The 124,197-nt window shown below is 44.1% G+C and overlaps 2 protein-coding genes and 1 long non-coding RNA gene across 6 annotated transcripts; 1 reads left to right on the top strand and 2 right to left on the bottom strand.

The window, feature by feature from the left end:
* Positions 1-2,506: 2,506 nt before the first annotated feature.
* On the bottom strand, positions 2,507-84,111 carry LOC147631855 (protein IQ-DOMAIN 6-like). 4 transcript variants are annotated; one of them, XM_086808414.1, is made up of 7 exons: positions 83,774-84,039; positions 83,172-83,282; positions 80,218-80,445; positions 79,780-80,004; positions 37,683-37,796; positions 36,498-36,593; positions 2,507-3,520 (listed from the first exon to the last, which is right to left on the bottom strand). In XM_086808414.1, exons 2-6 carry the CDS (start codon positions 83,244-83,246, stop codon positions 36,531-36,533), a joined length of 705 nt encoding a protein of 234 aa, XP_086664540.1. In that variant the 5' UTR covers positions 83,247-83,282; positions 83,774-84,039; the 3' UTR covers positions 2,507-3,520; positions 36,498-36,530. The 4 variants fall into 4 exon arrangements, with proteins under 4 accessions (XP_086664540.1, XP_086664539.1, XP_086664537.1 ...); XM_086808413.1 differs by lacking the exons at positions 36,498-36,593; positions 83,774-84,039 and adding an exon at positions 84,064-84,111; XM_086808411.1 differs by lacking the exon at positions 36,498-36,593 and having other exon boundaries at positions 83,774-84,077.
* LOC147631857 (uncharacterized) lies at positions 22,607-25,824 on the top strand. Its single transcript, XM_086808410.1, has 4 exons — positions 22,607-24,553; positions 24,680-25,025; positions 25,119-25,280; positions 25,369-25,824. Exons 1-4 carry the CDS (start codon positions 23,031-23,033, stop codon positions 25,822-25,824), a joined length of 2,487 nt encoding a protein of 828 aa, XP_086664536.1. The 5' UTR covers positions 22,607-23,030.
* Positions 51,722-53,836, bottom strand: LOC147631856 (uncharacterized). Its single transcript, XR_015267362.1, has 3 exons — positions 52,830-53,836; positions 52,571-52,732; positions 51,722-52,471 (listed from the first exon to the last, which is right to left on the bottom strand). It is a non-coding gene; the product is annotated as an uncharacterized LOC147631856 (long non-coding RNA).
* Positions 84,112-124,197: the final 40,086 nt, after the last annotated feature.

The raw sequence follows: 124,197 nt of genomic DNA, 5'->3' as shown, positions 1-124,197 counted from the left end.
TATAGAAACTCTCTCTCTCTCTCTCTCTCTCTCTCTCTCTCTTAAATACATTCATGTACACACACAAACACACTTCTTTCTCATGCACACGTGCATACACACACACACTCTCTCTCTCTCTCTCTCTCACACACACACACACACCCCCACATGCAAATATATCTTATCTATAATATTATGTTTTATTATATTTAGAGACGTATAAAATAAATAAACACATATTTTTAATTAATATTAAATTTTAATAAGTAGGGATACATGATGAGATGTGTTTACTCTTAAATAAGTGTATCTTATATACAATGTCTTTTGTCTTCTCTTTTGCATACATATGTGCGTGATTGTGTATGCACATACACGTATGTGTGATTGTGTAATGTCTTCACGCGAGTGTCTTGATTGTGTATATGTGTTAGTGTGTATTTATTGTGTGTGTGTACATGGTATGTATGTTTTTATTTATGTGTATCCATAGCGAGTGTTTGCATGTACGTGTGTGAGCATGTGAATATACTCGTGTGTACATCTATGTGTGTGCACGTGTAGGTGCATATGTGTGTGCATGTCCATGTGCACATGTACTTGTGTATGTGAGTGTATTTATGTGCTTGTGTGCATGTATACACGTGTATGTGTGCAAGTGTGCATACCTCTATGTTGCACGTGTTTCCATGCGTACGAGTGTGTATGTGTATTTGTATGCATGTGTGTGTGTGTGTGCATATCCATGTGTGCACATGTACTTGTGTATGTGAGTATTTATATGCTTATGTGCATGTATACACGTGTATGTGTGCAAGTGTGCATCTCTATATGTTGCATGTGTGTCCATGCGTGCAAGTGTGTATGTGTGTTTATATGCGTGTGCATGTATCATGTGCGTGTGTCTGTGTGGTGTGTGTGTGTGTGTGTGCATGAACATACATGTGTGTGCGTCGACATACATATAAATCTATTTATATATACATGTTTACATACCTATAGATACACATACATACATATTATATATAGGTATGTGTGTATATATTCTCTCTTACACATGCACATAATATAATATTAGAAGATGTATATGTGTGTGTGTGTTTGTGTGTGAGGAGGGAGGGAGGGATGGGCAATTTTCTTTCTAATGTATTTTATATATATATATATATATATATATATATAATACAATGAGTAAATAGTTTGATGGTGACAACTAATTGCGAGCCCCAATGCATCTAGGCATGTGGGAAAGAAACCCCAAACACTTGTCTTCTCTCCTCCTTCCTTTTCAAAAATTATCCCGCTCCTTTCTCCACGTAAAGAGGTTGGCACTCTTCCTTTATCTTGTATAGATACATAGTTTTAATTCTCATCTTGTCAAGCTTCTCAAGAGCTATGAGTTTCTCTCAAAGAGCATTTCTAGTCAATTATTTTTTTATAGTGATTTGAAGACTATGTAGTTTGTATTATACTTCCCCTAGTCCAAAGGCTAAATGGAAAGGAGTATTGCTTGTAGCTACCTTGTAAGCTATTATGTAAGCCTGTAGTGTGACCATGTGCTTATGCTTCTACTGGTTTCAACCATTTTAGTGAGGGATAGCACATAAAGTCTTGTTAGTGCTCTCTTCTTGACCATTGGCATGGGTGTAGTACTTATGGTGGTGACTTGTGGTGAACTACCAATAATTTCACAACTAAGAACACCACTTCATTGATAAAGTGAGAATCTGAATTACTAACAACTTCCAAGTGAACACCCAAACGAAGCAATGGTAGTCTCGTATAAAAAGTTACAAGTTATCATTGCATCTACCTTACATGTAGCTTTAGCTTTAGCCCATTTGGTCATGTAATCTATAGCAACGATGATGAATCAGGATTGTGTTATTTTTGTTGGTGCTTGCGCCCATAACCTATGGCAGCAGTTAAGTTAATTGCATCAGTTCATCCTCATCCAGCTCTTGCTACTCACTACAGATAGACTCTTGACGATGAAGGATTTGAGTGCTCCTGTCAGAGTACTCTATGACAACATAGAGTCTCGGCTAGACTGGCATGACAAGTGGACTTCGTTAACTGCTGCACATTGGATTGTTATATGATTTATTCCACAAGAACACATTGACAAGCATCAAGCTTTCCACATGAAATTAACCATTCTACTTCTAATGCCTTGCATGGCATCCTCCTTCGTACAGCTTAACAAAAAATAAACACACATTCATAAAAACTCAAATCCAATACAACAATGTCAACCATGAGTTTCTCAACTACGAGCCACTGTTTGCTGGAAGATCAAACTCAACCAACACTTCAAGGAATTTTCCTAGAAGCTCCATGCTTGCACCTCAGGTAATTAAACCCTAGACTATCTGTGCATGGGGGGGTTTCATGCACCTTTAAAGGGCATGGATGTGGATGTTCCTCTGTTTACACTTTTCGACATTGAACTATATAGTGAAACCATAATAAACAAAAAAGGCACACCACGCGTTTAATCCATGGGGTTGGCATATCCTTCCGATTGCATTGCAACCAATGGAATATATATATATAAGAGACATCATCCATGAATCAATAACATAAATGAAAATAGTCTAAAATATAGGCTTCTAGATGGTCCAAGATGTCTATGATAGAGCCATAGGAAATGCATCCCAGCCCTTATGGCATTATTCAGTCATTAAAAACAATGAATTATAGAAGCATACAAACCTTTGTGCAGAGCCTAGCTTGCTACTGTAAAAACATCATATCTGAAGTCACAAACGCAGTGCCCAGTAGGAGAAACAACGCGCAAGCCTTGTCATCGTGGTGACACTAGACAGCTTTGCACGAAGTTAAAGACTCCACCAAGTCATCAGCTTGAAACCTAATATGCCTCTCAACATGTGCCACCCATTCGTTGCGGCACTATGATTTGCTCACAACATATTAAAGAATTCGTGGACTGCTCTCTCTCTCTCTCTTATTTCTCAATTTTTTCTTCTGTTCTTTCCTCTTTGGGCTCAAGTACGCCATGTGAGCCTTGGTCATGGACTGCAGATTGATGCTTCTCCGAAATTGCTGGTTTCTGGACAGAATTGGGTAGAGAATTCCTCCTTTTCACATCCTTACTAGGCCGCTGCTTCGGATTACTCAAGGATCTCCACTGTCTGGATGATTGCTCACCATTGGCCTTCAGGGCCTGCTTTATGGCATATGTCTTGTTCAAGAGTGAGAACTGTGCCGTCTGAAGGTTACTACCTGTATCATGCAACCTTACCCTTGCAAGTGCACTATGATTTCCCTTGGATGTATCAAGGTCAACCTTGGAGTTAGCAGCTTTTTTCATACTAAGAGAGGCAGACTTATCCAGTGTGAAATTCTTTCCTGCACTGTTTTCCATTGTTTGTGCATCTTGCTTGGAGTTTGGATTTGAAGGACCCTCACCGGGTTGATTGCTTATCCAATGATCTCGCCAAATCCAGCTCCATGTAGAGTTATGGAGTTCATAGTCAAACAAGGACTCAGTTTTAGACTTTGAATTCGCTCGCCACTGTGACAGATTCAGCTGGCATGTAAGGAAACCATCTCTCTCTCTCTCTCTCTCTCTCTCTCTCTCTCTCTCTCTCTCTCAGTTGTATCCAGGCACATGCACACTTTTTCTTTTCTTTCTTTTCTTCCGATGACCGGAAGAACACAATTGTATTATTTTTTGTCTCATAGGCCGACTTTGGCCTCTCGTAGACGTTAATATATCTTTCTTTCTTTCTTTCTTTCTCTCTCATGGAGATATTGTACTGTTGTTTGGTCTCTTAGATCTTTTGGGTCTTTTGAAGACATTAATATAATTCTCACTCTTGGTGGGCGGGGAAGGACCCTAGTGGAGAGTGGTTCTCTTTGCTAAGAAGGCCGAGCGCATCTACATCTTTGGAATTTAGGATCAAGGGTCACTCTCTACATCAGTGATGACTTCACACCACTGCACGTAGGAAACATGAAACAACGTGCCCGAATTACTCCGAAACGCATTAAATTATAATTAACAAAGTTAAGTACACACAACAGGGCAAGTCATAGAGGAGCAGAAAGCACACAAATGAGCCGTGTACCAAGATGGCAATGTCATTATCACTGAGCAGTGCACCGCATGACCCAAAGGTCACCCTATTGGGCATTGTCCTAAGGGGCGTGCGGGTCCAAGTAAGGTGCAAGCAATTAAGAAGCATCAGGAAGGTCAGGCATGCATTAGGTGAATCCTCAACATTTAGCCCATGGAAGTTAGGTCCTCAAAGGAGTAACCTTAATGGCTTCCTGAGAATAGGAGGTGCAGCGTTCGTTAGGTGCCTTGATCAACCTTAGTTATCAATCATAAGTCAATGCATTCAAGGACAAGGGTATCCATGCAAGGGGACAATATTGGAACCTATGCACAATCATGGAGTGGAATTGAGGCTAAACAGGAGATTCAGTTAAGTTGCCAAGGAAGAAGTATGACAAAGTTGGAATCCCAGAGCAGTCAAGGGATGATGACAATCATCCAAAGTCAAAGACAAAAAAGTTGGATTCCCGTCACCAAGCTCAACAGAGGGGATGTCACGTGCACAAGGCAGTGCCATGTCTAATCCCTAATCATATCCCTCATTAGGGAGAAATATTAGATGAATTTAGGGCATCTTCATCAGCATGCATCAAGTCAACAGCAGTTTAGCGCACACATATCAGGTCACAGCAATAGAATATCAGTCGACAACATTGTGTTAGAGTCGGCAAAGGTATGGTAAACAAGATTTCCAGCACTATTGGGGTGAAACAGGGCTGCCCTCTATTACCCACTCTTTTTGGCCTCTACATTGATGAGATCTTGAGCTTCATTGATAGATTAGGCAAGCTGGTTCCCCACTCATAGGCATACTGATCCCCCTGCTACTCTATGCATATGACATCGTCCTTCTTTCAGATCATAGTCACATGGGACACGAAATGGGGACGGGGAACGGGGACGGAAAAGATTGAGAATGGCCATTCCTTGTGACTACAGAGTGACATGGGACGGGAATGGGAACGGCAAGATGCTGCCATCCCCAACATTCCCAAGTCTAAAAATACCCATTCCCTGTGACTATGTTTCAGATTCAGCCGAGGGGCTTCAGAGACATTTGGATGCATTACATGATTTTTGCACTCAACGGGACCTCACTTCTAACCTTAGTAAAACCAAGGTAATGGTTTTCAATACCTCCCGCCCCTTCGCATCAAGATTGAGCTTCACATATAGAGGGGATCCTTTGGAGATTGTCATCCTATGTCTACCTTGGTGTCAATTTTAGTGGCCCACACTTCAGCATGGTTCCCGCAGCACATGCCAAAGTGACATGGGAATATGCAGCCTTGAGCTTACTTGAGTGGCAATGCTTCTAGGCAAATTTCCAGGAGCCCAAGACGAAGGGTTGGCTTTTCGACACCCTCGTCACACTAGCCTTGATATATGGAGTAGCTCTTTGGGGGCATATTTATTTAATGAGGATTGGCAACGAGTTGAGAGGCCCCAGGTCATGATGTTCTCCCGTATGACCCACAACAAACCATCAGTCCCACACCAAATTATCCAAGCAGAGTTTTGTTGCAGCCCCGATGGTAGGGGATGCACACTTCCAAACAGTCCCATACATTCATCACATCAGCGAGATGGATCCCCACAAGTAGCGAGGCTTGCCCTAGAGTCCTCGAGACAACTAGCACTTGAGGGCCACTCTGGAGTATGGTATGCCCGAGTTTCCACTTGGTTCTATGGATATGGGCTCCACATGGACCACCTCCCACCCCTTCTCCATCTCTCTCATGAGAACACCAACTTGGTTATCCGATTAGTCCTCATGAGAGAGATGGGCTCCACATGAACCACCTCCCCACCCTTCACTACAGTTTGGACTCCCCTTTTCTCCATCTCTCTCATGAGGACACCAACCGGGTTATCCGGTTAGATCTTCTCAGCCTCTACACCCACTGCACATGGATCACACCTTCGGAGCTCCCGTTGAAGATGCACTTCTACAAAGATCACTTCCTCAAGCTCATCAAGGATGGATTCATCCAACAGCTCGGATTCATCTAGCAGCCTGGCTACCTCAGTGTTCACATCACCCATGCCGTGCAGATTGCGATTGGCCAGATACAAGTTTCATGATTCATCCCACTACCTCAGAGTGGAGACAAGGAGAGGAGCACGTCTTCAAACTGGGGACCTCATATGGAGACCTAGGGAGCAGAGGATCTGCCGATTATACCACACAGAAGTTGAGACCAAGGAGCATTATATATGACATTGCCCAGTATACTATGAGATCCGCAGAGGTTTTATTGTCTGTCCAAGATCATTGAGTTCCCAAACCAGTGCTGCCTAGGGCTCTTCCTGCTCAAGCTTCGTAGACACAAGGACACATTCTTAAGAGAGCTTCGGCCCCAGCCCCCCAACCCCCTCCCTCGCTGACCTTCACCAATTTCGTTCGAACACAGAAGGAGGAGACCCATACACTAGATTTCGTGGACCCACCTCGGGCTGTTGCAAACACCCCTAGCTCGAGAGGAGTTACCTGCGCGCTCTCTCTCCATGATGAGTTTCCATGGACAGTTTTGTATCACCCCAGTGAGATAGCTATGTTTATGTTTTCTTTCTATTTTATTTTCCATTCCATGATGAGATATGCCATGGACATTATTGTATCAGTTTGGTCTCATAGGCCCATTGGGTCTTTAGTAGACGTTTAATATCTCTCTCTCTCTCTCTCTCTCTCTCTCTCTCTCTCTCTCACACACACACACACACAAACGGTAGTACTTCATGGATACTTTCATGACACTTATAGAGGATGGTTTCATACTAAGGTTTAAATATCTTGACATATACATGTCACATGCCATACGGATTGCAGTGGACCAGTTGCGGGTGTCATCGCACCGCCTGAGGATAGAGACAAGGAGAGCCATTAAAATACCTTGTGAGGAGAGGATATACACTATGTGCCAGTGGGAGGTCAAGTCAGAGGAGCACTTCATGTGCAGGTGCACCATATATTATGAGATTCGAGAGAGGTTTCACTGTCTCTTCAGAGAGGGCCAGATATCTTGACATATACATGTCACATGTCATGCGGATTGCAGTGGGCCATTGTGGGTGTCATCACACCGCCTAAGGATAGAGACAAGGAGAGCCATGCAAATACCTCAAGAGGAGAGGATATGCACTATGTGCCAGTGGGAGGTTGAATCAGAGGAGCACTTCATATGCAGTGTACCGTATATTATGAGATTCGAGGGAGGTTCCACCGTCTCTTCTGTAAGATTCCTCCCCAGCCCCTCAAGATGTCCAGTTTCTTCCCCTGTAAATCAATCTCCTTTTCAGAATAATAAAAGATCTTGTTTCTACCTGTTTTGGTCTAGAGAGAGAAAATGTTCTAGAGAGAGATAATTCAATTTTTAGATATCTTTGGATGGACAAATATCCCTTCTTATCAAAATAAATTCCCCCGAAACAGAAGTTTAAAAAGAAATTCCTAAGGTGTATTGGAAATAAATTATAATCTGCATAAAAGACCTTAGCCTAAGGGTCCAGATTTTCTGAAAATTTTGGATTAAGATTCTTATGGACCAATAAGATTAATCCAAATGTAGCGAGGAGATAAATTGAAGAATAAAGAAAAAACGCCCTAAAAATGAGAAAATGCTCACATAAGATGAAGAGTAGACTAAAGACCAAAGAAAAGATTAAAAAAACTGAATTTTGACACCTTAGAGTGGGGATCTCCCCTCATGAAGTAGACGCCTTTTTCTCATCATTATCCCCCAATTTTAAATCAATTAAATGAGATATTTCATCTCTCCTCTCTGCTATTTCAAAACTAGATCCAAAAAGTAAACTAAACTAACCCCAAAATGGTCAAAAATTGACCAAACTGATTTGAGAAATTCTAGAATCAGTTTGCTTGGTTTGATGCTCACTTTTTTCTATAAATAGAAGCCTCCCCCTTTGTAAAAGCTTAATGGTATTTATGCACTGTTACTCTACTCCTGGCCCTGAGCCATCTACATTGAATTTCTTGATAATTCAATTGTTTTTTACGTAATCCTCTCCACAGTGAATTGGTGGCCACTCTTGCTTCAAACAAGAGTAGAATCCTTAATCCCTCAAGCCAAAGGAAAGCTTACAAGCTCCATGTAAGCTAATTTCTTTAACTTGTTTGATTTTTAAATCTATTTTCATATTTTATTGTTGATTGAATTAAATTCAAATGCTATGCCTTTAAGAAAAAGGCCACCCCCTTCTCTTCTTTACATTCCAGTCTTTCTTAATCCTAGAAAGATCAACTAAAAGATTAATAAAAATTGAATAGATTAGAGTCCTATACATCTAATTTAGATTAATTTAAGTCAATTAAAGAATGATAAAAATGAAAAATGGTCTGCCATACAAAGGAGATTATGGCAAAATTTTTTAAAATTTTGTGAAAAAGAAAGTTTGTTTTTATGTTATTCCAAAAGTGTAATTCACACCATTTTTGCATCTAAAAGAAATATTCTAATTACTCCATGTATATATTCACCTATGAATATGCATGGATATCACTGACATTAATTCTTAAAATTGATTTCTATACATAGAAAGATGCATAATAAAAAATAAATTATTATAAAAGTGTTATTCTCATTAAATTTAATTTCTATGCATAGAAAGATGCATAATGAAAAAAAAATTATTATAAAAGTCTTATTTTCATTAAATTTAATTTCTATGCATAAAAAGATGCATAATAAAAATTTTATTATTATAAAAGTATTATTCTCATTAAATTTAATTTCTATGTATATAAAGATGCATAATTAAAAAAAATTTATTATAAAAATATTATTTTCATTAAATTTAATTTCTATGCATAGAAAGATACATAATGGAGATTTTTTATTAATATAAAAATATTATTCTCATTAAATTTAATTTCTATACATAGAAAGATGCATAATAAATAAAAAATTTATTATAAAAGTGTTATTTTTATTAAATTTAATTTCTATGCATAGAAAGATGCATAATGAAAAAATTATTATTATTATAAAAATATTATTCTCATTAAATTTAATTTCTATGCATAGAAAGATGCATAATAATAAAAAATTTATTATAAAAGTGTTATTTTTATTAAATTGAATTTCTATGCATAAAAAGATACATAATAGAAATTTTTTATTATAAAAGTGTTATTCTCAGTAAATTTAATTTCTATGCTTAGAAAGATGCATAATGAAAATTTTTATTATAAAAAAAACGTTATTCTTGTAAAAATTAATTTTTATGCAAAAATAGATATATATAAAAATTCTTTTTATTTTAAAAGTGTAATTCCTATTAAAATTGATTTTATGCATAAATAGATGCATAAAGAAATTCTTTTTTTTTAAGTGTTATTCCTATTAAAATTAATTTTTTGCTTAAATAGATGCATAAAAGGATTTTTTTAAAGTGTTATTTCCATTGAAGTTAATTTTTATGCATAAATAATTTTTATATCAAAATTAGAATTCTCTTAAATTCTATGAGAAATTGATAAATAAATAATTATATACTCTAAGAGAGAAATTTCTATCATTTTATACTTACACGAATTGTAAAAAGAAAATTCAAGAAATCTATCGAGATCGAAATATTCACATAAATGATTAATTTATTCCTCATTGGAATTCGTAACTAGTTTAGAAATCAGTTAAGTGAATATTCAAAGAAAGAAATTCAGTAAAATAGTAACTGAATTATCAAACCTTTTTGAGAAAGATAGTTCAAGAAAAATCTTATCCGACTCGAACCGTGAAATAACCAAGACCAAACTCTTTTATCAATTTCGAGGAAAGGTGTGACCAGTTAAGAAAAATACTCTCAAAACTCCTGCCAAATCTGAAACTAAGTTTGAGACCCTTCGAATTGATCTGTGGATCAAGGTTATAGAATTCGAGGAATTCAGGTATGAAATTCAGAATTCCGATCAAGAAGTTTTGGAGATACTGATTCAAGAAATACTTCTTGTATTCAAAAGAAAATCAAACTGAAAACTTGCATAGAAACCCTGTTTTTTTTAAGGACTGTCTTACGCCAGAATGCTGAGAGCATTTGGTATATGTTTTTCTAAGGGAAGTTCGGTTGCAACAGCTGGCGGGGAGTGTTCAAAGGACAACTCACGCGGCAAAGCCTACCCAGGTCTTGACCAGCCTCGGTACGGTTAAAATGGTGCGCTTCCGGTACGATGGACGAGGGCCGACGAAGCGGTCCCTGAGTGAAGTGCCAGGACACCTAAGGAGGATCCTGGAGGGTTCTGACCAGGCGATGCACGGGCTCGCGGTGCCTAGGACACCCATGCGTATGTCGTAGAAGATATATCTGTTATTACTGGATCTCGTTGCGCTCACCAACTGGTCTCAACGAAGAGTCCAGAGTGATACTGTTTTTTTTAAAAGAAACAAGGGACTGGATGGAAATTTTGAGCTATGACATCTGTAACCAATAACCGTTTGTCAATGGATTGTTTTCTAAGTTAAAGTTTTAAAGAGAAGTGTGTGCGTATCTGTATTCGAAAGCAAAAGTTAAGAAAGGCATTCAATTATGGGTGGGTGAGTAATTGTCTGGTTCTACCGATTCCAGTGGTTAGGTGGTGGCTAACCCATGGGCCGGATGGGGTTAGGTTGGAATCAGTGGAGTATTAATAATGAAGTTCAAATAATAGAATTACGCTTAGAATTCGAGTAGTTAAATAAAAACCTAAAGACTTTCTAAAATGATTAGATTAACGGCTGTGCCTGATTTCAATTAGGAAAAAAGCGTTGATTTCTTCAAGTCAAGTCTATAATAGTTTTCCTTCTATCTGGTTTAATCAGGTGAAGGATAGTTTAGTTCTCTTGACCCCGTTAGAAGAAAATCAAAAAAGGTGGAATCGTCCCCGTTTTCCAGGCAAGGAAAATTTTTCCGCTTTCGGTTTCGGCATGACCACCAAATTAGTCTCGTGTCCGAACATTCGTGGGTGAAGGGTTTGAGCTGTTAGGGTCAGGGTTTAGAAGGTACTTCAGCAAGAGGCCTGAGAGTCAAAGAGAGGAACACAACTACTCATGTATTGATTGTTGATAAAATGAAGTACAATAGCCACATAAAAGGATGTGACCTAATAGTGTGTTCACATGGTCCGGCCATAAATAGTGCCAGGTGGACCAAATCACTTATAAACCTTTATAAGTGACACTAAGCTAAAACTGGGAGAAAAAACCGCCACTAACTGAAGTAAAAAGTACCCCAATAACCTACTGATGATCACTAGTACTTCCCTGGGTACATACACAGCATAAAACCCAACAAACCCCCCTGGAGTGATATGTGATCACTGTACATCATCCACCAAAAGGAAACAAATTCAAAGCAGTGCGGAATGCTTCGAATTTCGGACGTGGTAATGCCTTGGTGAAGATGTATGCCACATTCTGATCTGTAGGGCAGTAAATCAGACTGATATCACCTGCTTGGAGTCTCTCCCGAACAAAGTGATAGTGAATCTCAATGTGTTTCGTGCGAGCATGAAACACAGGATTCCTGGCCACGGCAATGGCACTCTGACTATCAGTATAGATAGGTGTAGGCTCCTCCACTGAAATATCCATATCAGTCATAAGACGACGCAGCCAGACACACTCAACGGTAGTAGTGTAAGCTGCTTTGTACTCTGCCTCACAAGACGAAGTGGCCACTGTGGTCTGTTTCTTGCTTAGCCAAGAAATACATGAAGAGACAAGAAAGAAACAATTTCCACTACTGGAATGTCTGGTATCAAAATCACCAGCCCAATCTCAATCGCTGTAAGCATATAGCTGCATGTCATCCTTCTCAGGATAAAGCAATCCAAGCGACAAGGTACCCTGCAAATACCGAAATACACGCTTCACAGCTTACCAATGTGACAATCGCGGGCTGTGCATGAATCTGCTCAACTGAGATACGGCATACTGAATATCTGGCCATGTAGTACACAAGTAAATAAGGCACCCAACAGCCTGAGCATATGTAGTGGCATCAAATAAAATACTGTCATCCTGTAGTGACAGTTTCATCCCAGGCTCCATAGGAGTGCTAATAGGCTTGCAATCCTGAAATTTAAACTTCTCCAGAAGTTTAGCAACATACCGAGATTGCAACAACCCAATGCCTCTGTTATCCTGCACAAACTGTATGCCCAAATAGTAGTGTACGGGCCCCAAATCAGACATGTCAAATGTCTGTTGCAGTATCTCTTTAAAAGCTGCAATTTTGTCATCATTTGATCCCATGAGCAAAAGATCATCTGCAAAAAGACTGATGACCAGCAGATCTTTCTCTTCTTTCTTTACATACAAAGTGGCTTCTGATGGACTGTTCACAAAACCTTGAGTGAGCAGGAAAGCATCTATTTTTGCATACCAAGCTCGTGGAGCTTGTTTCAAACCATACAAGGCCTTTTTCAACCTGCATACTTTCCTTTCATAACCATGTTCTGCAAAACCTATGGGCTGATGTACATAAACTTCCTCCTCGAGGTCCCCATGTAGGAAAGCAGTCTTGATGTCCAACCGATGAACAACCCAACCACGATGTGCAACCAATGCAATGACACTCCTAAGTGTCGACATACAGGATCTAGGAGCAAATTTCTCCTCATAATCAATGCCCTTCTTCTATGCATAGCCCTTTGCAACTAGACGGGCTTTGTACCTGTCAATGGATCCATCTCCATGTCTTTTCAGCTTATAGACCCACTTAGTACCAATGGCTTTCTTGCCTTTGGGCAGATCAACCATATCCCATGTTTGATTCTTTTTAATAGAATCAAGTTCATCCTGCATGGCTTTGTTCCAATGCACACTGTCTCGTGCATCCACAAATGAATCAGGCTCATCATCATCCTGTAAACTGGCTGCCATAACCATATTTAAATCCATGATGTGTGCATGCTCATTCGTCCGTGTCTCCCTACGAGTACGGCCAGCAAGAGGACCCTCTACATGGCTGTCCTGTAATGTCCTCAAATACCATCTAGGTATATGTCTGACCTGTGGAGCCTGTTGCCCCATATTCGGCTCAACCTCCTGCTGAATTTCTGCACCATCTTCATGATTAACTGGCTGTCCTGCACCCTCATGGGTTGGATCACCAACTCTGGAATGAAACTCCATAGGTAGTAGACCTTCAAACACATCATATTCAGCCTGATTTGCAGCATAACCAGCCATGGATATTTCTGATTTTTCATCAAAAATCACATCCCGACTAGTGAATATCTTCTTGGACAGTGGGTCATATAACCGGTAGCCCTTGCTCTCACGGCTATACCCAACAAAAATACATTTTGTGGCTTTATCATCCAACTTCCTCCTCAACTCTTTGGGTATGTGTGCATATGCAAGACGCCCAAAAGTACGAAAATGTGATACCGAAGAGTCTTAACCTTGCATCCTGACTCTGTTTCAGCAAGTGCTACAAAGGCCAAAAATGCATCATATACCTGTGATTTCTGTGTCAACGGATAGACCCAGCATATACGAGAGCAGTCATCAATAAATGTAGCAAAATAGAAGCAACCTCCTAATGACTTCGTCTGCATGGGACCACAAAGATCACTGTGTATAAGCTGCAACTTTGCAGTTGCTCGTAGAGCCTGATCACGTGGAAAGGAAAACCGATGCATTTTTCCCAAAATACATCCTTCACATATGTGATCTGGAGGCTTCTCCATAAGAGGTAGGTCTGTCAACATGTTATGTCGCTGCATAAGCATAAGACTACCAAAATTTACATGCCCCATGCGAGCATGCCATAATCCGCATCAACCATAGCTGGAGTAAGAGTGAATGCATTATAAGCACACTGATCCACTGGCTGAAATGCATCCAACTGATAAAGTCCATGACATAATGTACCAATAAGCATCAAGGTCAAAGCATTAGCTTTATCTCTGACCATGCATTTGTCATCATCAAAGTTGACTTGCATACCACACTGTGCTAAAGAAGAAATGGACAACAGATTCTTCTTTATCCCTGGTACATATAAGGCATCTGTAAGGCGAAGAATAGAGCCATCAATGGCTGTGAGCTGAATCTCCCCAATGCCACGAACTGGATATGAAGCATTATTGGCACACTAAACAGTTTTGCCAACAGGGACAGGGCATACATTACAAAACAAATCCCGGCGAGATGTAATATGCTTTGAAGCACCACTATCAAAATACCATGTACATGCATGCTCAGTCATACTGAGTGCCTGTGAAGACCAAAAGGCATCATAACTGCATGTGTAGAAACAGTAATCCCTGTCTTCAACAAAAGAAGCAGTCTCCGGAGGAGCTTTAGAGGCATCATTTACAGATATCCCAAATTCCTTTGCCTTTTCTTTGGCAATCCTCTTCCTACACTCTGTGATGTAGTGACCTGGCTTCTTACAGTAATGGCATTTGCCCTTCTTCTTGGGCTGTCCATCACCTTTCTTGGTATCCTGAGATGAACCACCATCACCTGAATTCTGATATGAACTCTTTGGCTGAACCTTGCCTTTCCCTTTTTGACCTGTCGTAAATGCTTGTTCAACACTTGTGTTCATGTTCATGTTCTTCCTGATTTGCTCTTCTTGTAATAAGAGAGCAACAAGTTCCTGATACTTTAGGGGCTCAACAGCATTCCTCATGCTGAGGTTCAAAGAGGTATGAAAAGCCAAGTATGATCTTGGCAAAGAGTTTAAGATGGTGGCATAGTTGTCACGGTACGAAAATACGATACCGTACGGTACGATACCGTACGGGAATATTCGGTACGATATGAAATTTTGGGATATGGTACGATAAAATACGGTTTTTATTTTTTACACTTACAAGCTATGGAGCTTCAAGCTTGAATGTGAGGGAAGGTTGGGAGGGGAGGAGTCTACAATGCTTGAGAAACCAGTACATGGATATGTGTCTCTCCCGGTTGGATCTCCCGATTGTCTCCAAAAAAGAACCTGGATGGGTAATGCAATACCAAAGGTCTCCCAGTGTAGCGTTTATGACTAAGGGACCGTCGTTGCACAAATACGAGGAGTGCATCTAGGGTGATAAGTTTAGGGACTCCTCTCTAGATCAAAATGGCCATGTCCAAATGTTCTCCCTCGTGCATAACTTGAGAATCTAATTGTCTAGCCTACCTATACCAGGGATCCCCAAGTGATGTAGCAAGATTCTCTCATCCTACCAATCAAGTGTACACTACCAATCTACCTCGCCAGATTTTTTAGGTCTCTCCACAACCCCAGGGATCCCCAAGTGATGTAGCAAGATTCTCTCATCCTACCAATCAAGTGTACACTACCAGTCTACCTCGCCAGATTTTTTAGGTCTCTCCACAACCCCATATGGAATACTGAGTGGACACGAAAGTTGCGAAGTATTGCGAGCATTTGGGATCTTCGTAAAGCAGGGTTTCTATTTTTTTTTAGCATTTGGAATTTTTTTTCAGGGAAAAAATTTGGGGGGGGGGGGGGGGGGGGGAACTAACTCGTACCGTACGATATCGTACGGTATCGTACCGTACGACTCGTACGTACGAATAGGTTCGTACGCGTACGAGAAACAACTATGGATGGTGGATACAAGCTGTGTTTCAGGAATTATCTCATCCACGTTGATGAGTTGCTCTCTCAAATCCTATAGCTTGTTCAAGTGGCTAGACATATCATCTCCTTCATGCATTTTCTGATTTTCCAGCTCTCTTTTCAAAAATGAAATCCGTGCCTCATTACGATCAGCATACATCTGCTCCAAAGTCACCCATGCATTTCGTGAAGAGCCAGCTGAACGAATATGAGGTATAATAGACCTCTGTACTGACAATGCAATAAGTGATAAGGCTTGTGCATCTCTGGCATCCCATGTCTTCAAGGCATTTGTTCTTTGAACAGGCAGTGGCTGACTTGGTGCCTGTGCCTGTTGTCCTCTTCCACGAGCACCCCCTTGGGGAGGAGTCTCTAGAGCCAATGGACCTGGACGTGGTTCATCACCACTAACAAAATCCCAAAGACCTTTTGCCACGAGCACATTTCTCAGCATAAAACTCCACAAGGAGTAATTCATGCCATCCAACTTGTCTTCCTTAGACAAGTATGTGAACACATCACTCTGCTATTGATTTTCCATTATGCCGGTGCACAATGTTGTACCTGTGTATCAAAAAACCCAAAAGCAACAACCCTGAAAGCAACTGTATTCCACTGAATACAGCTGACCCAAATATGCCTGCACTCTCAATCCTCTGAATGCACAACACAATGCACCACTGACTGAGTAGAGCAACAAAAATGGCTCACACAGTGCCAAAATGCCCAAAAATTGCCCAAAATTACTGCACCCAAAGCCTTGCAAAAAAAACTGTAGAGATTTCTTGGCAAGAAAACCTCCTTGTATCTGCCAAAAAACTTTCACAGAGAAAATGCCCAAATTTCAAAACATGTAAAGCTTACCAAAAATGTGATTTTGCAGGTACAAGCGGCTGTAGGCTGTACAGTACGGCTGTACGGAGCTGCAGGTACACGCTGTACGGAGCTGCAGGTACACGCAGCAGGTGCTGTTCGCCTGCTGTCTGCTGTACAGAGCAGTGTACGGAGCACGGCACGAGCCTGTACAGACAACTGGTGGCGCTCCTCTATCGGCAGCTAGTGGCAAACCTGCACGGACAGCTTGTGGCGAACTGGTTTGTACAGGCGACTGTGTACGGAGCAGCTGCAGGGTACAGAACAGAACAGGTCGCCTGCAGGTACTGTACAAAACTGCAGGTACTGGGCATGTACGGAACAGAACAGGCCGCCTGCAGGTACTGTACGGAGCTGCAGGTACTGGGCGTGCAACAGCTGGGCGACGAACTGTACGAACAGCTAGGCGACGAACTGTACGGACAGCTACATGGGAACTTGTACGGGCAGTTGATGGCGACTGACTGAGTGGACTCTTGGACTCTCCCAGAGTCTGGATATGATCGCCTTTGCCTTCGAAAATCTCATCAACTCCGCTACAACCCGAGCAAGCAAAGTGAGACTCGCTCGTCACTTTGAGGATCTATACTTTCCTGATCCAGTAGAGCGACGTCAGCATATGTGGTTCTTTGGAGGGCGAAGTATTAACGTCAATACCAATCAACGATAGAGACTCAGATAAAATATCTCGCTAGCTGCGTACGCGATTAAGGCAGTGACTTTTGGAGCCGAGACGCTCTATGTATATATCAAAAACTTTTGATAATAAATGATGTTTTGCAAAAGATTCCAAATTGTTTTCGTGGTTGTGAATATTGGTTAATAAAATTATCAAAGTGAATCTTGTTTTTAAGAATTATAATGGAATATTTATTTGTTTAAGAAATAAATCTCAAAAATTAAATAGTCATAAATCTGATGACAAAGTTAAGTTGACAAAAATCTTGTTTTGTCAGAATCATGAGGCGTGGACCGTGGTAGGCAGCCGAATCCTCTTATCGATGATGAAGAGTTAGATCCGGACGTTCGTAAAGCCCTGCACCGATCCCAACCTGGTCCCTTCAAGGGTGAAGGGGAACAGTTAGAAGAAACAGTGGAAAAATGGATCGAGGCAATGGAAGAGTATTTTGATGTAACCGGTTATAATGAGAGGAGCAAGATGGCTCTCGCCAGATTGAAAATTGTGGAAACGGCCAGGGTCGCATGGAGGAACCAATGGGAAACAAACCGTCTCGACTGAAATACCCAGACTGTTGGGTTTTATGCTGGGGTACTTTTTACTTCAGTTAGTGGAGGTTTTTTCCCCCAGTTTAGCTTAGTTTCACTTATAAAGGTTTATAAGTGGTTTTGGTCCACCTAGCACTATTTATGGCCGGACCATGTGAACACACTATTAGGTCACATCTTTATGTGGCTATTGTACTTCATTTTATCACAATCAATATATGAGCAGTGGTGTTCCTCTCTCTTACTCTCACGCCTCCTGTTGAAGTGCCTTCCAAAACCCTAACCCTAACAGCTCAAACCCTACATTTGGTACCAGAGCTGGTTCGCCTAGCTGTCCGTACAGGCCATAGCCATCAGTTCGCCTGCTTTCAGTTCAGCTGCAGCCACTCAGTCACTCGCCATCAGTGCACGTACAAACAGTCGCCTTCAGCTGCACAGACAGCTGTTCCGTACACTGCTCCGTACAGGTTCGCCTGCCACTGCCCGTACTGGTTCGCCATCAGCTGCCCTGTACGTACAGGCCCTTCGCCTGTTCTGTTCCGTACCCTGCAGCTGTCCGTACATTCGCCGTCAGCTGCACGTACAATCCATCTGCTCCATACAGGCGCCTGCTTTGCTCCGTACACTGCTCCGTACAACAGACAGCAGGCGACCAGCACCTTCTGCATATACTTGCAGCTCCGTACAGTACCTGCAGTTCCGTACAGTCGACCAATACCTGCCACTGTTCCGTACAGCCTACAGCGGAGTGTACCTGCAAAATCACATTTTTCGCAAGCTTTACATGTTTTGAAATTTGGGCATTTTCTCTGTGAAAGTTTTCTGGCAGATACAGGGAGGTTTTCTTGCAAAGAAATCTCTACAGGCTTTTGCAAGGCTTTGGGTGCAGAAATTTTGGGCATTTTTTAGCACCTTGAGCTACACTTTTTCCCTGATGCCCAGTGGTTGCACTCAACTCGATTCACTGTTGGTATCCTCCGCAAGGCCCACTTTGTATCATGCACATCACTTTCAAGGCTCTCTAAAACTTTGCATTGCTCATCGACCTCTATTGCAGGCTCTAACCTCTCTCTTGTCACATAGTTAAACTCAGGCCTATGGCTAGAGTTGCCAAAGTTTTCTTCTGTCGAGTCGTGTAGTGGCCTTTTGGCTCGAATAGTTTTATTCTCACCCTTGAATTTTACCCTATTTGAAAACATAAGGGTCCCCGCCACTGCATCATCCACTGCTCGTGAGGTAGCTATTGGGGATGGACTTGCTTTCTGTCGAGAAAGAGCTCTCTCAACCAAAAGCTCCAATGTAGGCCCACAACCTGTGTATTTTCCTTCCAAGAAAGCCAGTTGTCTGGCACATTGGAAGTAAGCATTGATTAGATCTGTCACACAAGCATCATAAAGACTAATCTTTTGCCTATACCCCTCCCCTGCCAACCAGCTTGCATGCTTGGTCTCTGACATATTTGTCCTTGGGACAAGAGCATTGACAATAGGCTCTCCATCCTACAAGAGAGTGGTAGAAATTGATTAAAAACAAGCCAATTTTGTTGCTCTACTCAGTCAGTGGTGCATTGTTTTGCACATTCAGAGGATTAAGAGTGCAAGCATATTTGGGTCAGTTGTTCTCAGTGGAGTACAGTTGCTTTCAGGGTTGTTGCTTTTGGGTTTTTTGATACACAGGTACAACATTGTGCACTGGCATAATGGCAAATCAACAGAGTGATGTGTTCACATACTTGTCTAAGGAAGACAAGTTGGATGGCATGAATTACTCCTTGTGGAGTTTTATGCTGAGAAATGTGCTCGTGGCAAAAGGTCTTTGGGATTTTGTTAGTGGTGATGAACCACGTCCAGGTCCATTGGCTCCAGAGACTCCTCCCCAAGGGGGTGCTCGTGGAAGAGGACAACAGGCACATGCACCAAGTCAGCCACTGCCTGTTCAAAGAACAAATGCTCAGAAGACATGGGCTCCCAAAGATCCACAAGCCTTATCACTTATTGCATTGTTAGTACAGAGGTGTATTATACCTCATATTCGTTCAGCTGGCTCTTCACGGAATGCATGGGTGACTTTGGAGCAAATGTATGCTGCTCGTAATGAGGCATGGAACTCATTTTTGAAAAGAGAGCTGGAAAATCAGAAGATGCATGAACGAGATGATATCTCTAGCCACTTGAACAAGCTGCAGGATTTGAGAGAGCCACCCATCAATGTGGATGAGATTATTCCTGAGACACAGCTTGTATCCACCATCTTAAACTCTTTGCCAAGATTCTACTTGGCTTTTCATACCTCTTTGAACCTTAGCATGACGAATGCTATTGAACCCCTAAAGTATCAGGAACTTGTTGCTCTCTTGTTACAAGAAGAGCAAATCAGGAAGAACATGAACATGAACACAAGTGCTGAACAAGCATTTACGACAGGTCAAAAAGGGAAAGGCAAGTCTCAGCCAAAGAGTTCAAATCAGAATTCAGGTGATGGTGGTTCATCTTAGGATACCAAGAAAGGTGATGGACAGCCCAAGAAGAAGGGCAAATGCCATTACTGTAAGAAGCCAGCCAGGTCACTACATCACAGAGTGTGGGAAGAGGATTGCCAAAGAGAAGGCGAAGGAATATGGGATGTCTGTAAATGATGCCTCTAAAGCTCCTCCAGAGACTGCTTCATTTGTTGAAGACAGGGATTACTATTTCTACACATGCAGTTATGATGTCTCTTGGTCTTCACAGGCACTCAGTGTGACTGAGCATGCATGTACATGGTATTTTAATAGTGGTTCTTCAAAGCATATCACATCTCGCACGGATTTGTTTTGTAATGTATGCCCTGCCCCTGTTGGCAAGACCGTTCAGTGTGCCAATAATGCTTCATATCTAGTTCGTGGCATTGGGGAGATTCAGCTCACAGCCATTGATGGCTCTATTCTTCGCCTTACAGATGCCTTATATGTACCAGGGATAAAGAAGAATCTGTTGTCCATTTCTTCTTTAGCATAGTGTGGTATGCAAGTCAACTTTGATGATGACAAATGCATGGTCAGAGACAAAGCTAATGCCTTGACCTTGATGCTTACTGGTACATTATGTCATGGACTCTATCAGTTGGATGCATTTCAGCCAGTGGATCAGTTTGCTTATAATGCATTTACTCTTACTCCAGCTATGGTTGATGCGGAGTTATGGCATGCTCGCATGGGGCATGTAAATTTTGGTAGTCTTATGCTTATGCAGCAACATAACATGTTGACAGACCTACCTCTTATGGAGAAGCCTCCAGATCACATATGTGAAGGATGTATTTTGGAAAAAATGCATCGGTTTTTCTTTCCACGTGATCAGGCTCTACGAGCAACTGCAAAGTTGCAGCTTATACACAGTGATCTTTGTGGTCCCATGCAGACGAAGTCATTAGGAGGTTGCTTCTATTTTGCTACATTTGTTGATGACTTCTCTCGTATATGCTGGGTCTATACATTGACACAGAAATCACAGGTATATGATGCATTTTTGGCCTTTGTAGCACTTGCTGAAACAGAGTCAGGATGCAAGGTTAAGACTCTCCGTTCTGACCGAGGGGGGAAATATGTGTCACACACGTTGAATTCCTTTCTTGAGAGTAGAGGTATCAAGCATCAGTATACTACTCCTTATACTCCACAGCAAAATGCGGTTGCAGAAAGGAAGAATCGATCACTCATGGAGATGCCCAGATGTATGTTAAAGTCAAAGAAGCTACCACATGTCATTTGGGTGGAAGATGTTATGTGTGCTTGACATATTTTGAATCGATGTCCCACAAAGGCATTGGTTTCCATTACTCCTTTTGAGGCTTGGCATGGCCGCAAGCCTTCGATATCACACTTTCATACTTTTGGGTGTCTTGCATATGCACACATACCCAAAGAGTTGAGGAGGAAGTTGGATGATAAAGCCACAAAATGTATTTTTGTTGGGTATAGCCGTGAGAGCAAGGGCTACTGGTTATATGACCCACTGTCCAAGAAGATATTCACTAGTCGGGATGTGATTTTTGATGAAAAATCAGAATTATCCATGGCTAGTTATGATGCAAATCAGGCTGAAAATGATGTGTTTGAAGGTCTACTACCTATGGAGTTTCATTCCACAGTTGGTGATCCAACCCATGAGGGTGCAAGGCAGCCAGCTAATCATGAAGGTGGTGCAGAAATTCAGCAGGCAATTGAGCCAGAAGTTGAGCCAAATACGGGGCAACAGGCTCCACAGGTCAAAACATATACCTAGATGGTATTTGAGGACATTACAGGACAGCCATCTAGAGACTCCTCTTGCTGGCCGTACTCGTAGGGAGACACGGACCAATGAGCATGCACACATCATGGATTTAAATATGGTTATGGCAGCCAGCTTACAGGATGATGATGAGCCTGATTCATTTGTGGATGCACGAGACAATGTGCATTGGAACAAAGCCATGCAGGATGAACTTGATTCTATTAAAAAGAATCAAACATGGGATTTGGTTGATCTGCCCAAAGGCAAGAAAGCCATTGGTACTAAGTGGGTCTATAAGTTGAAAAGACATGCAGATGGATCCATTGACAGGTACAAAGCCCGTCTAGTTGCAAAGAGCTATGCACAGAAGAAGGGCATTGATTATGAGGAGACATTTGCTCCTACATCCCGTATGTTGACACTTAGGAGTGTCATTGCATTGGCTGCACATCGTGGTTGGGTTGTTCATCAGTTTGGACATCAAGACTGCTTTCCTACATGGGGCCCTCGAGGAGGAAGTTTATGTACATCAGCCCATAGGTTTTGCAGAACATGGCAGGGTTGCATCCGTACGTACGTACGGATCGATCCGTACCGTACGGATCCGTACGCGTACGGATCGATCCGTACGTTTATTTTTTAAAAAAAACCCCTTTTTGACCTTCAACGTGCGAATTTGGCCTTATTTTGGAATTTCGCCTGTTTCGCCTATAGTGCTCTGTTTCGCTCCGTCTCTGCACACTGTGCACATTGCAACCAGGTAATTCTCACGCTCTCTCGCTCATGGCCTTGGTCCCTCATGATGCATCTCTGTCTCGTACTGTACTCTCTCTCTCTCTCTCTCTCTCTCTCTCTCTCTCTCTCAACCGCGAGCGGCCAATGTACTACATGATTAATCTCCTCTCTCTCTCACTCCCTCCCGAGTCCGGGGTCCCTCTCCCTCTCTCTCTCTCTCTCTCTTTCCTCCTTTGGAGTATGCTCTACGCTCTCCCTCTCTCTCTCTCTCTCTCTCTTTCTTCCTTTGGAGTATGTACTATGCTCTAAGCTCTCTCTCTCTCTTTGTTTGTGTCACAGAGCTTCCAGGATCCAATATGCCGAAGCCATGCAACCCCTACTGGCAGGAGCACACCAATGTCATCCGTGTTATTAATACGCCGACCCAAGCTGGTTCTGGCACGCGTAGATGGCAGTGCAAGTATTGCAACTTCGAGCTCACGAGCACAATTTCTCGTGTCGTGATACACTTGACAGGTATTGGCACCACCGGCAATTGTGGTGGGTGCAAGCAGGTGCCGCAGGATATCAGAGACAAGCTCATTGCTGAGAATTCATCAACAGCAAAGGGTTCAAAGAAGGTAAGGGGCAGCCAGCACACTCAAGATGCACTTCATGATGCGCTTGTGGGGGAGATGGGTGATTCTTCCACACAGGATAGCCAGTCTACAGGGGGCAGAAAGAGGGCCCGTGTCATGCAGGAGGGTGATGAGGATGATGATGCACATGTGCTGAGACAGAGTACTTTGCCTTCACGTGTGTCATCTCTTTCGTGGGTGAAAGAGAGACAAAAAGTGGCTGAGATGGAGATTGCTTGCACTCTTGTGGAGTGCAACATCTCCTTCAATGTACTGAGGACTGATCAATGGAAGAGAATGGTGAGGGCCATAGCAGAGGTTGGCCACACAGACTCGTGGTCTGGGGTGGAGTATAACAAAATGCGTACCACGATGCTTGAAGAGCAGAAAGCCTTGATAGACAAGGCATTGGTACCTGTCAAGGCAGGATGGCAGTCTTTTGGGTGCACCATCATATCTGATGGCTGGAGTGATATGCGTAGACGACACATTATCAATATTTTGGTGTCCTCATGTCTTGGCACATACTTCTTGCGGGCTGTGGATGCAGGAAAGGCAGGAGAATCCATCAGTGCTGAGTTTATTTATCACCACATCAGACAGGCAATTTTGGATGTTGGGCCAGAGAATGTGGTCCAAGTGGTGGCAGACAATGCTTCAAATTGCAAGTGTATGGGTGAATTGGTCGAGGCAGAGTTTCCTCGCATTGCTTGGACTCCTTGTGCTGCACATTGCTTGGACCTGCTGATGGAGGATATTGGAAAGTTGCCATGGGTGCAACCTAATGTTGCAGATGCCATGAAGATTACTACATTTTTCCGAAAAAAACATCAGGCTTTGGCCATCTTCAGGAGCCATAGTGCACTTGATATGGTGCGACCCTCGAAGACCAGGTTTTCTTATATGTTCTTGGTCTTGCAGAGGCTTTTTACATTGCGGGACCCACTACTACAGACTGTGGTGGACCCGAAATGGAGGTTTATGCACCATGCACAGACAGAGGCCACTAGATACATTCAGCGGAAAGTGCTTGACGAGGCCTTTTGGACAGAGGTACAGAGCTTGACGGTGGCATTGCAGCCTATCCATGTCCTCCTCCGAATCACAGATATGGAGGGCTCTACTCTTGGACTGGTCTATCATCTCTTCATGGAGATGAAGCGCCATATTGCCACCTGTACGACATTGACGGAGTCTCAGTGAGTGTACACTTGGATATTGTTCTTGGTTGATTATATTAATATTAAATAATATGCACATTGCAACAATATGTTTAAAGTTATATTATATAATGACTGTTGGAATGTTGGCTTGTCAATTTGTAGCCGTGGTGACATCCTGGCTATTGTAGAGCGGCGATGGACATTTATGAGCCGTCCCATTCATGGGATGGCTGCATTGCTTCATCCCTTCTACAAGAAGCCAGAGCTGTTTAGTGAGAGCACTCTGCTCACGCAGAAAGACCAGTACATCAACATAATGTACGACGAGGATGAGCAACTTGAGGTTGATGCAGAGATGATGAGTTTTATGAACAATCTAGGACCATCCTTTGCTAGAGCGGTGGTTTTGAGAGAGGAGGCGACGAAATTTCCTCTCACGTGGTGGCAGAGCTATGGAAGACAAGGTCTTCCAAAGCTGACTCATCTTGCTCTCCGAATCCTCTCGCAGGTACTCTTGACTCTTTCACAATTGCATCCATCTTTAAAGTTTGATTCATTAAGGGTTTTGACTCCGAAATCGTATCGTGATTCGTGATCGTAGGATTGTTCTGCTGGTGCTTGTGAGCGCAATTGGAGTGCCTACTCCTTGGTTCACACGAAGATCCGCAATCGACTTAGTACCGCTCAACTGGAGCGATTAGTGTATTGCCGAGCTAACATGAAGCTCGTGCGAGATTATCATGCTTTGGGGGCACCCAAGCAGGTATATTTAACTGTCGTACGTCTTTTGGCACATTTCAATATAAGTCATTTCTTGTGGTTCTGACTTGTCGGATTTTGCTTTTCCACAGGCAGATCCGACCCGTGTGAAGAGGGTGCCAACCTCTACTGAGGGCCACGTGGAGCAGCGTGTCAGAGACGAGCAGGAAGATATTATACGACTCCTTCATAGAGAGTTGGAGAGCATCGATCGTCGTGTCACAAGGTCACGCGCACGGGCTTTGGCGATACCTTTGCGTGAGGAGGCTGCAGATTCAGAGAGCGCTAGACGGAGGAGCATTCGTCGGGGAAAGCTGCCTGTTCGTACGCAGCGGACTCGGGCGAATGAGGCTGTCACTCTCATTCATACTCAGAGTGAGCCAGGAGATGATGATGTAGCACATGGATCTCATGATACATCTTTCACATCATCACATGTGCCCGTGATGGCAGAGCCTGAGTATGACGACGAGGGCAATGTCTTGACAGATGGGGACTTGCTCTCTTCTGGTGCATCGTCATCATCATCATCTGATGAGGAGTTTTGACATGCAGCTTGCTATGTAGTATGTGCATTGTATTCAGTTTGTTTTGATGCATTTGCAGCCTTTTGACATGGATGAGAGTCGAGACTTTTGTTGTGTGAACACTGATTCATCAGTTTATATAGAGCTAACTTCTAAGAGTGGTGATTGGTGATTGAAGATTGATCTATGTCATCTGATTGAAAAATGGTTTTGGTATCTGATGTTTGATTTCTGAAGTAACAAATTTTACAACATGCGGCAAGGGTTTTGTGATTACTAATCAAATGCGTATTAGCAAAGACCTTATTAGATTGTCTTGTAGGTCTCTCTCACAATTTAAAATGTATTTGGATCTTTTTATGTTTATTTTGATATGAAATGCCATACAGATTGATATTTTTTACAATGGTACGTATTTTTACGTACACAAAAATTTTATCTGTACGGAACAACGTACAAATACGTACCGTACATTACGTACAATACGTACACATCCACCTTGGAACATGGTCATGAAGGGAAAGTATGCAGGCTGAAAAAGGCCTCGTATGGTTTGAAACAAGCTCCACGAGCTTGGTATGCAAAGATAGATGCTTTCCTGCTCACGCAAGGCTTTGTGAACAGTCCATCAGAAGCCACTTTGTATGTAAAGAAAGAAGAGAAAGATCTGCTGGTCATCAATCTTTATGTAGATGATCTTTTGCTCATGGGATCAAATGATGACAAAATTGCAGCTTTTAAAGAGAGACTGCAAAACAGACATTTGACATGTCTGATTTGGGGCCCGTAAACTACTATTTGGGCATACAGTTTGTGCAGGATAACAGAGGCATTGGGTTGTTGCAATCTCGGTAAGTTGCTAAACTTCTGGAGAAGTTTAAATTTCAGGATTGCAAGCCTATTAGCACTCCTATGGAGCCTGGGATGAAACTGTCACTACAGGATGATAGTATTTTATTTGATGCCACTACATATGCTCAGGCTGTTGGGTGCCTTATTTACTTGTGTACTACACGGCCAGATATTCAGTATGCCGTATCTCAGTTGAGCAGATTCATGCACAGCCCGCGATTCTCACATTGGCAAGCTGTGAAGCGTGTATTTCGGTATTTGCAGGGTACCTTGTCTCTTGGATTGCTTTATCCTGAGGGGAGTGACATGCAGCTATATGCTTACAGCGATTCATATTGGGCTGGAGATTTTGATACCAGACATTTCACTAGTGGAAATTGTTTCTTTCTTGGCTCTTCATATATTTCTTGGCTAAGCAAGAAACAGACCACAGTTGCCACTTTGTCTTGTGAGGCAGAGTACGGAGCAGCCTACACTACTACCGTTGAGTGCGTATGGCTGCGTCGTCTTATGACTGATATGGATATTTCAGTGGAGGAGCCTACACCTATCTATACTGATAGTCAGAGTGCCATTGCCGTGGCCAGGAATCCTGTGTTTCATGCTCGCACGAAACACATTGAGATTCACTATCACTTTGTTCGGGAGAGACTCCAAGCAGGTGATATCAGTCTGATTTACTGACCTACAGATCAGAATGTGACAACACATCTTCACCAAGGCACTACCACGTCCGAAATTCGAAGCGTTCCGCACTGCTTTGAATTTGTTTCCTTTTGGAGGATGATGTACAATGATCACATATCACTCCAGGGGGGTTTGTTCTGTTTTATGCTGTGTATGCACCCAAGGGAGTGCTAGTGATCATCAGTAGGTTACTGGGGCACTTTTTACTTCAATTAGTGGAGGTTTTTTCCCCAGTTTAGCTTCACTTATAAAGATTTATAAGTGGTTTTGGTCCACCTGGCACTATTTATGGCCGGACCATGTGAACACACTATTAGGTCACATCTTTATGTGGCTATTGTACTTCATTTTATCACAATCAATATATGAGCAGTGGTGTCCTCTCTCTTACTCTCATGCCTCCTGTTGAAGTGCCTCCTGTTGAAGTGCCTTCCAAAACCCTAACCCTAACAGCTCAAACACAGACCTAGTCAAATCTTAAAGCTTACCTCAGGAAGAGGTTCTATCCTCCAGGCTTCCTCGAAACCAAAATGAATGAGTTCTTGGAATTGAAGCAGCATAGCCGGACAATTGAAGAATAGCATCAGGCATTTGCCCTTCTCCTCAAATATTCTTCACTTTTGGATAAAGAGCAGCTGATGGCCAGATTCATTCGAGGGATGAACGAGCTTTATCCCCAGCACAGCTAACTGAGATGCCTCCAATTCGGGAAGTAGATCATGATTATTTATTCCCAATAGCCCAGCGCATGTACAAAATGCCAGTCCTTGAAGCCATTGAACTCAAGGAACAGCGTAGGCAGCTGTTAGAACAAGGGTTTGTAAGACCCAATGTTTCACCTTGGGGAGCGCCAGTTCTCTTTCAGAAAAAGAAGGATGGAACGTTAAGACTCTATGTGGATTACAGAGGTCTCAATCAGCTGACAGTTAAGAATAAGTATCCTATCCCCAGAATTGATGAGCTTCTGGACAGGCTAAATGGAGCCCAGATCTTCACAAAGATAGATCTCAAATCAGGGTATTACCAGATCAGGATTAATGATCAAGATATCCCAAAGACAGCCATCAATACTCGCTATGGACACTATGAATTTAAAGTCATGCCGTTTAGATTAACAAATGCCCCAACTACATTCAATCGCCTAATGCAGGACATTCTCAGAGAATACTTGGATGATTTTGTTCTTGTTTTCTTTGATGATATTCTGATTTACTCAAAGAATGCAGCTGACCATGAAGCTCACGTCCGTAAAGTTCTTGAGATTCTAAGGAAGCACAAACTCTTTGCAAAAAAGAGCAAATGCACTTTTTCTATCGACCATGTTGAATACTTGGGCTTTCTGGTATCCAAAGACGGAATTTCTCCAGATTCCGCAAAAGTCCAAGCAGTCGTAGATTAGCCTGAACCAAAGACAGTGAAAGAAGTCAGGGGATTCTTGGGATTAACTGGTTGGTATAGAATTTTTATACCGAAGTATGCTCTCATAGCTTCTCCCTTGACTAATCTTCTCAAGAAGAATACCCAGTTTCAATGGTCTGCTAAGTGTCAGAGTGTTTTGATAAGCTGAAGACCACCTTGGTAACCAATCCGGTTCTGAAGTTGCCAAATTTCTTTCTACCCTTTGAGGTAGTAACTAATGCCAGTGGTTTTGCCCTGGGCTCATGCAGGAAGGTCATGCAGTGGCCTATGAATCCCGAAAACTCGGAACGCATGAGAGAAATTATGCTGTCCACTTGGAGCTACTTTCAGTAGTCTATGCCCTGAAGTTGTGGAGACATTACCTACTGGGTCAAACATTCACTTTGATGACAGATCATCAGAGCTTACAGTGGATCTTCACTCAGAAGGATCTCAACATGCGCCAAAGAAGGTGGATGCAAACCCTGCAAGAATTTGATTTTGAAATCAAGTACCGCCCAGGTAAAGAAAATGTGGTAGCAGATGCTCTCAGCAAAAAAGCCTCCTTGCTTGCAATCACAGTGGTGTCAAATCCATTGATTATTGAAGAAAGAGAGAAGATCATGCACGATAGATTCTTTGGCCCTATTGCTACCCTACTTATGCAGGAAAGCAAAACTCCTCAGGAGTTAAATCGAGTTCAAGAGTACAACCTGGATGAAGGAATTATGTTTTATAATAGCAGGCTATGCATTCCCAATGATGAGGGGACTAAGGGTCAAATTCTGAATGAAGCCCATGATAGCCTTATATAGCAGGACATCCAGGTTTCATCAAGACCTACATGTCTGTAAAGAAAAGCTTCTTTTGGCCTGGACTAAAAAAGGATGTACTTAACCATGTACGTCAATGCCTGATATGTCAGAAAGTCAAAGCCGAGAGAGTAAAGATGCCTGGGAAGTTACATCCATTAAACATCCCCCAGATAAAGTGGAAATGTATCAGTATGGATTTTATTACTGGACTACCTTCAGTGCAATCAGGTTACAACTCCATCTTCATGGTAGTTGATAGACTAACCAAAGTTCCCATCTGATTCCAGTAAAAGAAACCTACACTGCAGTGGATGTGGCCAAAGTGTTCCTCAAGGAAATCATCAGATTGCATGGCCTACCCAGGAGAATAGTAAGTGATCGAGATCCCAAATTCACGTCAAGATTCTAGACTGCATTCTTCGAAGCAGTAGGAACTTTCTTGGATCTTACCACAGCTTACCACCCCGACACCGATGGTCAAACAAAAAGGGTGAACCAAGTAATCGAAGATATACTTCAGTCATGCTGTGGCAGGGAACCCAAGAAGTGGCTAAGCTATCTGCACCTAGTCGAGTTCGCCTACACTGCTTCTTATCACCGAAGTATCAGGATGAGCCCTTTCAAAGCTCTGTATGGACAAGACTGCCTAATACCATTAACTTGGTCCGACCCATTGATTAGGGTCGAGATGTCTAGATAGATGCTTGACGACATTGAGCAGCAGATGCAGTCAATCCGCAAGAATATAAAAGTTGCCCTGGATAAACAGAAGCAGTATCCAGAGAAGAAGAGGTCAAACAAAAAAATTCGAAGAAGCAGATATGGTCTTCATTCGAGTACGCTCCAAAAGAAGTTCTCTATCTCTTGGGAAGTACAAGAAGTTATTCCCCAGATTCTGTGGACCATATCTGATTACAAAGAAAGTAGGTGACTTAGCCTACGAACTTCTTCTGCCTCCTCATCTCAAAGTACATAATGTATTTTATGTCAACCTACTTAAGAAGTATGTACCGAGCCCGAATCATGTGCTTAATGATGAACTCTTAACTTCTTCAACCCAAGGACAGATGGAACTCCAACCTGAAGAAATTCTTATATTCGAGAGAAGGTTCTCGGAACAAAATTTTGAGAAAATTATTAGTCCAATGAAAGTTCTATCCTTTTGAAGACGCCACCTGGGAGAAAGAAGCCGAACTGATGCGAGATTACCCCCAGTTTACGAGATGAGGACATCTCGCGTTTTTCAAGTGGGAGAGGATGTAAGATTCCTCCCCAGCCCCTCAAGATGTCAAGTTTCTTCCCCTGTAATCAATACCCTTTTCAGAATAATACAAGATCTTGCTTCTACTTGTTTTGGCCTAGAGAAAGAAAATATTCTAGAGAGGTAATTCAGTTTTTAGATATCTTTGGATGGAAAAATATCCCTTCTTATTAAAATAAATTCCCCCGAAACAGAAGTTTAAAAAGAAATTCCTAAGGTGCATTAGAAATAAATTATAATCTGCACAAAAGACCTTAGCCTAAGGGTCCAAATTTTCTGAAAAATTTAGGATTAAGATTCTTATGGACCAATAAGATTAATCTAAATGTAAGGAGGAGATAAATTGAAGAATAAAAGAAAAACTCCGCAAAAATGAGTAAATACTCACATAAGATGAAGAGTGAACTAAGGACCAAAGAAAAGATTTAAAAAAATGAATTTTGACATCTCAAAGTGGGGATCTTCCCTCATGAAGTAGGCGCCTTTTTCTCATCATTATCTCCCAATTTTAAATCAATTAAATGAGATATTTCATCTCTCGTCTCTGCTATTTCAAAAAAGTAAACTAAACTGACCCAAAAATGATCAAAAATTGACCAAACTGATCTAAGAAATTCTAGAATCAGTTTGCTTGGTTTGATGCTCACTTTTTTCTATAAATAGAAGCCTCCTCCTTTGTAAAAGCTTAATGGTATTTATGCACTGTTACTCTACTCCTGCCTTGAGCCATCTACATTGAATTTCTTGATAATTCAATCGTTTTTTACCTAATCCTCTCCAAAGTGAATTGGTGGCCACTCTTGCTTCAAACATGAGTAGAACCTTCAATCCTTCAAGCCAAAGGAAAGCTTACAAGCTCCATGTAAGCTAATTTCTCTAACTTGTTTGATTTTTAAATCTATGGTTTTCTTGATTTTCATGTTTTACTGTTGATTGAATTAAATTCAAATGCTATGCCTTTGAGGAAAAGACCACCCCCTTCTCTTCTTTACATTCCAACCTTTCTTAATCATAGAAAGATTAACTAAAAGATTAATTAAACTTTTCTTCTTGTTTAATCTCTTGAATTTGAAAATTGTGTAGATTAGAGTCCTATACATCTAATTTGGGTTAATTTAAGTCAATTAAAGAATGATAAAAATGAGAAATAGTCAGTCATACAAAGAAGGTTATGGTAAAATTTTTTAAAATTTTGTGAAAAAGAAAGTTTGTTTTTATGTTATTCCAAAAGAGTAATTCACACTATTTTTGCATCTAAGAAATATTCTAATTACTCCATGTGCATATTCACCTATGAATATGCATGGATATCACTGACATTATTTATTAAAATTGACTTCTATGCATAGAAAGATGCATAATGAAAAAAAATTTATTACAAAAGTGTTATTCTCATTTAAATTTAATTTCTATGCATAGAAAGATGCATAATGAAAAATTTTTTATTATAAAAGTATTATTTTCATTAAATTTAATTTCTATGCATAGAAAGATATATAATGAAAATTTATTTATTATAAAAGTGTTATTCTTATTAAATTTAATTTCTATGCATAGAAAGATGCATAATGAAAATTTTTTAATTATAAAAGTGTTATTCTTATTAAATTTAATTTCTATGCTTAGAAAGTGCATAATGAAAATTTTTATTATAAAAGCGTTATTCTTGTAAAAAATCCATAAAGAAATTCTTTTTATTTTAAAAGTGTTATTCCTATTAAAATCGATTTTATGCATAAATAGATACACAAAGATTCTTTTTATTTTAAAAGTGTTATTCCTATTAAAATTATTTTTTTTCTTAAATAGATGCATAAAAGAATTTTTTTTAAAAGTGTTATTCCCATTGAAGTTGATTTTTATGCATAAATAGATGCATAAAGAATTTTTATATTAAAATTAGAATTCTCTTAAATTCTATATTTAAATTCTATAAGAAATTGATAAATGAATAATTAAATACTCTAAGAGAGAAATTTCTATCGTTTTATACTCACACGGATTGTAAAAAGAAAATTCAAGAAATCTATCGAGATCGAAATATTCAGATAAATGATTAATTTATTCCTCGTTGGAATTCGTAACTAATTTAAAAATCAGTTAAGTGAATATTCAAAGAAAGAAATTCAGTAAAACAGTAACTGAATTATCAAACCTTTTTAAGAAAGATAGTTCAAGAAAAATCTTATCCGACTCGAACCGTGAATCAGACTATGACCAAGACCAAACTCTTTTGTCAGTTTCGAGGAAAGAAGGTGTGACTAATTTAGAAAAATACACTCAAAAACTCCCGCCAAATCTAAAACTAAGTTTGAGACCCTTCGCATTAATCTGTGGATCAAGGTTATAGCATTCCATGAATTCTAGTATGAAATTCAAAATTCCGATCAAGAAGTTTTAGGAATACTGATTCAAAAAATACTCCTTGTATTCAAAAGAAAATCAAACTAAAAACTTGCATAGAAACCCTGTTTTCTCAAAGCACTGTCTTACGCCAAAATGCTGGAGGGAGCATTTGGTATATGTTTTTCTAAGTGGAGTTCGGTTGCAACAGCTGGCGGGGAGTGTTCAAAGGACAACTCACGCGGCAAAGCCTACCCAGGTCTTGACCAGCCTCGGTACGATTAAAATGGTGCGCTTCCGGTACGATGAACGAGTTCCGACGAAGCGGTCCCTGAGTGAAGTGCTAGGACACCTAAGGTGGATCCTGGAGGGTTTTAACCAGGCAATGCACGGGCTCGCGGTGCCTAGGACACCCATGCGTATGTCGTGGAAGATATGTATAATGAATGAAATGATTACTGTAATCTGTTTACTGGATCTCGTTTGCTGACCAGCTGGTCTCAACGGAGAGTCCCGAGTGATACAGTTTTTTTTTTAGAAACAAGGGACTGGATGGAATTCTCTCTCTCTCTCTCTCTCTCTCTCTCTCTCTCTCTCTCTCTCTCTCTCTCTCTCAGTGCCTATTCTGACACAGGAGGAGGTTACACTTCAGTGCGCTGCGGACCTCCGAGCCAGACGGAGATCGAGAGCATCAGGCTACCAGACTCCCAGACTACATCAGAGGGAGATCACAGAGATACGGGCTCGACATCAGCACCATATTCAAGAGCAACTAGCTCACTTACACTCACACCCGGAGATCATGCTCCGAGGTATTTTTGCCTCACTATCACCTATGTATCACATATTACACCCCCATTGTGGTACTGGTTGGAGCTAGACAGATCTACATTGCACTCTTGTATACCCTACGCATATAGGTTGCATACTGAGCCTCTAGCAGTAGTGCTCCATCCATCCACTAGCTCAGTACTTTCATAGTTTATTTCATGTTCATTTTGTCCTTTTTTTTCTCGACATCCAGCAGACATTGACAGTTGTACATTGATTTGTCTCATAGGTCGAGTTCGGCCTCTAGTAGACGTTAATACAGTGTGCTATTGGTCAGATGCGCACATCCTCACACCAGCTAGAGATTGAGACTGGCAGATTCAAAGGAGTACCAACTGAGGCCAAGATTTGTCTGTTGTGCCAGATGGAGCCAAAGACAGAGTTACATTACATATGTCACTGTCCAGTATATTATGAGATACGAGGCCGTTTTCACTGCCTGTTCAAAGAGGGTTTCGGACCACTTTCCAGAGTCATGAGATACCAGGATCAGAGATGCCTCGGATTATACTTGGTGGAGCTGCGTAGACATAGAGAGGGTCTCTTGAGAGGGAGGGGATCAAAGAGGGAGAGACACCTACAGAGGCAGATTACAGACTTCTTTCGACCAGAGATTGAGCAGTCAAGCCAGCAGGCATTGCAGCTAGCCCCAGAGTATAGCCGCACGAGAGGTACACTGATTGATCGGTCTATAGAGCTGGGGCGGTCCAGGCGCCCCAAGATGAGAGGCCCATCTCGACACCGGCGGAGACTACAACAAAGGATCAGGACCATACTAGCACGGCATGGGAGACGTCCAGTCAGAGTACTCACCATGGAGGACATTGAGGATATCCACCATCGACTGATGAGAGACATCTTTGGATAGTGATGTATATGATGCTTACCTTTGTTGCTGGAGTTTTCCTTCCCAGATGTTATCCATTAGGAGCTCCTAGTACCTTACTTTTCCTCATAGTTGTTTCAGTTTCAGTTAGTTGTTTAGTTGTTTTAGCTTTTCTTACACATACATTGTATCAGATCCACCAATTGTTGTAACCTTTTTGGTCTCATAGGTCATTTTGGCCTTCTGAAGACGTTAATATATCATTTCATTTCATCTCTGTCTCTCTCTCATACACACACCCACACATACATCCTATTCAAAAATGTGAAAGTGTGTTTTAAAGTTTTTATGAATAGACGAAACTTGAAAGGAACCATGATTTATGTCAATAAGTCTCACACAGCTTCAGGTAGAGAATCTAAAACGAAATAGTCAACAAAAGGGACAAGTATGAATCTGATGTGTTAAAAGGGATGATCAACCGGACACACCTAGCCTTGTGCATTCACCTCTGAGGCATGTGCGTATGACACTAAGGAGTACAGGGCTTGTGAGGCCAAAAATAAATTGTCCATGGTTGAATGAAGATTTCAATGATACTTCACAAAAAGAAACCAATTTTTACACTGGGACACGCAGGTGAGGGACTATCACTGTGACAGAATATTGCTCAGTTTCATCATCGTTTAAATTGGAGGCACAAATATCTGCTGGGGTTTGAAGCTCATGTTTTTCCAATCTATGTTAAAGGATGCTTATATTGCGTTATGCATTATTCTACCCTGTACATGTCCTCAGAATGTCTTGGCACATGCAACTGAGGACTAATGCACATGACACTTCTTCGTTTCTCGATAATATACATCAACCAATTATATATTCCACTTCTTCTTCATTTCACTATAGTATACATCATTATTTCAGGTATGTGTTGTGTTTTGAGTGAGTCAAATGAGTTTTTTGTTCTCATCTCTGTTCTCTAACTAAACTAGAGTGTGAAAAGCTTTAAACTTGGTATCAGGGCATAAGTCTGATAGATCGTCGTTTTTGGCCAAGCCATCATTGCAGGTTGCTTGTTGTAGGTCTACTGGGCTATCACACTACTGTGAGAGTGCTTCCTTGGGTGGGGAAAGAAGTTTTTCTTCTAAAGTTCTTTTGGTCAAAGCCTTGAGTCTTCAAGAAATAGCTTAGGAAGGTGGTTCCAAAGTGCAAAGAGGGATCTTCCATTTCATTGATTTTTCAGCTCTTGTGCTCCACAACTCTATTCGACTGAGGGGTATGTGACTGGGTTAACTGATCCCACCGTCCTTGCAATAAACAGTAAATTCTGATGAAGTAAATTCTCCTCCTCTGTCCATCCTACAACTTCAGAGTAGTGCATGTTACAATCTAGACCATTTCTAGCCATTTTTTAACCTTACCAAATGCCTCTGACTTTCCTCAAGGAAGTATACCCAAATCTGTTAGGTTGCAGAGGATAGCAAGAAGAGATCCTCAATCTAGGATGGTGGATCATGGCCCCTTGGACAATACACGATCCAGGTTTGCCCACTAGAGACTATAAGGAGCACATATTGGAATTGAGATTGAAGCCACCATTCCTCTCATCAAGACTAGACACCTTAAAACCAAATGCTCCAATAAAGGTATGCTACCATGATCAAGAGACAGAGATTCGAACCTGTCCTCAACCCCATCCCACACTGGAATCATGTCACCACATCATCCAAGGATAGATTTTGGAGGTACTCCTTGCTCCTGCGCACTCTAGAATATACTGCAATGAAAGCAATCCCGAGCAAGAGACATAAAAGGTCTCATAAGTGAGGGATACAAAAGATGACCAAGACTACTAAAAAGTTAAAAGGCTAGCCCACCTATATATAGGTCATGAGGGCTGGCCAACTAGAACAAAGGAAATGGTCGACTGGACAAACAAGAGCTGGCCTACTGGAGATGAGTCACCCAACCTGGAAAAATACCAAGAAAAATAGGGAAAAATAGGGGTGGCCAGCCCACAACCAAGGGCCATAAAGGGATCCAATGTGGACATAATACATGGGCAGAATATGGGGATGAATATGCTAACACGTATCAGTGAGTGAGCACACACATAATTTCCACCTTTACAGGCATAGGAGTAGAGACAAAACAGCCAGGAAAATGCCCGGTTGGGATAATTTAGGTTACTATGTGCATGTTGTCTTTCTAATTTTCAAATAAATAATCAAGTTTGACTTGGGATTATCACAAAACATTGCAAGACATCAGACTGACAACATATCAGGTGGGAGTGAAATTTATCTACTGTCTTTACTTGGTTAGAGAAAGCATATGCCATGGCACACTCCCGCTTGATTGCTGCCACTTGCCTCTGTTGCAACCTGACTTGGATATCTTCAACTGTGCCCATGCTATCACACCACCCTTCCTGTCAAATGTAACTACCCCAAGACTACTAAAAAGTGAACAGGGTAGCCCACCTATAGACAGGTCATGAGGGCTGGCCGACTGGAGATAAGTCACACAACCTGGAAAAATACCAGGAAAAATAGGGGTGGCCAGCCCACAACCAAGGGCCATAAAGGGATCCGATGTGGACATAATACATGGGCAGAATATGGGGATGAATATGCTAACACGTATCAGTGAGTGAGCACACACATAATTTCCACCTTTACAGGCATAGGAGTAGAGACAAAACAGCCAGGAAAATGCCAGGTTGGGATAATTTAGGTTACTATGTGCATGTTGTCTTTCTAATTTTCAAATAAATAATCAAGTTTGACTTGGGATTATCACAAACATTGCAAGACATCAACTGACAGCATATCAGGTGGGAGTGAAATTTATCTACTGTCTTTACTTGGTTAGAGAAAGCATATGCCATGGCACGCTCCCGCTTGATTGCTGCCACTTGCCTCTGTTGCAACCTGGCTTGGATGTCTTCAACTGTGCCCACGCTATCACACCACCCTTCCTGTCAAATGTAACTACGCTATTAAAAGGGAAATCACAAGATTAAAAGTCAAGTGGACTTAGCAGCAGTTTACTTTTCTTATCACAGTCATCGATACTTTATAGTTTACAATAAGCAAAAAGATGTGTTTAGCCAATTAAAAGGATAAACAAATATTGGTTATATGCTTGGAATTGAAGTGTACTTACTTATGTATGTTTGTATGTTTATCCAAGCTTACAAATTGACAGAAATTTAACATAACCTACGAGAGAAAATAGCATTTTCACAAACCAAAACAAAAACAAATTTGTGGCTATGAGGATTTTGCCCCTTTTTCCCACTCTTTGGGCTATTCATATGCTCCGTCTTGAGCACCCGGCTGGGCTGCTTTAGCCTGCTGCCCATTTATGTAAAGTCAGTGTCGAGGTCCATGAGAGGACAATGCCCATTCTGACCCTCTGGTAACACCTTTGGTTCATGCTATTTTTCCCCTTTCTCTGCTCTCCATGAATGCTCCTCTAGTTCCCATCTGTCACTCTTATAGCCAGGGACTTGAACCTTATCAAAAGGTGGACCTAATCTACCTGTGTGCATCTTTACTCCTCACCTTCACTCATGTCTCTCTCCTTCTGTACGATAGAGATTGAAATTTTTTAAAACTCTGCTAAACCCTGACTCTGATTGCTCCCCAACAGTCATAAAACATGAATCCTGATTTGGGGATAATACACCAAACATAGCGATCCTGCAAATCAGAGAATATCTTGGTGGATGGCCTCAGAATTTTGCATGTATTCCTCCTCATTATCATGTACCCAATCTTGATGTATAGAGGAATGTGCTAGCCCACATCCAAGGCAACAACATTCTTTTACTTTCTTTTAGTCAATGTGAAATCAAAGGACTGTTGTATGTATATTTCTGCATTACAAGGTTGACACTGAAGCTGGTTTGCATGGAACTACAAGAGAGAAAGACTATAGTGAAACATATGTTGGGTCTATAGGACTTCTGCAATCTGAGAACTGGAAAAAATCTGGGACTGGCTGAGGTTAATACACACTGGGATTGGTGATGATTACAATCTAGGCTGGGCAGCCAATTTATAGGCTAAGGGCCCCTTCAATTATGCAGGTTGGTGAAGCTTCATGCCAGTCCAACTCGTTTGCTGGTCGGTCCAACTGGTCTGTCCGTGTGTCCACTTGTCTAGGCGCTAGTCCAACCGCAAGTTACACTCGACTTCATGCGACTGATGGTTTACTTGAGCCTTGGGACCCTGAAATCCCAGAAGATTGGGCACTGAAGACTTGACGAACAGTGGACCAGGACAGTGTACTTGGCCACTGAGAATGGTGCAGGACAGTGTGCCTGGCCATAAATGTAGATACACATTTGTGAATGTCCATGAAATGAAAAAAAAAAAGTCACTGTATCATGACCACATTACGTTTTCTGATGTGGTCACGAAAGAGAATGTTGGTCAGATGACCTGACGGAATGCTTTGGGCATATCTCCTAAATTTTAGGAAAACTGCTATTTTTGGACAGTCATCAGATTTGAAATCTCTTCGCGTCAATCTCTCCGGAATGTTGCAAGGATCAATAATCACCAAAGGACTGATGTCAAAATGTTAGCAGATTGGGAGATTTTTAGACCGGAAGGCTGGGACGGGAAACGAGCTGCATGACTGCCATGTGGCAGCTTTTAGGCCAATTTCTAAGTAAAGGAGGCTGGGCGCCTGATTATCTTCCCCTTGGGCTCGTTTTTGTGAGGAGCAGGTGGATTGTTGCAGGTTAAGAGCTATTGGTGCTTCCCCTTCCCTGTTCTCTATGCACTGAGGGTTGAGCTTGCTCCCAACAGCCTCTCTTAACCTATATTCAGCTATGGAAATGCCCCTCTAGTGGGCTACTCTCATGAATTATGTACAGCTGTGTGGGGAATATGCTTTTTGGCTGAGGAAAGAGCTTCTTTTGACAGGAACAAGAGCAGCTAACTGCTGTAGCAGGAACACGTGAGGGTAGTTACCTCACCACGCAGGTGTCCAATTCAGCACTAAATCAGTGCTGTTTTCGGACCGTTCAGGGGCTGTTCCAAGGCCCAGTTGATGCCAGATTGCAGAGGGACCTTGCTAGGGTCTACCAGGACAGTGTGGTGGTTGTACAAAGCTGAAAACAGGTCTGTACAGAAAATACAGCAAGCTGAAATTCACTGTTTTGGGCTTATTTGAGTGGTAGAAGGCCAAGGAAGAGGACCAGGGACTTGGGATTTTGTTCAGGGAAGGTTTATGTACCGAAATGCTGCCGAAATTTCCTTAGAACAGGGGTTTCTTGGCTGTGAATTGCTCTTGTAACTATAGATACCATACCCTTGTAATTTCCCTTGAATTAATTGATAAATAAATACCGAAAGGGGCGCCGGACTTCGGGGCCAATCTAGTGTTGAGCGAGGGAGCGAGGATTCTGTTTGTGTGTGTGTCATAAAGTCCAGGTATTTAATTGAAAGAATTACTGCGTTATGTGTCCATAACCCGGTTTCATGGTTCCATTGCCGGGATAAGGTCCTCTTTTCTGCAAGAGCCCGGACACGGATTGTATTGGGTGAACAAGAGACACACACAGAGAGGTACAGCTGATTACAGGTGAGAAAGATTACGAGATCTTTCTTTGGATACAGGATTCCTTTGAGGGCTCAGTAGACAGCATGGCAAATAAGGGAAAAGGAAAGCTCCCGGCAAAAGAGAGTTCCTCTTCTACCCGCCGACACCGTAGAGAGATGACAGGTGCCAGAGTGTCAACATCTGAGCGGACACAGCCATTGTCACAGCCAGCCATGTCAGTAGAAGAACAGGAACAAGAGGATTTATTTCATGCGCAGCTCCTGAGCATGGTTGGTACCTTTGAACAGCTGGTGAAGAATCCCAGGATGAAGAGATATTTGCAGTCAAGGACAAGGGATTCCCAGGCTGAATCATCTTAGCATGCAGTTGAGAGGGCACAGGAACAAGTGCCAAGGATGCCACAGCATGTAGAGCAGACACCAGCAGTGGCAGCTAATCCAATGCAGCATGTTACACAGGCACAGGATCAGGCAGTTAGTAATGCACAAATGGTTCTGCCGACCATTCCTCCTTTGGTCGCTGCCCAACCCGGTTATTTTGGTGGTGGGTCTATTTTCCAGGCCATGGCTAGACCGCCCACAACTTTGCCAGGTTTGATGCCAAGAGCGTCACCACGGCTGATGCCTACAGAATATGTGAACCCTCTTTATGCCAACATAGGTATGCAGCCTGGACTTCAGACACATTTCAGCCCAGTTTTGATGCTTGCAGCACCTGTTAGTGTGGCTGAATTTTCTCAGCCAAATGGACAAAGGGCAGCAAAAAAGGACTGGTGCAGAGAAAGTGCAGAAGGATTTACTCACACCAACTAGAGATCGAGACTGGGAGAGCAGCACGCATCCCTCGAGCAGAGCACATTTGCAGATTATGCCAGATGGGGGTAGAGACAGAGGAGCATTTTGTTTCCCAATGTGGTGCTTTGCAGGAGATCAGGGCATGCTATCCTGAGGTTTTTACATGCTATCCTGAGGTTTTTAGAGGGACCACATCACTTAGACAGATCTGGGAGAGATCGGACCAGAGACAGCTAGGCAGACTACTACTAGCACTACAGAGACACAGGGAGATCTTACTTCAGACATCATAGCGGAGGAAGACAGTCCCAGTTGACTGACTTCTTCCAGAGATTGGCACCAGTAGCCCAGCCACACACATTGGGAGTGACATCTCCAACGAGCGGAGGAGATTTGAGCTAGGCGACGACCCAGACTAGCCGGCTACCAGACACCACGGCTACACCACCAGAGAGATCGCGGCCATCCGGCCTCGACACCAACAGGAGGTCAAGGAGCAGCTGGCACATTTTCGCTCTGATCCAGGACGCATGTTCCAGACATTTACGGCATCCTCAAATCGGATGTATGACATATTGTACCCAAACTATGGGACTGTGGATGGAGTTAGGAGTAGATAACATATCATACTTGTATCACCCCTTCAGCATATAGAGATACATTAGTAGCCCTAGTACTCCATCCACACCCTCTCGTTTGTACATCACCATCCCTCTGACCTCTCTCTCTGTGGGAAGCGCTGCAGACACGCACGGAGCTCTTCCTATGGCCAAGGGTTAATTTTTAACCCGAAATCAGCCTTTTTCAGCCCAAGACAAGATGGAGAGGATCGACATTGAAGACCTCATCAAGGCAGCCATCCAACAACACAAGAAAGAGACAGACAATGCAATTAATATGGTCAACCGGAGCCTTCTTGACAAAGTCAAGAAGCTTGAAGCACCGATAGCAGCCCAAGATGCAGAGATCGCAAATCTCAAGAAGGAGATAGAAGAAGCACGTGCTCAACATAAGCTCGAGGAAGGTGAAATTCAGCCCGTCATGATGGAGGAGCTGAACACCATCAAGGCCCAAGTGAGAACACTTCAAGAGGGAGAAGAAAAGAAGGCCCGGGAGACCTCCTCGTGGGTGGAGGTGCTCACGAAGACGCAAAAGCAAGTAGATGAAACGGAGAAATGGATAAAAGTGGTCAAGAAAGGTAAGAACAAGGAGGCCGAAAGCACATCTACCTCGAAGATTATCAACCTAACCATTGAGGAGGAACAAAGAAGAAAGACAAGGGAACTTCATGTGCGGATCACGGGTCTTAAGGACGGTGACAATGTAGAGGAGGAAGCCAAAGATTTATACACACGCATGGGCATTTCGAGGCCTACACACACGGGGGCTTAGAGAGTGGGCAAGAAAGACAAGAACGGAGGAGAGAGCTCTCATTTTACGCTTTCCCACCTTGGAGGCCAAGAAGGATTTCTTGGCCAAGCGCTCCGCCCTTGAGAAAACGGACATCTTTTTAGGAGATGACCTCACCTTGGCACAGCTAGCACATATGAGGGAGTGCATGCCGGAGATTAGGGCAGCCAGAGAAAAAGGGAAGCTAGCATTTTACAGAGGAGGCAGAGTGGTGATACTAGAGAGACACACCACTTGACGGTGCGAGACCTATGGGACCAGTCTGAGACTTGCAGTATGGAACTGCAACGGAGCATTGAGACTAGATGTGGGGGCCTTTGAGGACAGCTTCAGAGATAGGGACATCATCTTGTACTCGGAGACACATCAAGCCCCAGGCAGCACATTACCGAGAGTGGTGGGATACAGATGGGAGACGACTTGTAGATAGGAGGCCCGTTCGAAGCATGGTGGTCACGGATCTGGAGGAGTTGCGGTTCTTTTTAGAGAGGAGCTTCAGCCACTCATCCATGTTATGCGCCGTGATGAGAGCGCGAGGTACATGTGGGTCAGAGTGAGGGCAGATGAGGGTAGACCCCTATACACTGCTATATGTTACTTTCCACCCAGCACATCTCATTATGCAGCGCCCAACGGGCAATCTCCATATATGATTCTAGATGAGGACATATGGGAGTTCTCCAGGGAGGGAGATGTTATCATACTTGGGGACTTTAAACTCGAACAGCTTAGTACCAGACCTCCTTCTTTGACACTTTGGAGGAGATGTTGAGAGAGATAGATGTGGAGGAGATGTGTTTGACCCGGAGATCACAGGATGAGGTGGAGTGTACTGAGTATGGGAGATACCTCTTGGAGATGGGAACTGCACATGGGCTGGCCATTTTAAATGGCCTAGAGAGGTATCCACTTGCCAGTGGCTTTACTTGCTTTCCACACAGACATGGGGCCAGCACAATGGATTATGTTTTAGCCTCGCCAACCTTCATCCCGAGTATCGAGGATTTTGCGATTGGCCCCAGGCCCATCGGAGTTACGGTGGATCATGCACTTCTCTCTTTTACGGTGGATTTCCACTACAGTACCCGCCAGGTTGGGCAGTGCTTCTGTCACCCGAGATATACCTTCTGTAGAGAGACTAATGGAGTATACACTGTAGAGATCTACAGCTTGTTGAGTGCAGAGGATCCACAGAGGCCATTAGCAAAGCTCGCATAGATCCTGACAGAGCCTTTACATACAGCTGCAGCGACGGCCTTCCCACATACGCAACCCACAGTACGACCACATCCTGGGAGCATGCCCTAGAATAGTTGGTATGATGATGACTGTAGGGAGCTCAGAGCCTGGCTACAGAGAGAGGTGGCCACAGGTGTTACTACATATAGACAGTCACGCATCATCTTTCGATGCCTCATTCGGCGGAAGAAGAGAGCATTCTTAGCTCGGCTAGAGAGAGACATGTATCAGCTATTTTTGAGTTAGGATTCTCGGGAGGCCTAGAGATTGCTTAGAGAGCACCCCTCGCCTCCGGCCATTACCTCTCCAGATACATGGGGCGAGTATGCAGCCTCCCTCTACACAGTACCAGAGCAGCCACCACTACCGAACCCTCCAGAGCCTTGTCCACCCACTTCTACCTTCTTCACAGTGCAAAGATGGTGAGGAGGGCCATCAACAGATTGCATACAGGGAGGGCACAGGATCATGAGGGCATTGTAGCCGAGCATTTCATACATGCTAGAGATATGATTGCAGACTTGCTAGCTCTCATGTTTAATAGAGCCATGTGTGAGGGGTTTCCTGGGACTTGGAGTACTTCCACGATTGTGCCGGTACTCAAGTCTGGAGATCCGAGCTTGCCGACTAACTACCGCACCATTATGATTGGTCAAGCTATATGCCTCTATTCTTGAGCAGGAGTTGAGCAGATGGGCAGAGAGACAAGGGGTCCGAGCTCAGGGACATGCCGGTTTCAAGAGGAGATTCTCTACTTTGGATCATATCTTTACCCTCAAGGCTATCATTGAGGAGGGCGGAGCACATGGGAGGAGGATCTACTGTGGCTTTGTGGATTTCCGCAAGGCCTTTGACACAGTGCCCAGAGCTAGACTGATACGCAGGCTGCAAGACTTGGGGGTTCCATGTGAGCTCATTTGGGGTATTATGGCACTTTATGAGACAGTAGTTGGGCGAGTGCAGACTAAAGAGGGTCTCTCCCAGCCAGTACACTCCACTATAGGGGTGAAACAGGGCTACCCGCTCTCTCCGACTCTAATTGGACTATACATTGATGAGATCTCTGATTATATTGGGACACGAGGGGACAGAGGAGCCCAGTTGGCTGGCACTTGGATAGCTCTCTGATGATATTGTGCTTATAGCAGACTCACCAGAGGGTATGCAGAGGCACTTGGATACTTTACATGCTTATGCACAGGACAGTGGGCTCTCAGTTAACCTTGGTAAGACCAAGGTTATGGTGTTTAATACTACAGCTCAGTGGGTCTGGAGATCAGCGCCTATTTTCACATATGGGCAGGAGACAGTGGAGTATGTTGACTCATACACATATCTTGGAGTGGTGTTCACTGGGCCCACATTTTCCATGAGGGGGCAGCAGAGGCCAGATTGACTAGAGGATATGCAACACTAGGAGGTCTAGAGAGGATGTGCTCACAGGTGCAGTTTCAGGAGCCACGCACTAAGCTGTGGCTTTTTGACACGCTAGTCACATCGGCTATGCTATATGGAGTACAGATCTGGGGGCCTAGCCTAGATTGTCACAGTCAATCAGGATGCACATACGATGGATGGAGATCGATGGAGAGACCACTTGTGTCCATGATCTCCAGGATTATTCGGGCTAAGGCCTCGGTACCCCATGAGATTATCAGAGCCGAGATGGGAGCACCACCGATCGTAGTCAAGGCTCTTGCCAGATCAGTGTCCTTCATTCATAGCACCTAGGAGCTTCCCCGACACCGGTATGCACGACTTGCTTTAGAGTCCTCTCATCAGCTAGCCATGGAGGGAGACACTTCATGTTGGTATGGGCAAATAGCATCCTGGTTTGAGCACCGTGGGTTCAGTTTAGATAGACTTCCACCCTTCCAGTACTCTCTGGAGGCACCCTCTCTCACCTTGACACATTCTGAGATTAGTAGAGTCATCAGACAGGACCTCAGTCAGTTGGACACTAGGAGGACATGGCTAGAGCCCTCACAGGAGTTGGGGACAAAGATGGCTTTCTATAGAGACCATCTTCTCCGCACCACTGAGGATGACTTTATACTTAGACCGAGCTACATGGATACCCATCTGTCGAAAGAAAGCCCCGGTCTCAGCAGCTCCCAAGCTCGCAGGATGCTCAAGGCAAATCTGTCCTCCCATCCTCTACTGAGGCCTATCCTCCTCATCTCTATGAAGATCCACCGTATCTCTGGTGCCCAAGTGCCCCCTGTTGGGGGAGCTCTAGCCTACAGCCGCTGAAAAAGAAGCTCCTTCCAAGGCTCAGCGCCTGGAAGCAGCCCCCGAACAATAAGCTTCCCCAACAAGGCTCTACTCTGATCAGTTGGATCTATAATGTCCAAGCCCCCCTGGGCCAGCGGAAGAGTGATAACTGCCCAAGCAACCTTAGCCCGGGCCGGCTGACCATCCCGCCCAGACCAAAGAAAGTTCCTAATCAGCCTATGTACTACTTGGCTGATGCAAGAGCTCGAAAAGATCCAGCAAGACGTGATGTACCACATAGTCGCTAAAAGCACCTGATTTGTCACCACCACCCTCCCAGCCAAGGATAGCCGAGCTGTACTCCAATATAAAAGCTTCTTCCGAATGCTCAGAAGAGGGGCGATCTGCTGCTCAGGTGACAAATCAAGTCCAATCTGGCATCCCAGATACCGCACTGCTATGCCAAGAGGAATCCATCTAAAACCCGGGTCTAGGCTCCAGGACGGAGCACGAGCACTACTGATCCAAAAGGCCACTGTCTTGCGCCAATTGATCAATGCTCCCGAAGCCACACCAAAAACCTGTATCGACTGCTCTGCCCTCTGCAGATTGGCCTCCTGGCCATGCAGAAACAATCCCGTGTCATCAACAAACTCAGAATCGAGCAGGTCCTCACCCCGAACTGGAAGCTGGAGTCCTCTCAAACCAACCTCCTCTGCTGTCAGATACATGCTCATAGCCTCTGCAAAGAAGAGAAAAAGGAACGGGGCGAGAGGGCATCCCTAGCGGACTGATCTGGTCCACTCAGAACTCCCCCGTCCTCCTGCCATCAACACCTGGCTACGAGTTGTGGAGTATAGAGCCGCCACTCCTCGAATCCAGTCTGGCTCAAAACCTAGGCGAAGCATAGTGCCCTCTAGCGACCCTATCATATGCCTTCTCAAAATCGAGAAGCATCACAACCAAGTCCTCACCGAGAAATCTAGCTCGGGCCGTCGCCTCCCAAAAGGTGAAAATGTTGTCAAGGATACTGCGCTCCTTGACGAATCCTGTCTCGGTAGCATGAATCAACTCCCCAAGGAAGGGCTGGATCCTCAAACTCAAGGCCTTTGCTAGGACCTTGTAGACAGTATTGAGGATCGTAATAGGCCTCCAATGCCGAATATCATCTGACACTCCCTCCCCCTTGGGGATAAGAAAGATCAAGCCCTCTGAAAAGCTCTGTGGCATCACCCCAGTGTCCAAAACATACTCAAAGCCCCTGCGGAGGCCTGGCCCCAAAAGGTCCCAATAGCGCATAAAAAAGGCAAGCGTCAATCCGTCCTCCCCAGGGCAACTATGACGCGGAATGATCCTCAAAGCCTCAACAAGCTCATCCTCTGAAAGGGGCTCACCCGAAACTGTGCGCATACAATCTGTGACCCTCCTCTGCACATGGGCCCACACAGTCTGTCTGCAAGCATCATGTGCCTCCGTGGCTGGCTCCGCTGAAAGCAGGTCTCTATAGAACTCAGTGGCAATGGCTCTAATCTCCCCGGGCTCAGTGGCTAACGATCCGTCCTGCCTCCTGAGCTGGCGAACTCCTGCTCGAGCATGGCGGGGTCCGATGATCTCAAAAAACTCCCCAGTCACTCTATCACCAAGCTGCGTCCACTGAGAGGCCTGGCGATGATAGTAGAACTCATGTCTCTGCTCCTCTGTCTCTCGAACCTCCTGGCGTGCCTGGCTCAGCTGGGACGCCACCCACTCACATGTAGGCAACTGCTCCTGAAGACGCTGAAGCAAAGCAAGGCTACGTCTCAAGCGACGCTCCTGCTCTCGAGTCTCTCCCAGCCGTGTCAAGGCTATAGCGTGCAGAAAAGAGCTAAGCTCGATGAGTCCCTGGGCACACTGGCCTGCTGCATCCAGGTCAGAGCGCTCACTATCATGCCATATCCTCTCAATGTCCTCAGAAAGACTGGGATCTATAAGTGTCCTCTCTGGGATCCTCAACTGCAAGCTGGTCTCCCGTGTCCTCTCCTCCAGTGTCAAAATAACTGGCGCATGGTCTGAAAAAGAGGTGCCAGCAAGAATGCCAACGGAGCCACCACGCTCCCCGAACCTGTCGCCCACATAGAAGCGATCAATCCGTGATAGATTAGTCCCTCCGTGCCGGCGATCCGACCGAGAAAAACTAAGACTGTCCTGAGAACAAGAGAAAGCCTAATGTTGCCATGCATCAGTGATCCGCAGTGCCATACAAAATCGCTCCCAAGCTGCAAGCTCCGTGCCGTGCACTGTAACATGACTGCCTCCCACCCTATCGGCCGGGTCCTCAAGCATGTTGAAGTCTCCCCCAACACACCAATGTGCGGCCTCGGGCAATGCATCTGTAATAACAAGGGTCCAGAACTCTGCTCTAGCACTAGCATGGTTGGGCGCATAGACATTGAGCACACCAAAGTGCTCATCGTGCATCCTCAGAATACCATACTGTGCTCTACCAGAGCACAATGACCCCGCGATCCACAATGGCCTACCGCCATACATCCGCAATGACCATACATACTCCACCATGCCCACCCAAGGGGCCAAAGCCTGCAGACCAAAATGTGTCCCATCTACCAGGCATCACCGACCCATATCTCCGAATCCTGCTCTCACTCAAATGGTGCTCCTGCATCATCAGAATATCAATACTGCCCCCAACCAGGCATCTCTGAAGCTCCTGCCTCAAGCAACCACGATAATGTGCATAATGTGCGCCGCCAAGGCCCTGTACATTCCATGAGATGATCCTCATGGATGACCTGCTAAGGTGGAGGCTGTCTCAGCCATACGGCGGGCCTTCGCAAGCGGCTTGGATGGAGAGTAATCCCCATCCGAGCGGCTACGAATCTGCCCACCCGGTGTGCTGCAAGAGTCTCGGACCAGGCGCCAGTGGCTGTGTCCCATAGCGACTGTCTCCCGCTGGGAGAGAGAAACCTCATGTATGCATACATAGCCAGGGTCTCGTGCTAGGTCTACCACTATGCGAACCACTAAATGTTGGATCCCGGAGGCATCCGCACTCCCGGTATCAAAGAAATGTGCAAACTCCCAGAGTCGGCCTATCACATCTGTCATCTCCAAATCGCTCACATGGTGAGAAAACTCAACTGCCTAAGTCTTCAACATACTAAGAGCGAGATCCAGAGTCCACTCCCAGTCGCTAGTGCCACAAAGAGGGAAGGAGAAGGCCACCGCTGAATCAAGTGCCTCCTCTCCTCGGGCCAGAGGTATCACCACATTAACTCTGATGGGTGCTGGCTCATGGGGGCCCTCCGCTCCAAAAAGGCGTGTGGAGGAGTAGTCGAAAGCCTCCGAGCGCTGTCTAGTGTCGAGACTACTCAGTGCTCGAGCAAGGTCGGTGCTCAGTGCCCGCCGGAGCGCCAGGGAACTGCCAGTGCCTCGCGGGGAGCTGAGGCGAGCGAAGGGGGAGCAGGGGGGGGAGAAGGGGGTGGGGAAGGAGCCACTGAAAAAGCGGGAGCGGGAACGGGAGGAGGCGAAGGTGGAAGCAAGGCGGGAGGGGGGGAACGGGGGAGGGAGGGGTGAGGGCGAAGGGGGGGGGGTGCTGGCATCTCCTTATCCTCAGCCTGCGCTGGGGTCTCCTCCTGGAGGGGCGCAAAGCTGTTCCTCACTGGAACCCAGTGATGCTGAGGCTGTGACTGTTGCTGCGTCGGTCTCTGGGAATGCTGTTGTGGCTGTCTCCCTCTACGGCGCCCCTGTCCAGGCTGCCAATCCGAGGTCTCTGTGGGCTGAGCAGGTGTCCCGGAGGCTGCCTGCCGAGCCGCATCTGTGGGCGGGCCATCGAGGGTCTGCTCTGCTGCGTTGAAGGTCGGGGTCTCCTGCGAGGGCAGGCCTTGGCCGCCAGGTGGCCGACCTGCCTGCATATAAAACAGTGGTTCGGGAGCCTTGAAAACTCCACTCTCTGATCGATCCATCCCCTCCCTATCCTAGGTAACTGAATGATCTTCGGAAGGGAGGAGATGTCAGGAACCAAAACTCTAATCGAAGGCAGGCCAGCTGCTCTAGCCACCACTGAAGCTGCTGTGGGGCCAGTCTCAAGCACCGAGCCCACCAATGCTCCTAGCCTAGAAAGGAGCGGAAGGTACTCGCGACGAAGTCCAGGAAAGCAAACTGTAACATGGAATAGGCGCTCTCCTTGCTCGGCCGCTGCTGATGTCAAGGGGACTCATGGCTAGGACCTGGGCCACGCTCTGGGCTGTCTCGATCTCAATCTGGTAGTGTCCGCGGCCCAGTAACTAAACGTCCAGGATCTTGCCCACATCTGCAAGAAGGCGGGCCTAGAGAAGATCCCGGATCTCCCCTCTGTTGGGGCGGGTGCCAACTATACGGCAGATGGTGGAGTGTGCCTGGAGGCGTTCCACCTCTGCAGCGAGGCTCGCTTCCTCTTCTGGCGAAAGAGAAAGCTTGATGGGGGTATCCTCGGGGGCGGGCGAGGGGGCTGCGGAAGAGTCCATCTGAGGTGGGGCGGGAGGAGCCTCCATCAAAGTCTGAAGCTGAGTTGAGGGCGAAGCGATAAACGGGGGGTCCTGCAAGAGCCAAGTTGCACAAGAAAACGGAGCGGGGAGGGGAGGAGAGGGAAGGGCGGAAAAAACAGAGGGGAAGGGGCGGAAAAAAAAAAGGCGCAAGGGGGGGGGGGGGGGGGCACCGGGGAACGAAAGGGGGGGCGAGGAAAACGGGGAACAAAGGGGGGGGCGAGGAAAGCGGGGAACGAAAGGGGGGGCGAGGAAAGCGGGGAACGAAAGGCAGAGGCGGAGAAGGGGGGGGGCAGCAGGGAACGAAAGGGGGGCCGGGGAAAGCGCGCAAGGGGGGGGAAGGTGGGGGCAGGCAGGGGGGCGGGACGCGGAGGAAGGGGGGGAGCGGGGGGCGCGGGGGGCGCGAATGGGACTGGGGCAGGCGGGCAGGGGGTGACGGGCGAGAAAAGGGAGGGCGGCGGGCGCGAGACACACAGGGGCGCAAAGGGGGGGGTGCGAGTAGGCGGGGAGACGCTAAGTCACGAGGGCGGTGAGGGGGGGTGCGAGCAGGCGACAGCTCGAGCAGGGTGAGGGGGCGAAGGCTTCAGCGAGCAGATCCTGTTATGAGCATGTTATCTACAGATATGAGAATATCGGCACCAGTTTTCTTCACATACAACGTGCTTTCAACTGGACTATTCACATAACCTTGGCTGGATAGATGAGCATGTATTTTATCATACCAAGCTCTTGGAGCTGGCTTTAACCCATACAATGCTTTGTGTAACCTGCATACTTTATGTTCCTCACCAGGAACTACAAAACCAATGGGTTGATTTACATATACTTCCTCCTATAAATCCCCATTTAAGAATGCAGTTTTGATGTCCAACTGATGCACTTTCCATGCTTTATGTGCAACCAATGCAATCACTGATCGGATTGTAGTCATTCTCAAAGTAGGAGCAAAAGTTTCCTCATAATCTATTCCCCTTTTTCTGAGAATAGCCTTTAGCCACAAGTCTTGCTTTGTACATGTCAACAGTACCATTAGACTTCCTTTTGACTTTGTACACCCACGTAGTTCCAATGACATTCTCACCTCTCGGCAAGTCCACAAGATCCCAAGTATCGTTCTTCATGATAGAAGAGATTTCATTCTGCATGGCTTGCACCATAGTTGTCACGTACCAAAAGAAGGTTCGAAAAAACGATACCGGTACGGGACTTTTAAATTTGAAAAATCAGTTCGATTGAGATACGATCCACTTTAAAAAACACTTGAAAAAAAGATATTTGTACACATTTAGAGATGCAAAGTGTAGAGAAGTTGTAATTTGTCATATGACATAAACTAGTACAAAAACTCAAGAGTCATGAACAATGAACACTGAACATGCCATAAATAAGAGTCGTGGCCCACGGCCTACAATAGGAAATACAAAAAAGTGTGTAGTCACAACACTAAGTACAAAAATGTCCAAAGTCTAGACTCTAGTCCTCCTCCTCATAGAAATCACTAGGGGAAGGTATGCCCTCACTAATCACTAGAGGTGCTTCCACCATCAGAGGCCAACCCAAAACTGCCCTCGCTAAGGACATTGCCCTCTCATCGTACTCGGGCTCTCTGATGCCTGCAATAGGAGCATCCTCTTCTTCAACAACAGGTGCTAAAGTGCTCCTCGAAGTCGAGCCGGAGCCACCCCTCACATATGTAGCCACCGGGGTCGAAGTAGGGCGCCGAACAGTGTATCCGCAGCCTCCTACTCGTGTGCCACCTCTAGCTGCGCAACCTCTACGAGTCCGAGAAACTCGACGGTCGATCTCCTCCAGCTCCCTGTAGAGATCGGCATATATGGCCTCCTCATCTGGATCTCGCTCCTTGTGGATTCTGTCAACTTAAACTCGTCGACATTCACCTGAAAGCAAAGTTCAAATATTTATAAATTATTAGACTTTAGTCATGCATTTATAAATCATTATTAATGAGTCAAACTTTAAACTTTGGAGATCTCTACCTGTTTGGAGATCTCCATGTCATGCATCTTCTCCACCATGCGCATGTTAGCACGGCAATATACAAGCCGCTCTAACTGCATGGTGCTAAGACGGTTTCATATCTTTGTGTGTATGAGTGAGTAGGAACTCCAATTCCTCTCCCATGCCTCCGAAGAGCAATCCTATGAAAAATAAGAGAGTTAGAAATTAGAATGTAAGAACTAGTTAGTAGTTACGAGTCTACGACTCTAGAGTATACACTATATATTCAATAGTCACCTGTGGCAAGACTCTCAAAGCCGCTTTTTGTATGTGAGCCATTTGATAACCAAATGACTCTCACCAAAAAAGTGGCCGCACCATTGACTCCCTACTCGAGCAAAGTGGGTTCGTGAAAGCGGCTCCCCTCTTATCATTATACCGAATGAGCTCTTGGAGGAAGTCTCTTTGCTTGTGGACGGGAAGTATCCTTGGCAAGTAGGCATCCCGATCGGAAAGTAGCTCCTCATCGGCGAAGAGCCTTGGTACTTTGTAGGCGGGATGCAACAAGGCCGCAAGATCATGGATAGGTCTATGCATCCATCGCCACCTCCTCTCCACAAGCGCCACAATCGAATCGCGTCGCGGACTGGGTGGAGGCTCAGTGGGATCCCTAGAATGCAAAAATTTCACTTTAAGGTTAAGTCTTTAAGGAACGAGAAAGAGATGTGAAAACGAGATTTGAAAACATGGGACATGGGTTTACCTAATCTCCTCCATAGGAATGTCGGGGTCCTCCTCATCAAGCACGGTGGTCACACGGATCTTTGCTAGAGCCTCTCGCATGAAGTGGGTGAGTAGCCCTCCATGTTGGCCATGCGCAAAACCCTATACAAGGGAGTCACCGCAATGACAATGGCACGCACCTCGCGCCAAAAGAACTCTCTCATGCATAGCTGTTGAACAGCTCGGGCCTCGTCCGCACTAGTCACCAACTCCTCTCTTAGCCATGCAACGAAATCCAGGGAGACCACGGTCATCTGGAGCTTCGATTGCACGTCGTATAGCCGCTCCAAGAGAAGCCACATGTAGACAAACCGCGTGGAAAAGGGCTTCGTAAGCTCGAAGTCGCTTTGCTCGCGAAACATAGCGAGCACCTTTACCTTCTTTGTGAAGAAATTCACAATAGATAGGCCTTGTGCAACCACCCTCTTCACCCCCTCTAGCTTCCCCACATCCTCCATGAGTAGGTCTAGACAATGGGAGGCACAAGGAGTCCATACAATGGATGGAAACTCCGTCTCTACCAAGCGCCCCATTTTGCGGCAATTGGATGCATTGTCTGTGATGACTTGAATGACATTTTCATGTCCGACCTACAAGTAACACAATGGCAATTTGGCAAATGCAATGACATTCTTAGAAGTTAGAAGCTTGAACATGCTACATAGATACTAGAGAGTCAAGACTTGAGAGTTAAAACTTAAATCGCAATGCACATGTGACATAGTACATAGTACATAGTACATACCTCTATGGCTTGCCGGATGTGACGATAGATAAAGTCCCCCGATGTTTTTTGCCCCACCTTTCCGATATCCACGGTGCGTAAGACGTATGTGCCGAGAGCGCATGAAACAAGGATGTTCATGATACCTCTCTTCTTCCGATCACTCCATCCATCGGAGAGGATAGAGCAACCATACTTCGCCCATCCTTCCCGCATGGGTGTGAGTTTGTTGTTGATCCTTTGCCTATCGTCATCAAGTGCGGTGGTGCGCATTTCATTGTAGGTGATACCATGCCATTCACCATGGGATGGCCCCACCTCCCTTCACCATTTTGTGCCATTGTGGAACCTTGAGCACATGGAAGGAGAGATTGCAGTCTATCGCCATGCGTGCAATCTCCTCATTCGCGGCTTTCATCTTCGCCTTCACATAGGTGAGGTTGTTAATGTTTGCACCGATGGCGGTTTGCCTCATTACCGGAGAGCTCTCCTCCCTTGGCCTCTTTGATTGGAAGTTGGAACCGCCCAAGGCAGAGCCGGAGCCGGATGGGACGGGCGAAGGAGTCACGGATGCAGAGGTACTGGACATGGAAGCTCCCCCACGTCCACCTTTGCCTTGGTTGCAGAAGAACGAGTACTTCTTCACTATACCATCCGCAATTTCTTGGGGAATCTCCTTGCACGGCGCCACTTCCCCACCAAGCTTGGACACGTGCAAGGAGCCTTGTGACACTAATTGTCTAACCCTTCCCGCAAAAGTTACAGTCCATTTCCATGACCCCAAATTACCGGTAGGTTTCTCACCGATGGTGGTATATAAGGCAAAAGCCTCATGCTTGTCCTTTCCTCTGGACCTCATTGCCAAATTCTAAAGAGAGAGAGAGAGAGAGAGAGCTTGAGAGAGAGAAATGAAATGAAATGAAATGTTATATTAACGTCTTCAAAAGGCCATAACGACCTATGAGACCAAAAAGTTACATCATGGTGGATCGGATACAATGTCTGGATAAAAAACCAGAAAATGAAAAATAAAGATGATACTACTGGCACCTAGAAAATGAAACTGGAACTCGAAGGTAAACAGAAACCCTTATGGGGTGTGAATATAGTGAAGGGGGGGGGGGGGGGGTACGCTATGGAGGTGAGTGGAGTACAGTGCCTCCATCTCATAATATGTGTCGCATCGGACGCTGGCGGAACTCCTCAATATCCTCTGTGGTAAGCACCATGACTGGGTGTCCCGCATGTCTCGCAAGAATAATCCGAATCCGCCGCTGCAACCTCCGTCTATGCCGGGATGCCCTCCTCCGTAGTCGTTGGCGTCTGGACCACCCAAGCTCAATCGCACGATCAATCAGTGTACCGCTGGTGTGGGCGGTATCCATGTCCTGCTGCTGTTGTGGTCCATCTGGCGCAGTGATGGCGAGACTAAAGAAGTCTGTAATGTGCCTCTGAGTCTGGCTCTCTGTGCGCCTAAGCAGGCTATCTCTATATCTCCGCAGCTCAAGCAAGAACAATCCCAAACACCTCTGGTCTTGGTACCCCATGACTCTGGAAAGTGGTCCAAAACCCTCTTTGAATAAACAGTGGAAACGACCACGTATCTCATAGTATGCAGTACAATGGCATATATAATGCAGCTCTATCTCTGGCTCCCCATGGCATACTCAACATATCCTGGCCTCAGCTGGTATACCTCTATATCGGCCAATCTCAATCTCAAGCTGGTGTGAGGATGTGCGAATCTAACCAATAGCACATCGTACTGCATGAGACAAGTGTACATCCATGTAACTGGGTCTGATCACAAAACCATCTGCTGTGAGCTCAAGAAAATGCTCTCTATAGAAAGCCATCTTCGTGCCCAGCTCCTCAGTCGGCTGTATCCATGTCCTTCTAATGTCCAACTGAACTAACCATGTGCCTGGAACCAAGATGTCATGTGTCCATACCAACAAGCCGTGTCTCCCTGTAAAGCTAACTCTCGGGAGGACTCAAGAGCGAGGCGTGCATATCTGTCTCGAGGGAGATCCCACAAGCCATGTATGTAGGAGACTGATCTCGTAAGAGCCTCAATCACCAGAGGGGCAGCCGCCAGCTCTGCTCGAATAATCTCATGAGGTACCGAGGCCTTGGCTCTAATAATCCTAGCAATCATAGATACCAAAGGCCTCTCCATACCTCTCCACCCGCCTGCGCTGTGATGGCCCACTAAAGGTCCCCATATCTGCACTCCATAAAGCATAGCTGATGTCACTAGAGTGTCAAAAAGCCAAAGTTTCGTTCGAGGTTCCTAAAACTGAACCTGCAAACACATCCTCTCCAAACCACCCAGGGCTGCATGTGCTCTAGTCAATCTAGTCTCTGCTGCTCTCCTCATCGAAAACACTGGCCCACTGAATACTACCCCAAGATATGTATATGCATCTGTATACTCCACAATCTCCTGCCCATATGTAAATGTGGGAGCTGATCGCCTAACCCACTGTGGCGTGGTGTTAAACACCATAACCTTGGTTTTGCCAAGGTTGACAGACAATCCACTATCATGTGCAAACTCATGTAAAGCATCCAGATGACACTGCATACCCTCAGGGGAGTCAGAGATCAACACAATATCATCAGCATATAACAATAGTGGGATCATCATGTGCAAACTCATGTAAAGCATCCAGATGACACTGCATCCCTCAGGGGAGTCAGAGATCAACACAATATCATCATCATATAACAATAGTGGGATCCATGTACCTGCTAGCTGGGCTCCTCTGTCCCCCAATCTCTCAATGTAGTCAGAAGCCTCATCCACATACATACCAAACAATGAAGGAGATAACGGGCAACCTTGCTTCACTCCTATAATGGAGTGAACCAAAGTAGAGACCCCCTCTGGGGTGCGTACCTGTCCTGCAACTGATCTATATAAAGCCATAATCCCCCATATGAGCTCTGTGGGTACCCCCATCTCATGTAATCGCCTCATCAATCTGGCTCTGGGCACTGTATCAAATGCTTTGCGGAAGTCCACAAAGCTACAATAAATCCGTCGCCCATGCGACCTACCCTCCTCAATAATGGCCCGCAGAGTCAAGATGTGGTCAAGAGTAGAGAAACCTCTCCTGAACCCTGCCTGTCCCTCTGCTCGAATGCCCTCTCTCTCTACCCATCTACTCAACTGCTGCTCAAGAATGGATGCATACAATCGTGCTAGTGTGTGACCAATCATAATAGTGTGATAATTCCCTGGCTCCATAGGGTCCCCTGACTTGAAGATAGGCACGATGGTGGGCATACTCCAAGTCTCGGGTAAGCCTTCACACACAGCACGATTGAACATCACTGCTAGAAGCTCTGCCAGCATGTCTCTCGCATGAATAAAGTGCTCAGCAACCAATCCATCATGATCATATGCTCTCCCGGTCTTCATCCTATCAATGGCCTTCCTTACCATCTCTGCGGTAAAGAAAGTACATGTCTGTGGGCATGGTGCTGGCGGGTCAGGAAAAGGTGTCTGTCCAGGAACTGTATATAGAGATGCTGCATAACTACCCCAGACCTCTGTAGAAGTGATGGCCAAAGCAGGGGAGGACTCATGAAACAAACGCCAAGCCTCCCTCGAATCCTGGCTCAAGAACAACTGGTGTTGTTGGGGTAAAGGCATTATGCCCACCCTTATAGTGTGTACAAGCCCATAAGTTATAGTACATAGTACACTTAGTACTTTTAATGTACTAAGTGCACTATGTGTACTAGTGCAATATACATGTGTGATAGGGGAGTCACACACTCATCTTGGTGAGTTGACTTATCCCCACAACTCTCTCTCTCTCTCTCTTCCTTGTTTCTCTGTGTATGTCTCACACATGAACTCTAACCCTAATTCTCTCTCCTATTCAACTGGTATCAGAGCCACGGTAGTATCCGTGTGTGTGCGGAGTCGTCTTCATCGCGAAAAAGAAGCTCGGCTATGGAGCCTTGAGCTTGGCACGAGCAGAGGAGATTGCTTGGAGCTTTCTGGTGCTCAGCAAGGAGCACGTGCGCTGCAAGACAGTGAGAGGGAGTGGCAGCCTGTGCGTGTGAGCTTTGGAGACAGCGCTGGACTAAAGGCAGTGTGCCCAAAACACGTGGTAGAGGGCGGCAGCAAAAAGCCGGCGAGCGAGGAGGAAAGGCAGCGGCGCCTCACCAGCACGCGCAGGGAGGCGTAGGTGTTTAGCAGCGCCGTCAGTCTCGCAGGCAAGAGGCGAGGGCAGCGCAGTATTTCCGCCCGGCTCAGCCATCACCAGCACGCGCAGGGACCCCAAGCCGTGACAAAAGGACACGTTTACGTGTCCACGTGGAGGTCCCGTCGCCCATTACCTTTCCTGCGTAGTCAATTTGATCCCCTCACAACCGCCTGCTGTGCTGTACGAAGAACTGGTCGCCTGCGTGGTGCCGTGTGCAGCACTGAATGTTCAGCCAGGCGCACAACAGCTGCCACGTTCTCTGCACGACTGTACCCGTCAGCTGCAAGTACAGTCACCCAGCCCGTACAGTAGCTGCAGGTGACCTAAATCTGCAGCGCAGCCAGCTCCCAGCCTGCACACCTGAATCCGTACCTGCACAGTGACAGAAGCATCATCTCCTTCACGTGTAAATACGACTCCCCCCTTTCCTGCAACAACAGAAATCAGAAATCAGAGGTATTTTGCTTCAATTTTGGAATTTGCATGTCCAATTTGCAATTGAGCAGGTACAATCATCAATTGAGCAGGTCAGGTGCCGAATTGCTCAATTTCTGAGCAAAATTGGCAAAATTGGGTAACATTGGTCACAATCAGGATCAATTTGCAGGAAATTGGATGTCGAAATTTGGGGCTTTTGATGTAATTGTGCAATTAAGCATTCATACATGCTGTATGATGTGAGAAATCGCACATTCGGGCAAAATTGCAGCAAATTGCAGTGCAAATCAAGGGGCTTTTGTGCCGATTAAGTTGATTTGCATGCAGGCACTCGCAATTGATGCTTTGGGCAACGTGTTGATGCCTGTCAAGCACTCAATGTGCCTGTAAATCAAGGGGCTTTCATGTATTGGATATATATGTGGCCAGGGGGAAGCATCGCGAAGACTCTGGATGCCTTCATGTGCGTCAATGTACCATGTATGATCAGAAATTGATCTTAAATCAAGGGGCTTTTCAAGATTTTATGCTTGTTGAGCTTGGCAAAGCAGCAGGCAAGACTTTTATGCCTTGAATCCTCAGAAATCAGCTTGCAGTCAAGGGACTTTTGCCCAATTTCTGTTTGGGACTGTTGTATGCAATGTTCGGGACTGTAAAAGTCTGATTTTCACTCATTTGGACAGCAAGGAGAGCATTTATTGCTACTGTACCTGCTGGTACAGATTTGGTACAGCTTTGTACAAATTTTGCCATGGCTGCACATTGATTTGAGTGGGGAAAAGGTTCATTTTCAGCTGCTGTACTTGCCGGTACAGGTTTGGTACATCATTGGTGAGCAATTGGTACTGCTGTACAGTACTTCGGAAGGGGAACAGAGCACATTTAAGGTGCTGTCCTAAATCTGCAACAACCAGATTTTGGTGATTTCATCTCATACAGTGGGAGAAAAGTTGTACTCTTGCTTCCGCAGTGGGAGATAAAGCTTGGGAGAATAACTGTGAGCACTTTGTGTGCTTTTGGTGCAGTGTTTGCACATTTTGCAGGGAGTCAGGCATTGACAGGTTGCATATTGCTATGGCAACCACAGGTGAGAGCTCTTCATTGCTTCACATCAAGAAGCTTGAAGGCTCACATAACTATGATATTTGGCAAACCCAGTGCTATAATGTGTTGCTTCAAAAGAAGCAACACAAGCCTATCAAAGAAAGGCATGTAATGCCCGCTTCTCTTACTGCTGAAGAGTGAGAAGATATGGATGAGCTGGCAAGATCTACTATCATGTTGTCTGTGTCAGACTCTTTACTTTTCAGCATTCGTCAAGAGAAGACAGCTTGAGGAATGTGGCAGAGATTGCAGGACTTGTATACCCAACAAAGTGCCTCAAGCAAAGTGTATTGGTTGAAGAAACTCATAGGTCTTCAGATGAAGGAAGGGGCGTCTATGGCAGCCCATCTAAATGAGTTTAATGGTATTGTCAGCCAAGTTATAAATCAAAAGTTGGCAATGGACGATGAGTTCAAAGCCACTTTTCTCTTATGCACTTTGCCAGAGAGTTGGGACACATTCAGGACAGCCACTAGCAATTCAAATGCTCTGCTGTCATATGCAGATGTTGAGGGTGCTCTCCTTCAAGAGGAGATGAACAGGAAGAACAACTCTGTTGGAAAGTCCCATGCAATGAATGCACGTGGGAGATCCCAACAAAGGGGTAAAAGCCAAGAACGGGGAAGGAGCAAGTCCCGCTCCAAAAAGGACTTGGAATGCCATTATTGTGGCAAGAAGGGACACATCAAAAAGCAATGCTACAAATGGAAAAATGATCAAAAGGAAAAGGGAAAAGGCAAAGACAAAGACAAAGATGAAGCCAATGATGTAAAGCCAAAGGGCAAAAGTGGAGTCAAGATTGAAGAAATCAATGTGTCACATGCAGGTGACAGTGAGGATGAGGTCCTATTCACGTCTTCACTTGATGCCCGTTCACTTCTTACAGGAGATGGTCATGGTATGCACTCATGGATCATTGATTCAGGTCCCTCCTTTCATGTCACAGGTTGCAGAGACTTGTTTGTCAGGTATACTGCTGGCAATGAAGGAGTAGTTTATTTGGGTGATAACCATGCATGCAAGATTCTTGGCAGAGGTGATGTGAGGCTTGTGTTTTCAAATGGCTCATAGCTTATGCTCCATGATGTCAGGCATGTGCCTGAGATCAAGAAGAATCTGCTTTCTACTGGACAGCTTGATGATGCTGATTATGTTACCACATTTGGTCGTGGAAAGTGGAAAATTAGTAAGGGCTCACTGGTTGTTGCCAGAGGCTCTAAGGTGGACACTCTTTACTTTATGCATGCAGGTGTTTGTCACCATGCTAATGTAAATGCAACCGAGCTGCCGGAAATTTCTATGTGGCATAGCCGGTTGGGACACATGAGTGTCAAAGGAATGGAGCAATTGTCTCGTTTGGGTTACTTGCCTTCTCTAAAGTTTTCAAGTTTTCAGTTTTGTGAGCATTGTATATATGGTAGGCAACTACAGTGCCCCCACAAGAAAGCTCTTGGATAGAAAGATGCTCAGTTAGAGCTTGTGCATACAGATGTATGTGAGATGCCTCAGCTTTCTTTGGGAGGGGCAAAATATTGTGTGTCTTTTATTGATGATGCCACACGCAAGGTGTGGGTTTATCCTCTTCGTTTGAAGAGTGATACATTCTCAGTGTTTGAGAAGTTTGTTGCTCTTGTTGAGAATCAAACTGGCAAAACACTGAAGGCTTTGCGTTCCGATAATGGTGGAGAGTATATGTCCAAACAGTTTCAGGACTTTTGTGATGCTAAAGGCATCAAGAGGGAGCTCTCTACTCCTTATGATCCTCCACAAAACGGGACAGCAGAGAGGATAAACAGGACCATTCAGGAGAAGGTCCGTTCTATGTTGTCACATGCTGCATTACCTCATGGTTTTTGGGCTGAAGCTGTTATGACAGCCGTTCATCTTATAAACAGGTCACCTAACACGAGGCTTGGTGGGAAAGTGCCAGAAGAAGTATGGACAGGGAAGCCTCCGTCATACAAGCACTTGAGAGTGTTTGGTTGCGTTGCGTACGTGCACATACGCAGGGAAATGCGCACCAAACTTGATCCTAAGTCTCACAAATGCATATTCCTAGGATATGGTGACAAAGGTGAAATGGGGTATAGACTTTGGGATCCCGTGAATAGAAAGATTATACGCAACAAACAATGATGTCATTTTTGATGAAACATGCATGTATAAGGAGCCTGCAAGGCAACAGGAGCCTGGCAGAGTCATCTTTGATGATGATGGACATCATGGACAACAACCAAGGGCTGTAAATCAGCCATTACAGCAGCAAAACCAGCCCTTAAATGGTGCTGAAAATGGTCCAAATGGACAGCCAGAGATGGCAGAAGATATCCTTATGGATATACCACAGTTAGAAAAGATACCGGGCATGATTTTTCAGCCTTATGGCATGGAACAGGAGCCACCAATAGGTGATATGCAGGCTGGACAGCAACCTGCAAATAATAGTCATTGGGTACGGAGGTCCACAAGACCCTCTAGAGCCCCTGACAGGTTTGTTCCAGGGGTTGACTACTTGATGCTTACTGACTGTGGGGAGCCCTCATGTTATAAGGAGGCTTTACAGAGGGCAGACAAGGCTCTTTGGGAGCGTGCCATGAAGTCAGAGATGGATTCTCTGCACAAAAATGGAACATGGAAGTTGGTGCATTTGCCTACAGGCAAGAAGGTTTTGCCATGCAAATGGGTTTACAGGCTCAAAGTTGCACCTGCCAAGGTACAAAGCCAGGTTAGTGGCTAAGGGCTTCAAGCAGGAATATGGTGTGGACTTTGAGGAGATCTTCTCTCCAATGGTCAAAATGACCACACTTAGAGCTGTGTTAGCTTTGGTTGCGCATGATGATCTGGACTTGATTCAGATGGATGTGAAGACTGCTTTTCTTCACGGTGATCTCCATGAGGAGATATATATGCAGCAGCCAGAGGGTTATGCAGTAAATGGAAAGGAGAAGCTTGTATGCAAGCTGAAAAAGAGTCTTTATGGGCTCAAACAGGCACCAAGGGAATGGTATCATAAATTTGATACATTCATGAAATCCCAGAAATTCAGGAGAAGTGACATAGATCACTGCTTATACACCAAGAAAGCTTTGGATGGCAGTCTATTGATCCTCATCTTGTATGTTGATGATATGTTGATTGCCGGGAAATCTCGTAAAGAGATGGATGCCTTGAAGAAGAGGTTGCATCAAACCTTTGATATGAAGGATTTGGGTGATGCAAATCACATTTTGGGTATGCGGATACTTCGGGACAGAAATCAGCATGTGTTGTATTTGTCTCAGAAGGAATACATTGGCAAAGTTTTGCAGAGGTTCAATATGGACGGGGGGAAGAAGACTAGTACTCCTTTGCCTCCATATGTGAAACTCAGTGCTATGGACAGCCCACAGTCAGATAGTGGCAGGGCTGATATGGCCAAGATTCCGTATGCTTCAGCTTATGGCAGTCTCATGTATGCCATGGTTGCTACTAGGCCGGACATTGCATTTGCAGTGGGAGTGGTTTCTAGATACATGGCCAACCCTGGCAAGAAGCATTGGGAAGCAGTGAAAGGTGTCATGAGATACCTGAAGGGCACACAGGATATGTGCATTTGTTTTGGCAAACAGGATGCATTAGTGCATGGTTACACGGATTCGGATTATGCCGGTCATCCAGATAACCGGAAGTCTACTACCGGTTATGTGTTTACATTCACAGGAGGTGCTGTGTCATGGATATCCAGGATGCAGAAGTGCACAGCCTTATCTACTACAGAGGCCGAGTATATTGCAGCCACATAGGCTTGCAAGGAGGCATTATGGCTATCTCGGTTAGTGGTTGATTTGGGCTATACAAGGGATATTCCATTGTTGCATTGTGATAGTCAGAGTGCCATCCAGTTGGCAAAGAAGCCTATCTTTCATGCAAAGACGAAGCATGTGGATGTGAAGTATCACTTCATCAGAGAGGTGATAGAGAACAAGCAAATTCAGCTTGTAAAGATTCATACGGATGACAACCCGGCTGATCTGTTGACAAAGAGTTTGCCTCCGGAGCGATTTGCTCATTGCAGACACTTGATGGGCAGCCAGTTTCAGCCTTGATATGGCCTTGTATATAATCATGTACATGCTGTTTTTTTTCTTTTCCTTCATTTAAGGACACTTTGCCTTTAAGTGGGAGGTTGTTGGGGTAAAGGCATTATGCCCACCCTTATAGTGTGTACAAGCCCATAAGTTATAGTACATAGTACACTTAGTACTTCTAATGTACTAAGTGCACTATGTGTACTAGTGCAATATACATGTGTGATAGGGGAGTCACACACTCATCTTGGTGAGTTGACTTATCCCCACAACTCTCTCTCTCTCTCTCTCCCTTGTTTCTCTGTGTATGTCTCACACATGAACTCTAACCCTAATTCTCTCTCCTATTCAGGTATAATTCCTGCTCTAGCTGAGCAAGGAAGGCCCGCTTCTTCCTTCGCACAAGGCGCCGGAAGGCAATACGTGACTGTCGGTGAGTAGTGACTCCCAAAGCAACCTCCCGCTGCAGTCGGGCTCTTGTCTCTCTGCACTCCTCATCATACCAGCTGTTCTGGGGCATACACCCAAAACGTTGTCTCTGTCCAGGCTGAGTATGTGGATATGCCTCTCTCGCTGCATCCTGTAAATTCTCTGTCAGTATATGGGTCAGCTCTTCCAAAGGTCTCCCTGGCTCCTCTGTGTACAGACGTCTATAAATCCCATCTCTGTAGACAGCATCAATCTCTGAAGTAAAAGTATATTGAGTGTGATCTGCCCCTCGTGTCCTCTGAGCTGTGGTAAAGTGAAGAGAGATGGTCAATGTCAACAATGCATGATCCACTACTACCCCAATGGGCCGAGATCCAACTGTGAAGTCCTCAATGCATGAAACAAAGCTCGGCATAGCCAAAACATAATCCACTGTGCTAGCACCATGTCTATGTGGAAAGCAAGTAAAACCAGCTGCTGACGGAAACCTTTGCAAGCCATTAAGTATGGCCAACCCATGTGCAGTCCCCATATCTACCAAATATCTCCCATACTCTATGCACTCCACATCCTGTGAGCGTCTGTCTAATCCCATATCCAGAGTGTCCAGCTCTCTCAGCATCTCCTCTGAGGTATCATAAAAGGCTGTTTGGCGGTTGCCCGTCCGGCCAATAAAGTCCCCTAACAGGATGTCTCCATCCCTAGAGAACTCCCATATGTCATCATCTAGCACAGAGAAAGGAGACTGCCCTCTAGGTGCTGCATATGTCGATGTACTAGGAGCAAAATAGCATATGGCAATATACAGGAATCTGCCTATGTCGCGGCCCTCAGTCTCACCCACATATATCTGGCCTGATCATCTCTCCAAACGATGTGTAGAAGCGGTTACAGCTCCTCCCTGAAAAGAACTGCCACCCCCCCTATCCTCTACTACTGTGTACCGATCTCGTCCCTACTCTGCAAGCTATCTCCCATCTGTATCCTGTCACCTGTGGCATCATCTGACCAGGGGCCTGGTGAGTCTCCAAGTAGAAGACTATATCTCTATCTCTAAAGCTGTCCTCAAAGGCACCTACATCAAGTCTGAGGGATCCATTGCAGTTCCAGGCTGCCAGCTTTAATTTGGTCCCATAGGTCTCGCACCGTCATGTAGAGCGTCACTCCACGATGATCACCCTCCCTTCTCTATAAAATGCTATCTTTCCCTTTTCTCTTGCCGCCCTAATCTCGGGCATGACTTCCTTCATATGTGCAAGCTGTGAAAGAGTAAGATCGTCACCAAGAAAAATGCCTGTATTCTTTAAAGTGGGTCGCCCCTTCAAGAACTCCTTCGCCTCAATAGAGGGGAAGCGAAGTATGAGAGCTCTTTCCTTTGATGCCATTGCCTCCGCTTTTTTTGCCCACTCTCCAGGCTTTTGCATGTGCTGGACTGTCAATCCCCATCAACACCATAAGCTCTTTCACCTCCTCTTCAACTTTATCCCCGTCTTTAAGGCCGGTAATCCTCACATGCAAAGCACGTGTACGTCTTCGTTGTTCCTCTTCCAAAGTCATGTTAATGATTGTAGGTGTAGGGGTTGTTATCTCCTTACCTTTACCCTTCTTGGCGACCTCTATCCACTTCTCCGCTTCATCCATCTTCCTTTGAGTCTTGGTGATGACTTCCACCCATGAGGAAGTCTTTGCTTCGTGTTGCTTCTCTTCTTCCTTAATTGCCCGTACTTGTTCCTTGATAACCTAGAGGGAGAGGCTAGAGCCTAGTCTCTAGGTACTAGGTAGTAGGCCCTAGAGGGTAGGACTCGGGAGAGGGAGAAAGGGGGAGAGAGAGAGAGAGAGAGAATAAAATGAAATGAAATGAAATGATATATTAACGTCTTCAGAAGGCCAAAATGACCTATGAGACCAAAAAGGTTACAACAATTGGTGGATCTGATACAATGTCTGTGTAAGAAAAGCTAAAAACAACTAACTGAAACTGAAACAACTATGAGGAAAAGTACGGTACTAGGAGCTCCTAATGGATAACATCTTAGAGGAAAACTCCAACAACAAAGGTAAGCATCATACACATCACTATCCAAAGATGTCTCTCATCGGTCGATGGCGGATATCCTCAAATGTCCTCCATGGTGAGTACTCTGACTGGACGTCTCCCATGCCGTGCTAGTATGGTCCTGATCCTCTGTTGTAGTCTCCGCCGATCTCTGCATTTCTACTGGTTGCTCTACTCTAACATCTATGCCCAATGGGAGTAGTCCTTCAAAGATATCCTGTGAGCCATTTTGGAAATGTCTACTAAATTCAGCCAGTGGTGGTGCTGAATTCTCAGCAAATACAACATCTCTACTTTCAAAGATCCTTAGACTGCATGGACTGTAAAGACAGTATCCCTTGATACCATTGTTGTAGCGCACAAATATGCATTTAACTGCCTTATCCAACTTGTCTCTTAGCTGTGGAGGCACTTGAGCATATATGCAAGGCAACCAAAACTCCTAACGTAGTCAACCTTAGGCTTTTTGTCATACCATGCCTCAAATGGAGTAATGGTCTTTAAAGTTTTGGTAGCACACTTGTTCAAAACATGTGTTGCACACATAATAGCCTCCATCGAAAACTTGTTAAAGTTGGCCCCTTACCTTTGACCATACATCTCCATTAATGACTTGTTCTTTCTTTCTGCCACACCATTCTGCTGTGGTGTGTATGGCATTGTGCGTTGATGTTTAATGCCTTTCTCTGCCAAATATGCTTTGAATGCATCTGAAATGTATTCCCCCCCTCGATCTGAGCGGAGGGTTTGCACTCTGCAACCTGTTTCATTTTCAGCTTTTGCTACATAATGCTAAAAACACATAAACACCTCAAATTTTGTTTTTAAAGAGTACACCTAAGTAAATCTGGAGTAATCATCAATGAAGGTCACAAAATAAAGATGTTTCCCAAGTGATGGTGTCCTCATGGAATCACACACATCACTGAGTATGAGCTGTTTCCGGATAACCCTCATCAATCCATCCTTTGGGAAGGCATGTAGCCAGTCAGATTACCCAGCAATTGAAAAGTGGCGGCCATCCAATTAACAAGCGCCAACCGTCCAACTAACAAGTGCCCATCATTGCCAGCTGTCCAGCTATCATGACAAGTGGCACTCCAAGCTAGTGATTCATTGATGGAAGTACCACTGCCAACGACATAGTAACCAAGCTCCAAATGGACTTGAAGCTCTGAAGCTCCAGAAGGTCCACGAGGAAGACCATCTCAAATGTACTAGAGGCTCTCAAGCTCCAAAAGGTTCAGCAAGCAGAGGGTAGTCTTCCCCAGCTCCGGAAGGAGATAGACGAGCTCAATGCTCAACAAGAAGCCAAGAGAACAGATTGGTGTGCCATCTGTCAAGCTATCGGTCACACTCCACAGGAGTGGCAATTTTTGTGAGAAGGGTGGCCATGGAGGATTATCTGAAGGGGTTCCCCCACTTGCACCAACAACATCAATACCACACCCCATCATCCAGGCAAAGTTTCTTTTCCAGATATTGATTTGCATACAACACCTCCGCACCTTGGACATCCATGGAGATCCGAGGAAGATTCCATGACATTTTCCAAGAGGGGATTTGGTCCATTTCCTAGGATCATTGATTTCCCAGACCAAAGATGCCTTACACTTAACTTGATGGAGCTCAGCAAACACAGAGACTCCCTCCTGAGAGAGAGCAGAACCCAACCGAGGGACAACTCCTAGCTGACCATTACTCACTTCTTTGTGGCACCAGATCGCAATACCAGCCGACAACCTAGAGAAGTACCCGAGCCTGCCAATCCAGCTAGGAGGACTAGACACCACCCTGTGCCGACCCATGGCCTAATGGCCTACCTTGACCCCCTAGAGTCACCCTTGACCATGCTCACCAGCTCTAGCGCACTAGACATCCATGGGGTCCTGGTCCACGACAGCCCTTCAAACAGCAGCTCTAGATTGGGGAGATTCTCCTGTGCCATAGACACATCTTCCCAATAGCAACGGGCATGGTGAGTCTCTCTACAGTCATCAAATCCCCTATGCTGGACATCCTAGATGGATGAGGATGACACCACACCTTGCTGCACATATGATCATGTATGTTGTTCATTTTTCTTTTGTTTCCATGATCATGTAATCTCATAAAACTATTGTAACACTTTTTGGTCTCGTAGACCCTTTGGGTCTTTTGCAGACGTTTGATCACGAAGCGCCAAGCGCAACAGATTTCTCAACGGCTCACCCAACGCAAGAAACGGGAGTTCTATGCTCGGAAAGAGGATGAGTTATACCGACTTTTCTTAGGGCCGAACTGCAAAAAGGCCTAAAGGAAACTCCGAGAACATCGCCCTCCCACACCTATCACCTACCCGGACACATGGCACTCCTATGCACGCTTCCTCTATCATATCCCACATTAGCCACCCCTACCCCCACCACCTCCACCTTCTTCACAAAAGACATGGTCCTCAAGGCCATTTGTAGACTATGAAATGGACGAGCCCAGGATCATGAGGGACTCATTGCCGAGTACATCTCGCATGCCGATGATACCCTGGCGCCCCTACTAGCCTACATGTTCAATAGAGCCCTTTGTGAAGGATTTCCACCCTCTTGGTCCACCAATACCATCACCCCCATCCTCAAAGCCGGAGATCCACTTGATCCTAATAACTAAAGGACGATCATGATTGGCCACACATTGGCCAAACCCTATGGATCAGTGCTAGAGGCGGAGCTCAATTCATTTGCAGAGAGCCAGGAATGCAAAGCCTCAGGACAGGCTGGCTTTCCGAGGAGCTACTCTACCCTTGACCACATCTTCACCCTCCGTGCCATCATCAAGGAGGGTAGAGCACGACATCAGAGGATTTACTGCTGCTTTGTGGATTTCCACAAAGCTTTTGATATTGTACACCGAGCCCGCCTCCTACACCATCTACAAGAGATCGGAGTCCCATCTAACATGGTTTGGAGCATCATCGCCCTCTATGAGTCCGTCATCGGACGAGTGAGAGCCCCAGGAGGTACATCACAGGAGATTTCCAGCACTATTGGGGTGAAACAGGGCTGCCCTCTATCACCCACTCTTTTCGGCCTCTACATTGATGAGATTTCGAGCTTCATTGATGGATTAGGCGAGGTTGGTCCCACACTGGCAAGCATATTGATCCCCATACTACTTTACGCAAATGACATCGTCCTCCTCTCAGACTCAGCCGAAGGGCTTCAAAGACAGTTGGATGCCTTACATGACTTTTGCACTCAGCGGGACCTCTCTGTTAACCTTGGTAAAACCAAGGTAATGGTCTTCAATACCTCTCGCCCCTTCACATCTAGATTGAGCTTCACATATAGAGGGGATCCTGTGGAGATTGTCTCATCCTATGTCTACCTTGGCGTCACTTTCAGTTGCCCACGCTTTACCAAGGTTCCCGCAGCACATGCCAAAGTGACACGAGGATATGCAGCCTTGAGCTTACTTGACAGTGTCACCATTTAGTCCATCTCCATTTTTGGAGCCACTTCTATGGGACTGTCACTCCATAGAGCAGCCAGATTTGTGCCATGTTCACATGGGGCCAGGCCAGTGTCCCATGTGAAAGGGCCAGTTTTATGGTGTCACATGGATGGGAGCCAGATCAATGCCACCCGTGTGCGACCAGTGCTGCGTCACATGGACAAGAATCGGTTTCGTGTCACCCACGTGTGATTTGCTTCGTGCAGTATGGACAGGAGCCTGTTGGTGCCTGTCACGTGCATCCCGCACTTGGATGCCACGTAAACATTCTGTACAGAAGGTGCAGGACCTGGGATGGTGAACTGGTCCCTTGTGAGCCCAGTCCGGGACGAGTCAGCCAGGGATCCATCTCAGTCGTCCGAGGTCAGGTGTGCATTGTCCTGCACATGAGTCCAAGGTCAAGTGTGCATTGTCCTGCACATGAAGCAGTGCCAGTCCGCGCTGTGAGTCTCCCTCTGGAATGATGTCAGATGTTCTGTGTATCTGGTTTGCAACTGGATGCCAGACCTTTGTAGGCATGTAGGTTTGCATGTAGAGATGGGGCCAGCCCATAGGGCTACCCCAGTGCGAAGATTTGCACTTGCACTCTTAGTGTGGGCATGGGGGAGGTGTAGAACCACCCCCAAGGGGCCAGGAGGGCCCAAGCTATGCCCACCAGCCATGGCATGGGCTGGAAGGGCTGTCGGCCAGCTCCAAAGCTTCTGGACAGGCAGCCGACAGGGACAAAAGCCCTATCCAGCAGGTCAGGCCAGGTGTAGGGGCAGTCCCACACCCATGCGCAGATGTGCCCAGCAGCCAGGAGCTGTCCCAGAAGGTATGCGCAGCTTGACACTGTCCCTGCAGTGGCCAGCAGGCTGCCTAGTGTGAAAGCACCATATAAAATATAGTGTGAAAGCATTTTAGTGAAAAGGACCTAGTCGTGGGGCTTTTATTAGCTGGCCGACTGGATGCAAAAGGGAGTATAAATACTCCAGCCAATAATCATTGAGATCATCTCATAATTCACCAAGTGCTCCAAGCAAACAAGGGCCAGGACAGCCAAGAACATTGCTAAAGCAAAGGGGTGAAGGACTGAAGGTCAAGGGCAGGTTTTCCAGCCAAGAAAAGGTCAAGTACTTTGTATTTGTTTTCAGATTTACATCATTCTAATAAAGCAAATACACCATCCGTGGTGGGGGCCCTACAGAGGGTAATTGGGACCCAATACTGCGTCCTCTCCATCTCCCCCTTCTCTCTCTCTTTTCTGCACATCGTCTTTCAGTTTTGTGCGTTAATTCCGTCGCGAAAAGAGTGCTGATTTCTGAGTTTTGAAGTACCGATCCTTCTCCGAAGCTTCCGCATATTACAGTGGTATCAAAGCTTACTTCAAGGACAAAGATTCAGCAAAGAAAACCAGAAAATTTTTTCGCTCGTGTGGTTGGTTTTTAGACGCCGGTGGACTGCCCCTTTCGGAGTGACTCCTGTCCCTCGAAGGACGGTTGGTTTTTAGCCTCCGGAAGTCTCCCACACAGATAGTGGATGGTCAGATTGCGTTCCGGAAAGGAATTGCATTTTCCCTCTATGGCGAGTTTCGGCGACGAGAGAGAACCAGAACCATGGGACTAGAGTGCACCAGGCAGCCCAGCTAGGGTACCCGGCTTGAGTGTCACAGACATGTTCCAGCAGATGATGCGAGCAATCGCAGACCAGACAACCAAGTTGGATGAGCACAAGGCGCGGATTTTGGCTCTGGAGGAGCGTTCTCGCTCTCCAGCGTCGCGTTTTCCATCTCCTCCTCCCTCTCCTTCCGTACCCCAGATACCAGATCCTCGTCACTCACAGGGACCCTCTCGAGGGGTCACAGCCGCAGCCAAGCTCCTTGCTTGAGATGCAGATGCGTGCATTGGAGATTCGACAACGAGAAGACGACGCCATGCGAGGAGTGGAACACGAGCGTTACCTCAGAGCTTTGGACGCCAGATTGACACCGGCTGCGCCCTCGAATCATTTTCCCGAGAAAATGAATTTCAGTAAGTATAATGGTAAACTCGATCCCACTACTCTTTATTCATGGTTACATCAGTTTGAAGCTTACTTTGCCGCAGTTAGGAAAACAGATATTGACAAAGTGATCTTAGCTAGTTGGTACTTGGAAGGTGAGGCCATTCCTTGGTGGACTCAGTGGGCTCATGCCCACACCAGAGCAGGTATGGCAGCTTATGTGTGGGACGAGTTCGTCCGCGACCTTAAGCAGCGGTTTCTACTGCCCCACTACCTTGAGCGACTCGACGAAGACGAGTTCAGGGGAGCGCGTCAGAACGCGCAACCAGTCCTTCAGTTTACCAATAAAATTTCGACCTTGTGTCTACAATTAGGCTTATCTGATACGGACAAGAAAGGGCAGTTTTTGTATGGCCTGGACACGCAAATCCAATGGGAGGTGCGTATGTTTAGGCCAGCCACCTTTGAGGACGCACTCTCGCTTGCGCAGAGTGCAGAAATGAAACACAATGGTGGCAAGCCCAAGACTTCCCAGCCGGCTTCTCCCAAGGCTAACGCCTCGGGGGGCAAAAGCCAGAACCAGACGGGGTCTTCCCCAGGACAGAGCCCGGGAGCCTCTGGCTCCAAGAACTCGAACAATGCGTCTAAGCTTACTCCAGACCAAAAAGCGGAGGCAGGCAAGACAGGTGGCAAGTTGAGTGCTGAGAAGCTTTCTCAGTACAAGAAGGAGGGTAGATGTTTCTTTTGTCACACAAAAGGACATACTTCTCGGGATTGTCCAAAGAAGCCTCCAAAGGCCGCCGCCGCCTCCACAGCTTCCGTGGTGAGCACAGCTCCCACACAGACCCCAGCGGCCACCCCTAGTTCTTCAACCCCCAGTGCTTCAGTTGGAGCAATTATTAGCCGGGAGCTCGAAGATAAGCAGAAGGGCGCCCATGACCAGGAGTATGAGCGCAACGAATTGCTCAAGTCTTTTGGCTACATAGGTGGCCGAGAGTCGTTGTCTTGTTTGACAGCGACAGTACGGAGGATGTGATCACGGAAGAGGCCGCTAGGCGTGCCCGTTTCGAGCTAACTCCGGTGGACAAACAAGTTGAGGGTTTTAGCACAGGTATGACAACGAGCATCAAGTATGAAGCTCTAGGTGCTAAGTTAGTGATTCAGGGCATAGAGTTTGTGCGTGACTTTATGGTTGCCCCTCTTGTAGGAGCAGACATAATTTTGGGTATCCAGTGGTTTCACAAGTTTCTTCCTGATGTCAAGTGGGACAAGCACACGTTCCAGGTCGATCGGAATGTGTCAAACACCCCGGTGACCATTAAGTGTGAGCCAGGTATTCCAAACTTTCTGCTCATAAGCCACTTGCAGGCTAAGCGAGCAATCAGGAAAGGCGCACAGTGTGCGATGATTTACATCCAAACAGCCCAGACGGTGGCCAGTGCTTCCGAGAAGTACTCGGTTCTCCATGAAAAGTTCCAGAAGATTTTTCTTCGGGACAGTCTCCCTCCCCAGCTTCCCCCGTCCAGACCGGAGGATCACAAGATTGACCTCCTCCCAGGCTCGGAACCCCCGAGCAAGTTTCCATATCGCCTTTCTAAGGCAATGGAATCGGAGTTGGACCGCCAACTCCAAGAATTGTTGCAAGCTGGCTTCATTCGCCCCAGCGTGTCGCCATTTGCAGCACCGATCCTATTTGTCAAGAAGAAAGATGGGTCTTCTCGGTTGTGTGTCGATTATCGTGCACTCAACAAGCTGACTATCAAGAGCAGATTCCCGATGCCTCGAATTGACTATATCCTCGAGAGGCTGAATGAAGCTAAGGTGTTCTCCAAACTGGATTTAAAGAGTGGGTACCACCAGGTTCGGATTGTTGAGGGGGACATCCCCAAGACAGCTTTCCGTACAGAACGGGCCCACTATGAATTTGTGGTTATGCCATTTGGATTGACGAACGCCCCAGCTACATTTAACCGCATGATGATGCGTATTTTCCGAGAGTTGATTGGAGTGTGTGTGTTCATATTTCTGGACGACATACTCATATTTTCAGCTACAGTTGAGCAGCATGACATTGATGTGGAGAAAGTCCTTAAGTTGCTGGAAAGCAACGAGCTCTATGTCAATGAAAAGAAGTCAGAATTTTATCTGTTCCAGGTACATTATTTGGGATATATAATTAGTGCCGACGGCATTCGACTTGATCCGGCTAAAGTGGCCGAGATTGTTAACTGGGAAGTACCTCAGACTGCTTATGACATTGGATCATTTGTGGGTATATGCCAGGCATATTCCACCCACATTGACAAGTTTTCTGATCTCTCGGCAAACCTCACCGATCTGCTAAAGGGAGTGAAAACAAGGAGGCAAAAGATTCGAATGACTCCACGAGCGTTGGAGGCATTCCAGAACCTCAAGGTGGCTTTGTCAGAAGCGCCTTGTTTAGCCCTTGCCTCGTGGGACGAACCATTTCAGGTGATCACCGATGCGAGTAACATCGCAATTGGAGGTGTATTGCAACAGAATGGTCATCCAGTAGCTTACATGTCTCATAAGTTACTGCCCGCCGAGAAGAACTACTCAGTCTATGATCGTGAACTCCTAGCAGTTATTCAGGCCTTGAAACATTGGAAACATTTCCTGTATGGCCGTGACTTCGAGGTTCGCACTGACCATCAGACATTGCGCTGGATTCAGACGATGCCAAGTGCACAGTGGAGTGATCGACAACACCGCTGGAGTCAGATATTCCAACAGTTCGGTGGTATGATTGAGTACCTTCCAGGAAAGGCCAATCCAGTGGCCGATGCTTTGAGCAGGAAGGGACAAGTATCTGCGATTCAGACCATTAGACTTGACCTTGTTGGTACAGGACTAGAAGACATGAAGCACACGTACTCGGATTCCGAGGAATTCGGTACACAGTGGGAACAGGCATTGGATGCCACATGACCATGCCATTTTCTGATACGCGATGGTTGGCTTTTCTACAAAGGCCGACTATGTGTCATGAAATCATTCCGGGCAGCTCTTCTCCATGATGCCCATGACGCCATTACAGGTGGTCATAGGGGCATGAATTCGACTCTGGAGAAATTAGAACGGCAATACTATTGGCCAAAGATGAGGCGTGATGTGTTTACATATGTACAACGCTGTGACATTTGTCAAAAGGTGAAAGCTCCTCGTGGAAAGAAGATAGGGTTGCTACAGCCTTTGCCAATTCCTGAGGGTCCTTTCCAGGACATTTCGATGGACTTTGTCACAAATCTGCCTCCCAGTCCGAGTAAGCGTAATACACAGTGTTTAACTATTGTTGATAGGTTCAGCAAATTTGTTATGCTTATTCCTTGCAGGGCCAATGTGACCGCCGAGGATGTTGCCCAGCTATTCATTCGGCATTGGTACCCGATTGGTGGGATTCCTAGGACCATAGTGTCAGACCGAGATGCCAAGTTTACCAGTCATTTTTGGAGGGCATTGTTTGATAATTTTGGTACTAAGTTGAATTTTTCCAGTGCATTCGACCCACAAACAGATGGCCAGACAGAGATATACAACCAGTTGGCCTTTGATGTGCTGAAGTGTTATGTCTACGATCAGCAAGGTAAGTGGGAATCGTTTTTGCCTTTAGTTCAAGCTGTTTTGAATGACTCTTTTTCTTCAGCTATTGGCAGGACTCCATATGAGGCAGCGTTTGGAAGGCCTTTCCAGTCGTCGTTAACCAGGACTTCGTCTTCAGTACCGGAGGCGAACAGAGTGACGGAGTCTTACCAGGAGATCCTAGAGTCCGTTAAAGACAGATTGGCTAAAGCGCAAAAGGCCTACACTCGACAGGCCAATAAAGACCGAAGGGATATGAAGTTTTCGGAAGGGGATTGAGTGTATCTTCGGATTATGAAGCAAAGATTAAAGCAGGTGGGCAAACGATGCCCAAAGTTGTCTTTCAGGAGCTTCGGACCATTTCCCATCCGGAAAAAGATTAATGAGGTGTCTATGCAGTTAAAGCTACCTCCGAGTTGGACTATGCACGATGTATTTCATGTCAGTTGGTTAAAGCCATATGCAGGTCCACCCCCTTCAGAGGTCAAAGACGAAGCGGAACCAGACATCATTGATCAAGCAGAAGTAATGGTTCCAGAACAGATCCTTCTGCACCGTTTCAAGCATGGCTCAGGCCGAAGACTACGACAGTTCCTCACGAAGTTTCAGGACCGAGGAACTCATGAAGAGGTATGGCTCGACGAAGAATTTTTCGAAGACTATCCGGCATTATTGACGGATTATTTGGAGGCTATGCAGCTTCCGTCAAGTTAAGCAGAAGGGGATGTCACGTGCATCCCGCACTTGGATGCCACGTAGACATTCTGTACAGAAGGTGCAGGACCTGGGATGGTGAACTGGTCCCATGTGAGCCCAGTCCGGGACGAGTCAGCCAGGGATCCATCTCAGTCGTCCGAGGTCAGGTGTGCATTGTCCTGCACATGAGTCCAAGGTCAAGTGTGCACTGTCCTGCACATGAAGCAGTGCCAGTCCGCGCTGTGAGTCTCCCTCTAGAATGATGTCAGATGTTCTGTGTATCTGGTTTGCAACTGGATGCCAGACCTCTATAGGCATGTAGGTTTGCATGTAGAGATGGGGCCAGCCCATAGGGCTACCCCAGTGCGAAGATTTGCACTTGCACTCTTAGTGTGGGCATGGGGGAGGTGTAGAACCACCCCCAAGGGGCCAGGAGGGCCCAAGCTATGCCCACCAGCCATGGCATGGGCTGGAAGGGCTGTCGGCCAGCTCCAGAGCTTCTGGACAGGCAGCCGACAGGGACAAAAGCCCTATCCAGCAGGTCAGGCCAGGTGTAGGGGCAGTCCCACACCCATGCGCAGATGTGCCCAACAGCCAGGAGCTGTCCCAGAAGGTATGCGCAGCTTGACACTGTCCCTGCAGTGGCCAGCAGGCTGCCTAGTGTGAAAGCACCATATAAAATATAGTGTGAAAGCATTTTAGTGAAAAGGACCTAGTCGTGGGGCTTTTATTACCTGGCCGATTGGATGCAAAAGGGAGTATAAATACTCCAGCCAATAATCATTGAGATCATCTCATAATTCACCAAGTGCTCCAAGCAAACAAGGGCCAGGACAGCCAAGAACATTGCTAAAGCAAAGGGGTGAAGGACTGAAGGTCAAGGGTAGGTTTTCCAGCCAAGAAAAGGTCAAGTACTTTGTATTTGTTTTCAGATTTACATCATTCTAATAAAGCAAATACACCATCCGTGGTGGGGGCCCTACAGAGGGTAATTGGGACCCAATACTGTGTCCTCTCCATCTCCCCCTTCTCTCTCTTTCTTTCTTTCTTTCTTTCTCTCTTTTCTGCACATCGTCTTTCAGTTTTGTGCGTTAATTCTGTCGCGAAAAGAGTGCTGATTTCTGAGTTTTGAAGTACCGATCCTTCTCCAAAGCTTCCGCATATTACAGTGCCACCCGTGTATAGCCAGGATGGTGTCTTACCTATGAGACTGTCACTCCATAGGAATATTTGTCGCGCCAGTCTTGTGCGCGACAGGAACCTCTTGTACAAGTTTCATGAAAGGGAGATTTCATCTACTATTTGTGCACATGCATTTATGCCCGCATGCATAAATTTATTTTTGCATGACTTGTTTGCGTGTGTCTGCCTGTTATGCCGTGCTAGTACACTAGACGGGGACGCCCCCAGTGTACCGTGAAATGCTGTTTGCTAACTTGGTGATGTGGTGTATGAACAGGTGGTAAGTATATTCATTTTCCTTTTTTTAAAAGGTGAAATCCATAAACTAGAGTAAACCTTAATTTGTTATAAGCTAATGTGTTCACACACATTTAAAGTTGGGCTGGACATTTACTTCCTAGTGTGGGTGCCCATAAGTATAAATTTTGTATTAAGGTATTATAACCTTGGATAAGCCTTTTTGCATGGAACATTTATTAAAAACTCCCCACATGGTGGGTTGGTGGTTCCTCTTTCTCCATTGCCTCCTCACGGCTGCCCACGCCTAAAGATGGCTGGCCGTACCCGCCTACTCTCCATCGCCTGTACCTGCTGCATACGCCTGTACCTGCTGTGATGTACCTGCTGTCCATCGCCTGTACCTGCTGTCCACGACTGTACCAGTTCTGATTGTACCTGCTGTCCACGGCTATACCAGCCCGTGTACTTGCTGTCCCCACCTGCTGGCTGCCCCTGGAGTACCTACAGCACCTGCTGGCTGCCCCTGGAGTACCTACAGTACTTGCTGGCTGCCTTGGTGTACCTATTGTACCTGCTGCAAGTACAGGTACCTGCATAGTACCTGGTTGGTTGTACTTGCACACTTGTGAAGAACCTAAAGTGCTTGATTGTATCTGCTACAAAAAGTACCGGTTGTATCTGGATTGTACTCACCGTACCAAGTGCTCTCTTATTCTTTTTCTCATTTGAATAAATCTGAAATTTGCTAATTTAAATTCAAAAAAATGCTTTAAGCTGTGTAGTGCAGGAGGATGGCATGTATATGCTGGCCATGTTCAGGAAAATTCTTCCCAGTGTGGCTAGTATATTTCCCTGTGTGGTGTTGTTAACCGCGCTCTCAGAGCTTCTAAGAGCCAGTGAAGGTTAAACTCACTAGGGAATTTGGGAGCAAAGCTCATTGGGGAGAACCAGGCCACGTTCCCTCCGCGGTGTACTCCTTGGCCTGCGCCAGCACGGGCGTGCCTGTTGGTGCACGGTCCGAGAAGACCAGTGAAAGGCAGGTGTCCACCCAGTGAAGGTGGGAATGAGCCTGTGATCTGGGTCTACTCTGCCCAACACCTCTTTATCAGACTTGAACCCGTTCTTTTTGGTTGTTTTCACTCCCTTGTGGAGAAATCTGGCCTATTGGGCCCGTGACACTTGTACAAATATAAATACTCCAAGAAATACAAAAAGTATTAAAGAGGGGGGGGGGCGGCCCTTTCCGGCCCCAATGCTGGTGTCATTTGTATTTTCAGTATTTCCAGTATTTGTGTTACTGATATTGTTTCCATTGTTTAATAATGGTTAAATTAAGTGTTCTAAATATGTATATATTGTCTTCCGATCTGTAGGCCTCTTGTTGGGAGTGGTCACAAACAGCAGTGCTTCTAGGCACATTTCCAGGAGCCCAGGACGAAGGGATAGCTTTTTGACACCCTCGTCACACCAGCCTTGATGTATGGAGCAGCCTTCTGGGGGCCAGATTTATCCGATGAGGATTGGCAGCGAATTGAGAGGCCCCAAGTCATGATGTTCTCTCGTATGATCCGCAGCAAACCAGCAGTCCCACACCAGATTATCCAGGCAGAGTTTGCTGCAGCCCCGATGGTAATGGATGAACTCTTCCAGACAGTCACATACCTTCATCGCATTTGATTTTTATTTTTAGCACCCATGATGATGTATTTCATGGACATGATGTAGCCTTTTGGTCTCATAGGTCATTTTGGCCTTTTGTAGACATTAATACAACTTTCTTTCTCTCTCTCTCTCATTTTGTCCTTTTTTTTTCTAAACATTTGACAGTTGTACATTGATTTGTCTCATAGGTCGAGTTCGGCCTCTAGTGGACGTTAATACAGCTTTCTTTCTTTCTTTCTTTCTCTCTCTCTCATTGGAGGAGGGAAACTTCACCGCCACCCTATGTGCGGTTCTGGTGGATCATTTTATGAGTCTTGCACTACCGCCCGCACTATATACACATTAGCACCTTCACAAGACTATTTATACTCACCCATCATTGACACGTGTTTCAGCATAAGTAGTTAGTTTCTTTTTCAGTTTTTCTTCCATGACTTCACATTTCTCATGGAGATAACGTACTACATTTTCAGTCTCATAGACCCTTTGGGTTTTTTGAAGACGTTAACAAATCTTTCTCTAGGTGATATAAACTGTTTAGATGTTTGACAAGTGTATAATATCAGACTATTACCTCAATTTCTGTTGGTGGTTGAGCCTCAACTGTGTTGCATGAGATTTTCTGAGGTACTCCTTGGCCTTCTTTATTTTTTACACGATGTGCACGAATTCTCGCCTGAATTCGTACAAAGGCTTGGATAGAGCGCAGACTTCCATTAGATTGTTTACGGACACTATGTCCATTGATAGCTGCTTGTAGCCGCATGAGGCCTTTCAAAGCTCGAAGTGCCCTCCTTGCCTATTCAACCCCATCCCCCCCCCCCAAAAAAAAAAAAAAAAAAAAAAAAACACGTCCACACATGCTTTAGCTCAGCTGTAATCTTCCTTTTTCACATAAGTGGGAATCGAACTCAAACTACTGAGACGACAACAAATTGCAAAGATCTTAAGAGTCAGCAAGTCTACATGAAAACAACAATATATATGATGCTAAATCTGCCGTCAAACTAACCAAAAACCCACGGAAGGCCGTTTGAATGTAAATGGCCGCCCACTCCTCCCGATCTGCCTGGCTTACGACAATCCGAGGAGCTCTCAAACTGCTGCTGGACACACCAACCCCATTTTCTACAGAAGTTGCATCGTTATCATCGCCACCAAGAGTTGATCCTTTGTCGATAACATGGCCTGACTTCCATGGATTCCAAATATTGTGTTTCTTATTGACTGCCGCCGCTTCCTGTTTGAACACCACCCCGCCGCCCCGTCCCACCCCCCCCCCCCCAAAAAAAAAAAAGTACAGTTACTTTAAGCTACTGCAGGATAATTCCTGCCATGGCAAGGCTACCAAAATACACCCTCTTAACTTGGAAAATGCTGAAGCTTTTAAGTTTCATCCTTTACATGACCACAGGTCGTTTAACAAATGCACTGCCTACAATGGTTTCTGGTGCACATTGTGATATGTGAATGAATGAATGCGTAGCGAGCAAAAACAGACTTTCTGGAACAAGGCTTCAGCTTCTCCCAACAGGTCATCTGATCACGTCAACATTTGAAGTGCCCCATGAGCTTGTTTACAGAATCTGTATCTTTTCTAATATAGAGGTAGATTACCAAGGAGTTTGGGCAGACCACCTATGATCCATATGATGGCACTGAAGTGCAGGGAACGGGACTTGAACCTGGGATAGCCATATGAATGAACTGCTACACCAGCACTCCAAAGAGACTAAAGGAAAAACATTGTAATGAAAAAAGAGGCCAAAGAGGTCTAACCTACATCACGGGATGTAGATGAATCTCTAAAATCCAACCAGCAAACCAGCAAAGAATTCTTTTTTGGAATGCCATCATGAACTCTCACCTCAGGAAAATCATTGGATCGTTGGAGGTGACTTCAACATGGTTGAGCAACCCGCAGATAAGAGGGGGGGACATAAAGGCATCATTCACCCAGTTGAAAGGGCATCCTGGGTATCTTTACCTTTCATGGCAGGGACTGTTGTTTAGAGGATGACTTCCATAGGAAGCCAGATTCGCTCCGATTTTCTTGGAGTAATCACAGGAGTGGTGCAGGTTGCATTTATGCCCGCTTGGACCACTATTATGTTCATGATTGGGCACTTGATAGAGGTCTCCGGTGGCACTATCTTCATTGCCCCAGGAACCTCAAGGTCACCAGACCATTGTCCTGTAGTTTTGTGCATCAAAGATCAAGGGAGCCAGAACTCTCCTCCCTGAGTACGCATACTAGAGTCTGTTTACTCAAATGCAGAGTTTTCACGGCAGGTGATGGATGTTTGGAGAGCTTGTGATGCTCCTAACTCTAGGCAATGAGTTGCTCTTGCCAGAGTGTGAATTATCTTTATCACAGTGTGGCCCTAGCCAGGAGGCAGAGATCTTGGTTACAGAGAGAGCCATCAAGCGTTAGATTCTGTGCTTTGCAAACGGAGCTTGAGAAACACCCTGATGCCTAGTGGATCTCAGAGGCATTATGCGCCGTTAGGACTGAGTTGCAGGACTCTTTTGAGCAGCGTGCAGAGTTATTATCATGCACAGGACTCATTCTAGATTCAAATGGGAGGTAGATGTAATAGGCATATCTTTGATGCCCATGGCCTCTCCCATAATAGGGAATGCGTTAGATAGTTGTAGAACACGCAAGGAGTGCTCCACTCAGAGATTAACATGGTCATGAGGATTGCCTCTGATTTTTACTGCCGCTTGTTATCTACAAATCTTGAGCCCCATAAGGATTTCTTCATGTGCCATATTCTTAGATGTATTCCTGAGAGCATTGGTGACTAGAGGCACAGCACATGTTTTATTTTCTTTGAGGTAGATTACCGCACCCCGTCCTCTCCATTGGTTTCTTCCATCATCCGGGCTTGGAGCAATATGCAAATATATTTACATTATAGACCCCCAAGCTCAATAGATGAGGTTGACAGGCAGCCCACTATGCGGAACAACCTTATCAAAGATGATCTTGGCAAACCCCTGGGTGCAGCCCTTTCTTCAGCTAAACTGTGCGTAACACCAAGTTGCTTATGCTTGGGCAGACCCACTCTTCCGCTTCACTGGGAGGCATATGACATTACACCCCCCATACATATGAGATTCTCGCACTCGTAAAGCAAGAGCCAGATATCCTACTTCTTCTGGTTGTTTCTACACGATGGATTGCCCACCAACCAATGGAGATCTATTTTTGGCATGGACTCCTCTTGTCCTAGACACTGAGCTCCATTCGAGATAATGGATCATTGCTTATGGGAGTGCAGAGGAGCACAAAGAATCTGGGTATCTCTAGCCCAAATCTTGGGCAGATTGAGGGGTAATCCTATCTATATTACTTGCGGTGCTATTGCATGGTTGACTCAGTCTGGCCCACAGCTTCTTTTTCAAGGCACAAGAGAAGATCCTGTTATACTTGTCCATAGGGGCGTAGCTCAAAGATGTTGGCTTCAAGGTATCCCCCAATTACGATACACACCACCTAAACTGAGTATTGACACCACCTGGGAGATTATTACTAGTATCACGGCATTGCATATCTGGCAGACCAGATGCTCAGAGGCCTTTGAGAATATTCATCTTTATGACATTCAGTGTGTTTGCAGTGACATCGTTCACAAAGTTTTGGCCACCTGAGCCCGTTGGGCCCGCATATAGGGATCTTCCAAGGTTGGGTAAACAAAATGCAGCAGATTTATGAGAGAGTGGAACCATGGTATTTTCTTCTCCTCCACTCCTACGGGGCTTTTATGGCAGCATAGTGACCCCGATTGGTTGAGATCTCCTAGTCCAGAAGCACTTATTGTCTCGTACTCATTGCTTGGCATCAAGGCCATAATGTGATAATTTTAACCATAAATAAGCCGAGAAACCTACATACAGCAAATTTGTTTCTTCCCATTGATGAAAATTCAAGAAGCAAGGGGGAAACCATGAAAAGCATACACTGCCAGCATTCTTCGCCTGAGGTGACCTTTTCCTGCTCACAATAGTCTTGAGCCACTTCTTTGAGGTGCCCATCAAGCTTGATTATTGCATTTAGTAAGAATAAAATACCTGCAGAAAAGACGCCCCCCACCCCCAAAACACACACACACACACACACCCCCATTTCAATGTTAAATGTAAATTTTAAAAAAATAAATTAATAAAAAAGACTCCTCTGTATGACTCAAATTAAATGGCTTCCAATCAGTCCAATGCAATAATAAATCTATTTATCTTCGTGCTAAGGAAGGGGCAAGGCACTGATTTCGATTAATAAAAATCACTTACTAAAGTCGAAAATTTGGCATGAAAGCATGAAGAAATCCATGCTTCCATCACTTTTTCGCACCCATTTAAAGTAACAATGCATGATAAGATCTAGTCTTAATTCAGTATCAGTGTGTTTAGAGAGTTCTAATCCACCGCTTTAAATTAAGATGGGTCACGGATTCAAATACCCACCTCATGGGAACCCAAAAAGAAAAAGAAAAAAGGCAAGCAAAGGAATTATACGCGGGGCTTTCTGATGATGGGTTTTTTATTAATGCTGATTTTCTTACCTTCTCGTTGCCAAACTAAGGATAATGAGAAACTGTGAGAGGAGAAGCAAGCTGAGGCCAGCCACTAGAGACCTAACAGCCTTAACTGCCCCGCTTAAGCCTAATGGCCCTCTTCCTCCCTTTATTTAAGTCCCATAACTTTGGGGACTCTTATCTAACCCATGATTACCCGAGACTTAAGGATCTTTACATACTAGGATTGCCCCTTAAACTTGAGGACTCTCTCTAACCCACAATTGCCCAAGAGATTTAAGGTTCTTTACACACTATCAATGGAGCAGCCAAATCACCTCACCATCTTGTCAACGTTGGTGGTGCTGGTTGTTTGATGATAAGTATGCAACGGCTCTAAAGGTCTTTGCACACTTGGATACAACTGATTGCTCAGTGATGGCTCATGGGTTCTGTAGATCGTGTTTTCATGTTTCACGGCAATTCTATAAGGGCATTAATAACCTGCTCAATGATATATGTTCAATATGATTGAGAATACCTTGGTGCTTTATTTGGCAAAAAGTTTAGGTCTCGAGTACTCTAAACCTCTAATAGTAAGTCTAGGTGGTGGTCTAGAGTATTGTAAACCTATAATTCAAGTTTAGGTGCTCTCGAGTACTCTAACCCTCTAATGATTCAAGTTTAGGTGGTCTCGAGTACTCTAAACCTCTAATAATTCAAGTTTAGGTGGTCTCGAATACTCTAAACCTCTAATAGTTCAAGTTTAGGTGGTCTCACTTTAAACCTCTAATAATTCAAGGCTTTAATAACTTGTAAAATCAAAAATTGGGACTAAAGTAGCTTGCAACTATCAAACATGAGAGAGAGAGAGAGAGAGAGAGAGAGAGAGAGAGGCACAAAAAGGTTGCTAGAGTGAGAGCAACATAAAAATAATTCAAGGACTCTATTGGAGAAAACAAAAGAACATATTGTACTACATGGACGTTACCTTTGATATTGAAGTTTGAATTGTGCAAAGAAAAGCATATGTAACCAAAGGAACAATGATTGGTTTCGAAATGTGCACTAGATACAAAACACATCATCAAATTTATGAAGGAAAAAGATCTTAGTAATTTCCATTTTGAGGGTCCACACAAGATAAGAATGCCACGTGTAATATTGAATGGTGTATGAGTGTTGACCAAAAGAGTGGGTGGATTGTAAAGCGTTAAAATAGGGGGCCGGGGGGGGACGACATGGGTGGAAACGTGCTTGAATGTGTTTGAAGGAGAGTGGTTCACCAACTAATTGGGCCATAAAGAAAAAGACTTGCATAGTAATTGAGGTAGGGCATGGGAATGTGTTTGAAGGAGAGTGGTTCACCAACTAATTGGGCCCTCAAAGAAAAAGACTTGCATAGTAATTGAGGTAGGGCATGGGAATCACCATCATTAAAACAAGCCACTTAGAAGAAGGGCCACCCATTTAGAAGAATCATTAAACAAAAACTTAGCACTATACCAAAGACAACAATTTTAGAGCATTACAGACTAACTTAACTATACATCCTCTTTCCCTCCCCTCGAATAAAAATTACCGCATGTGAACACAACAACATTTGCATATCATGTGTTATTTTACCCTCATATTTATTTTCTAGAGTACTTGGTTGATAACTTCAACATTGGAAAAACATTGTTTTTTTAGCTTATTCTTTGAAAAGGACATCATGATGTCATACTTTAAGGTCATGCATTCCCAACCTTAATTAGCTTCGTGCATTCCCAACATTAATTAGCTTCTAATTTAAAAAAAGAAATCCACATGACATCATTCTTTTAGTTATGCATTCCTTTAAAACAAAGCATCTAACTCCTTCACTTAACTATTAGACTACCCATAAAATGGAGGTGAAACATGTTTGTTCCTTCAAACACATTCCCATGCCCTACCTCAATTACTATGCAAGTCTTTTTCTTTATGGCCCAATTAAGAGCTCTTGATTAATATTGAGCTACAAATTTTTTTAAGTAGACTTTATGGAAAAAAAAAAGGCATGATTCATGAGTTGACTCATATGAAATAACATCAACTATACGAGGAAAAAATTTTGGGTAGACTTTATGGGTATGTTTCATGAGTTAGCTCCAAGGAAATAGCATCAATTATAGAAGCAGTGTAAGGACACCCACCTTTTCATTACTATTGTGTTTTCCTATGGCTGGAGTGTGCATCTATGTTCACTGTCGAGAATGTGCGATGAAATCTTGCCTAAATATCCCTCCCACTAATATGCTCAATGTTTATGCATAAGACGTGTGTATTAAGTAGAGATAATCATCTTCACAAAACACAATCAAGATAAAATGTGTATATCAATGCTAATATATTTATGTCACCATGTATAAAATTATTTTCATCACACACTTTAACAATGAAAAATCTTGTTTAAATGTGTTTTTATTAGCATATGAGAGTGTTGTAATTTATAAACAATGGTATTGAACGAAATATATCTTATCTCAAGATTTCTTAGTCAGCCTAAAGGTTTCAAGATACAAAAAATCGATATAATTGTACATTTTTTATCAAGGGCCTTTGTATGTGTGAAATCTCAATTGAAATGTGTTGTGTGTCTTCTCATTTTTTTTAGAGGGAGAGGAGATTTCTCACAAACTTCCAAATTCAGTTTATATTATCCCTCATAGAATAGAAAGCTTTTATCTCTTATGATATATATACCATATTGACTATATTTATCTTTAGCAAGTAATGAGAGAGAGATATAGAGGGGTCACTATCTTCGTGGGTGGCTGTTGTGTGCGTCGTTCTCGTTGTCGGCCGTCTTGCATGGTTGCTCACCCACCACGGGACTAAATGACACATTATGAATCAGGAGGGATCTAAGGCTGAAAAGAGGCATCATGATCTTGCCTAATCTAGACCGTCGAATTCCCATCGGGCAAGTGAACTTGGGGTGAACTCAGGGTATACCATGGAGATTTTTGGGACTTATAAAATTTTAGAGGGGTTGAGCTCAATGCAAAAGAGAATTTGAACTTGGAACCATCCACTCAAGCTTTCAACATCTAACCACTATGCTATACTTTCCAACAGGTTGTGGAGAGTATTTTAAAATTTAAATCTTGATATTTTGGTCCCTAGTTCACTTTCTTACCGGAAAATGTTTCCCTAGTTCATTTTCTTGCCGGAAAAGTTATCCCTAGTTCACCCTAGTTCACCTCGCGAGTTAACCCCTAGTTCACTCCTAGTTTACCCTTGAGTTTACTCACAGTTCACTTGTAGTTCACTTGGGAATCCAATGGTGTTGATCAAATCCCGATCGCGATGCCTATTTCCAACCATAGATCCCTCTTGATCCATGATGTGTCACTTAGTCATGAAGCTTGCTCACCGTTGTTGCAGCCTATTGTGGCTAGGCGTTGCTCCTGCCACCTTGGTCGTGCTACTATCTGCTATGTGGTAGCCCTACTTGGTGTGGCTGGCGCCGATTCAAGGTGTTTCACACTGTCTTCTCTTATACGGCCTTTTAGTTTTACACGACGATCCTTCCCAAAAGGCACTGTTTTACCTCTCTTCAAGAATGCCCCTTTTTTGGTTGCTCAAGGTATTTCTTTCTTTATTATTACTAAGCAAGGTGCTTCTTGTTTATGTTAGTTTCTTTCGCTTCGCTGCAACCATCTCTTATGCTTTTGTGCTAGGTGATACACGTCTCTTTTCTTTGAGTATTGTGTAGGCTCAGTATGTGCACGTCTTCTCCCTATCATCGTGAAGAAACTTTTACATGATGCTTCATAAAGTAAAGGGAGTGGAAGGTCTGAAATGTGCACCCCTTCATGTGTTTTTCCACTACAAGGTCAATTATACGATGATATATCCCCTCCTCTCGGCTAGCTTTCTCGACAATGTCCCCCCCCCAATACTAGACATCATTTCGTGATGGGTTCACCTCTCTAAGAAACCTCATTGTGATCACTTTTCCTTCCTTCTCTAGTAGATAATTCTCTCTCTCTCTCTCTCTCTCTCTCTCTCTCTCTCTCTCTCTCTCTCTCATAGAGAATCTTTTTCTGTAAGGTTCCCCCCTTCCACAAATAGGGGAAACACTTAAGATAGTCCACTAAGTCTTAACTTGGAGAAAATTTCCTATTTATCGACACCTTGACCATGTAGAGATTCAAGGATACGATTCATAGGTAAGACCTAGTCCTATCCCGTAGGGGGAGCGTGGTCTTCTAAAAATCAAATCACCCATAGGGTAATTGATTATAAATTGGGCAACTACAAGACTTGGTTTCTAGAGGCAACGCTTTTTTCCTCATCCATGCAAGGCACAGCCGTTGGCCTAGTCTTCTAGAATAGAATTGCCCGAGAACCTATTTATCTAACGTAGGGCTTTCACTTAATCTGTTGGAAAGCTACCCGACTAATCGGGTCCACCCGTCCGTAGGATGGTGCCGTCGGGGTATTCCATCCTCCCACTTTCCACCCTACTCACACGTCAATTTGTTTTCTAATTAATCCTACCACACTGTTTGACATAAATAAACATGTTCCTTAATTAAGGCCCTTTTCACAAGGTTTGTTAAAACAGCCTTTTTCTACAATACAATCATACCAAAGACAAGATTTATAAAAACAAAGTTTAATCATGAATCAATTTCATACAAGCCAAAGTGGCTCTCTTATTCTTTTCCTTTATACCGCCGATGATCTAGAATTCGGCCTTCCAGCCTCCACATGCTGGGCAAAACCCTACGGGACCATACACCTCATCGTCGACCGCTGGTGGCGAGGACTCAAGCCGGCCTGTCGCCCTCTCAGGCTCCATCGCTCGATCCTCCCGCCCCTCAGAGGGATGTCTGCGCACTAGGGTGGGCTAATTCACCGCACTAGCCTGGGCCCTCAGAACTAGGCAGCATCATCACAATCACTTGCCTCAATCGGCAAACCTCATTCTCCCGATGGTATGAGGGATACCATGGGCCAACTCCGGGCCTTACTAACGTCTCCGCTGTCCGGCTACACAAGCACAAGAACGGGGTAGCGTCAGTACCTGTACCTTAATTTAACCAAGATAACAATCCAATTACTCAATAAACCATATGACTAGGATCCATGTCACCTTCTTTAAGAAAACAATCTTTTTCACAAAGATTTTAGCATTTCAACTTGAGATTGCGATAAGGCATATGCTATTGCTTAAAAGAATACAAACTTTAAATGGTAAATCAATCAAATAGATCACTGTAACAATCAATAGAGAAGCCGGGGCCATACCTCAACCCCTAAGAATGATATGTAAATAAAAAACAAAATATGTATATACCTTATAGAAATTTGTCGTTTATCTCGTTGTCCTTGCTTGTCAACAAGAGCTTTAGAACTTGACATATGAGAATAGAGTCTTCTAATACCTTGTCCTTTGATTGAAATCATCCAATAATCTCCAAGCTTTATCTCCTCTTACTCATACTGTGATTCTTCTCTCTTTCTAAGATCTATGGCAAAATAGCCTTCTCCTACAGGGCTACGGCATACTATTCTTTCTCTAAAAGAAAAGCTATGGAGTTTTGGTCTCTTCCTCCGAAAGACTATAGCAATCTAAGCTTCTTTTCTGAGATATTAGATAAGAATTAAGGGATATATGCATCTCAAACTCTAGGATTACCTTGAGGCTACTTGCTGTCTTCTCACAATTTTCTCTATGTAAAGACCCTGACAAAAATAGCAAACTGTTTCGGCCATAACTCTCTAATAAAAACTCAGAATATGGTCATGTAGCCAGTCAAAAGAACGGGAAGACATCTAGTCTACAAGCCAACGCGGGCAGAATAGGCAAAAACGTCTGTATATAGCCGCAAACGCATCATCTTTAGAAACGTGTTGTTTTTCCACATTTTTAGTATGCATGGACTCTAAATGTGTAAAAGTACTCTAAATATGACCTCTTATCACCTAAAATCGAAATTCTATTTTTGGGGATACTTATCTCTTAATAAAACTATTCTTATGTTCTTATTTCTTTTAGGATTTTGGGAGCTAATATTTTTATTCTAACACTTTTCTAATGTTTCTAGCCTTATTGTCTCGCTCTTTCTAATTACACTCTCTTTTCTTATTGAAATCTATATTAAAAGAGACACATACATACATGGCTTGGGAGGGACGTTACATTTTCAATAGTTGTATGGACTTCTATCAAGTGTTTTTGCTACCCCATTTCCTTTCTTCGCCAAACATAAATCATATTCTTCTTTGGTCCTCTAGTCTTTTGTGAAATCTTATCCCCCTTCTTATGTCTCCCTAAAGCATCACCTTGAAATGGTTGCCTTTGTTTGGTCGCTTGCTCATTTGGTTTCTTTCCCCTAGGCTAAAATTTAGCACATCTCTAAGGACTTCCAAGATTATATTGAAGTTCATTTCTCTTTGGTTCATGTATAGCTCTAAATCTTAGTGCTAATTTTGTATTCAAAATGGCTTTTTTCTACTTTATAAGTTTTAGTGAATGCTTCTTCAAGAGATAGTGGCTTTGCTAACCTCACATGGATTTGCAATGAGTATGACAAACCCTTAATAAAACTCTCCGTTATTATTCTTTCATCAAAACTATGATGATCACAATGTTTTCTTTTAAACTTAGCAAATCTACCCGCATATCTTTTCATTGTCTCATTTTCTCCTTTTGAAAGAAACCACCCAAGGTAATAAGGGCATTTAATGAACTCAAGGTTGATGAAAAATGCTCAAGAAAGGCCGCTACTAACCCCTCCCAGGTAGCAATCCTATTTTCTTCATGCCATAGAACTAATTTTTGGCTTTTTCGCTCAAAGTTAATGGGAACCATGCTTTCCACTCATCACTGGGGTGCATATATCCAGATACAATACATTGAAGAATGAAATCTCTAACATAAGTGTATGCTTTCTCACTCCCAACCCCATCATAATGCTTTATATCAACCCTTCTAGGTTTAAAAGGAGTCTAGATTACATCATTATCTTCCTTACACTCTTTTTTGCCTTTACTCACAATGATATCTTCAATCTCTAAATCTTGGTCATAAACAAGGTTATCAAGAAACTCTGATGCCATATTCTTAGGAAACTAGCCTTATCATCCTCTAAAGAGTTATCATGTTCTTTTTTAACTTTTTCAACAACTTGGGTTGTAAAATTTCTAGAACTATTATGTTTTTGGGTGCTAGCAATTATACCACAAGTCCAAAAGAAAAGCTAGCAACCTAAAATAAAATTTCCTATGAGCTCCATGAAAAAAAATTATTGGTTCGTCATTGGACCACAATGCAAAATTTTGGGTCCCACCAGGTGTGCCACTGTCAAGAAATATTATTAAGCTTAAGCTATGGAGCTAAACCCAAGCCCAAGAACACCTAGCAAAGAAAGTTGCTCAAAAGTGACAACTATCCTCAACTCCCAAAACCAAGCCCAACAAGAAAAGGACCTATCGCTAGAGTGTGCATCTATGTTTACTGTCTGGAATGTGCAATGCAATCTTGTCTAAATATCCCTCCCATTGATATGCTCAATGTTTACATGTGTGTATTAAATAGAGATAATCATCTTCACAAGACATAATCACGACAAAATGTGTGTATTAAATAGAGATAATCATCTTCACAAGACATAATCACGACAAAATGTGTGTATCAATGCTAATATATTTATGTCACCACATATAAAATTATTTTCAACACACACTTTGATAATGAATAATCTTGTTTAAATGTGTTTTTATTAGCATATGAGAGTGTTGTAATTAGCATATGAGAGTGTTGTAATTTATAAACAACGGTATTGAATAAAATATATCTTATCTCAAGCTTTCTTCGTCAGCCTGAAGGTTTGCAAGCTCCTTCTCCTTTCATTGAGTGTTGTTGAATTCATTTGTTATCGTTGAGGTTGTTGCCATTTTTTAGTGTGTGTGGATCCTCTCGATGTTCAAGATACAAAAAATCAATATAATTGTACAATTTTTATCAAGGGCCTTTGTATGTTTGAAATGAGTGTGTTTTTTGAGGGAGCTTAGTGACGGGAACTTTTGCTAGCAACCCTTCTCTCTTAAAGATGTGAACATTCTCTCTCTAGTCCCTCCACCAGTAGCTCCTCATGTCTCCTCCCATTACCTCCACCACCACCTCTCAGCCTAGCCAACTTTCTCCCCTCTAGCCCGCCTTACCTCCTCCCTTTCCTCTCTCTCCCTCGCTTTATCTTACTCCCATCTCTCTCTCTCTCTCTCTCTCTCTCTCTCCCTCTCTCCCTCTTCCATCTTCTAGCACTTTTTCCCTCTTTAGGAGGTGTTTTTCCCCCGTGCTAGTATACACCGCCTTGGGGTATCTTTTTTGTACCACACACATTCATTATCTATCTATCATCTCATTGTGTGCTTCCTTGAGCTTCTCCATTATGTGTGTGCTTCCTTGAGCTTCTCCATTATGTGTGTGTGCATGCACGCGCGCATTCCTACAACCCTATTTCCAACAAAAGCTACTACAAATTTTCTCACTGCTACCTAGCTTTACTTTTATAAGAGGGTGGTAGACAATCTTTCTTGATCAATCTCTAAAAAGCTTTCCAAGACTTAGCTTATGCCTACTCTGTCTAGTGACATTCCACAAAAGGGATACACTTCTAATCAAAGGGTTACTAGTACATTTGACTTTATCTTTCTCTGTTAATTTCTCCCTAGAAAAATAATCATTAAGTTGGCTCAACCATGTAAGTACTACATGTGCATCCTTTTTGTGTAGTCATAATCCTAGAAAGTAAATGCCATCTTGGTGGCTTGCTCTCCTTCTTGGACTCTTGAGCTTTAATGTTAGCTCGCACTATCCTATGAATATGATCCTCCTCAAAGTATGAAGAATCAAATCTCGAAGATGTCTTTGCCTTTTATGTGAAACTTGTCTTTCCAGATCTTCCCCCTAAGTCTCGTCTCACTTAATAATTGAGCTTGAAAAGCATTCAATTTCTCTTGGATAATGGGTGATTTTATGAGTGGTCCCACCATAATAAGATTTTAAATAAGTAAAAGGAAAAAAGATTTTTCAAATACAAAAATAGTAATAAAATAAGCAATAAAGTTTCTTTAATTGTCACTTGTAGCTTATAGAAGATAAATGACCTGACTCGAATTATCAATCCTGCTCAAGGCAGATGATAGCCTTGGAGTCACTTTATATGTAAGCTATAATAAAAGGTCTCCCTTTTAACCAAAGGTCTTCGAAAGAGTATGCTTTCACACCAAATTCTTGTAACATTGTACTTGACCTTGAGATTGATGTATTAGCTTAAAAGTCCAAAGCCTCCATAAAAATGGAGGGGGTGAATATTTGTCCAATGATTTCATTCAAATATATTTTGGCACAAAAAGGCTTCTCTCTCTTCTCCTCCCTCCTCTCGCCATCCCCCCTTCTCTCTATCTCTCCCTCTTACTCTCATCGACATTGCAAACACCAAAATATCCTTATAGTTTTTTCCATCATAAAGAGGATATTAGTAACCATTGAGAGAACAAGAGAGGCCAACATTTAGTGTTAATTCCATGTTCTACAATTTGACATTAAGCATTGAACATGAGAAGAACATAGTACGTTGATGGCTTCAAGAGATACTGCCTCTATAGCTCCATCTGAAGCACATCACCGTGAGAGGAGTCTATCACTAGCACCATAGCCTAGCAAAAATAACAGTAGAAGGCACCAAAACACCGAGCTACTATCCATGAGTCCTCATCTCCCCCCTAATGGGATACTTCTATACCCTCCCAGCCTCCCTAATCAATCTAGCTGACTCAGGTTGTCCTCTAAGTTCAACTCCTACTTCCAATGACTCTGATCTACCACCCAACATCCTCTCTTGACCATAGTTGACATCCAGCTAACTAAACTCGTCTTGATAGAGAAGTGCTCAGATTATCCCTCCAAAGTTTGCTCTTTGTATCGTGTTAGAAATCTTATCTCCAGAGTCCCAAAGTGTCCTCCACTGTGAGATAGCTCCAAATCCTTGTCTTATAACCCCTCATAACTAAGCACTTGACCGTTGTCTGACCATAAACTCTCCTGACTGCCATAGACAAGTCATATTTTGTATGTCTTCTACTTCCAAAATCGAATGGCTTACCCCAATCCAAAATTGATCCTCCAGTATCCCCTTCATTCCTCCAGTGTTCGCGGACTTATAGACACACTCCCTAGACGCTCCTAACTATCCTATCAACCCTCCTCTGACCTTTTCTTCTTCCTCCTACATAATTCCACCTCAGAATTATGCCACGGAATGTTATGCCTCCAAACTCTACAGTACATTTGAAACTTCTCAAAATTCCCTCTAACAGGTATAGACCCTCAAATGTCACTCAACTTAACAAGATATCACCTCCCAAGCTCTATGTTGTGACTACTACAAAACCCACAATTATCTCCGAAAGGACTGTTTCCACCCAACTAGCCTAACTGACGTGGTTGACACAGAAAATCTCTCCTTTGAGTCAGCTAACACCACAGGGACCTTAAAACACCTAAATATAACCATAACCTGTAACATGCTCATCTTCAATAATACTACATGCCCATGAATTTATGGTCTTTTGTGATGTAAAAATCAACAATTTTAATAAACGAGTTGTTTCCACTCAGAATCTTAGAATTTTGAGTCCAAATTCAGAATCTGCGTAAAATTTTACCCTAATACCAGATTTTACAGCATCCAAAACGGACACCAGATCAAACCTATACGCAAATTCTTAGTTATTTTCAGTTAAACTACGGTAAACTTAAACCTTAATACATGCACGACCGGGTGTTCGATTGACAAGTGGTCAGCACCCCTACGACCAGGGAGACACCCCCGACATTTTCGTTGAAAAATAAATTTTCGTACCGTCGGGCACTCCGATACACATATCGAGGCCGACACCCCAAATTAGGGATCCACGCCCACACAAGGACCAAAGGCCGACCGCCCTAGTGTACGATCAACATAGACCGCCACGTGGACACCCATGCTACCTCTAACTCGGAAGATACATGCGTACCATAGCTTTTGTCCATGCACAGGGGCCACTCCTTTCCCAGGCACATGCAAGCCATAGGTCGGTGTACTTTCATGATACACCATTCTTTGCACCCACGCTTTGCTCTCCCTTTCCCCTGCACCAGCCGTACCCATATATGCACCTATATAAACCTGCGGTATCTCGTGGTCGAGACACCCCAACACCTCGCTCTACCCCATACTTGTCATTCTGCTAGCGTCTACACCCGGCACTCTGTGCGGTATTGTACCATACTGCACCTGATAGCATTCCAGCAAGCCATTTTTCCCATCTCCAAGTAAGCTCTCTGCATAATATTTATTGCCTCCTCTCACCCTTGAGGGTAGAGTGTCCTTAGCTGCTCTCCCTCCCCCCCCCCCCCCCCCGCGGCGGTGTGAATAGACTTAAGGGAGGAATCCCCCTCCTCTCCCTCTAGTTGCAACCTTTTCCCTGCAAATCTAGTTAAAGGACACCTCCCCCCCCATTAGCGTTGACTTTAGTAACAGATTTTAGCCTCTTAGAGGTGATTTACACTTAGGGGTTTTTTGCTGATAACTTGAGCAAACGAGCTCCAAATTGTGATCCGACTGAAGGATTAGATTTGTGGCATTGTGGACTAGAAGAAGGCGGGAAGAATGGCTCCTTCATGAAAGTGCCAAAATATCACCTCGAGAGACGTGCACATCAACGAGTCTCGAGAGGTTGCTCCAGATGCCGTCCCATCTCTCCCCTTGGGAGCCCCACAAAGAAATAATGACTAGGTTAGCTTGGTCATCGTTTAAAAGAAAATTTTTATTTATTTATTAATCTTTATTGTTAACTTTAAAGACATTAAGAAAGAGATGCTTTTTTTCTTTATACTAAAATTCTTGGTGAAATTGTTGTTTTCTCAAGGAAAGTGATGAAATCTGTCATATTCTAGAATTTAGTTTGTAAAGTGTTATCTTGATTGACTTAAGAAGTACAGGTATATCTTATCCCCGCCTCAACGCTAATCCTGTTTTCGTGCTTGTATAGTCGCGCGACGACATTAGCGAGGCCCGGAGTCGACCCAAGGTATCCCCATACCATTAGAAGAATAAGATTTTGCCAATGGAGGTAAATATTGTGATGTTGCCTAGTTCTGTGGGCCCAGGCTAGTGTAGTGAATAAGCCCTCCCTAGTTCTGTGGGCCCAGGCTAGTGTAGTGAATAAGCCCTCCCTAGCCTGTAGACATCCCTTTGAGAGGAGCGAGAGGATCAAGCAATGGAGCCTGAGAGGGCGACAAGCCGGCTTAAGTCCTCGTCTCGCCAGTTGCTGTGCCGACGGTGAGGTGTATGGTCCCGTAGGGATTGCCCAGTCCATAGAGGCTGGAAGGCCGAATTCTAAATCATCGACAGAATAAAGTAAAGAGCATGGATTTGGCTATGAATAATTTTGAACATTACATCTATTTTTTAAATACTTTGTTTGTAAACATTGTGTATCATTGATAAAGACTATTTAAACGAACCATGTGTAAGGCTTTTAATTAAGGAACTTGTTTATTTACGTCAAACAATGTGGTATGATTAATTAGAAAATAAGTTGACGCATGAGTTGGGTGGAAAGAAGGAGGATGGGATGCCATGTGTGGCAGCAACATCCTATGGACGGGTGGACCCGATTAGTTAGGTAACCTTCCAATAAATTAATTAAAGTGCTACGTTAGATAAATAAATCCCTGGGCAACCCTACGTTAGAGAGGACTAGGTCAACGGTTGTGCCTTGCATAGATAAGGAAAAAAGCATTGTTTCTAGAAGTCAAGAATAGAGGTTGCCCGAATTAAAGCCGATCACTCTATGAGGGGTTTGATTTTAGAAATAGAGGTTGCCCGAATTAAAGCCGATCACTCTATGAGGGGTTTGATTTTAGAAATTCTTTAAGAAGACCATGCTCCCCCTGCTGCTGCAAGAAAGAACTAGGTCATACCTACTAATCGTATCCTTGTATCTTACATGATCAAGGTGTCGACGAGTAGGAATTTACCCTAAGTTAGACTTAGTAGACTATCTCAAAGGTTTCCTCTATTTAGGAGGCGGGGGACCTTACAAGTGGTATTAGAGCCGATCTTAGTTCTTAGGACTTGTTAATAGAGATTGCTTTGGAATACATGTTTTACCTAATGCTAATTTATAAAATAACTTACTATAATAATTTGAATTAGTGATTGAATGATTGTAGGAAGAGGGTGATGCCTACTCAAGATTCTTAGTCTTCCAGACAGCATGTCTCCCTCCAAATTTCTAATTCCGTGATACTATGGTGCAGATACTTGAGAGATTGTCCCTCCCTCATACCTCTCGTATCCAAAGAGGGTGGGGTAGAGATCACCTTTGGAATCATGGGCCGAGGTATTTTTTCATCAGGGCAGACCGAACTAGGAACATTACCACCGATTTAAAGCAGATTCATTGGATCGAAAAGTTGAAGATGGTTTGTTTATTTTGGTTCGTGGGTACTCCCACGCCTGACAATTCTATGACCATGGATGGGAATCGCATACCACAAGACCGCTAGGTATATAACCAAGTAATGCAGGTCTTACCCACTAACAGGGTAGCTGTTTTGGGACATAGCCCAATCCAAAGTCTACCACCCTTACCATCAATCTTCCGTGTCTTAGAGACTACGACGGAACCCCCATATTTCACCTATGTGGACCACTCTAGTCTCATGTCTAGTTGAGCCTAGGATTTTTCTTTTGCGATAAACAAGACTAATTATATTAGTCTCAAACCTTTGTAATAAAACTTGTCCTTGTAAATATTTGAGAAATAAAATGATTTTAAAAGTTTTACTTTTAAAAGCATGAGCGTAATGTAAAGTATGAGTCTTGTAATCCTAACATTTAATCGATGTGAATGACCAGGATGATCAGCCTCAACTCCCCAATGCATTATATACAGACGTCTTGGAGAAGAAGCTCCTGCTCAAGCAAATGCAACCTCCCTCCTTTAAGGGGCAAGGTTCAAAGATTGACAAGAATGTTGAGGTCTAGATCGAAGCAATGGATGATTATTTCTCAACTACTGGTAGTGGAGCGGGAAAACTAGTCCATGCTTGAACGATTTCAACTCACCGGGGATGCTAAGCTCTAGTGGAAGCAATGGTGCCGTGACAAAGGAGTTACTTAACACTCCCAAACCTGGGAGAATATCAAGCAAGCTGTGAAGGAATGATATCTCCAACCATCTCATGAATCCATTAAGATGAATTTTTTAGTCTTAAGTAGTTCAGCTTAACTTTGGAAGAGTACTATTCTAAATTCATCACTCTTCGGAAGTATGCCCTGACCATGATGACTTCCCAGAAAGTGACTTGTTTCTACCAAGTCTTGAATGAACCCTTGGATTCATGCCTCGAAGGAATGAGGCCAAGGACATTGCAAGATGCTCTCATACGAGCAAAGCCTCTTGCGAAAGAACTAAAGTCTAGTAAAGCCAAGCCTCGGAAGAGATCTTACCTCGAAGCAAACCCTAAAGATCAACCTTACAAGAAGCCCCAACAGAATGCTCCTTACTACAATTAAGGGCGTAAAGCCAATTCTTTTGTTCCCCGCTCATATACTACTTCTTCTAGAGAGGCCCCTCTCTAATTCGAATGTAATGAGCCCGGACACTTCAGGGTCAACTGTCCCAAGCCTAGTATCATCTCTACCTCAAAGCGATAGATCAAATCAAGGCCGTGGAACCCCCATCCATCAAGGTGTAAGTGGTGGTAGACGTGTGGCAGAGGGCGTGGAACAGTTGCTTGCACCGCCTATGCTAGAAGCGAAGAACCAACTCTAGAGATAGCTAAAGAAGAACGTGCCACAGTCCATGTGGCAGTAGAACACCAAGGTCCAAATCAACAATTTGGTGTTATTCAAACCCCATCCACTCATTACGGTAAGCCATTCTAGCTTTTGATTGATTGTGCCAGTACCCATTCATTTCTCTCTCCAAGGTGTTTACTAAAATTAAACCTGAGTCAAAAACCAACTAGAAGAACGGTTGTAGAACTAGCTAGTGGGAAGGAAGTAGTATCTCAACATTCTGTAGGAAACCTTGATTTTGAATTGGGTAGTGAACAAACTCATGGTCATTTTAGAGTCCAACCATTAGGAATTTATGATGGGATCCTTGGAATAGACTGGTTAATTGCAAACAATGCTAGTATTCACTGTAGTCAGGGGAGTATCACTTTTAGAAATGAGTATGGCCAAGTAGTATCAGTTCAGGGAAAGACAAGTAAACCTAAGTCTAGAGTAGTCAAGGCAAAGCATATTCTCAAAGGAGCATGTAAGCGACAACTAGTTTTCTTAGTTAAACTTAACAAAGCTGCTAAACCTAGTAAAGAAACAGATCCCTCTTGGCTCCAAGAATTCTCTGACATCTTTCCTGAGACGAGCTCACAGGGTTACCAGTCGATCATGAAATTGAGGTGATCCCTAGTGCTCAACCTGTCTCAAAAACACCCTATAAAATGTCTCTTCCTGAAGACATTGAGCTTAAAGAGTAACTTTCCCAACTCATTGACCAAGGATTTGCACGTCCCAGCAGCTCTCCTTGGGGAGCACCCGTTCTTTTCAAAAAAAAGAAGAACAGTACTCTTCGACTCTGCATAAATTATCGGGGGTTAAATCAAGTCACTGTCAAGAATAAGTATCCTATCCCTCGCATCGACGAGCTTCTTGATAGGCTTCATGGGGCAAAAGTTTTTTAAAAAATAGACTTAAGGTCTGGTTATTACCAGATTAGGGTCAGGGAAGCATCAAAACAGCTTTCAATACCCGTTATGGCCACTATGAGTTTACTGTAATGTCATTCGGGTTGAACAATGCTCCTGCAACCTTCAATCGCCTGATGCAAGATATATTATGTCCTTACTTGGATGAATTTGTACTTGTTTTCTTTGATGTCATGTTAGTATACTCCAAGTCGCTGGAGGAGCATAAGGAGCATGTGCGTAGAGTTCTACAATTGCTACGTAGACATAAACTCTATGCCAAATAGAGAAAATGTACCTTCTTTACTGATCAGATTGAGTATCTTGGATTCATTATCTCCCAAGATAGGATCTCGGTAGATCTCGAAAGGTCAAGGATATATTGGAATGGCCACCCCCTAAATCAGTTTGTGAAGTTCGTGGATTTTTGGGAATCACATGATGGTACAGGATTTTCATGAAAGATTATGCCTTGGTAGCTGCACCCTTAACGGATCTTATTAAGAAGGATTGCAAAATAGTGTGGTTGCCATTCCATCAAGTCAACTTTGAGAAGCTCAAAGCCATTATTACCTCAGCACCAGTCCTGAAACTTCTTGATTTCACCAGGGAATTTGAGATGATTACTGATGCCAATCCATCAAGTCAGCTTTAACAAGCTCAAAGCCATTATTACCTCAGCACCAGTCCTGTAACTTCTTGATTTCACCAAGGAATTTGAGGTGATTACTGATGCCAATAGTCTAGCACTTGGTGGTGTCTTAGGACAAGAAGGGAGATCCGTGGTTATACTTCTCTAAAGCGAAAGAAATATGAAGCAAATTATCCCACCCATGATTTAGAGCTCTTAACAGTTGTTTATTGCCTCAAATTATGGAGACTTATCTCTTGGGGGGGGAAATTCCAGCTCGTAATTGACCACAAGAGTCTAAAGTGGATCTTCACCCAGCCTAACCTCAACATGAGGTAGAGAAGATGGATTGAAATCCTACAAGAATATGACTTCGACATCAAATTCCGCCTTGGGAAAGATAATGTGGTGCGGATGCACTTAGCTGCAAATCCTTCTTAAGTGCAATTTCGATGCCAAATGATCCCATACTGGATAAGGTCAAAGAAGTCTCATCTCGTGATCCTGATTACCCGAGGATGGTGAACTTAGTAGAAGAAGGAGGAACTTCAGAGAGAAAGAGAAAAATCTAATCAAAGGGTACTTTATCCATCATGGGAGTCTTTACTTCAATCAAAGGCTATGTATTCCTAAGGATTTAGCTCTAAAGAAGCCAATCCTCTATGAAGCTCGTGATAACCCTGCTCTACAGGGCATCCAGGCTATGCAAAAACATTGAATGATCTAAAGAGGAGCTATCATTGGGCAGGCTTGAAAAATTATGTTTTTGCATAGCCTGGATGCCCTGCTCTACAGGGCATCCAGGCTATGCAAAAACATTGAATGATCTAAAGAGGAGCTATCATTGGGCAGGCTTGAAAAATTATGTTCTTTGGTACTTGAAGTAATGTCTCTCATGTGAAAAGATCAAAGCTGAAAGAGTCAACATTCCTGGAAAGCTTCAACCCTTGGATATCCCCCAAATGAAATGGGAATGCATAAGCATGGATTTTGTCACAAGTCTCCCCACTATACAAGGAGGATATGATTCCATATTGGTGGTGGTGGACTTACTTACCAAAGGATCTCATCTTATACCAGCAAAGAAAACCTTCAAAGTTTCTGATGTTGCTCGGCTATTCATTAAAGAGGTCTTCAAGCTTCATGGTCTTTCGAAAGAGGATAGTCAGTGAGATAAGGATTCTGATTTCACTTCAAAGTTCTGGCAATCCTTATTTTAGGCCTTAGGAACTCGGCTTTGCTTTAGCACAGCTTATCATACAGAGACCGATGGCCAGACTGAGAGAGTCAACTAAGTAATTGAAGACATTCTCAGGGCATATTGTGGGCAGGAACCAAGAAGATGGATTTAATACCTTCCTCTGGTAGAATTCGCTTATAATACATCTTATCATCACAGCAGCATAGGAATGTCACCATTCAAAGCACTCTATGGGCAAGAGTGTTTATCTCCTCTAAATTTCTCTAATCCAACCACAAGAGTTGAGGCATCCAGAAAAATGCTCGAAGAGATGGAGGAAAAGACCAAGGCGATCCAAAAAGATATTAAAGCTACTCTAGATCGGCAAAAGCATTATGTTGATACAAGGAGGTCTGAAAGGATCTTCAAGGAAGGAGACAAAGTTCTTCTACGAGTGCGACCCAAGCGTAGTTCTCTATCACTTTGGAATTATAAGAAACTCAACCCAAGGTATTGTGGACCCTATATAGTTATTAAGTGTTTGGGTAAAAGTTCCTATAAGCTCCAACTCACAGCCCATATCTGTTGCCATATATATATATATAGGCAGTGATGTGTGTGAACACACTTAGGACCGTCGGGGCACTTTTTCCCTCTTTAGGAGGTTTTTTCCCCCGGCTTGTATATATGCCCATCCTTCTAGGGCTAACTTATCTTTTGTACATTGACACAATCTAATACATTGTGTGTTGTGTGCATTCTTGCTTGTTCTTCTCCAAGCTTTGTGTGCTTTCTTGCAACCCTAATTCCAACAATTGGTATCAGAGCAGGCATCGGCTCCCAGGGCTACGCCACCAGCACCCTCCGACTCACGTTCTCCAATTGAGGTGAGCTTTCACGAGCGCTTCTAGGTCCCTATACTCTGCAAACCTGCCCGTAAGGCTTTGCGTTCTCAGAAATCGCATCTGAGGTCGTTTCGGGCTCCGTTTTTGCATTTCAAGTTCTGCACAGGTTTTTTCGTCATTTTTTGCAGAAATTTCAACAGTGTAGTTTTCTGCAAAACAGGCATACGTACTCTATTGTGGATCGTGCTACATAGCACGAGTTGTTTTCTGTTCAGTCTTTGCTTCATTACAGGTAGCTTTTGCATCAGTTTCAGTCAGTGGCCATGGCTGATAACAACAATGATGTATTTCGCATGTTATCTGCTGATGACAAATTGGATGGAGACAGTAACTACCCACTTTGGGCATATATGATGCAGCATGTTTTGGTTGTAAAAGGAGTGTGGAACATTGTGCAGGGTATGGATGTACGTCCAGGTTCTGTGGATGTAGGATCTGTTAAGGATGTTGCAGGTTCTAGCAGCTCTACTATTGCTGCTGTTTTACCCACTGTTGAACAAGCTCGTTGGGATGGTAAAGATGCGCAGGCTCATGCCTTGATTGCACTTTCTGTCAAACGTAACATCACCCCACATATTCGTTCAGCTAAAACAGCAAAACAGGCTTGGGATATTCTAGCTGGTTTGTATGCAGGTCGTAACGAGGCAAAAATCGCTTACCTGCGTAAAGAGCTAGAATTGAAGGTTATGCAAGAAGATGATGACATGAATGTTTTTCTTGCTGAGATTAAAGATCTCAAAGAACAGTTGATTTCTGCAGGTGAGATTATTCCTGATCATTCTCTTGTGTAGACTGTTCTTGATGCTTTACCTGAGGCATATCAGACTTTTGCTTCCACGTGGAGACTTCTTAATGAGGACAGACCTGATGCTGTCAAGTATGATACTTTAGTCAACAAGCTCTTGCAAGAAGCACAGTCCAGGCAAAACAGGGCCAGGCAGCGTGCAGTTGATTAAGCATTTATTGCTGCCCAGCAGAGAAGAAGTGGTAAGGCAGTCCCTTCCACTGTTTCTTCTCCTATTAGTAGGTTTGCAACTTCTGAGAAGGCTCTTGATAAAGGCAAGAAAAAGACCAGGTGCAACTATTATAAGGTACATGATCATGTCATTAAGAATTGCCCTAAGCTAAAGGCTAAAGAGGCAAAGAAGAAAGAGTCAAATGCAGCCACAATAGCGGTGCTTCTACAAATGCAGATTCTGTAAATGTTGTGCAGGATACAGAATGGGCGTTTAGCGTGTATTGCCAGTATGATCCATCTGTACATGATGCATGTTTGGCAGTTTCTGTTAACTCTCATGTTTGGTATTTTGACAGTGGTGCTACAAAGCACATTAACTGTGCTATGTTCACTTGTCTTGAGGCTGTCTCTAATGGGAATACTGTCACATGTGTCAATAATGCTTCTTACCCAGTGAAGGGCATTGGTAAAATTATGCTTACTGCTGCAAATGGCAGCGCTTTCACACTTTCAGATACTTTGTATGTGCCAGGGATAAAGAAGAATCTATTATCTGTCTCTGCGCTTGCTAGACTTGGATTTGTAGTCAAATTTGTGGATGACAGATGTACTGTTCATGATTTGACTTCTGGTGATACGATTATTGCATCTGGCACCTTGTTTCGTGGGCTGTATAGGCTCAATTCTTATGACAAGTGTGTGGAAGATTCAGCAAATGCAGTTTCTGATGAAAAGGCAGTTTCAGATGCAAAACTATGGCATGCTCGTTTTGGTCATCTGAACTTTGCTAGTTTGCTGCGTTTGCAGAAATTTGATATGGATGCTTCATTGCCCCCTCTTGAGGCACCATTGAAACATGTTTGTGAAGGCTGTATTTTGGGCAAAATGCAGCGTTCTGCGTTTCCAAATGATGGTTCTGTGCGGGCCACTCGCAAATTGCAACTTGTACATAGTGATGTATGTGGGCCTATGCAAACTCCATCATTTGGTAAACACTTGTACTTCGTGACTTTCATTGATGATTACTCGAGGCATGCATGGGTATATCCACTGAAGGCAAAGTCCGAAGTGTTTTTGTGCTTCAAATAGTTTTTTCTTATGGTTGAAAATGTATCTAATTGTACTGTGGGCACCCTCTGTTCTGATCGAGGGGGGAGTACTTGTCTAAAGAGTTTGATGCATTTCTGGCTAGTCGTGGGATAAAACACCAATGTACAGTGCCGTATACCCCTCAGCAAAATGGTGTTACTGAGAGGAAAAACAGGTCACTTATGGAGATGGCACGATGTATGGTCAAGAGCCAAGCTTTGCCACATGCGTTTTGGCTTGAGGCTATCATGTGTGCTGCATATGTACTCAACAGGTGTCCCACTAAGGCCTTGCAGTCTATTACTCCATACGAAGCTTGGCATGGCAGGAAGCCTTCTATTGGTCACTTACGTGTCTTTGGTTGCTTGGCCTATGCTTTAGTGCCTGTGCAACAACACAGAAAATTGGATGATAAAGCTGTCAAATGCATTTTTGTTGGTTACAGTACTGAAAGCAAGGGTTATAGATTGTATCATCCGCAGTCAAAGCGTATCTTGATTAGTCGAGATGTTGTTTTTGTGGAAGATGCTGTGCAGCCCTTGTTATCATGTACCAAAGAGACAGGTGTGAGCTCACGAGATGTATTTGATACGCTGTTGCCTCTCTTTACAGGTGGGAATTCAAATGTAAGTCCTAATGAGGCAAATATTTAGCCTATGCAGATTTCAAACGACATCATAGATCAGCCTATTTCTGATGCAGATTTACAGGATGTAATTTCTGAGGATAGGGCTGAAAATGAGCAGGCTAGAGGTATGCCTAAATGGCTGGTGCAAACCTTGCGTGATAGTAAAATTGATGCACCTATATCTAGTCGTACTCGTTTAGGTTTTCAGCATGCCTCTTATGCATCAGATTGTTATGCTTTGGCTGTGTCTAGTATGTGTGAAGAGGAAGAACCTCTTTCATTTGATGAGGCACAAAAATCAGAAAATTGGTTGGCTGCAATGCAAAGTGAATATGATGCTATATCAAGAATGGTACATGGTCTTTGTGTGATTTGCCTATTGGTAAAAAGGCCATTGGATGTAAGTGGGTTTTTAAGTTGAAACGAAAGCCAGATGGCATTTTTGATCGCTATAAAGCTAGACTTGTTGCAAATGGTTATGCTCAAGAAAAGGGTATTGATTTTGATGAGACCTTTGCTCCCACTTGTCGTATGACTACCATTCGTAGCATTTGTGCATTGGCAGCTCATAATGGTTGGAATGTACATCAGCTGGACATAAAGACTGCGCTCTTGAATGGAGATTTGCATGAGGAGGTGTATGTATCGCAGCCTCGTGGTTTTGTTCAAAGAGGGCACGAAAACAAAGTGTGCAGGTTGAAAAAGGCTTTATATGGTTTAAAGCAAGCTCCACGAGCTTGGTATGAAAAGATACATGCATATTTGACTGCACATGGTTTTCAGAATAGTCCAACATAAAGCACTTTATATGTTAAACGTGTGGATGATGTACATCTAATCATTGCTCTCTATGTCGATGACATGCTGCTCACAAGACCAAATGACAGTCATATTGCTGATTTTAAGGCTGATTTGAATGCCTCTTTTGAGATGTCAAATTTGGGACATTTGCATCATTATTTGGGGATACAATTTAAGCAGTGTGATGGAGGTATTGCTTTGTGTCAGACAAAGTATATTGAGACATTGTTACGGAGATTTGGCCGCCTTGAAGACTGCAAGCCTATTGCTACTCCAATGGAGACAGGTTTGAAGTTGAGTCTTCATGATGCTGGAGATCACTTTGATGTCACACTCTATCAGACAGCTATTGGTTGCCTCATTTATGTATGCATTACGAGGCCGGACATTCAGTTTGCAGTCTCACAGGTGAGCAGGTATATGCATATCCCAGGGTCTCAGCATTGGAAGGCAGTTAAACGCATCTTTCGCTACTTGAGTGGCACCATACATCTTGGGTTGTTTTATCCCAAGGGGGGATTGTTGCCACCAGATTTGCATGCTTTTTCAGACTCAGATTGGGCTGGTTGCTATGACACAAGAGTGTCCACAAGTGGTTTTTGTTTCATGCTCGGTAGCTCATGCATATCTTGGTTGAGCAAGAAGCAACCTACTGTGGCCACTTCTAGTTGTGAATCTGAGTACAGGGCAACTTTCATAGCTACGGTTGAGTGTGTGTGGCTCAGACGGCTTATGGCTGACTTGGGTGTTGGACAGGAGTCTGCCACCTCTATTTTCACTGACAGTCAGAGTGCATTGGTAGTTGCGAGAAACCCAGTTTTTCATGCTCGCACAAAGCACATTGAGGTGCATTATCACTATGTCAGGGAGAGACTCTCAGCAGGAGAGATCAGCTTGGCCTATGTGCCAACACAGGACAACCTCGCCGATCTTTTCACAAAGGCGCTTCCTCGTGAGAAGTTCGAAGCTTTCCGCAAAGCTTTGGGCTTGCTCCCCTTTGTGGACTGATCTACTTCGGGCATGGCACTCCCCTATACATGAGTGCCAGCTCTCGTTCACACCATCACTCCCAGGAGGGATTTGTTGCCATATATATATAGGCAGTGATGTGTGTGAACACACTTAGGACCGCCGAGGCACTTTTTTCCTCTGTAGGAGGTTTTTTCCCCCGGCTTGTATATACGCCCATCCTTCTAGGGCTAACTTATCTTTTGTACATTGACACAATCTAATACATTGTGTGTTGTGTGCATTCTTGCTTCTTCTTCTCCAAGCTTTGTGTGCTTTCCTGCAACCCTAATTCCAACAATATCAAAGCCCACAATGTATTCATGTAAGTTTGTTAAAGCCTTATGTACCTAGTCTCGATCATATTCTTGATGATGAGCAAGTTGTAATCCCAACTCAGGGAGTCCTTGAGTTGCAGCCTAGTAGGATCATAGATTCTAGAGAAAGGCAACTCCGTAATAGAACTCTTGTAAAACATCTAGTATAGTGGGAAGATTACCCTGAAGAAGATGCAAATTGGGAAGATGAGGTGACACTCTTAAAGGATTACCCCGAATTCATGACGAGATCAGGACATCTCGACTTCTTTAAGGGGGGAGGGATGTAACATGTGCATCTTCAATAATACTACATGCCCGTCGTGAATTTATGGTCTTTTGTGATATAAAAGTCAACAATTTTGAAAAACGAGTTGTTTCCACTTAGAATCTTAGAATTTTGAGTCTAAATTCAAAATTTGCGTGCAATTTTACCATAATACAGGATTTTGCAGCATCCAAAATGGACACCGGATCGAACCTATACGTAAATTTTGAGTTAATTTCAGTTACAATACGGCAAACTTAAACTTTAATAAATGCACGATCGGGTGTCAGTTTAACAAACGATCAGCACCTCTATGACCAAGGAGATACCCTAAACATTTTTGTTGAAAAAAAAAGTTTCGCACCGTCGGGTGCTCCGGCACACATATGAAGGCCGGTGCCCCAAATTAGGGGTCCCCATCCCAAAAAGATATCGTACACACTCGGGTGCCCGTACAACTCCCACGCAAGGACCAAAGGCCAACCACCCTAGTGTACGGTCCACATAGACCGCCACGTGGACACCCATACTGCCTTTGACCCAAAAGGTACATGCGTACCATAGCTTTTGTCCACGCACAGGTACCACTCCTTTCCCCATGCCCATGCAATGCCACTGGTCGGTGTACTTTCACGATACACCTGCTTTGCTCTCCCTTTCCCTGCACCCGTACCCATATTTGTACTTATATAAACCCCCAGTACCTCGTGTCGAGACACCCCAGCACCCTTTCCTTTGGGAAGCTCATGCTTATTGACCTAGCACTTCTTGCATTTTAGCATGAAGTCTTAGACATCTCTAAACAAACTAGGCCAATAAAAACAAGATGGCCTTCAACACATTGTGGGGAACCTATGCTTATAAGGTTATGCCTTTTGGCCTCACCAACAACTTTCCAATAACTCATGTGCACGGTCTTCAAGGACTACTTGCAAAAGTGGCTCAAGGTATTCATTGGCGATCTATGTGCACACTCACGCTACACAGATCACTTGAAGTGTTTGAGAGATGTCGATTATATCGTATATTCTTAAATCCTTTAAAGTGTAAATTATGGGTCAAGCACGGTGTAATCTTAGGGCACATTGTGTCTACGAATGATATTTCCACTAACGAGAGCAAAAAGAAGTTGATCTTGAAATTACCCCCACTAAAAAACTACAAGGGTGTACAACAGTTTATGGGACACATTGGGTATTATCGATGATTCATCATATTCTATGCTGAAATTGCCAGGCCATTGTATAGACTACTTATCTTCTTTGAATGGACTAAAGAATGTCAAAATGCATATGATAAGTTGACAAAGGCACTCGCTAGTGCACCAATTCTGAGACCACTGGGATCTTGTATTCCATGTCCACATTGATGCATTGAATTTTGATATAGGATACGTATTGGTACAACCTGTGGAATTCAAATCAGATTACCCAGTTTGCTTTGCCAATCATCACAAATGAATGATGCGGAGATAAACTACACCACAACTGAGTGTGAAGGGTTGGCCATGTTTTATGCTATAAAGAAAGACCAACATTATTTGTTGGCTAACAAGTTTGTATTCTTTGTTGATCACCATGCCTTATTATATCTAGTGAATAAGCCTTACACCATGGGGAAAATCACACGTTGGTTGCTTCTACTCCTAGAATTCGACTTTACGGTCATGGTGGTGAGAAAAGGAACACAACATGTTTTGGCAGACCATATGTCTAGAATTCCAAATGGAGAATCTCCAATTGGAATTAACGATGACCTCCCAGATGCATGTCTTTTCAAAATTGATGTGGTGCTTGAGTGGAGGGAGGAAATATCAGAATCCCTAGCTCATAGTTTCACACAAGATCAACCTTTGAACAAAGATAAGATGCGTCAGTTTATTAAGTTGGTCGCACCATATCAATTGATTTTGCGGGAGAACTATATAAGCTGGGCAAAGATGATATCCTCAGGAGATGTGTACGAGAAGATGATCTTGTCATGTTTTTAGAAGAAGCACATTCGAGAATAGGAGGACATTTTGTTGGAGAAGTTACAACTCGCAAAGTGCTTCAAGTAGGGCTATGGTGGCCTACGTTATTCAGAGATGTCATAGAATTTGTGAAAAGATGCAAGGAATGTCAATGGTTTTCTATTCCACAACAGAAGGACAGGATGCCACTCACCCCTATAGTTGTGAGACAACCCTTTAAGAAATGGGGTATTGATTTTGTTGGACCTATTAGTCCAGCAGTGGATTGCACAAGCTTGTTATATGATCATGGCCACATATTATTTCACTAAGTGGGCAGAGGCAAGAGCCTCTAAAAGAGCTGATGGTCGACGAACTACGGCCAACTACGGCCAAGTTCTTATATGAGCAAATCATTTCCAGATTTGGCTTTCCACTGGAATTAGTTAGTGACCGCAGTTCACATTTCATTAATGAGGTGATTGAATAGTTACCCATAGGATTCCTTGTAGTCCATCAAAAATCATCACCTTATTACCCATATGGCCAAGCAGAGAGCACAAACAAGATTTTATGTGCTATCTTGACTAAGACTTCAGAAGCCATTCGCACAGATTGGAAACACAAGCTGACTGCAACACTACGGGCATATCGTACATCATATAAGGTAGCAAAGGGATACACTCCCTTTTGTTTAGCTTATGGCACTGATGTAGTAATGCCTATGGAATTTTTAGTTCCAAGCCTGTGTATTGTAGTACAGGAAAGACTTATAGAGAATACATTAGCCAAGAGGCTGGTTGACTTAGAGAAACTTGATGAAACCCAGCTAATTGCATCGCATGGGCTTACGGTCGAAAAACTACGGAGAAAACACTGGTTTGACCATAACTTGAAACACGCACTCTCTCTCTCTCTCTCTCTCTCTCTCTCTCTCTCTCTCACACACACACACACACACACACACACACACACACACACACAAAACTCCTCAAGGGATGAGGTAAAAATAGTGTGTGTGAACTGAAAATGAGGGACCTCATCCTAATGTATGGTGTTGGAAGTACCAAGAAAAAGAAACTGAAATGCAAGGGATTTGGGACTTTCAGAGTGTCTGAAATCGCCCCTTAAGGGTCGGTCTGAATTGAAACCATTGATGGAGTAGAAATGGAGGGATATATCAACGGAAGCAAATTCAAAAAATATTATGGACCCCTTACCCAAGAAATGCTCGCACAAGAACATCTTCTAAAACAAAAGAAAGATCTAGTCAAGGAAAAAATCAAACAAGCTTAAGAGGAAGCCTAGGCAAGGGAAGCCAAAGCACAATAGAGACTCCAAGGGAAAACGCTACACGTGAACATGGATTCACTCACCTTGCTTAACAAGGATGATCTAGATATTAAGCCTGCATGACTCAGTGTAAATGTCTCCACAATTGGTAGTCACATGACGAGCATTGCATGGATTGATACAGGGTCAAGTCAAACTTGATTTCCTATGAGACATGGGTAGCTCTAAACAAACCCCCCTAGCGGCAACTAATGGACAGGTTCGCAGTGTGCATCTATCTGTTATGCAAACAATGGGGTTTTTAATGTTTACATCTCCATCAGAAATATTCCTTTGTCGGAAAGGTATTTGTTTTGCCTGCAGGAACCAGGGAAGAGGAGATGATTCTTCGATGATCCTGGATTTGCGCCAGCAACTATCACATCCAATGGGCTAACGGGAAGTACAACTCAATGATGGCAAAGAAACCAGCACCCTTCCATTATGGAGTCCATTGAATAAGGAAAAACATGGTATTACATGCGACATGGAGCCGCCAATGCTAAACAAAGTGGACGAATCAACAGAACAGGCATTCATGTCAAAACATCATCCTGAGTCAAGAGAACCACAACAAAGGCAACAAATGTATCTGGTCAAACAACAATGGGTTCCCAAGTCCCAACTTCAAGCACAAGGATACTATGATAGAAACAAAACCCTGTGGGTGTCAAAGTAGGAAAGCAAAGCTATAGGCAAGCGAGACAAGGGAAACAATCCAAGGAGAGGAAGCAGCAACCCAAGTACGCTCGAACACCACTCGACATTCAAAAGCGATGGGTCAGAAAATACGTACTACCTAGTAGCACAGGGCTACTTTCAAGAACATACAAAGGTATGGGTACCAAAAACCAACCCAAGATTTAATCTGTCATATACCTCCAAAAGAATAGACGAGAGCCATAAACAGAAGCAAACTTCGATCCCAACTAAATCAGCTGTCAAGGCAATACCAAAAAATTGGTCTGGAAGAAGAAAACCGCTCAACCAAGTACACAAAAGAGTGCGACCCCTCCAATATCACCCATCAAAGAGATCAAGTTGAGCCAAGTGGTGGAACAAGGTAATGCAGATGTGTACTTATATGTACATGAAACCAGGATTTGGTAGATGTACGCCTTCGCTGGCTGGATGGAAGGAAAGCTTAGAAGTTCTCACTCTGAACTATAGCGATTACAACAACACATCCCCACAAGCTCCAAGTACAAACTTGGTTCCCATGGCAATAAAATGGAGGAGGGTGACAAGAAGTACCTAGCTCCAAGCAATAACTCCAAAGAAGTATAACGTAAAGGGGTATGTATTTCATGCCATGGAATACGTTTCACGTGTACGTTCTACTCCTCTGAATGCATCACGAGTGGCCTTGGAATGTTTGAGCATATAGGAATCCATAGGGTATCACCATTTTCACACAAAAGGAATGATGTTGTTTCATGTCGTGAACTACTACGAGCTACTTCATGCCATGAACCACTCTGAGTTGTTTCACATTGTGAAACACTTCAAGCTAGTTCATGTCATGAATTGACTCATGCCAGTTCACACCATGAAACAGTCAAAAAGACTCCATGTATTGTATTTCGACACATGTCATACCCAATCAAGATGGCCACCGGTGCCAACAGCTAAATCATAAATACTTCACCTTTCCTCTTTCCTGTGGCTTTCATTGTGCTTATCAATCGAAAAAATCTACGATTATGTGCACATGATCATGACCCTAAGGCTTGCATCAACTGCTTTTTCTTGTCCCTTTTTTCTTCTTAGCTTCCTATTTCATCGTTTCCTCAATCACTTCTCACAAAACAACTTGGGGGTTTATAATGTAAAACAATAGTCTGTTGTTTGAGGATATCAAACTCGCCCCTCCTACTTCAGGGAGAACCAACAAATGTCTTGCCTCTATCCACTAATGATAAGCCACTCAAAAATTAGTGCACATTACTAAAAACATCACGAACGTCTAGCTCTGTGAACCCCAGTCTGTTAGTTCTCGAACTGCTATTTCACGAGTTAACACTTCACGTGTTAACATTTCACGACCTAACCACTTCACGTGTTAACACTTCATGCCTTAACATCTCACAGCTTCGCTAGTTCACGAAATAAGAGTTCATGGCCTAATACTTCACGTGTTAACATTTCACGAGTTAACACTTCACGCCTTAACATCTCACAGCTTCGCTAGTTCACGAAATAAGAGTTCATGGCCTAATACTTCATGAAATGACATTTCATGGGTTAAGCCCTTTCATGGGTTAAGCCCTTTCACGGGTTAAGCCATTTCACATGTGTTCACATTTCACAGTTAACAGTTCATGAACTAACAGCTCACGCACTGTCAGCTCATGGGCTTCCTGTACTATGCTGATTAACAAATAACACCAATTCACAAAGTCCAAAATTTTATGCTAATATCCATCTTCTATGATTGATTGCTCACCACACTAACACACTTTCCATCATCCTACATCACTTAGAAAATCATTCACACACACACAAAAAAAGGAGGCCAACACGTGCCGCGAGCTCCTACTAGTCAACATTGACTGATGCTATTTTCAAAATGTTACAGATGGCATCCTCTGAGGCCTCTTACGACCCAGAGTGTGAAGGGATCCCAGCCGTCACCCAAGCCAGCACAACAGGATCACCGGCGGTCGTCAAAAGGAAGTGGGCGCAAAGGGGAATAAAGTTGTCTTATCTAGGGCCATATGCATAGGATTTACAAGGGACAATGCCCCAAACAGATATCGAGACCAATCAAGGTACAATTGTCTTTGAGTACCATAGCCCGGAGTGCCTAAGGATTCTCAGATACTGATGTGTGCTATAAGCTAGAGAAGGTGGGGCTAGGAAAGATGGCAGAGCTACTCCCCCGAACAATCAACCCATAATTATGTGGAGAATATATCAATACCTATGACAAGAATACAAAAAGGGGGACCATCACAAAGCCAAATGGATCTCAAGAGTAGGTTCTCTCACTGAAGCCCTAATCAAAGATGCACTAGAGTTTCCTCTTCCCATTCAGTCACATGTGCACTCATCAATGGATCAAATGCCCATGGAGTACATGCTCAAGAGTGTCTCTTTTAATTCCAATGGGGCTGATTATGAGAACATACGAGAGGAAGCAGATGAGAGAGCCTATTGAGCGATGTCAATGCTCAATGCTCATGCAAGTGAAACCGGTGGATAGGTACAATAGGATTCCTCTCCACAGAATTGCCAAAGTACATAAGGAGAAATTCGACGATTGGGCATGGTACATCCACAGGGAAATGGAGACCTATCTCCGGTCTCACCAGTCCAAAGTATGCAACCCTCACCTCCTCATGAAATTTCTAAGCCATGTAGGTAACATCCCCATACCTGAAGACACTCAAGAAGCAAAAATATCACAAGCTAAAGGAGAAAAGGAGCCAACAGCAAACAATCTAAAGGAGAAAAGGAGCCAACGGCAAACATACCAGAAGAGCTGCAACAAGGAAAAGTTGTCCATAAAGAGACAAAGGAGCTTATATAGGGCATTTCCAAGGGGGTCAAACAAGGTAAGAAGACAAGGAAGCCTAAAAAGATGAGGGGCAACCTATAGCAGGTGGAAGAGGAGACAAGGTGCCTGTAGGAAGAAGTTGCCATAGAGATTGCCTCATATTAGCAGGCTCTCAAGGAACAACAAGAAATAGGAGGTAAAAACCATGGAATTGAGTGTGGAGAGCATGAGCTTGATAGGGAAGTTACCCTCTAAAACCATAGTTCTTGGGTCAATAATACAAACATCACCTACCAGCCTTGCCACCCTTGTGTTCAAAAGCCTCTCACCACTACAGGATCTTCCCACTTCTGATGAGATAGGTGCCACACAAGGTCAAGGGGAGCAACCATTGCCACAAATAGATGGGGGCAACAAGAATGAAGAAACCACATCCGCACTTCCAAAGGCCACTCAAGAGGAACAAGAAGTAGACAAACACAAGAGGATGGAGGAAAGCCCCACCCCAAGTAAGCGAAGGAGATTGGACTTCAAAGGCACTCTAGGCACAAGCTCCTTCCTAGATCGTTTACATATACTTAAAGATGTAGATACCTTTCTTGTAGAAACCATGGAAGGTCTTGACAGTTTTCTCGAACTCCAATTTCATGAAGCCGATGGCACGGCCTCTTCAAGCTCCTCTATTTGATCACAGGAACAAAGAATGTGGTGATATCACCTTCTCACAACTCATCTACTGCATGACACACACACAGAATTGTAGCAGCAACTTAGAGACAAAACATAATAGGTGCAATCTCTTCAAAATCAATTAGTTGCTGCCCTAATGCCACACATAAGGAGGTAATCATTAAGAGTTTAAAGGTAGCCAAAGAACAGGAAACAATGATTCAAACATTGGAAGGGCACAATCGGCTACTAAGCCAAAATAACCAAAGAAAACAATGAGCTTAAAGCACAAGTTGATCAAGTAAAGGAACAACTCCAAAAGGAAGTAACGCACGATAAGGAAAAAGAGGTACAACACACACAACAGTTAAGGGAAGCCCACGCCACGTTCCAACTAAAGAAGAAGGGTACACTTAGCATATCCAAGAGCTCAAGGAAGCACCCGTTGCCTCGTAGCAAAAGGTGGCTAGCCTATAGGCAGAGCCTATAGGTAGAAAGAGAATAGATAAACAAGGCACACGTAGAGAAGCTCAGAGAACTCAATGAGGTTATCAGCACCAAGACACAAGAGATGGATCAAATGTTTGTAAGCCACCAATAAGTGCGTGAACATGTGAACCAACAACTCCACAGCACCCAAGTCTTGGCACGAGAGCACCTGCAGCAATAAGCCACCAATAAGTGCGTGAACATGTGAACCAACAACTCCACAGCACCCAAGTCTTGGCACGAGAGCACCTGCAGAGCAGCAGCAGTCAACGAGGCTCAAGCTCAATCCACAGCCCATAGCATAGCCAAAGATGAAGCCAAAAGATGATACACGGAGCTAGCAACTGCTTATAAGTGCGTGAACATGTGAACCAACAACTCCACAGCACCCAAGTCTTGGCACGAGAGCACCTGCAGCAGCAGCAGTCAACGAGGCTCAAGCTCAATCCACAGCCCATAGCATAGCCAAAGATGAAGCCAAAAGATGATACACGGAGCTAGCAACTGCTTGGGAGGTTCGTGAGGTAGCTATCTCAACACTGCTTAACGACAATGACTCCAAGATCCAGGAACTCAAGCAACGGCCTCCAAGGGATGATCAACTTGATGAGCTTTGGCAACTCATCGAGCGAGCTTCGGAGATAGGTTCGTTGTGCGAGTGACTCCCCGGGCCCCTCCTCAGACTATCACTTTGTTTTTATCTACACTAACCCTCTCTCTTCTTCAATACAAAATAAACCTAATTGACAACCTCGATTTAGGATAACTAACACTTATCCATCAGAATACAGAAAGAGATGCAGATCCCACCTTAGTAATGGGAATCCTTAGAGGGGATCAAGTACTTCTACAACCAATAGTGCTCAACCTTCGTAGCTGATGTGTCGGGTGCTATAGCAATCAGCCATCCCGGATGACAGTGTTAATAAACTCAACCTATTTTTACCAGATGATGCATTAATACCGGCCAACTACAAAGTTGTTGCACGTAGCTACCAATGGGTAATAAGCCAAGGGTGGTTTGACGTTTATAATACTCATCAACATCTAAATATCTTTGAATCAACATTACATTATCTATATGGTATTATAAAACTATACAGAAACATCCATAAACACCTAGAGGCAATGCTCACCACTGTGGTTTATAATTTTGATAAAGAACATATTGAATATCCCAATATAACCACAGAAGAAATCCTCGACCTCCAAGAATTTATTAAAACTAACAAGCCCACCCCAATTCAGGAGAAGGACAAGAAGAAATACTCAGATCCTCAACATCTGTTACTTACCCTATGTTTTCTTTCCCTGTAAGCTACTAAATCCCTTCCCTAGTGTTTCTCCTACTAACAAAACTGAGATCGATTGTATCTTCTCTCAGCACTCTTCTACCCCAGTTCATATTCCCACTAACCCTCTTGCCCCAAGGAGTTGCCGATAACAATTCTATCTCCACCATGGCAGCTCGATGAGGCATATGATCTTCCCCCTCAAGATGACATACAAGCTTTTTCTGATACACATGTCATCGAGTCTTTGTGAGTACGAGAACTTCATTTGGGCAGTCAATCCTAAACCGATGTTCAAAGTGCTGATGCGAATTACACTGTTTGAGCCTACACAAAGAATCATGCCGGATGCCTACTCTACCGTGGAGTCATGAAAGAAACCATATGTACCATACCCTCTTCAAGCCCCAATGCCTGAATTGGAAGAGCTACTGCCAATGGGAGGAGAAGGGACCTTGTGGGAAAATGTGGCAAAGCACACCAAACTAGCCAACCTACACTTGGCTGATTTGCTTGAAATTCGCATTGTCACGTTCATGATAAGTTATTGTTTCCCATAGATGGCACAAACAACATCCAGTACATACAAGGGGAGGATATATAGCAATCAACATAGATGATACTAACCCCCCGACTCTAGGATTTCGGCATATAGCCCGATTGGTGCAGGGAGTACCTCGCAATGCCAGAGTACAGTCTTCAGTACCAATGCTCCCCGCCGCCAACACAACTTGTGAATCCACTTTATGTGCCACTCAAAAGAAGGCTCACTCCACTCCAATTCCACGAAGCAAAACAAAGGGATTCTCATGTCTGTTACAGTTTCCCATAGTTTTTGGCATCAACATTCCAGGATATCATAAGTCAAAGGCAGAAAATGCTTACATGGATATGAGCTTGGCGAAGGATTCCAGATCCTCACATAGGACTTGCTGTCAGATTCATGAAGTTGATCATAGTAATTATCGATCAACCGAAGGAAAGGAATGATGGATTTGATGCCGAATAGCTTTGCTTTGACATGAACAGAGGACCAAATGAAAGAGGCATTATGCTTTATTACCATTGCCTCATGTGTCTGCCAAGTTACATGCATGTCACATTCGAGGATATGGTAGACACTGAGTTTTGGATATCACACTCTGCATTTAGAAGAACCCTTAAAAAGCTTCAATCCCGCCGGAACTTCTACAGACATGAGCTTGGCCGACCAGGTCTTTCGACCTAGGTAAAAGGTTCTGAGAACAGAATCTACATCATCAGGTGTAGGGGGGGATGTTAATCCCATTTTGGATTAACAAAGTCACTCCTCCAATTGAGGACATTAATAAATGTTATGTAAAGGCACTGTAAAAGTTGTACATTTTGAGATACTGGCCACCCAAGGCCTTAGTTAGTAAGTTTTGGGTGCCAAGTGTGAATAAGGGCCAGATGTATAAAAGGCAATTTCTCATAATGAAATAACACAATCCCCCTTTATGCTATGAGAGCTCTTTCTTTATCTTGTGTGTGAGAGAGAGAGTGTGTGTGTGTACTCTAGTGCATGTTCCTCTTTTATGCATGTGCATTGGGAGAGTGAGAGGAAGATTGCCTTGCATTGTGGTGTGAGCGACTCCATGGTGACAGTGTGGAGGTGGATATCAAAGGAGTGGAGCTTCCCAAAGAAAGCTTGGAGAGCCTTAAGGGATGTGAGTTCGAAGCACTGGTAAGTACCCAGGGATGGTTGTGGTCTATTGTTTCTTCCAATTGTGAATGGGTAGAGTTCTCTCTTGGGAGGTGTGTTAGCCCATAACAATGATGGATATCAACCCTTTATGGTTTTGATCTCTTTTATGTTGGTTTTGGTTTGTTAGACCAAGGAAATGTGCCCTCTTTGGTCTAATTATGGCTGGATTTGACCATAATTATTCGGAGATGGTTTTACAGCCCGGATATCGTGCCTCTGATGTAGCTCCTGTCGTGACTTGCTTGTTAAAACAAAGTTTACACCAGCTAAAGGCTACTTTGCATTGGCTTAAAATTCACTTTAGTGTCATCGAGACCAAACTAGGCCCACTATTCTTGTTATAGGTTGATAAGAAAGCATCTTTGGGTATTGAACAACTGCAATGTTGTGTTATTTAATAGCCGAAGTGTTGTTTACTTGGCTCGTAGAGATGTAAGCCATCATGTGTGGTCCATAGAGATGCGTGCCCTTATGCATCGGTTTCAACACCCCAAAATAGTGATCGATGACTTTCTTCTTACCTTGTGTAACTCAAACTATTAATTAATTATAAGCGAGAAGGACGTTTATTTCTTCAGTTTACATTTGATATTTGCAGAAATTTAACAAAGATGCAGAATAGTCTCAAGATTTGAGGTTCCTAGAGATCTCAGACTCGGATTTAAGAAATACCAGACTTCAGAGATTCGTAATAATCTTTAGGATGCGGCAGTAGGACCTCATTGTGCTTCTCCTAGACTTTGAGAAGGCCTATGATAGAGTGGATTGGAGATTTTTGGAGGGCACTATGTGCCGGCTGGGATTCCCCATGGAGTGGATTCATGGGGTTTTAAGACTTTACTCAGCCTCACATAGCTAGGTCCTTGTTCAAGGAGCCCCCATGGGTGGGTGGACAGATCCCCCCTTTCCCACTCGGTATGACAGGGCTGTCCTTTGGCACCTTACCTTTTCCTATTCGTGCCGAGGCCATGAGCAGTTTTCTCTCAGCCCAAGAGACCAAGCTTCAGGGATTACGTCTCCCCCTCCAGGCACACAAGAGGAGCTGCTTGATTCAGAGTTTACAATTGACATAATAGCCTTCCTTTCATGAGATGAGGGGAATCTCCATATATTCGTAGGCGCTCGAGGTTTTTTACCATGTATCAAGAGCATAGATCAACTAGTACCATGTCATTTTTGGGTAAGCTTTGCACCCGCCCCAACTTGGTGGCCACTTGAGGCTTTCCAATGGATCTCAAGAGGCACTCTAGTTCGCTACCTTGGATGCGAGGTAGGCATTGATATCTCACCAAAGCAGCAGCTCGCCCCTCTTCTTCTGAATATTTGGAAAAATCTTTTATACTAGAGTTCTGTGAGACTCTCCCTGGCACGTAGAGTGGTACTCTATTGCTTCTTCCGATTGTGAATGGGTAGAGTTCTCTCTTGGGAGGTGCAGTAGCCCATAACAATGATGGATATCAACCCTTTATGGTTTTGATCTCTTTTATGTTGGTTTTGGTTTGTTAGACGAAGGAAATGTGCTCGCTTTGGTCTAATTATGGTTGGTTTAACCATACTTATTTGGAGATGGTTTTATAGCTCGGATATCGTGCCTCTGATGTAGCTCCTTTGGTACATCACTTCATGCTGGACCTTATCTCAAGCATGTATTGGTTAGATTTAATGATTCGGAAGTTCTTATAGGCTAGTAGCAAACTGAAGGCCCATTAGGGCTAAGGTGGCATGGAGAGTGATTATTAAGCCACATCATCGAGGGGGACTAGGCCTCATTGATCCTGCTATTCAAAGTCATGCCCTATTGGGCAAACTAATTGTTTGAGGACTCCTTCCTAGTGGTGGTGAGCCTTGGAAGGATTTCCTCTTGGCTCGGATTTTAGTCCCCCCACACCCCAAGTCTAGGGGGCCCTTGGCCGCAGAGCACCAAATGGATCTTCACAGAGATGCGGGCCTATGGCTTTAGTCCAGCTTTTAAGGACAAATTTGCAGCCTGCTTACTCCGAGCTTGGGAACACCTTAGGCCAACACCTTAGGCCGGCCCTTAGGCAGTTAGCTCCGACAGCCTTAGAGGAGTGGATGTAGTAGCCATTGGTCTGGAACCCCCTAATTTGTTCACCCAATGGCTACATGTTGGGGGGATAACCTCATGTTTCATGGGGTGCTTTGAGCATAGGACTAACTAGGTCCCTTGGAGATTAGACAGCACACAAGAGATGCATGAGAGAGACTTGTCAGGAGTCCGAGGTAGAGACAACATCGACTCAGCTATCCCTCAAGAGTGCCTGACTCCTATCCTAGACCTCTGACTTCCCCAATGTGGCTGGGCGTGTTTACCAGACATGATATTCTCATGGCAGTTGTCCATGGTGTAGATGAGGGCAGTGATCTGCTCACTTTTTCTATTGGATCCCATGGCAGATTGTAACTATTTGGGCTTCCCTTAGAGGTTTTCAATGACCGTACCTTGTAGATGGTGAGGGGGATTGGTTTTCGAGCACAAGAGTGGCACATAAACCCATCACTTGTTGCCAAGGTGGCCAGGGAGAGATTCTGGCGACTATGGATATGGGAGTGCCGACCTCTCATGCATCTATAGAGGGACTCGAGAGAGTGGACTTGGCATGACCCTCTTGATCATCAGGAGGAGTCTTAGATGCCCCCCTTCTTTGCATATACAGCAGGACTAGGCCGTAGGATCTAGATGCAGGAGGTTGATGGCACCCCGGTAGCAACAGCACACATTGGCACTCACACAGGGCCTCTCAAAGTGTTTCCTCTCTCAAATTTTTGGAAGATGGTCTAGGATAGTTTTTGGCCTAGAAAGATCACCCTCTTTCTCTCGCTGATGGCACACAAAAGCTTGGCAGTAGGAACTTGGCTAGCAATTGGAGGTCGGCCACTGTACCTTGCCCGAGGTGCGGCCACCTTTAGGAGTCTCATTGTCATTGTCTTTGGGATTTTCCAAAGGCTCACCAGATTAGGCGCGGATTCTCTGCATTTTCACTATGGACAGGACCTCGACCCAGATCATTACATGGGGCATTGTTTATTGGGTCACAGAGGCTAAGGTGATCAGGGCTTATGAGGAGGATGGGGGAGGGTTAGTCCTTCAACTCTCTCACCACCGCATTTTGGGAGCACTAGTCACAGCCCCAGTAGACCACTGGGGCGATAAGGCTCATGCCAGAGATGGGAGATTTGCAGTAGCATTGTAGCTTGGCACATTCGGCGAGCTAGATGCAGCGAGGCCATTGAGGGTACCCACCTTTGCATGAGAGTCCATCAGGAGCATTTGGCTTGACATTATTCATACCCTCCACGGTCAGTGGGGGAAGTTACAAGGAAGTTCTTATCGCACATACAGAAGCAATGAGAAAGCTTTCTTAAGACTCTGGCAACCTGGCCCTTGAAAAGATCTCGGGGGGGTCACTCGTATAAATATGTAAGTATCACGTGGGTTCAACAGAAGGACATTTTAAATATTTAAAACTTACAGAAATATATTTACAGAGGGGATTTATTTATTGTATTTTAAAAAAATTTACAGATTTGAATAGGAAAGGATACATTATATTCACTAAAAAATTCACAGATAAGGGACTTTTTAAATAGGCCTTGAACGCACATGATATAGAGGATATACATATAGTGACCCCCCCGAGGAAAAGATATAGGCGAGAAGAGAGCTTGAGCTCTTGCAAGCACACACACACACTCAAACAAACCCTAGAAGAGAACACACAAGGTGAGAGGCTACAAAATCTTCTTCTTCTTCACACAACAAAAGAGGTCTACAAAGAAGATAAAGTGATTAACACACATAATAGAATATATACAAGCGGTCCATAATGCGAACACGCTCACTGGGGTGGGTAGGTGTGGACTAGTCGGTGTAGTCTAGTTGTAGAATCTCTGGCGAAGATATGTCCGTGCCAGCTACCAAACCCGCAAGTGATGTAAATGTCGAATGGTCACACAGGAGGCGCCTCATGAGTGTCAACTCATGTTGAGCTTAACATCTCAACACTCCCCCTCAAGCTCAACTCCAGCTCATGAACTCAAAGCATATCTCAAAATCTATGAAGCTTCTCAGCTCCCAAGGTCTTTGTGAAGATGTCAGCGACCTGATCCTATGTACTGACGTAGGCCAAGTTGACATCGCCTGCCAAAACTCTCTCCCTTATGAAGTGGTAATGTACCTCAATGTATTTCTTCCATGCATGGAAAACTGGGTTCTTGGCCAACTGTATACTGCTAAGATTGTCACAATATATGACAACCTTTCTCTCCACATGCAACCCTAAATTAGCAAAGTAGCTTGCGTTACCAAGCTACCTCACATGCTATCACCGCAACTCCTATGTACTCTGCCTCTATACTCGACAAGGCAATTGTGGGCTGCTTCTTGCTGCTCCATGACATAGTAGCACTCCCGAATGAAAACATAAATTCACTCATAGATCTCATGTCTGAGATGCTACCTGCCCAATTTGCATATGTGTACCCATATAGTTTCAATGGTACACCTGTTGCATAAAACAATGCATAATCAATAGTGGCCCTCAAAAACCGAAGTATGCATCACACACTGTCAAGATGTGGTTTGCACGGAACCTACATAAACTGGTTCTCTAAGCCAACAGTGTAACTCAAATTTGGCCTACTGATCGTGACATAGATCAAACTCCCCACAATCTTTTTGTACATAGTGGGATCCTTAAACACATAACCTGTATCCGAACCCACTAAGCTTGCCATTTCGATCTAATGACACTGAGATTGGATTACAATCAGCCATCCCATACTTGGACAACATGTCCAATACATACTGTCTCTGAGGATGGCCAAATCCTATCAGGTTTGTGAATGACCTCAATTCCCAAAAAAGTAGCGCAAATATTCCAAATCCTTCATCTCAAACTTCCTTTTGAGAAGACTTTTTGCATGCTCAATCCCGTCCAAGTTGTCACCCCCTAACAATAAGATCATCTACATATATGGTGATGATCACAATACCCTTATCACTCTTGCGCACATACAAAGAGTAATCTGCATTTGCCATATAAAAACCAATAGTTATAAGATACTCAAAAATCTTGTTATGCCATGCTCGTGGAGCTTGCTTCAGCCCATACAAAGCCTTATGAAGCTTACACACATACTCCGAGTGACATGTATCCTCAAAACCAGGTGGCTGATCCATATACACTTCTTCTTGCAAGTCACCATGCAAGAATGCATTCTTTACATCCATCTGATGTAAAAACCATCCTTTTGTTGCAGCCACCGCAATCACAGCGCTCACAGTTGCCATCTTCGCAACCGGGGCAAATGTCTCCTCATAATCAATCCCATGTGTCTGCGCATATCCTTTGGCTACCAATCTAGCCTTATACTTGCTTATGCTATCATCACTTTTATGTTTCACCTTATACACCCACTTCTTATAGCCAATAGCTTTCTTGCCTTCTTGAAGCAATGGCACCAAATCCCAAGTCTCATTTCCATACAATGCATCCATCTCCTCATCCATAGCTTTCTCCCAACACACATTTCCAATAGCCTCATCAAAACATGTGGGTTCTACAACCTGCACAACATTTACTATATAAGCATAGTGATGTGCCTCGTAACCATCATAAGTCAACCTCTACACAGGGTTTTTTGACTCTTCTAGATCTTCGTAACTTTGCATTCATGGCTTCCATATAGCCTTCTTCACACACCAAGTGTCCTCATTGCTGGAATCCCAAGCTCCTCATCAAGGCTCATCTTCGAGCCACTAGACTCTCCATCAACAAGAAAATGCCCTACTATAGAAATATCAAGCATACCAAGGGGCTCAACCACTTTCTCTTTGCCTTTATGTGATGTACCAACAACATTTCCAGGACTAGTATTATGACGCAGCCTACAATTTCATGGTCTATCAATAGAACCACTGG

This window comes from Cibotium barometz, chromosome 14 (assembly GCF_041138505.1).
Source record: "Cibotium barometz isolate CiBa-2024 chromosome 14, ASM4113850v1, whole genome shotgun sequence".
NCBI lineage: Eukaryota > Viridiplantae > Streptophyta > Polypodiopsida > Cyatheales > Cibotiaceae > Cibotium > Cibotium barometz.
The sequence above is the reverse complement of the archived record's forward strand: the minus strand, read 5'-3'. Positions and strand labels throughout refer to the sequence as shown.

Excerpts from the sequence above, each read along its gene's own strand:
- LOC147631857 (XM_086808410.1), top strand. The coding sequence starts at position 23,031 with ATGTACTATGCTCTAAGCTCTCTCTCTCTCTTTGTTTGTGTCACAGAG. Across the intron at positions 24,554-24,679 it reads ACGACATTGACGGAGTCTCA|CCGTGGTGACATCCTGGCTA; the intron begins GTGAGTGTACAC and ends GTCAATTTGTAG. Across the intron at positions 25,281-25,368 it reads CTTTGGGGGCACCCAAGCAG|GCAGATCCGACCCGTGTGAA; the intron begins GTATATTTAACT and ends GCTTTTCCACAG.
- LOC147631855 (XM_086808413.1), bottom strand. The coding sequence starts at position 83,246 with ATGGGCACCTCAAAGAAGTGGCTCAAGACTATTGTGAGCAGGAAAAGG. Across the intron at positions 37,797-79,779 it reads AACCACCAACAGAAATTGAG|GAAGGGTGGTGTGATAGCGT; the intron begins GTAATAGTCTGA and ends TACATTTGACAG. Across the intron at positions 3,521-37,682 it reads CATATGCTTTCTCTAACCAA|TGGCGAGCGAATTCAAAGTC; the intron begins GTAAAGACAGTA and ends AATCTGTCACAG.